At 39.9% G+C, this 144,179-nt stretch overlaps 5 protein-coding genes across 8 annotated transcripts; 2 read left to right on the forward strand and 3 right to left on the reverse strand.

The window, feature by feature from the left end:
• Positions 1–1,828: 1,828 nt before the first annotated feature.
• Positions 1,829–7,339, reverse strand: glo1 (glyoxalase 1). Its single transcript, XM_085351857.1, has 6 exons — positions 7,214–7,339; positions 4,362–4,444; positions 4,047–4,187; positions 3,777–3,844; positions 3,574–3,663; positions 1,829–2,236 (listed from the first exon to the last, which is right to left on the reverse strand). The coding sequence occupies exons 1-6, from the start codon at positions 7,280–7,282 to the stop codon at positions 2,145–2,147; spliced, it is 543 nt and encodes a 180-aa protein (XP_085207983.1). The 5' UTR covers positions 7,283–7,339; the 3' UTR covers positions 1,829–2,144.
• A 3,237-nt stretch (positions 7,340–10,576) lies between these two features.
• Positions 10,577–35,218, reverse strand: eprs1 (glutamyl-prolyl-tRNA synthetase 1). 2 transcript variants are annotated; one of them, XM_085360739.1, is made up of 35 exons: positions 35,069–35,218; positions 32,664–32,748; positions 32,446–32,545; positions 32,209–32,365; positions 31,960–32,096; positions 31,625–31,719; positions 31,416–31,542; positions 31,107–31,299; positions 30,831–31,002; positions 29,406–29,639; positions 29,236–29,320; positions 29,049–29,108; positions 25,279–25,389; positions 22,116–22,252; positions 21,818–22,025; positions 21,633–21,745; positions 21,413–21,530; positions 20,437–20,598; positions 20,092–20,259; positions 19,599–19,826; positions 18,512–18,715; positions 18,169–18,405; positions 17,825–18,090; positions 14,419–14,470; positions 14,125–14,334; positions 13,632–13,704; positions 13,436–13,515; positions 13,242–13,343; positions 12,990–13,145; positions 12,706–12,903; positions 12,399–12,572; positions 12,111–12,271; positions 11,837–11,915; positions 11,675–11,739; positions 10,577–11,551 (listed from the first exon to the last, which is right to left on the reverse strand). In XM_085360739.1, exons 1-35 carry the CDS (start codon positions 35,109–35,111, stop codon positions 11,401–11,403), a joined length of 4,941 nt encoding a protein of 1,646 aa, XP_085216865.1. In that variant the 5' UTR covers positions 35,112–35,218; the 3' UTR covers positions 10,577–11,400. The 2 variants fall into 2 exon arrangements, with proteins under 2 accessions (XP_085216865.1, XP_085216941.1); XM_085360815.1 differs by lacking the exon at positions 19,599–19,826.
• Positions 35,219–36,155: 937 nt separating this feature from the next.
• On the forward strand, positions 36,156–46,612 carry tdp1 (tyrosyl-DNA phosphodiesterase 1). Its single transcript, XM_085351862.1, has 16 exons — positions 36,156–36,199; positions 38,159–38,752; positions 39,499–39,542; positions 40,906–40,961; positions 41,166–41,262; positions 41,389–41,423; positions 42,151–42,243; positions 42,537–42,707; positions 43,183–43,261; positions 43,457–43,633; positions 44,051–44,099; positions 44,262–44,328; positions 45,473–45,580; positions 45,933–46,035; positions 46,142–46,247; positions 46,512–46,612. Exons 2-16 carry the CDS (start codon positions 38,161–38,163, stop codon positions 46,583–46,585), a joined length of 1,851 nt encoding a protein of 616 aa, XP_085207988.1. The 5' UTR covers positions 36,156–36,199; positions 38,159–38,160; the 3' UTR covers positions 46,586–46,612.
• A 2,570-nt stretch (positions 46,613–49,182) lies between these two features.
• Positions 49,183–62,447, forward strand: LOC146639336 (homeobox-containing protein 1-like). 3 transcript variants are annotated; one of them, XM_085351871.1, is made up of 10 exons: positions 49,183–49,355; positions 54,891–55,382; positions 56,503–56,588; positions 56,691–56,801; positions 58,990–59,146; positions 59,233–59,315; positions 59,539–59,634; positions 60,072–60,166; positions 61,121–61,204; positions 61,305–62,447. In XM_085351871.1, the coding sequence occupies exons 2-10, from the start codon at positions 54,892–54,894 to the stop codon at positions 61,635–61,637; spliced, it is 1,536 nt and encodes a 511-aa protein (XP_085207997.1). In that variant the 5' UTR covers positions 49,183–49,355; position 54,891; the 3' UTR covers positions 61,638–62,447. The 3 variants fall into 3 exon arrangements, with proteins under 3 accessions (XP_085207997.1, XP_085208003.1, XP_085208009.1); XM_085351877.1 differs by having other exon boundaries at positions 60,075–60,166; XM_085351883.1 differs by having other exon boundaries at positions 60,078–60,166.
• A 7,308-nt stretch (positions 62,448–69,755) lies between these two features.
• Positions 69,756–120,301, reverse strand: kif13ba (kinesin family member 13Ba). The gene is made up of 39 exons (XM_085360932.1): positions 120,064–120,301; positions 119,602–119,957; positions 113,615–113,708; positions 101,347–101,359; positions 100,847–100,907; positions 100,631–100,723; positions 100,371–100,551; positions 98,961–99,048; positions 98,122–98,256; positions 93,256–93,368; positions 92,953–93,064; positions 92,638–92,850; positions 92,446–92,556; positions 92,160–92,294; positions 91,498–91,628; positions 90,260–90,346; positions 89,936–90,126; positions 89,573–89,852; positions 89,289–89,451; positions 89,048–89,203; positions 88,779–88,928; positions 88,166–88,291; positions 87,872–88,045; positions 87,569–87,726; positions 87,357–87,489; positions 87,069–87,224; positions 86,855–86,954; positions 86,581–86,707; positions 86,128–86,183; positions 85,914–86,038; positions 85,558–85,833; positions 85,322–85,474; positions 85,089–85,166; positions 84,922–84,972; positions 79,702–79,858; positions 78,746–78,876; positions 77,115–77,177; positions 75,732–76,311; positions 69,756–75,647 (listed from the first exon to the last, which is right to left on the reverse strand). The coding sequence occupies exons 2-39, from the start codon at positions 119,669–119,671 to the stop codon at positions 75,442–75,444; spliced, it is 5,427 nt and encodes a 1,808-aa protein (XP_085217058.1). The 5' UTR covers positions 119,672–119,957; positions 120,064–120,301; the 3' UTR covers positions 69,756–75,441.
• Between the last annotated feature and the right edge of the window lie 23,878 nt (positions 120,302–144,179).

The following is a 144,179-nucleotide window of genomic DNA, read 5'->3' on the forward strand; positions in this document are numbered from 1 at the left end:
TTAGTTTCAGGCTTAGAGCATTCTGCCGGGTAACCACAACACTGTGCAGAGGATGTGAGATGTTGTCCGTAAAGATTTTTTATTTTATTTTATTTTTTTTTTACATCTCCAATTAAGATTACTTAGCCGCAGAACTTATCGTTCCTTTTAATTTAAGTTTGACATGCCTGTCAGAGAAGATGATTCTTTTGTAAACGGTATTGTCCTTGTAACTGACATTTTTAAAAACATTCTAAATGTTTTTATACTTACAATCACAGTGTAGATTCTGACCATTTTCAATAACAAATTCTTCATATAATGTTAAAAACACAAGATGTGCAGAGGAAGCTCTGAGGCTCTGACTCTTGAAGAATAGCTATTCACTGTAATGTGCCTGAAATTACATTGACAAAAAAAATGTTTAGTTTTGCATATTTAAGCAAACCAGGGAGGCACATTTATGTAAATGAAGATCTTAAAATGATATGTAAAAATTAGGATATATTCAAGAGTATTAGATTTCTCTAAAGCAGAGTAGGAGGTTGAATGTCCAATTAATTTAGTACTAGAACACCCTCTAGTGGCACACAAGCTCAAACAGGGCCTTCCTTGAACCTAAAGCACACCTACATTATACATGGCTAGTGTTGACTCCCCCTACTGATGGATTCCAAATTCCACACTATGAAAGTCAAAGAGGAAAATAAAAAGAAGTGCGTAGACAGATTCCCCCCCCCCCCCCCCCAATAAACACTACTGGATTATTAAAATTATGGATTATGATATGAGAGATTAAATTGTACAACCACAGGTAGGATCCAAATTTTCCTTCTCCACAGCTTTTCCCTGCTTTGTTGGGAAAAGCAGTTTACAAAAACATAAATATTTACTTCTATAGTTTGCAACAAAACCTTTTTCTTACTCTTCTTCTTGTTGGTCCCTTTGTCATAACAAATCATCACCTTCCATCTCAACATCATGTTTTAGGACGTACTCACCCTAGTTCACATACATATGATTTAAGGGTAAATAATGAAGAAACCCAGAAACCATACAAAATATATATTTTTCTCTTGATATTCACTTTTTATGAGATAAATCTTAGAATATGGTATTGATTGGAAAATTTTCGCAAAGGTTCATGGAGTTTTAAAATAAGTAAAGGAGGCCATATTCAAATAAATAAGGAAAGGTTCATTTTGTGACTTATCTATTAGCCCTCAGTTTTAGGATAACACTACCTTTTCCCAAGAAAAACTCCAAGCGTGAAAAGGTTGTTTGTAGGTGATGACCTCCAGGTTATCACTCTCTTCAGATCTCTTCCAACTGGTTAAATAAAATGAAGAATATAAAGGTGTCACAGGGGGAATCTAACCCATCATAGATCCAACAGCCGTCGATATCTGACAATTTGTGAAGAATACAATCTAATGAAACCATGTGGTTAAAAAAATAACAAATAGAAACAGAACATAAAAAATATGGCTGGACAACGGAGGGTGCAAGAGGCCCACCATTCCTCAACCACACTACGGCATTAATAATAGTAATATAAATTAAAAACAAAATTACAAAAAATGCTTCCACCAATCATTATTTAGTAACAGCAGCCTTAGTCCCCTTAAGACGTCATTTTAATTTTCTCAAGAAAACAATTGCTGCATGAAAAAACATCCTTTTTTTTTAAACTTTGATAAGTATGGATAAAATACCCAGATTATCTTGTTGCTCCTTGGTGAAATCGTGAGTGTGACTGACCTAAATGTAAATTGGTTATGAAAAATTACTCATTACTTCACCTTTAGAAAGAAAAATAATCAGAAATCCGTATCAAATGTGACTTTCATGTTTATTGCAAAGTATTACCGTTTTTCTTGCACATCACTTTTTGAAAAAATAGAATATGATGACATGACAAAGTCAGGAAAATAGTTGCTGGGGTAACAAAGGTAACCAAAATGCTGATCAGCTGTGTGAGAACAGTCCATTTTGTGCCATTGTGCAAGTAATCCCACTCCGTATGCTCTTGAGTGCTCCGGCAGATGTTGATAAATTCTTCATTCCCCCCACTCCCCCCAAAAAATCTTTTCTTCTCCCACTGAACCCCTGAACCCACAGCAAGCCTGAGCTTTCACACTGAAGAAGGTTGCATGGGTTCATTTTTAGGAGGTGATGGACACCATATTGTTGGGACTTAGGATCTCAATCCAATAACCATCGGGGTCCTGAATGAAGGCTAAGCCTTTCATTTTGCCTGCAGGGGGGGAAAACATAACAGAGAACGAGAGGGTGAATATAAACTGTAAGTACTGAGTGGATAAAAGTTCAACTTCAGATTCAGACATGTGCAACTTTTTGTTGTGTATTCTCGAAATGGGCTAAATCTTTTTTTCACAAAGATTTTTCTTCACAGAACTAAGCGATACGTTACCGACTGTAACATATCTGACTGCTGTGCTGTTATGACATGAATAACAGGATTATTCATTTCACATGTTGTGATAATTTTTCTTACCTGACTCTTTTTTTAATACACTTTATATACATATACCTTATAGTATATGTTATGTGTGAAATTAAAGTGGACCTACTATGCTTTACTTTTTGCCTCGGTACATGGTCATGGTTTCAAATACCGAGGTCACCATATGTACATGTAAGCAGAGCTCTCTAAACTGCTCTGCTATTAGATCTGTATGATGTCATAGGAAGGAAATACACTGCTCTGGTAGTGAGCACACCAGCTCCCACCTGCTTTTCAAATCTTCTTCTTGCAAGGATGAGTTAAGCATTAGAAAGTTTTCTTAAAGGGAGGAAGGTGTTAAAAAGGGAGGAGCTGCTTCAAACAGAGGGTGACCAATGTGGCTGCACCAAGGCCTAGTTTGAAATGAATGAGGGTTGTTTTGAACCATGAAACATGTGGAGCTACTCTAGAAGAGTTTGAAATAAAGCTGGTAATGAGCACAATAGGTCGACTTTAACCTTAAGCTTTATATGCTAAACATGTGAAACACATGTAGCGAGTAAAACTGCACAGTTTTGTTATTTACATCATTTAAAAGTATGTTTCTGTTTCTATTTTTTTTAAAATTCCATAGTTAATGTGTTTATCTACCTAGCAACTCTGAATGTGTTAATAGGAAAATATTTGAATTTGCATATTCAAGGTGGATTGGATGTTAGCGAATTTTAATGAAAAATGTGACAGTGCATGGTGCTTGTGTTACAGCCATGTTGCTGTGTTGCTTGGTCTCTGTTGCAGCAATAAGTGGTTTTTGTGCAACAATAAGCATTTTTGCTTAAAGAGAACAAAGAAAAAAGAAAAGAAAAAAAAAAAAAAAAGACATGTGCAACAAAGACAGGCTGAATACAAGATAATTCAATTTCATATTAGTACAAATATTAAATATTAGCTATTAAAGGTTTACAGAAACCGGCTATCAACATGTCATTAAATTAAAAGTAATTAAAGTAACCCTGTGCGGAAGATGTAGCTACTTTAGGAATTATTATGTGGAAAAAATATTGATTTACTACATAAATAACTATGATTAAAGTATCATAACCCTGAACAAATATGTCACATCTTACCATCATCAGGCTTTTTAACAAAAGTGACTCCTTGCTCCTCAAACAATTTGCAGGCTGCGTAGACATCAGGAACTGCAATTCCGATGTGTCCTGTCAAGAGTAACGGAGACGGTGCTCAGACAGACACACAAGTATCCACAAAAAGCAGCAGACCCAACACAAACATACATTATCAACTCAACACAACAAGAAAGCAGTTTTACCAAAGCCACGTGGATCCGAGTTTCCATTGTGATAAGTCTGACTGTCATCGGACTCAGAACCCCAGTTACTGGAAGAACAGATTCAAGTAAATATTCCAACTTGAGCTTGGTTTGCTTTTTGATTGCTTACAACACTAACTTTAGGTTTTTGACTACATTTTAACAACAGAGGATCATTTTTTACTGGATGAGGGAGATAACAGTTGAAGAAGATGCACACAATGCAATAAAATGAATTTGTTCCTGGTAGTATCTAACATCCACCCTTACTGTGTCAGCTCGAGGGTGGCTCTTCTTGAGAAAGTCCAGGCCGTTTTTTCCTTCACATCTGCAGGGATCTCCTTCTTGTCCTCATAGCCCAAGAAGAAGAGAGAGAAACGCATCGAGGGAAAGTCAAACTTTTGCAGGAGCCTGCAAAATATCAATCGCAGAGAAAACATTTTACATAGTCAGGAAACGTCCACACAAACTTTGAAAACACATTTAACGATTTTATGTCTCTCTTTGCAGTGACAAATAAAAAGATGTAAACAAATATAACTCGGTTCAAGAGCCGAGTAAACCGAAGCCCGCACGGATACTCACGTCATTCCGAGGATTCTGGTGTAGAAATCTAAGGATTTATTTGGATCTTTAACCCTCAGCATCGTCTGCTGCATCATGAAATCCTAACACAAAAACATAATAATAGATTAAGGACAAGTCTTCGAGGTAAGTAACAGTATAACTGAATTACAAATATGACAGGGATGAAAATTAATGTTTCCTTAAACTGCAGAGGAATTCAGATTCATTCAACAAAAAAACAAACACAAATTGTCACGTTACATTTAGTTGCTCAAGAGTGGCGGGACTTCAGTGAGCAGAGTACAAGACAATCATTTTATATTTCTTTATGATGTTAAGCACTGTACATTTCATTCTTGTGTGAGACAGTCAGCCTCACCTCTGGCTCCGTTTAGCAACGTGACTGAGAAAAATTTGTATCCTGGCACTAAGCGGCGAAAAACACCTTCAGTCGAACTGTACCTCTGTGTTACTGAGCGCACAAACACAGGCGGTCAGCATCATAGGGCTGAACGTGCCAGATTTGCCTGTGTTCAGTTAGATTTAGACAGTGACAGTAGTCGATCGTGGCTCAAGAGTTGGGTGTTCGTCTTGTAATCGGAAGGTTGCCGGTTCGAGCCCTGGCTCGGACAGTCTCGGTCGTTTTGTCCTTGGGCAAGACACTTCACCTACTGGTGATGGCCAGAGGGGCCGATGGTGCGATATGGCAGCCTCGCCTATCAGTCAAACAAACTGCCACTATGTGTTACACATTTTCAGTTCCAAATGGGACATCAGGCTGCAGGTGTTTAACATATGGATATGCAGTGGTTCAAACAATCGTGTGCCACCTGATTAGTGAAATTATCAGAGTTAATATAAGAAAAGAAAAATGTGGTAAAGTGGGCGTCTGGTTTTTACCCTCCGTATTTCTGTGTTTGAAGTGTATGAAAACCAAACTTTGCTCTTTGACTGCATTTCACAGTTAAGTCCTATCTCTGTGCGTTGTCCTTCCTGTGCCCTTCCTCCTTCTGTGTTAATGTTTCATATCTATAGAAACTCTACAAACACCGCAGCTGCAATATATTTCCCCAGATAGCATCACAGCTGCATTCATATTTCCGACTAGTAGTTCATCACTCATACAGCACACATTAAACCAACAAAGCAAAAGTGGAAAGCCCCTGAAAAATGAAAGTGCCTTTTATTTCTCAGGTCAAACCTCATATTTTACACGTGGGAGCAAACCCTAAACTTCAATTTCAAAGCATGTGAGTGCCAGCCAGAGCAAAAAAGTCAGAAACAGCTAAAGAAAAATAGAGGGAACCACTTAGTTCCGCTACACAATTAGGTTTGTTTCTGTTTGTAGGTGTATTTACTGGCACTTGAAGCCATACAAACAGGAAGGTAAGTGGGCTGCAGCACGTTAACGTTAGTGACTTCAAAAACAGACTGAGTGGAGCAAACAGCATCTATCCAGTGAATAACATGAACAGTAAGTTACTAAGAACTCAATAAATGAAATGCAGGGCAATGTGGGATGCATTGCTACTGCTGAAAGGCACATTTTTATAAATCTTAAAGCATCTTAAAGAATAAACATACGAATGATGACCCTCACAAAGGTCTGGGAATGAAACCTGTGAAGGATGAATAAGCTGTGTTCAACTGAATGCATTTTTTGCTACTTCTTATATGCATAGATTCAACATAAAGTTCATTTGACGGCCTTTGGACTCAATCAAGACTATTGTCATTATGTTAATAATAAGCCCTTAACTATCAAGAGCTTATCATTAACTATTTATATATTATTTCCTATGCTGTTCTGTCTGTTAACCATCTTTACGCTTCTCTAAGTCTGTAACTTTTCTCTGGTTTCCAGGTGCCGATTAAACTTGCATGGCACCATGCTGGCATTATTTCACTCTTGCCAACCAAAGATGCACTGTGGCTGAAGGCTGCTGAAATCTCTAGCCTGGCTGAAACCTTAATACAGGTAACTTAGTTTGCAGTTTCTCCTAACAGTTTTTCTTTAAGAGGTTTTCTCTTCATGAGAAAGCAAACAGGGTTTTTTTTCCCTCACTACAAATCAGAGCCTTTTACGTGTACTTACATTGTAAACTTCATTCACTGCTTTTTGTACAGCTATAGTAATAATATGTGGTTGACATAAAACCCCAAGCCACACCTCAAACCACTCCTCAATTCCACCTCACACCTACTCCTTATAAATGCACGCTGTTTGGGAACCACAGGCTCAACAGTGGAGCTCTTTTTAAGACTCAAATGTGTGTCATTTCTGTGATTTACAACCAAAATCTAAACGTGGAACTACGAAACATGAGTGGGACGCCTGGTGAGCCTACTTGTTGGACAACTTCCATATCTTGCGACACATGCTGACCACGTTAGGTATTTCCATTCCTGCCGACCTTTCGCAACAGGATGCGGAGTATATTCTGGTCTCACCGCACCTAAATAGCAGCTTTTCTAAACAGTACAGGCGGCTCTCCCATTACGCACAGACTTGTTTTACGCACGCCTTGGATGACGAGTTTTATGTTCATACGGCAGCAGCCACTGGAAGGTTCACCTAGAAAGGTGAACTCACATCCGCCTGCCATGAAACCACATGGGGTTTTGGTTTCTTTCTTTCTTTCTTTTTTTTGGTACATCATTAACTAAAGCAACTTAAACCGTGTGGAAGAGAAACGAATCCCCCCTAAACGAGAGCAAAACCACCGCGAATTTTGTGGAGGAATGTGTCCGATAATGGACGTAGCATTAAAAGCGGGTTAACCTGTTTGGGAGCTGCTATCCTGTTGGGTTTGAATTATTGCCAATATGTAAATTTAGATCACCTCCATGAGGGGCTACGATGGTCTTACCTTAGTGATCGGGTCTCCATCTTTACACACTGCTGCCACAGCCTCGTCTGACAAACCTTTATTGCTCATTTTTGCTACAAGAAGCTGGAGTGCAGTTCGGCAGAGACTGACTGGCAGGGAAAGGGACTAAGCAGAGGGAGTTCCAGAAAAATATACTTCCGGCACAAGATTTCAACATAAAAGGCACAGTAACCGAGAGGAAAATGCAGAGGATCGCTCGTTTCCTGCTCCACAGTCTTTTTCTTAAAGCTTTGCAGGATTCACAGCTCAAAATATACTTTACTCATCTTTAAACCGTGACTCGGTGCTTCTTAGTGGTTTTTCCGACTGGCTTCCACTGACAAAAAGAAGATGTGAATAGAAAGTGGGTGGGACCAGAAGTGTGTTTCTAAGATGGCCATATTAAAGATACTTGTAGATATTTGACTGACTGACTGAAACCCAGCACCAGGAGTGCTTCCAGGAATTTTTAAATGTGGTCCCGATTAAAAACAGAATATTTACCCATACCTAAAACCGTGAGTGGGATTTTCAGGCTGTTGTTTTTGTTCATAAAGATGTGTTTATGATTTTAAACTTTAGAGACATTTCACATCATCATCCACCACTTTAATGGTGTATATGCTAGAAACTAAGGAAAAGCCAAGTAATTTCTGCCAAAATTACACAAAGACAAGAGTGGCAACCATTTTCCCTTTCGTTTTGCTTCAGCGATTTATTCTCTGCTTTTTTGCAGGAAAAATATCTCTGCAAACTCAAAGGATTTCTTAATTATTAAATAACACAGAATGTGCAAGAAAAGCAAGCTCACAGTATGAAGTATAATTACTCAAATAACTGTAAGTGAACATATAACACACTTTTATTCTGAAAACAGACAATTAGTGTAATCTTTTAATCTTGACTGAAGTTCCTCGTTACGTAACAGATAAGGTTTATCATGTGAATATTGTAATTACCTTACATACTTCCTTATGCTCAGTAAACAGCTCACGCACAATAATTTAAAACCCAGTGTAAATAAGAGAGTGATATTATACCCCTTTCGTCAAACTGACAGGTCATTAATTATTCATGAGCGGAGCTCCGGAAGTAATTAAATTATTCATGAGCTCCGGAAGTAGGAAGTAATTAAGTAATAAAAATATGATATTCATAAACATATGATATTCATAAAAATATAATTGATTATTTAGAAAGTTTCTTATATATCAAAATAGCATTCTTTTATTTCTTTAAGCAATTAAAAAATTTTTTTTTTTTTTATGCTCAAAAAACGCCATCTGGTTGCTGGTCAAGCAGAGTGAAGCTGACCCCCCACCCACTTGAAACGTAAAGGCAAATAGGCGGAGCGGTTAGTGCTACGTTTGTGCTGATTTGTGCAGGTAAAATTAGCGTTTGTGCTGCTACGGTTTCCGAGATATTAAACTTTGTTTTATAGGTCATTCAAAGGTCACCATCCCCCCAGACTGCTCCAAAACAAACCAAAATGGTCTACTTTTTTAGTGCTACGTTTGTGCTGGTTTGTGCAGGTAAAATTAGCGTTTGTGCTGCTACAGTATCTGAGATATTAAAAGTTATATTTTTTGCTGATGACATCACCATCCCCCCAGACTGCTCCAAAACAAACCAAAATGGTCTACTTTTTTAGTGCTACGTTTGTGCAGATTTGTGCAGGTAAAATTAGCGTTTGTGCTGCTACGGTTTCCGAGATATTAAACTTTATTTTATAGGTCATTCAAAGGTCACCATCCCCCCAGACTGCTCCAAAACGGGCCAAAATGGTCTACTTTTTTAGTGCTACGTTTGTGCTGGTTTGTGCAGGTAAAATTAGCGTTTGTGCTGCTTCTGTTTTAAAGATATTAATGAAAATGTAAAGGTCAACCAGCCCCCCCACATTACCCAAATCCAACAAAAGTGGTATCAAACGTTTGTGCTACGTTTGTGCTGGTTTGTGCTGCAAAGATTTTCGTTTGTGCTGCTATCATTTTAAAGATATTAATAACAATTTCTAGAGGTCATCAGAGGTCAACCAGCCCCCCCACATTAATTAAATCAAACAAAATGGGTGTCAATCAACTGTGCTACGTTTGTGCTGGTTTGTGCTGCTAAAATTTTCGTTTGTGCTGCTTCTGTTTTAAAGATATTAATGAAAATGTAAAGGTCAAAAGGTCAACCAGCCCCCCCACATTACCCAAATCCAACAAAAGTGGTATCAAACGTTTGTGCTACGTTTGTGCTGGTTTGTGCTGCAGAAATTTTTGTTTGTGCCGTTATTTTAAAGATATTAACAAAAATTTCTAGAGGTCAACCAGCCCCCCCATATTAATGGAATCAAACAAAATGGATGTCAAACGTTTGTGCTGGTTTGTGCTGCAAAAATGTTTGTTTGTGCTGCTAACATTTTAAAATGTTTAATAAAATAACGTCTTGATGCGTGCTTAATCATCCAGGTAAGTAAATCCCAAAAGGTTGATTCTGTTCATCTGGACATTTTCAGTTGGAGAAACGTTTCGTCACTCATCCAAGTGACTTCTTCAGTCTCAGCTGACTGTAGGTTTCCCCAACCATATAAACAGTACATTTGCATAGTGAAGGAAACTAGCGCCACTGAATGAACAATGTGCCGGGGGGTTAATTCCATGATTGTTAGTATGCAAATTCTTATGACCATTGATCAATGACAACTAATCAAAGCCTATTGATCAATGGCCATGAGTACCATTCACAGAAAGTGGGGAATGGCTACAATCACAGCATTGTAGGATGGCGAAAGATGTACCCTTGGGCCCCCCTTCTCCCGCAACCAGATGGCGTTTTTTGAGCATAAAAAAATAAAATAAAAATTTAATTGCTTAAAGAAATAAAAGAATGCTATTTTGATATATAAGAAACTTTCTAAATAATCAATTATATTTTTATGAATATCATATGTTTATGAATATCATATTTTTATTACTTAATTACTTCCTACTTCCGGAGCTCATGAATAATTTAATTACTTCCGGAGCTCCGGATCCGGAGCTCATGAATAATTAATGACCTGTCAGTTTGACGAAAGGGGTATAATATCACTCTCTTAAATATTATGCAAGTTTACTCAGTTCTGTTTGATTGTAGTTTATTGATGGCATGTTTGTTGAAGTACTTCTCCAGCACATTTAGATTGCAAGCTTTGATATGCATAAAACTGGCACCGATGTAATATTTCTGGGTTTTTTTTTTAGTTACTATTATTTTCCCATGCAGCTTTCCAAAAATAGAAAAAGATCATCTTGGACTTGATTATCTCCCCCTATTTTACCCAGGCTTAAAAAAACAATAACAAAACATAACCACACACATACACTGGATAGTTTGCCATGGAAATTACTTTATTTTAGACAGGCAGCAGAGATCTTTCATGTGAGAGAAGAGACAGAAGGCGATATTGACAATACACATGGTTCATCACAGCTGCACCATTTGGCTCAGGGGGATAAGAGATTTTTTTTAAGCCGTTAAATATAAAGCCACATACTGTAACCATACAGACAGAGCAGGGCTGACAAAACTGCAAAACCGCAAGAGTGCTTGCAGAGTTCCTGAGATAGTCTGGCTGTGAGGGAGATGGGGCTGTTGCCAGGCAAAGAGACATTGTAGTTCTCAGGATTTCCCCTCCCCATCAGTAACATTCTCCTTTGAGAGTTTTACAAAAAGGCCAAACATCCTTAATTCATCAATTTTCAAGTACAGAAAATCTTGCATTTTAGGTATGGAGTTTAAAACCACTTTCTTGAATATTTTTCAAGAAAGTACAATTGCTGCTTTCACTCATCAGATGTTTGATGCTGACACACCTGCCTAACTCCTGGCCATTTCCATTCTTGTGTCCCCCTCTGGACAGCGAGTCTCTTTCTGACAGGCCCTTTAGAGGATAATCAACAATTTAGATATTAACGGCTATAAGAGTAAACATCTCTTGTCTCCGCTCCATTTCCAAAGTGTTGTAACAATGATGACATGTTTTTTTGTTTGTTTTTTTTTAAAACCCAAAACAAAACAAAGAGAGCATGTTCCCTTCCTGAATCCCAAAGTTTAGTCACCTCACTTAAGTTAAACACCAAGAAGGAAAAACAGTTACAGAGAAGGTGGGAAAGCCCTTTTCTACTAAGATGCTTATTCTCTTGCCCCAGAAGAGCAGGTGCTCAGTAACTACGTCCAAACAGAGTGTAGTACTGGGCCGGCTCCTTGCCGCTGACACACTTTTGTCCAGGTTGGAGGGTCTTCAGAGGAGTGAATGGGATACAGAGACTCTTGGCTCCCATGGACGGAGCACCAGGCTCCAGGTCCTGGTCCCTAAAAAAAGATCAAGCAAATAGTCCTTCAGTGGTGGAAATTAAGCACTCTGAGCACAACAAGCAAACTGTGAGGGAAATCACAGGAAACATTATGTATACAATACCAATATGTCAGACTTACTTAGCAGTGATTTTCTTGATCCAGTCCTCGCATTCAATTCCTCCACAGAATGGGATCTGGACAATCTATCAAGCAAAGGAAAATATATGAGATCAATTATTTATTCTGATGAGGAAAGACGGTGAGATGTCTGAGCTGTTGTGGCTTGTTTGTGTTACTCACCTTGCCCTGGTCCAACTCTTTCTGGAACTGCTCCATTGTGTCTGCAGCCACCATGTGACTCTTCAGATCATCTGAAGCTCTGACAAATAGACATTAACCAAGTGTTTACAGACACCATGTAATCTCACAGAATCTGTGTACACTTATTTATATTTTAACTTTGACACTTGTATCAATTATTAAATCCTCTAACAAAAAGCCCTGTGGTAGAACTGTCCTCGACTGGGGATGTGTCCATTTGTAACAAAACCTCAGTGTAGTAAGTATAACATACTTTTTGAACAGGCTGTTCTGGATGTCCTCCAGCATGTTGAGCAGATTCTTCTCCACTTCAGCCTCTGGTATTGTCACCTTTGCTCCTGAGTCTCTCCTCACTGCGACACACTGCTTCTGCTGCATGTCTTTAGGGCCCACTTCCAGTCGGATAGGCACTCCCTGGATGAGAGACCCCAGCATACAGAACAAGGAGTCAGAAACCAAACTGACATCTGTTTTTTTCCAATTAATATCCTCTGCATCAGGTTAAAACTATAATAAGGATTATGATCATGTTGTTAATGACCTTGAGTTCCCAGTGGTTGAACTTCCAGCCAGGTGAGTAATTGTCTCGGAGGTCAGACTTCACCCTGATACCAGCCTCCTGCAGCCTTTTCAGGTATTTGGTGCACTGAGCCAACAGCACCTCCTTCTCCTGCTCTGGCAAGGTTGCGGTGATCCCACAAGGAATGATGACAACCTGGGAAAGGAAAGAGAAATCTTAGACTGGCTGTTGCAGCATCATTTACATCAATATAATAGAATTAAAAAAAGGACCATCTTCATCTGTTACAAAAATAAAATCCCATGTGTACATGTGACTGAGTGTTCACCTGGAGGCAAGCCACTCTGGGTGGCAGCACGAGTCCCATGTTATCTCCGTGGACCATGGCGAGAACACCGATGGTCCTGGTTGTGATTCCCCACGAGTTCTGGAAAGCCAGCTGCTTCTCGCCCGGCCTCTTGGGGTCCTCAAACACAATCTCAAACATCTTGGAGAAGTTCTGGCCCAGATGGTGGGACGTGGCACCCTGAGGAAAAGGGGACTCTTGCTTCAATGCAATGTTTACTTGCTTACTTGAGTAAGAGGATTGAGAGAATAAAGCCAGTGTGTTACCTGAATGGCTCGGCCGCTGGCAGAGATGAATGCCTCCACGGTTGTTGTGTAATCTCCTCCTGCAAATTTCTCCTTCTCAGTCTTCCTCCCTTTTACCACAGGGATGGCCATTAGCTCCTCATACACCCTGGCATATAGATCCAGGATTTGCAGAACCTGCATACAGATGACGCATAAACAGCCTTCCAGAAAAACTGTACTCGAACATGTCTGCCTAGGTACGACTGTTTTACATTCTGTCATGTATATTACCTCCTCAGCTGCCTCCTCCTTTGTGGCAAATGCTGTGTGTCCCTCTTGCCACAGGAACTCTCTTGTCCTCAGGAAAGGCTGGGGATGTTTGAACTCCCATCTCTATACAATGGAGAAGAGATGCACACTAAACTGGGTGCTCTTCCATGAGCAATCTTGCAACCATTAACTAAAGAAAAGAAGGGAACACTGACCACAACGTTACACCACTGGTTGAGTTTGATTGGCAGGTCTCTGTGAGACTGGACCCACTTTGCATAGGCTGGATACATCACTGAGGTGAATAAAGAGAGATAAATGGGGTTAGGAACAATGTTAAATGTTTTCAAATTTATATGCTGAATGTGAGTCTGCATAGCTTTATGTTAGCCAAAGAGCTGTGGTTCAGACCTGTTTCACTGGTGGGTCTGACAGCGATGGGCTCTGCAAGCTCAGTCTTTCCTGACCGAGTTACCCAAGCAACCTTAAAAAAGGGGAAACCAAAACTGTAATAACAGGATATTGCACATTTACAGTTCTATATTTTTACTACTAGTTTTATTTGTATGATTATCTCATACACGCTCTTTCTGTAAAGAGCACTCGTCTGTTTGGGCAGCTAGGACTGACTGTTTTGACCTGCTGAGAGAATTTTTACGACAGCCACCTTAAATGTTAGGACTTGAACCTTTCAATTAACCTCCTGACATCACTAGGATATAAATGACGGAAGACCATAAAAATAATGGCAGAGTCCCATTTATGGATCAAGACTGTGCTTGATCCATAAATGCATGCGTGAGCATATCATTATGATTTCTTGTAGTTGCCTATTTCTTTAATTTATGTTGCCCAGTTTGCTTTTTGTAAACATCAGAAGATGTCCGTGCAAAGTCTCATTTACCTCTGGAGCAAAGTCTGCAATGTGGGACTTCTCCTTCTCCAAGGCTGCCTGAGAGACAAACATAGGGAAGTAGCAGTTCTCCACACCCAGTTTCTTAATTTCCTTGTCAAAGAAGTCTTTAATAGACTCCCAGATTGAGAAAGCCCAGGGTCGCAGCACATAGCAACCGCTGACGTCATAGTACTCAATCATCTCAGCTTTAGTGATGACCTGAGGAGGACAAGAGAGGAATATTAACAGAAGATTTTGACTGACATAGCAAATTGTGCTGTTGGAGTAAAGGGTGATACTCACCTGAGAGTACCAGTCAGCCAGGTTCTCCTCTTTTTTGGCTTCCAGACCCAACCTGACAGGAGATATACAAATGAGTAAGAGTTATAGAAACATTTCATAGGTCTTTTAAGCACAATTTATTGTTAATCATGTGTTTCTTCGACAGAATTTCATTTATTTTCTTCACAAATTTGAGAAAGCGGTGATGAAGCACTGACAGAGAAACACGAACACAACAATCGGGTAATTCTTGGTTAGTGATCACTGCTCCTGAGTGCACAAACACAAGAGTAATGACTGCAATTTCAAGTCAAGTCCATCATGCTGCTTAAAGCAAACTGTATTTCTAAAGCTAACTGACAAAACAGAGCTGGAGCATGAGGGCAAAATGATAATCCTTTTTTTTTGGCACAATGACACTTTTACTGCCTGAGGAACAAAATCTACTTTCTATATATCCATATAGACGTATATAAACCCTTTTCTCTCCCAGCAGGTCTCCAACTGACAGCTTCAAGTGTGCAAAAACAAAAGTGCCAAAAACAAGACTACGAGTCTAAAACCATGTTAGTATCAAGGCTTTGTACTCACAGTCTAGAACTTTAGCATGCCAACATGGTAAGCATTAATTCAGTGGGTTAGCATTTAGTAATCCTAAACACAAAACACTGCTCAGGCTGAGGGGAGTGTCAGAGCGACTGTCAGGAAACAATTGCTAGAAAATGCAACTTATTTAAAAATGTAGCTTTTATTGAACCATATGGCAATTGAAAAAAAAAAGACAATATTTTACATACAGGAGAATTTTAAACATTTTTATTTGTATCATGTTTGCCATTTATTACATTTTTAAGTAATATGTATTGTAAATATGTATTGTTTGGGTGCATCAAAAATGATGCACCAGGCGTTAAGGAGTTAACTCTCCCCCTAGCCCAGGGGTCGGCAACCTGCGGCTCCGGGTGGTTTGGGAAAATAAATTAGAAGTATTTAGCTGAAGTGTATTTTATTTGTGTTTAGTTCTTTTTTAACTTGTAGTTCTAAATTGGAAGATTATTGTGATTTTGAAATATAAAAATAAAATTATATCTTATTATTTTTTCATCGCTCAAAATAAGCGTCACACTCGCGGAAGCCGATATACCCGCCAAAACGCTGTGCATTTATCGAGACTTTCAACACCAAGTAGGCCAGTTATGGATCTTCGGATCCACATTATGTTGTTCTTCACCGTGAACTACGTTAAAAACAAACACCGCTCACGCCTCACAGATGACAGCAGACGCTGTGCGCAGAGGTTCGGGACCAGAAGTCTTATTGTAAACATATCACGCAGACCCGACGATGTTTGCATGAACACGCTTTTCAGCATCTCTTTATTGACCACTTTTCACACACGGCTGCTGTACGCATACAGCCGGCTGTAGCTTTTCAGCTCACAGCCCGACACACACCAACACAACAGCAGAGAGAGCACAGACTTTAAGGCAGTGAGGCGCGATTGCGGGTGCCGCTCAGGTGCGTCTGCCTCCCCTGCAGCGGCGCTGCAGACCACGCCCCGCCACACACATTAACCAGGTAAAATACATATTTAGGCAGAATTTTGCAAATATCTATTTTTTTTTTTAGCAGCATAGTGCTTTTTTTCCCCAATTACTTTTTAAAAGTCAGGTCAAGGCTCCAAAAGCCCAAAGGCGATATAAGGGTGGCGGCTCACAACAGTTTGTTTCCTACATGGATCATTTTAGTTCAGCTGGGTGTCTTTCCTTTTGTTATCTTTCTTTAAGAGTTCAAAATGTGTTAATTACATAAATAAATGTAATTTTCTCTGTAGCACTTCATGAATTTCATAAGCAACACACCTTAGTTGCTCTGTGGATTCTTTTAAAAAGCAGTTAAAAACTTTTCTGTTCATACAAGCCTTTTGTTGATCTACGTATTTTATATTCTTTACATTATGTACATTTGATCTTTTACATTGTGTATAATGCCTATTGATTGTATTGTTTATTTTAATATTTGTGTACAGCGCTTTGTGACTGCCTGTCTGTGAAAAGCGCTTAATAAATAAACTTTACTTGCTTTAGTTGTTCACACAAAGCATAAAGGACAAAAAAAAAAAAAAAAACAATATATACAGCGTTATCTTCACTTTAGATTTCAAAAAGTATTTGCGGCTCCCAGTGTTTTCTTTTGCGTGGAAACCGGGTCCAAGTGGCTCTTTGGGTGTAAAAGGTTGCAGACCCCTGCCCTAGCCCCTTATTTACCACTCCCTATATTTAGACATGTACCATTTGTTTTATTGGATAACTTTTAGGCACATTAAATGTAGTGTATTATACAGTAAACAAGGCGCAAATTCAGACAGAACCTATAATTATTATATTATTACAACAAATTCCATCACTATACATCCGGTAGTTGTCAAGATGATTCACTAAAAGCCAAAAATATCAACCTCTTGATGCTGTGGTGATCATAGAAAACAGATATTTCAATCTGGACCAACCATGGCAACAGTGCCCTCTCTTGACAAACGGCTAAATCATGAATATTAAAAAAATTAGTAATGTAGCACCATCTTAAAGCCAGTAATTTTAGCACACAACAGGCACTGAATATGCAGGAAAAAGCAACCACGTCAGACTCACCGAATCTGATTTCAAAAACCCTCCTCAGTCGGTAAGAAACAGCAGCATAGGCTTGTGCTTCAACCATCTTCGGTTTCCAAATCAACACACCCAAATACCTGTGCGTGAGTGTGAGTGTGTGTGAGTGTGTGTGTGTGTGTTTATTGTTCTAAGACAAGACACCTGACAGGAAGCTGGTGGTGTTCATACCAACAACAGTCCTGCTTAAAATGTACTACTCATTGGAGTACAACCTCCATCACCTGCTGGGGGTTTCATGTTAAACATTCAAATATATGTTTACCAAACCGTGCATATTCTAATGAGCTCAAATCAGATGTATGAGAATGTGACCAGGTGTAAATGCTTTAATTTAACTCTCCATTTATTGTCAATTTTCAGCAAATTCAAGGACAACCAACTACAGACAGCTGTGCTATTTCTTTTACAATAATCTGCTTTCTTCCCCAATAAATGTTTCCCCCATTCATCACAGTCAGATGTACCCAAAGAACACATTTTAATGTGTTGAAAACCCAAAGACAAACAATAACTTGTATGCAATGCAAACAGTAAAATACTACTATGTTCCTCAATATTCAATGTTCATGGTATTGCATGTAAAAAGGATTATCATTTTAGCTGAAATCATATCAGAGTTGTTGTTATGGAGACCCATTTTAAACCAAAAACTGTGTTAGCTGAAAATTGAAATCTAAATTTAAGCCCGAGCTAGTTCATCTGCATTTGGAAATATGTGAAGAGAGATGGGTGAAGGAGTACTTCCAGTCTCTCACCGTGTCTGTTTCTTGGGTCCTTGACCCTCTCCTGCACCTCCTGCTCCTCCGGAGGACTCCTTGCTCTGGCCTCCTTTGTCTCCTTTACCCTTCTTCCCTCCTCCTCCTCCACCCTGTTTCTCAGACTTGTTCTCCTTCTCCTTGCGGTTTTTGTCCTCTCCTCCTGTACCACCAGCAGCAGCCACTGGTTTGTAGTCTTGTCCAGTGAGAGTCTTGTACTTGCTCTTCAGGTCCAGTAGAGTCTTCACAGCTTCGTCCACCTGGTCCTAAAAAGGAGATGTGATTGTTTATGTTTATGTCTGTGCAATTTTAGTTGTATTTAATACCACTCTGTAAGTTCTTACCTTGGGGGCCTTCTCAGACTTTAGCTTCCTCACCAGGTCTCCCTGCTGGGACACCTGTGAGAACAGCTCCTGGGCCTGAAGAGAGGAGTTAGACTGAGTGGAGGCTGAGCTGGCCTGGGTTTGGGTCTGGGCAGGGGTAGCTGGGGCTTGTAATCCCGGTTTGTAATCTTTTCCAGTATTCTGTTTGTACTCTGCCTTCAGAGCCAGCAACTGCTTCACTGCAGCATCTACTTGATCCTGAAAAAGAACCAATGGAAGGAGAAACATCAAGTCAAAGTCAACACCTCAAGGACTACTGAAAGCTACAGAGCCTCAAAAATTTAGGCAAATGGTAAAATCTCACCTTAGGAGCTTTTTCAGCCTTCAGTTTTCTGACCAGTTCTCCTTGTTCAGCGACCTTCTCATAGAGGTCATTGGTGGAGCCATTCTGGACTGGAGCGGGTGCTTTCTGAGGTGGGGCCGCTCCAGGCTTATACTCCTGGCCTGTGATACGTTTGTACTCTTCCTTCAAAGCAAGCAGCTGTTTCACTGCTGCATCAAGCTGGTCCTGAAGAAGATGAAACAAGGAAACTGTAACCCAATTTATTACGATGTTTAGGATTTTTGTGGGTAAAAATATTCCCATTCCAGTGCATGGTGAATATTGTTTTCCCACAATTTACATGCTGGCGACAGCAATCAGTTTTTTTTTTTTTCTATCAGGTGTCAGATCATTGTATTACCTAAGATTGGTCATGCATTTTTGATGTTAATTCAGACATTTAGCAGTTTTTGCCTATAGCCTTGTGTTCAGCTATCACTCTGATCAGTACAATCCCTCTGGATTACCCTCTCGCAGACAGCAGTTAGAGAAAATAGATAATTTGGTAATAGTAATAAAGCAAATACACACACATTTTTAATATAAGCACTGTTATAATTGTGTGAAACAAGTATGTTAAGCACATGCCGATACGGAACATTTACTGCAAAATTAATTTAAAACCCTAAAACAAAGTTAAAGTAGTGCAGAAAATGTGTGCAAATAAAGACAAAGCACTTTCAACTAGGGTGTTTGTAAGAAGAGTCAGAGAAGTAATTTTTTTCTTTCTTTCTTTCTTTCTTTCTTTCTTTCTTTTTTTAAGTGGTGACACATAATTCATGCCAAAATAAGAAATAATCAAACGTACAATTATCTGTACCAGCCCTGTTACCAGGAACCACGTAATGTTTCCAAGAATAAATCTAACTGGTTCGGCACTGAAGCCATGATAGGATGGATTGTTTATTTTAACACTTGTGTGTGTGTCTGAGTAACATTAATAAGTATTAGTGGTTTCAGACTAAGTAACTCCAAATTTCTGACATCCGATTTCCGAGGTGACCGGAATGTGGCATATGAATAAGGCAGGAATTTTTCTACTGTCTGTATTCATCATGCATTTGAATACCTTGGGGGCTTTTTCCGACTTCAGTTTCCTCACTACTTCTCCTTGCTGTGCAACATGTTCATACAGGCCCGAAGAAGAAGAAGGTGGCGAGGAAGAAGAGGTGGCAGTCACGGGAGATGAAGCAGAGGGGGCGGGTGTGGCCATCCCTGGTTTATAATCCTGACCGGTGAGCTTTTTAAACTCTGCCTTGAGAGCGAGGAGCTGCTTTACTGCAGCGTCAATCTGGTCCTGGTACCATTAAAAGTGATCTTATAGTAATGGGTATTTCAGAATAAGCTTGACTGTCATGCAAATGGCACGAGGAGGTGGAACGGTCACTGGACAAATGTTGTGGGACATCACAAGGGAAGGACCAGACAAGTGATTTTTGACGCACGAATTCAGCAGATATGAGATGGGACACAAAAAACGAGCGGACAAACAACGTGGGGCATAAAACGAAGATCTGACAAACAGATGAGGATGTGACTATGGATTGGAAAATGCCCTTTACCTTTGGTGCTTGCTCTGCTTTCAATTTCCTGACCAGCTCACCCTGCTGGACAACACGACTGTATGGACAGGACGTTGAGTCTGAGGAAGAGGTAGATGGGGCTGGCGTTGAGGCTGGAGGAGCCATGCCTGGCTTGTATTCCACACCGGTTTGCTGCTTAAACTGCTCCTGCAGATAAAGAACAGATGAGACTGTCAGTATTTTTTTTTCAAGCAAAGCCCTTTTTGAACATCAACTCCTGACAATTTCAAGAGAATTTGGATTTAATATTTGCCAGAAGGATCAGAAGGATCACTTCAGCACATGTCTTTATCTTTATAATACTTTTATTTAAAGCCAGCATACCTTTAGAGAAAGCAGCTGCTTAACAGCCTTGTCCACTTCATCCTTGGGAGCTTTGGCAGCTTTGAGCAGGCGGACAGCTTCGCCCTGTGCTACAATGCTTGAGAACAGGTCAGCTGCTGGGGCTGGCACAGAGGTTTTAGGAGCCTTGGCAGGGCTGGCAGGCTTATACAACAGAGATGAAGATGAAGAAACTGTCAGTTACCAGTTTATCCAAGATGTCTCACATTTTTATCCCATTTTATTCCAAGCTTGCATGCTAAGCTGATGCCCTGAAGGCCCTAGATGCCAGGGAATTTTATTTATTTACTTTTATTTTTAGAAAGACGCTACAAACATAAATATTGTTAGCCTACTGTTGCTAACAATAAAAAAAGAACACGTGATAAAACTCTGAAGAAGTAAAGAACCAGAAAAGTGTTATGACTTAATAGTTTTAGCAGATAACCATCCATTTATCTTTTATCCATAATAATTAAGACAGGTAGGTTTGACTTTCCTTTGGTGTATATACACACTAGGACATAAACACACACACACAATACATTCTCTTCAAAAGTAGGAATGAATAAAATCCACATAAAATTCCCAGAATAAAATCCTTCACACGCTGTGTGACCAACAAGTATAATAGAAGGAGGCTAGCTTTTCACTAATATTCAACTTTTAAGCTAGAAGCTGTCGGTTTTCAGGCAATAACAAATAATAATATAAAAGGCCGACTGGTAGCTTTCAAACTGGGCCTGAACCTTGTTTAGTTTTCACCTATTATTAGTCTAGCATTTGCTTTACTGGTTAAACCAGTTAGGATTCACAGGGTAGGTTCCTGCTACTGCCACTAATTGTACTGTGCTTTTTGTTTCCGTCTTAGTACATCCAACGCAAACATCAGAGCAAACTTTAAGTAATTCAGATGACTTTATGTCTTTCATACAGGACCATTAGGCGTATAATTGCAAACCCCTTACTGAATACTCACTGTGTTGTCAGAAGCCTGAGTCTTGCTCTTTTCCTTGGATCCAGCTGTTGGCATCTCCTTAGTGTGGCCATCTGGAATGTAGATGAGCACACAAGGACTCTCCTTACAGCTGTTGGGACTGCAGACACAACCCCAGTTAATAAAACAGTAATACAAAAAAATGGATACATGCCCAAAAGGTGTTTTGGTACTGAGCAGATTCGGGTTTCCACTTCTTTACCTGAGTGGCTCATAAGGCTGGTCACAGATGTAGAAGCCCCGCCTCTGGAGCTGGATGATGTCACCTTTCTTCAGGTTCTTCAAACAGGGGTCACCAAGCATCTTTTCTTCCAACTGAGATCAAAAACAGATAATAAAATAACCACATCCATGCAGTATAATGCACACACAGAGCAAATAACTGACCTTGCTATGTTTATTAATGTAGTCCTTGAAGTTGTCGTCTTTGGTGATGACAGCTTTGGAGATGAGTGGTTGATAGTTGACGCAGATGGCTGGCACCGGGAGGGAATTGTTTGTTTCAGCCAGCCAAGTGATCTTTGTTGTCTTCTTGTAGTCTTTGTTGTCCAGATTCAAGCTTGCCTTCATGGACAAAACCTTTCCATCAGCCCCTCTAAGTGATAAGAAAGGGCGACAGCATGAACAGATCAGAGGGAATTCTGATTCTTAAAAGAAATACAGATCATCTAAACGATGGTCATACTTGTTGATCTTGGTGATGATGAGGTTGCCCCAGTTGATAAAAGTAACCGTCTCTCCCTCTGTGAAAGTCTCAGCATCGGCTCCTTCAATCAGAACTCTAGGACCATACCAAACCTCCTTCATCCCAACCTCGGCATTCTAGATAGGCACAGAAATGGCATCAGCTCAGTAGCACTGCAGCAAAGCTACATTGGTAAGTATGCATCAGTGAACTGACTCATGCTATAGTCAAGTGACATAAACTGCAGTTCCTGGAGTGGCTGGTTTTCAAGTAAGGGAGAGTCAGTCCTTATAGCAAAAGATGCTGAATGCTATTAACGGAGATGTTTCAGCTAAAAACCAAGGTGCTCTTCCCAAAAGAGAGTAACACAAGACATGTTAGAGCTAAAAAGATTTTTAGGAATAAAATCAGTAGGGGTGCAACAATACACAAAATTCACGGTTCGGTTCGGTTCGATACTTTGGTGTCACGGTTCGATATTTTTTCGATACAAAAAAAATGTTCATGCCTTTTTAATTTGTCATTTATTAAAATTATAAATATATATTTTAACTCAAAAGTACAGTTTTTAAATTTAACCCTAACCCTTGTGCGTGTTTTTTATTTTGACAGCGAATGCGCACCTGCGGACCACTTATGTGCAGCCCTGGTTATTTAGCTCGTCATATTGCAGCCACAGAAATTCTTTTGTCCATGAAACCATAAAGCTGCACTTTCTTTTTGCCTTATAGTCTGATTTGTCATAACTTCTCCGTTTTGTGGTAAGCTTTTCTTTGGCGGTCACTTCTTCACCCTGACCTGTCTTATTTGGCTCAGCAGAACTGAAATGCTTTTACACACGGACTCACATAAGCTCAGCGATTCTCTGCGCGATCAACCTCTCACATGTTTAAGCTGCAGGAGATTTCACTTGTCATGTTTGCATAGTAAGCTAACGATTAATAAGACGATGTCAGAGGAATTGGTGCACAAATTATCATCACTCACCAATCAGTGCTGTCGCTCTCTATACACAGTTCGCGCGATTGCAAAGTGAAAGCAAAAAACAAGCGCAAATTCAAACGCGATTTCAATATGTCACATATTGACAGTGGCTCACCGATGCCAATGACATAATTACCCAGCTACATTTCTGAAAGAATGCAAAAGCATTGACATATATTTTTCCTTCCTACAATAGCCCGACGGGCAGGGCAGAGATAGATTTTGGTAGCCCGACTGAAAAAAATCGCTAGCTCCAGGACGTCGGGCTAGCGATATTGCAAGCCCTGTATCTGATTGAGGAATCACTCATCTTTGGAAAAGAGAGTTTATTACAGAGAAATGTCTCTTTCCAAAATAAAAGCTATACTATCCGCTTCTTCTGGGCTATATTCTCAGCAGCATAAGGAGAATCATGTGCTAACAGCTGTCTAAATGACTCGGCTAAAGTTAGTAGCATGCTTGTTGTTTTGGTCTTTGCACTAGGATGATGTCTGCGTAAATGTGCAGTCATATTCGTTGTGTTCCCACTAGTGCTTTCAGGTTAATCTCGTTGAAATGACCTTAACGCCACAACACGGCAAATCTCCGTTAACGAGCTACCGCCGATCGCCCCGTGTGTGGGGCTAGACGGCCAACACGTTAACGAGCTAACTGCGCTAGCACCAGTGGCGGCTCCTGAAAAAAATCTCAGGGGGGGCAATTTTTATGATATCGACTAAAATGACCCATTTAATGAGTACATCAAACAACACAATTTTAATTTAAATTTAAAATGAACAACCATATTCTGGCCATTTGTATAGATTTGTAAAAATGAACATGAACAGATTTTTTTTTTTTTTTTTTGAATGAATGAAAAATAACTATTGAAAACAACAACTGTAAACTGATTGGGGGGGTGGGCTAAAGAGAGAAAGAGAGAGGGATGGAGAAAGAGAGTAAATATGGTTAAGGGTTCTTATTTGTACAAGAACTTTGCTCGTCTGTCTTTCTGAGTGGCCTGTCAGCCACGACTTGCGCTGGAACCAACTCCGACAAAAAGTCCTGTTGTATGCTTTTGACTTCTCCTTCGTTGCCTGGGTTAGTTGAATTTCGGGCTTGTCAGGTCCCAACTCTTTAACTTGCAGTTTTTCTGCCATTGTCCTTCTGGCAAAAGGGTAGGTTAGAAGCGATCTAACCGAATTTGGGGGAGGCTGTGCCTCAACCGTTAACAATACCGCTGCCATCGTCTCTCTCTGACCTTATAGCTCACTTAGGCTACTGACTGAGGTAAAATTCTAGAACAGCAAATCTTCGCGCGTTTTCTGCAGGGGCGCAATTTTAAGCGCCCCCAAACCATTTAATTCAGCGACGCTGATAGGTCAAATATTTATTATTTTCCCCTGGCAACCATTTAATGATAGGCTATTTCGCTGCATATCAAGGGCGCTTTGACGAGCGCCCCAGAAGAAGAAAAACACCGTTTGTTGGTTGAACTTTAATGAGTCAGCTGGTGAAAATGTTAAAATACGCCTGGCTGTATATGGGCACACACATAGTAAAACTATCATTGATGAATTTTTAAAAAATATATATTTTTACTCCTCCACATTTGGGGGGGCGGAGCCCGAGCGCCCCCTATGGACCAGCCGCCACTGGCTAGCACACTAGTTCCCACCCATGTAATTGAGCATTGCATGGCACATCCAACATACTGTTTTACTTTAGTCCATGACTCGCTTACCTTCAGGGTCATACGTCACATGAAAACCAAAATAATTCCAAACGCCAGATCTGAATGAGGGTGGGGGAGGTCCATGTGTCTTGCTAGCTTGCCCTGCGCTCTTCCTTCTGACTATGCTGTCTGTGTTGAGCGCTCAGTGGATCTGCGCTCGACAGTGCAGCCTAGGCGGAGTAGTCGAACGCAGATTCACTGAGCGCTCAACACAGACAGCATCGTCGGAAGGAAAGTTGATAAAATAAATTACAAATGTTGTATTGTTCGATACATAGCCGTACCGAACCGAAAGCACTGTATCGAACGGTTCAATATCGATACGAATATCGTTGCACCCCTAAAAATCAGTTACAATGAGATTTAAATGACAGCTGTTTTGATGGGACAAACTGGACAAAAATATGTAAGTAATCAAAATTGGCGGCAAGCTGTTAAAAACAAAACAAAAAAATCCCCTCAAACCTTGGGATGTTTGGCAATTTCCTTCATCTCCTCTGTAGCCTCTGGGACAGACACTGGCACCACATAGGAGCTGGATAGAGCTGTGTACCTGGGAGCTACCGGGTCTATAACCTAAAACACCAACAGAGAGAGACACATATACACACGCAGAGGTCAGTAAAAGAAAAATCTGCACTTCACATACAAAAAGCTGAGTAATGCAAGAAAAAAGCAAAATATGATGCAACTTTGAAGGCTTCTCCAAAAAGAAACAAAAATCTGGACAGAGACGCTTCAGCTCAGTAAGCGATAAATAAAACTAAGCCAGAGGAGGAAAAAAAAAGATGATTTCAAGAGTGAATAATGACTGTATGCAAGTTGGGAAACAAGCTTTTATTCAGCTGCTTACTTAGTCGCTATCCGCTTCCACTATTTTACCAGCCAGCCTGGATGTAAATGACAACTGAAGGATTTGAAAAAACGTTTTCATAACTGATTATAACGTATCGTACACACACTTTTCATGTTGTTCCACAAAGTTATTTATTGAAGATCTAGTCATAAAAGTCACCATTTCTCACAGATACTACTGCTAAAAAGTTTCAAGTCATTTTGTCTATTTAAAAAAATCTTTTTTAATATAACAAAAACATTCAGAAAAGTTGCAACCATCACTGATGTGCTTCAGTGGCACACGGGTTTCTCTGATGCAAGTTTACTACGTTAAAGATCAACAACTTTGGTTGATTAGAATATCAGCCCTTGTGGGCTTGAATGTAATCTTAAAATGGGGAGAAAAAAGCAAAAAAACCCAAAACAAAACATGGTTTTGAAAGTTGTCAGGGTAACAATTCACATATTATTTTCATAAAAATTAAGATCTCATACACATTCTGTATGAAGCCCTTTACAAATTGTCTTACCAATATGTACCATTTTATGAATCTGCCACTGGAAGACCTGTGACCTGTTCACAAATTAAAGACTTGGGTGTTCTCACTCAGTAATGCATGATTAACTATATGAAAGGGCAACTTCTTCATCACAAAAAATACATAAATAAAACTGAAGTGGCGTAAAGGATGAAAAAGAGACAACAGATTCATAGGAAGATAAAGACAAACTGCCTTTCAGGGCAGTTAATATGGAATATATTGAAGCATTTCCTGTATCTTCAGTGAATATGCTTTAGATTTGACATTTGTTCAATCTGTGTAAACATGTATAGAATAAAAACAACCATATTTACTTTACTCAGAATGTTTGGGAAGGGAAGCCAACAGTCACGTGACCCTAAATAACCACTATTTTAAAAACCTTATTTTGTATTGACTTAAAATTGTCTGTTGCATTGTGCCAACCTATTGTTTGGAATCCTATTGTTTGGGCTGGTAAAATAGCGCAAGCCATTGGCGGGCTTTCAGATTAACCAGCACATGATGGAAGCAGGGAGAGTGACAATGAGGAAGAGCAGGAGGAGCAGGAGGTGGAGGAGTACCTTCAGACAGCTAACGGGCAGCTTGGAAACAGAAGAGTGAGATGCTGTTTAATGTCAGATACGATAGAGGAAGAGAGAGAGGAAGAGACAGACACATTTACACAGAATGATCCATTCACAGAACTTATCCTTGCTGCTTTGTTACACTCTCCTGATTTGGTTTGTGTCTTATGTCAACGTCCAACGCCCTGACCACAAATGCATGTATGAATAAAATAGTGAATTATAATTTTTTCAAATGGACGACAGGGAAATCAAAACAGGGGAAGCAGAAGAGGAAGTGAAAGCTGAGTGATGAGAGTAATTAAGCAACTAAAGAATAAACTAATATGGAGCCTACTTTATTTCACTAAGCTTGGTGTAATTATCCATTACATTCAATAAAAGAAGACTTATTCTGCCTTGTTTTATCTACCAGTGGTGCATGAGCCATTAAGCATGTGTCTCTATGATGTCAGTAATTGTGGATATTGCTAATATGGTCATCAGTTTGCTGTCAGCATAAAAGCTCCTCCCACATGCTGTTAAACTCTGGCTGCCCTTATTAACAGAAATCAGAATAAAGCTTATTTAATGGAGGGTCAAGAGCTACCGTGGGTGAATTGATTAGCTACATAATGGTCGAGTTTAAGATGAATAAGGATTATATTGGATTATTAACCCTTTAAAACCACTGCAGTACAGTCCAAAGATACAATACACACCTAGAAATCAGCTTTGAAGTCATGTTTTGATTTTACACAATGTGGAAAAATGGCTACTATTCAAAAACGCCTAAAAATGGCAGGTATATTACTTCAACAACAGGAAAATATTTTAGCCTTGTCAAACAGACCAACAGTGTAAAGTTCCTAAAAACTGACCTAACCTGTTCTGGCACATAAGACTAAAGCACACAGTGGAATCACATTCACTGAGATTCATGTGGTCCAAAACAAAAATGAAAGTGATCATTAACAAATATGTAACAGGTAACAATTATTATTATTACTATTATCATTATCATTACAACTCATTATTGTGTTGGCCATTAATGCCCTATTTCTAACTTGATTTTGGTTGAGCTTAAAACATAAGTAAATAAGTAAAGCTAAATCAAATGCTTTCAAACCCAAATGCCTGCAAAGACACTAGGATGGAATGGTAGGAACAGTACGAGGCACTGGTGAGTAAACTGTCTGTTAAAAAGCTCCATATTTGAAGATTTATATAATAAAAGGAAAATAAAAGGTGAATTAAAAGCAGACAGCTGCTCACAGTTACAAAGTCTTGATTAGCAGAATAGAATTAGACAAAACTCATCTCTTAAATACCTGTTAAAAAAAAACAAAAAAAAAAAAAACAGCCACCTTAAAACATCCCCTTGCTAGCATGAAGAAAGTTTATGAGAATAATGTAACTATCTGACAACTGCAAGGAGCAGCTGGTTAGTTGAACATGCACATGAGACCTTTGCAAAAACAGAGACAGCTGTCTTTAAATCGACCTCACTGCGACATGATCACTGCCAATTGGTAGCTGTTGAATTTAACCACCCTTGAATATAAATCCTTGTATAGGTCATACGTTTAAAACCGACTTTGTTTTTTGTTTATTTTTTGAGAAAAAAAAACAAAAACTGCTTTCACTTTCTTTACATTTAAACTGATGGTTCACACCTTCTTCCTGACTCTGGGATGAAGCAGCAAGTGCCAGCAAGGAAGACCACACAGAGGAAGCAACACTGACGTCCAGACAGTTTAAAATGAGGACATCAAATCATGAATACCAACATATGTGGGACGTGAAATGAAGCAACTAGTTTGGTTTTTCAGGTTTTCTGTGTTATTGGGGTTAATAAGCAGGCTGAGATTGGGGGTAATGAGGCAGAAGAGGAGGTGGCAAATGAAAGCATTTAAGAGAATGAAAAGAGCAAAGCCATGCCAGCAGTGAATTTGCAGAGCCTGTTTTTTTACTACAGATTCATTACATATACTTGAACGCTGGTAGATTTACACTTATACCTCTATGCTCACACGTGACATCTCTAACATATAAGTCAGGTTTTGACTGAAGAAAAATCCAAAACTAATTCACAAAGCAGGAAATAAAGTTATTTTGTGTGCAATTTAATATATCAAACTTATGTTCACTGTGCTCATATAAGCCCAATAAATACATTTATTTGTGTTGCTGCAGCAAAGCTAAACAGGCTTTAACAACAACTGATTAAAATTCATGATCAGAAACATTTTAAATGTTCTACTGACAAAAATTTCGACACAGATGAAATATAACAAAATTTTAAATGTACCTTCTTATTGAAGGCCCAGATCTTGTCCCACTCCATGTTAACCACAGACCTTGATCCACCCTAGGGAAAAAAACAGGGATTAATAAATAGAAAAAAAAAAGCACATTTTTATTTAAGAATGTACTCATTTGCATCAACATTGTGGTTTTCACTTAGCACAGATTATTGCATCTTCTTTAAAATGCACCTGGGCTGCTATGAACTGCTTCAGACCCTCCACAGTCATTCCTCTTCTCAGCACTCCTCTGACAGTGGGGAACCGAGGATCATCCCTGAAGGACAAGACCCCCCAAAAAGTCAAAAGAGCACTTAAAGGGAGAGAGAGATAAAAAGCAAAACAAACTAAGCCAAACTCACCATCCATCAACATATCCCTGATCAACAAACCAGGTGAGCTTCCTCTTGGAGAGCACCGTGTTGTTGAGGTTGAGTCTGGCGTACTCCCAGACGTAGGGCTTCCTGAGGCCCAGAGCATTGATTATCCAGTAGAACTGCTCATCACGATCATGATACTCAGTGGTCCTGAGAGCATGGGTAACGCCCTCTAAGCTGTCCACAATGGGGCAGGCAAAGTCATATGTTGGGTAGATGCTGAAAGCAAAGAAGATGAGATGTATTATCAAACTTAATTATCTGAATGTGCTCAATTTTTACCACACACACACGCCGTGATTTGTTCCAAGGTACACAAAAACACAGCAAATTCAGAGTGACTTCTGTTATGCTCAACAATAAAGCCTTCACTGACCGACTGCTGCTGTAATGACCAACCCGTTAACTCAACTTGAGTGGTCCAGTCAACTTTAGAAAACATTTTAACCTTTTCACGCATAGCAGTCACTACAGTGGACAGCTATTCAAAGGCTTTTTCCTTGTATTTGTGTCAGTGTTGATGGTATACTTGCACATAAACCATTGCATTGGACACTGATGTGTCACTCCATACACATCAGTTATCCACCTAAATGGATATGTAAAAAAAACTCTTTGAAAAGTACATGTTTAAAAAATGAAGTTCAAAAATCTTTGTTTCATGCCTAAAGATGAATAAAAATACTTAAGAAAAAAAATCCTGATTGAGGTTGTCAGAATTCATGCATGAAAAGGGTTAAACCCCTGCATGGATTACGTTTATTGCCAAGTTCTATATGATTGCTTGTTTTTTGTCAGTGCGCATTGCTGGTTACTTTAGCATGCATCTAAAAAACAAACAAAAAAAAACAAAAACATGCGTCTCCATTTTTACCAGGTGGACAGTTAACATCTAGACAGACCTCATGAGATAAGTGATAAATGTGAAGAGCCACTACAAAGGCTGTAAATAAAGCTCAGAAATTTCCACGTATTTAAATTTAAAAAAAACAAACAAACAAAAAAAACAAAAAACAACAACCTTGGTTTCATGCTGTTCTCTTTTGTTAATGCAAAATGAAAAAAAAAAAGAACAAAAGTGATCAATTTGACCAACTAAAATAAACCTACAACACAATATGCAAAATCACAGGACAAGTATGCAACACACATTTTCTTTAATACAAATTGAAAAAGTGCAAATTATAGTCAACATTTTGGATGCCACAGAAACTAGAGATTAATTCCTCATCAATTTTAGGATTTTGATTACTGGAATAAATAAAAATTGTTATTAATACCAGAGCAGTTTTTGAATAACATGACTTCCTCTGTTCGTGTTAATGCTAATTTCTGCTTTCTACGCTTTTCTTTTTATTCTGTGTATATAAATGCTACAATTCAGACTAATAATAGAATAAAGCCACATACTTGTAGGTGTTTCCTGTGCGAGGGTGGGCTGCGTTCTTGCAGCGGTAGAGGGTGGGGTCTCTCATGCAGCCATTGTTGGAGTTCATGTCAATCTTTGCCCTCATGCAGCATGTCTGACCGTACTCTGTTCCCGCTTTCATCTCCGACCACATCTTCATGTTCTGCTCCACGGCTGCAAGAGAGAGACACAGAGAGGAGTTGTATAGAAAAATCACATGTTGCTAGGCTTCAGCATTCACTGACAGGTCATCATCATCGTCCCGTCCTAAGCCGTACAATTGTTTCTGCAGGTGGACTCAACACGCTGCTCCCTCTCCTGCTTCATCTGCTCAGGTGGGGTGTTGTCGATGTAAGCTTTGCCCTCAGCAAGCAGCTTCTCTGCAAACTTCATTATAGTGGGAAAGTGGTCACTGGTGTAAGTGAACTGGTCTGGACGGATCTGGAGCATGGCAACATCTTCCAGGATCACCTAAAGAGCAGCACAGCAAAGAAATGTGAACACAAAACTTACACTTCATGGTTTTTTTTGTTATTATATTTATTTATCCAAGTAACAACAAAATAAATAAATAAATAATATCTTACCTTCTCAAAGTCCTCCTTCTCCTTCTCAGGGTTGGTGTCATCGAAGCGCATGATGAGCTTGCCTTTAAATGTGACCTGGTAGTGCTGGTTGAGCAGGGCAGCCTTGGCATGTCCGATGTGCAGGTATCTGTCCAAGGGAGGCAGAGAAAAAGTTAGGGAAGCTAGTAAATTAACAAACGTTTCTTCTAAACTCCAGATTCAAGTTGTACCCGCTGGCCTCAGGAGGGAACCGAACCACCACCTTGCCCATCTCAGCTCCTGGCAATTCCACAAACTTCCCGACATCTGCCTTTTTCCCTTCCAACTGTGAAAATGACACAATCAGTCAAGAATGGAATTAAAAAGTGCATTTATATCTTAATCTTACATGGGTCACAAACATAATAATCAAGCATTAAACATTCAAACATCAAAGTTTAATGTACCAGTTTAGTTTAAAGAGATAAAAACAACATGTTTGGTGGCTTTATAAACATTAACATCTATTCTTTTTTCTTTGCATCTTCAGGTTTGCCACAATGAACACTGACAAAATAACACTTACTTTGTTTTTGTTCATTGAAGCCTTCTTACTGGTGTACTTGTTGCCTACAGCAGTGAAAGGAACTTGTGAGCTCAGGAAGAAGAACCAGCGGCTGACATGGGAAAAGGATTTGCCCTGCTTTGGCCATTCCCCATGATCTGTGGATAAAGAGTCACAATCTGTAGTGCTGATTTTAAAATGTTTAGTTACATATATTTCACACTAAAATCAGTCAGAGAAAAAAGCTGTTATATCCTGGATGTTACTGACCTTTGAGAGCAGCCCAGACAGACAGATCAGCCAGGGTGAGGGCATGCCCAACCAGGAAGGTCCGCAGTGAGAGAGCCTTGTCCAGTTCAGCCAGTGCCACAGTCAAATCTGGCTGATTACACAGACTGCGAGCACTAAACTCCAGCCAGTGGTCAACCTGAAGACATCATGAAGAAAAAATTAAATGAGCATTCAGAACAATTGCAAAACATCACAGATATGCACAAACATACACACCTCAGTCTGCTCCATCATGTTGGATCCATACAGGCCAAGAGCAGGAGCAACCCGAGCCAAGTAGCGACAGATAGAGTTGTCATCGCTGAACTGGACTGAACTGAGAGAAGGAAAATGAGAAGAGACAGTTGAGATAAACTAATGTAAACTCCACATCTCTTATTTTGTACAGCATGTAAATTAAACTCGACCTGCAGCTCGATAATTGTGGCACCTACTCTGAGATGTGAAGCCGCGTGTCTTTGCCTTCCTCCACTGATACCTGCACACTGCTCTTCACATGTTCAGCTGTCAGAAGTGCCCCTGCAAGACAGACAAGACAACACAGTGTTTTTAGTGTTTTTACTCTCACACTCCAAAGCACAGCTCCAAAAAACAGTCAAATTTGATCACTGCATACCTGCACACTCAAACAGATATGAAATCTGACAACCAGGTGAACTGGTCCAGTGACACAAAGCACGCAAGCTGCAATCTTTCCCGTAACTCTGCACAACACCTACCTTAAGTTCAGTCTGCTTCAAACGCTTTTTGTACTGAATCCACATTCAACTCCAGACCTTTTATCTGCTTATTTCTTTTCATTTGTTTTCAAACTAAACAAACCGAACAATGGCATAAGCTCACATACAGACAAAATTACATTATTAGTTGTGTTACAGGTCTCACAATTTCACATTAATATTGTAACAGTATGCCACAGTTAATCTAGGAGGCCAATAAAAATTCATTTTTATTTCTGAGCTCATAACAAGCCTTGGTAAAGAACTCAAATAGATAACCCCCAAAATTCTGTAATCTGCTACACTGAACAAGCCCATGAGACAGAGTTGCTGAACATTTCATACACAGAGGTGACGTTCCTTTGAATAACTGATGTAATCTTTTGATGAGCATGCCAAACATTCATAGAGCTACCGTGAATATTTTCTAAGGATTTTTACCACACTTCACTAGTGACTGCAACATACAATTCCTACTGCCAGTTTGACCGGAGTGATTCAGAAAGCGGACCCTCGCCGTTTCGTAGAATATTGTAAAGTCATGGTTCCCTTGGAAAATGGCTTAACATTCATAGAAAATCTAAAGCTGTGTGGTGGGTGTCTGCTCATACTGTGGAACACAAGTCCTTAAAAATGATGTAAGTTGTAAAGACCAAAAGAAGAGCAGGGTTTAGAGCTTAATTGTCCGCTGTATATACAGTAAAATATAAATAGTACTCCCTTTCCTCCAGATTTTAGATAAGGCAACAGAGTCCAACTTCTTGAAGTACAAATAAGTGATACTTACTGTGTACTTATCTTTGTCATAGAATAATGAAAGAGCAGACCTCACCTGGCCATGAAAAGTGCCTGTCCAACTAATTTGGAGAAATGGAGGACTATGTATAAAAACAGCAATAAACCCAAACCAGTACTTTTGTTAAACCTCCTGAACTAAAGCTGAAAGTCTGAACTTCAATCACAATCTTGATTTTTTCATGTACAGAGGCAAAGCTGTAAAGAAAGTATCTAAATACCTACAGATTTTATTGTAAGGTTTATATAGTCATATATTGGCCTGTCTACAGCTGGTGTATACATGCTCTGTATAAATATGCATGTATGTACAGCTGTAACTGTATGTTTACAGGTGCATTCCGGCATATCACCATTATAAAGGAAAGCTTCTCTCTGAATTTGTTGTGCCCTCGCATACATTCCAAGCACCTGCATTTCTAAAAAACCGAAAGAACACAGTGCAGGAGTAATCATCCCCATCCAGTTCTACTACGTTTCAGGAGGCTTGCATCAGCCTGCTGTGCTCAGTAAAAAAAATAGCTACACAGGGGCGCTGTTCAGCAACTATGAACGCTATTCATTTCATTAGCTTGCTTTTGGAAATAACTTCACAAAAATAATCCCTATAAATTATTTTCCACAGTTGATTGAACGTGTCAGAGTGGTCTGCCACAATGCATTCAGTTTCAGCAGCTTATAAAAACCGAAAGCTGCCCAGCTGAGCTAACCGGCCGGTCTTTAGCTAATGTCAACGTGTCAACCAACGTGTTTCATTTCCAAGTTCAAAAAGACTTTTTATGTGTAGTGTACTCATGATATGTAGATGTTACAGTGGAAGCAGGTGGATAAGAGTTAGAACCGCTGTTTTGAACAAAAAGAACATTTCGTGAACTGTTCACGTGTTGTGGTTTTGGTTTCAGAAGTGCCTACTGGCTAGCTAGCCTTAGCTAGTATTTGTATGCATCTACAGATCACCAATCTCCATTGATTTATGGATGAAGTCACACTCTTAACTTCATATTTTATTTGAAACAAGAGCTACTACTCATTTCACGATATTTTAACACTTTATATCATCTGCTATTAAATTCGGGTCGTGTACAATGATCAAATATAAGTCGTTTTAATTACAAAATAAAACTCCAACTTATTTTTTTCACATCTTCATGTCTGTCTTAACAAGATTCATCACAACGACTGATTTTTGATATTATAATTATATATTTTCCAGTTTAGTATGACACACAGGTGTAAGAAAGCTGATGTCACTCGCAACCTTTCATGCACACACACGGCTAATAGCAGAAAGTCACGTTATTTGGGGATCTCAGGGTGTAACTCACCGAGAGGAGGATTGCTTGTGTTGATGGTGAGATTTAACGCCATACTGCAAAATCCGGCTTCCACACAGGTGGTTACGAGACCCAGCTGAAGTTAACTGGCATGTACAAGAGGTCCACAGCACAGAAAACACTACTCCAGACACAGGAGAGAGAACGAGCCGAGTCGTTCTTCTTCGCCTTTCTTTGCGATTTACGGCAGCTGACATCCCTTTGAGTTACACTACTGCCCTCTTCTGGTTGTAATGGTCAATCGTCTGCTATGCAGTTGTTCAAATCAAATTATTTCACATAATTCCATTTTTACCAACTTAGATTAGTTAAAATCTATGAAGATTTACCAAGAGTCAAAAGTCGCACCTTTACAGTTTGTATCTTATCAACCCTTTTGCGATTCTCTTGGCTTTCATTAATAACTATAAGGTCAAGAAGATAAAGAAAATTGGTATTTTTGCAGGAAATATGACCCATAAAATTATTTTAATGTTATATTGATGTTAATATGTATAATAGTTTCTGTTCAATACAATGTTTTTCTTTTTCATCTTTCAGCTCTAGGCCTGTGTAGGGTCTGTCTTTTCTAACATGCCGACTAACGATGTTGTCAAAGAATAATTACAATACTTAAACAGTGCTTCAAGATTGCATTAACTGGCTAATCCTTGATCATTTAGCTTTAACTTTATATCTCACTGAAATATTACTGTATTTCTGTCGTGTTTTATCTGCACTTAATAGGCATATAATAGGCATAAGTGACTTTTGGATTTCTGGATAGCAGTAACAGTAATTTTGCCACTTCAAACAAAACAGAACCATCTATACACAGTCACAGGTGAGAAACGTATTCAGACAGGTTTTTATTGTTAACTAAGAAAGATTAATGAACCTCATACAATCTTTGGTGCCTACAACATGCATTACCTGTAACTCTTTTGCATCTGGATCCGGTGTCGTTATAGCGGAACTAAATGACAGAGCGCAAGTTCCCACACGGACTCGCACTGCTTGTGATTCTCCTGCACCGTGGTTTCTCTTTATGAATGTTTTGTGTAAAGTTTGGTAGCGGTGGATTGATAAGAGTCTGTTCTTCCAGCAGAAACAACCCGCGCCACTGCGCATTGATCTGATCCGGTAAAACAAAGAGTGCATTCGTTCAGTACAGCAGTGCCGCTTTCAGCCACAGTCTGCACACCTCTGCACTGTTGATTCATAAATGCCGTCTTGCTTTCTCTGCTGTGTGAATTTATGCACTTATTCATTCTTATGCCAGCCAAATATGTAGTCTGATCGTGGTGTTTTGCACGACTGCATGAGGCCTGCTTTTACCTGTTTTTAATACAACAGTGTGATCACAGGAAATGCGCTCTCTGTACTGTTATTTATTTTTGTTTTGTTTTTTAATTTGTCTTTATTTACAGTACTGTATATCAATTTTGGACCCACCCCTTGTTTTTTTTTATCTTCATTATTATTAATATTATTTATATATGTTGCTAGTGAAATGGGAAATAGGTAGAGCGATTAATTGAAACAGCTGGATGTAAATGCAGCGTATAAGGCAACGGTGGAGTTTGTAAAATCTAATGAGCGTGAAAGTCAATATTTTTTATTCTTCTATCTTAATTCTTCAGCACACCCTGAACTCTTTCGGGAAGCGTTCTTGTCTTTTCTTTAAGCAGTCTTCAGAAACAAACACTCAAAGCTCTTCTTTTGATGTTGGCTGCATTTTGTCCTATTTTCTCTCAAATTGATCCCACACTGCTTCAATAATGTTGAGGTCCAGGCTCTAGGAAGGCCAATTAATGTCCTTTATTGTGTGTTTTCATATCCAGGTATACCTTTACTCTAGTATACTGACAGTGTTTAGGATCATTGTCACGCAGAACAAAAAGAAGCTGATGTCAATCAGATGATTTCCAGATGGTATTGCATGCTGGATCGAAATCTGATGGTATTTTTCTCCATTCATAATTCCATCCGTGTTGACAAGATACCCGACACTACTGAAATGCTGCCTCAAACCACTGCAGAGCCTCCACTGTGTTTTACAGATGGCTGTAGATACTCACTGACTTCTCTACACAGACCTGTTGCCACTGATTTTCACTACAGTTCCTGTGTATTTTTATTTTATTCCCATTTCCCTTCCTCAAGAATGGCTTCCTGACAGCCACCCTTAGGCTGAGACCATTTATGATGAGGCTTGAGTGAACACAGTGAATAGATGGATCACCCGAGGGTCCAGATACATTTCTCGGGGCCTGTGTCTGGCCTTTTTCTGTTTTTTTTAAGGGATTTATTTTTAGATAATGTTCGTCTACTGCAAATAGAATTATAGACCTGCTACTTCTTCTTTTATCCTCCCCTTGTCCAGTTTCCTCATTTTTCTTTAAGAACACTGCACACTATGCTGAGATTTCCCAGGTTTTTGGGTAATAGTTCTTTGGAATAGTTCTTGTTCATGAAATAATACTATTTCATCCCTGTCAAGCTGCTATCTTTGGCATTTTTTATAGATTAAACTAAAGAAATGGGAGTAAATTCTGTGTTTTTGTGAATAGGTGTCAGTAACAAAGTGCTGAAAGATACAGTTTAATATTTGTTCTACTGCTAAGTTGTTTGTAATTCCTTAAATTATGTGCTCTTATGTGATTAAGTGACTCATGGATCAGTGGCTTAACCATTCCTCTAAACATGGTCAGGTACAAAGACTGGATGAAGAAGAGTGAAAAAGAAAAACTTTAAAACACCTTTAGAGAGTCTGGAGAAGTATTGCTCAATTTGTAAAAGAATTACAAGGGAGTTTGGCTCCACTGGAAGCAAAATATAAAGAAATGAGGGCTGGCTCAAGAATTTTGCCCAGTAGTGTAGATAAGGCAAAATAAAGACTTTTGCTCAGTTGCAAACCATTCTCATTGTCAGTAATGATTCCCACTAGATTTCTAAAATTCTTTAAGCTTCACTTGAAATTGTATATTTACTGCCAATTTCATAGATTATATGTTTATAATGGAAGCTCAAAGTGGATGTTTCAGCTATTTGTGTCTCTGTGTGTGACATAGACTTGGCTTCTCTGTTTTTATGATTCAGGCATGTCTCAGGACAGTCAGCACGGCAAGTGGACCATCTCCAGCAGTGATGATGATGACGATGAGGCTCTTCCTCCTTCAGGGACTGCAACATCTGGTTCCCGTCAACCCACTGAGTCCAGTCACAGTTCCTACCGATCTGCTACTCCATCACCACCCGTGGAGGTGAAACCAGAGCCAGCCAAACCACCGGTGTCCTCTCTCGCTGTTGGCTCAGAAGCCAGGCAGTCAGCCGCTAAGAACCAGTTAAACCCAGTGAAGTATGAAACCAGCCCTTCACTGGCTGGAAAACGCAAGAAAGTGGCGTCAGATAGCACGGGCTGGGCTCTCTCTGATAGTGATGAAGATGATGGAGAGGTGAAGGGAAAGAGTTTGAGTGACTTGCCAAAGAAGGCGCCTCCAAACCCCAAAACAAAGAAGCCAAAGGTGGAGAGCGAGCATCCTCCAAGTCCTCACGGCCGACTTTACTACATCGATGAGCCCGATGACTTCTTTGAATCCCGTCTTCCTCCACTAAATGACACCTACAGGTTTTACCTCAACAAAGTCACAGGACTGGAAAAGAAGTACAACAATGGCGCTCTGCATATCCGGGGTGAGTTTAGAGAGAACAAAGCTTCAGACACTGGTGAAGAGACAGGTTACCGGTTAGAGCTTTCAAACTAGCAGGGAAAGTTTTTTTTTATTTCATTTTATTACCTTCACCAAAGAGCTTATGTGATTGGTTTGTTTTTCCTCTCTGTTTGTTAGCAGGTTTACTCACAGTTATGGATTTATTTGAAAAAGTTTAGGAGTGGATGCGATAACTTTTTGAACCTTTCTTTACCATGGTGAGATGGCATTTTTTTCATATACATATCAAATGGAAATAGGAAAAGTTAAAAACCATTGTCTCCATTTTTGTGAACTGGTACAATGGTACAACCATTGTACCAGTTCACAAAAATGACCATTTTAAAGCCCTTTATCCTTTGTGGTGAAGACCTTAGAGTAATGTAGCGAGAAGTTTAGTTATCCCATTTCAGCAGTCATTTGCAGACATCAGGGAGATAAAACATCAAAGGAAGCAACATCTGGCAGACCCAAGAGAGCAGCCATCTGCTAAGTGACAAATTCTTTGTCAAAGGCACAGCGAACAATGCGACGAGCAAAGAAAAACAACAAAAAAGGGAAACTGGCAGTTATATTTGCCATTTGCGGCTCAGCTCTTGAAATCTTGGTTTTAGTTTCACTTCCGCTGTTTTTGTGATTTCCCCTTGGACATGTCTCTGCTGCAAACTCCTCAGGCTTAATGGTTTGGCTTTAACTTATAATCCAAACTTTTTTTTCCCTTTTATTTAGACATTCTTTCCCCATTATTTGGCACCTTGAAAGAATCGGTTCAGGTGAGTAAAAATAATTATGCCTTCTTTTTCTTTCCACAGATGTTTTCATTTTAAACAACAGTGATAAAACAAACAATCAAAAAGCAACAACCATCTATCCCTGATAGTTCACACATGGCAATCCACTTTCTCAAAAGAAAAAGTCCACTCAGAAAAAAGGGCAGCAAATCAAAAAAATGCATGTCTGCTTGACTTCCTGTTAAAGTCACATCTCCTACAAAACTCCAAAAAAGCCCCAAAACATTAAAAAAAAATGTTTACCTTTCTGTACATATGTTATTCTTTCTAGTGAAAGGTTGGAAATCGTTTCTCTCATCCACTGTGTTCAGACCGAAACAGCGATTACTGGGCTTCTGAAAAATTTTACCCCTGTGTATTTTCCAAATCACTTTTCCTTGACCTCAGTGGAAAATGAAGTCCAGGGAAGATGTGTGGAGGAGAATTCATAAGGAGTTGGGGGGAAAAACAACTGTGGTGATCAGAGAATCCAACTGTGCTTACAAAAACCTGCTTAATAATATGACAGTAGGTGTTGTGGAAGAAACAGGCTATAAAGTGAAATGAAATGTTTGCCACGTTGAGATTATTTGCTCATCCTGTCCACTCATGTTTTCACATCCCAGTGGAATGGTTCCAGTGTAGCTCCTGTTTTTATTAAAGCTTCCTGTGACTGAAGTCTGAAGTCAAAATACTGCACTGCCTTAGCTGAGGGCAGAACTAATGCACTTTAAATATAATAGAAAATATCTTATTATTATATATAAAAATCTACGCTCTTGACGCAAGATCATAACTTCTTGAGAAGCAGATTTTATTACAGCAGCTTAATGTTCATAGCTCACCTGTGGGTTTAACAGGCTGCCGTTAAAGGCTTAAAATATATCAGCAGTTTATGAACAAAACTGAAAACACACTATTAATTTCTATCTAGGTCACCAACATAACTTATCAGTCACGCTGGTGACTGATGGTAAATTTTGAAATGACCTTATTATCCTCTATCCTCAATCCTTTCATAAGCGATGGTCCAGTGTGTTCTTTGCCTAAGGAGCTGATAAAGGTGGTGTTGACACACATTTCTTAAGCTCTTAGAAAATGCAACTGGCTCTTAATGCCTTCAGATGTATAACTCAGTTAGGATCCTTCCTAAACAAACCCGATTAGCCAACCACAGCCCTGGTCTCCATACTGTGTATGCGGAAATATGTGGTAAACAGCAGCTGTTGGATGGGTTACAATGAAACATGCGACAGATCCCTAAGGATGAATTTGATGACTTTACTTTTCATGTGTCAGGTGAAAAACTTGGGACATTGCAAAGAAGTAAAAGTATGGCTATAAACTCCACTCTCTTTCTTTATAGTTTAACTATTGCTTTGATATTGCCTGGATGGTGAAGCAGTACCCATCAGAGTTTAGGTAAGTTCTGCTTCTTCTTTCCTGTCACTGTACTATAACTCCCAGATCTCAGGTCTGATGATATTCATATAAAAAAAACGTTATTAAATTAAAAATTACAGTAAAATGAGAGAAATGAGTCAGACCATTGAGCGGTGAAAAGTACACTGGGGTGGAGGAAGGTAATGGTGCAGGGAAAGCTAAACTCTGTGTTTATGTTTTCAGGGATCGCCCAGTTCTGATCGTACATGGTGATAAGAGGGAGGCCAAAGCTCGACTCATCCAGCAGGCTCAGCCCTTTCCACATGTGCGCTTCTGCCAGGTACAGGCTGGCCCACACAGGAAACAGCTGTTTATCAAAGGGAAATGGTTGATATTATTTCCACTTTGGATTGCCGTTTAGGTTGAGCTAATGTTTTTATTTGTAATCATTTTTTAATTTTTGCAGGCCAAGCTGGACATTGCTTTTGGAACTCACCATACGTAAGCATTGTTGATGTCTAAAAGGGGTGCTGAGAGCAATCTAAAGCCTTAGGCTTTGGTTCACATATCAACTCCATTTTAGACTGTTTTTTCCAATGTCTATGACATTGTACAGATCCAGGTTGTAAGCACAGAAGCCCAACACACCTGCTGTGCTTTTGTTTGTGAGGAAAAATCAATAAGAAGAAAGTTGTTTTAAAGAGGAAAGAGCTAAAACTGTTTGTTTCATACACAAAGTGAATGTGAGTCATGCAAAGCTACCCTGGTCATGCAAAGCTACCCTAGAAGAATAAAAAAAAAAAAAAAAGCATAAAAATACAGATGTAAATGAGCATAAAAAGTCAATCTAAATTTATTGACTACAAACTAGCACGACTGTTATGTAACCATATCAGGCTTTGCATCATTGTTGTCATTTTGGCTGTTTTCTTGTCAGAAATTGTATTAAATTCTATTCTATGTGGCATTAAAAGCTCTTCGATAAACACTATAGTAAAGATGGTGTGAGATATGATGATGTGAAAGACCGATAAAGTCATACAGAAAAAAAATGCTTTAAGTCATTGCTACTGGAAGTGGTTTTACAAGCTACTTAATCAGGGCGTGACTTTTCACAAGACTGCAAACAGTCCATTGAAAATATGTTTACGTTTATATGATCCACATTGCAGATATTATAGGCCTTTTAGCTTGCTCTTTGTTGTATTGTATTGCTGTGTGTCATCAGGAAAATGATGTTGCTGTGGTATGAGGAAGGCTTCAGAGTCATCATTTTGACCTCTAATCTCATCAGAGCTGACTGGTACCAGAAAACACAAGGGTACGTCTATTCTTTATTTATTGTTGTTGTTGTTGTGGTTTATTTGTCTGTTATCAAGGACATGGGAAGACTACCAAGCCAAATTTGATGCCGCTTGGTAGCAATGTGGTTTATCACCAGAGAAAAAGAGCCCTTCTAGTTCAAGAAGGGTTTGGAGTCTGCAAGTTGGACTACTAGCCCTACTTCTTATGAGCCACTTTAAAAGTATAGAGACTTATAAATAATAATCATATTGTGATTAAATGTGTCGCTTGGTTGTGAAAATGTCCTCAAATCAGTTTTTCCCAACCTAGGATGTGGATGAGCCCTCTGTTCCCTCGGTTACCAAAGGAAAGCAGTGCAAGCGCTGGTGAGTCGCCCACCTTCTTTAAGAGGGACCTGCTGGAGTATCTGGCATCGTACCGCGCTCCAGAACTTGAAGAGTGGATCCAGAGAATCAAAGAGCATGACCTGTCAGAGACCAGGTATACACAAGATGCTCTTCTGTATTTCGTGGTTGTAACAAGTGGCTATTTGAGTTACTGATGCCTTTTTACCAACTCAAAGCAGTCTGGGGTCTTTCTGCTCTGACCTCTAGCACCAACAAGGCTTTTTTTTTTCTTTTTCTTTTTTTTCAAACTGCCAGTCACTGGATTTTTTTTTTCATTTTTGGATCATTCTCTATAAAGCTGAAAGATATGGCTGTGAGGGAAAATCCCAGTAGAGCAGCAGTTTGTGAAATAAATGAAATGAAGTGGCTTAGAGTATAAGTCTAACTTTTATTATAAGTAGTTTAAGTTTTGGTTTCTGTAACGAAGAAGCTTCCCAGCTCTGACAATGTATCCAATCTTATCTTATATCCTATTATCTTATTTTTTGAGATGCAAAGAGACAGAACAATATAATCAGTGCAATAATGCCCAGATTACAGTTTGTTCTACCTTTGTCTTCTGTTATCAGGGTATATTTAGTTGGCTCAACCCCAGGAAGATATGTAGGTTCAGATATGGAGCGCTGGGGCCACCTGAGGCTGAGGAAGGTAACGATTTCCCTTCAACTTTACTGTGTAACTATATCACCACTGAGGTGTTGCTCTTAAAAAGTTGGGTTATAATGTTTATAGAATAGATAATTTTCTGCAAAATGCAAGTGATTAGAAGGAAAATGGCTATAATATGCAAAACATATGACTGGATTTTCCCTTGTTCTGTTTTTTTGTTTGTTTGTTTTTAAGCTGTTGTACGAGCATACAAATCCTATTCCTGGCGAGGAAAGGTGGCCAGTGATTGGCCAGTTTTCCAGCATCGGCTCTATGGGATTGGATAAATCTAAGTGGTTGGCGGGGGAATTTCAGCGCACCCTGACCACACTAGGAAAATCCTCTCTTCGCCCAGACCCTCCTATGCACTTGGTCTGTCCAACTACAGCAAAGATAATGCTGTTTGCTGCATGATCAGATTTAAAAGAACTGTCTGCTGTAGTCACTGAGTTTATTAAGACAGGAAACTTTTTCACTCAGGTTTTCAGACTTTTTTTTTCTTATATATTTGAAAACTTTAGCACTAAATAATCAATCAAGCAGTTGCCCACTTCGTATATAGTCAGGGTTTTGTTGTTCCACTCTTACTTCCGGTTGTTCCTTTTGTTAGAAAACTTTGAGAAGATATTTCTCCAGCTTGCATTATTGAGCCACTTAGCTCATTTTATGACTTTTGTGTTCTTTAGCATTAATAATTACTAGGCAATTGCTATGTTTGACCACAGTTTATTAAAAGTTACAAAGCTCTATATTTCTAAAACAAGTTTTTAATGGGACCTTCTTTTGCAGCTTTATCCATCAGTAGAAAATGTGAGGACAAGTTTAGAGGGATATCCAGGTAAATATTCTTTTTACTCACATTTCAAATACAGTATAACTCATATAAAAACTAAACTTCTTCAGAATACTTTTAATTTTAGTATTTTCAATTTGCGCTTTTAAATATTTCTGTTTTTATTATTGTGAATTTACTTGTAATCTAAACATTTTTGTCCTCCAGCTGGAGGCTCTCTTCCCTACAGTATCCAGACAGCTCAGAAACAACTTTGGCTCCATTCTTACTTTCAGTAAGTTCTACCAAAGCAAAATTCAGTCCTGCTGTTAGGGCGCAGCAGTAATCAGTCACTTCTAGTGTGCAAGTATGATTGCAGTCTCCAGCCCTTTTTTTTTTTTGTTTATTGTCACATCTGTTTTTAACACAGAATCTTTCAGGTTGATCACAAATCAGAACAAATCAGCAAATAAAAGCAAAAAAACAAACTCAGCTCAGAAGAATCAGAGAAGTTCAGGAGCACCAGAAGGAAAGCAAATAGTGCGGCTGATTCCAAATAACTCACTGCACATACCAGTTTAAATAAACAGTTGAGTTGGACTATTGAATTATCTAAGATTATTAGCTTGTATCTAATTTCAGTGTGCATATGGGACCACAATTTATTACTGTAGCACAAACACAACAGATGGCAACTAAAGTGTTGAAGAACATCGGGGAGAAATTAAAACAGATGAACTGACTGAGGTGCTTAAAAACAGTTTTAATAATGTAACATTACTAAACGCTTTAAACAAATGAGAAACATTTAAACCCAATATTTGATCTGAAGAGGTGGTCAATACTACACACAAATCCTAATCTTGAAGTTGGGGCTAGTCTGATATTTGGTAGTGGAAAAGTTTTTTAGTTGAGATGTTAATGAGGTGGAAAGCCTGAAGTCTGGAAGTTTCAGAGCTGCTGCTGAGCAGCTGTACTTTAAGAGCAGTGATCAGCTAACACAGCTAAATGACCAGAGTTATAATGGTTTTTCAGGTCTAGCAGAAACACTGGGATTTGCCTATTGAGGCAATTATTGAGATATGAGAAAATGTATTTAGATTAGCCATAACGTAACATTCCCAAAAACAGGAAAAACATTGAACTGATGGCCACATATGGTTTGCTCTGTTATCTTCTGGGTTATATTTGACATCCAGGTGTCCGAGTTATTCCATGCATGAGGTGGGCCGTAACTAGGCCTTGACTTTTGCTTTTTGCGTTCTCTGTATGTTTTGGAACAGCGGTCCCCAACCTTTTTTGTGCCACAAACCAGTTTATGTCCAACAATATGGATATATACAACAAAATAAAACCAGTTCCTGCACCCAAAAAAGTTTGGTACAGTTTGCACACATCTTTTAAGTGATCCGCGGATTCTTGTGTGTGGTTGTTTTTAGCCGCTGGAAGGCAGAAGCAACGGGGAGGAGTCACGCCATGCCACATATCAAGACATACATGAGGGCATCTCAAGATTACTCTCAGCTTGCCTGGTTCATTGTCACAAGGTTTGTGTTAGTGTGTGTCTTTGCATCTGTTCTTTTATTTCTCATATAGCATTTACTGCTAAAACAGGCAGAATTACATTTTCATGCTAGACTAGAAATACGCTTTTCTTGTGGGTTGCAGAATTAAGAGTTGTATGCGTTTATAGTTATCTTTTCCTGTGTTTATATAAATAGTAATACAACGATGTGGTTGATAAAATTAGTTGTTCTGTTTTCTATAATCAGTGATAGCATATTCTTGTGTAATGGTTGCATCTTGTGTTGTATCATTGTATTTGCCATTAGTCTGATCATTTCCTGGTCGCCTGAGCTGTAATAAAAAGTTTCACTTTGTCTCTTTGGTGGGTTTCAGTGCGAATCTCTCCAAGGCAGCATGGGGTGCGCTAGAGAAGAACAACACTCAGATGATGGTGCGTTCATATGAGCTGGGAGTCCTCTATCTGCCGTCCGCCTTTGTAAGAGCAACATACAATTTAATTGTGAAGAAAAAAATTTCTATTACCTTTTATCATTATTATAAAAGACCCGATGTGTAGTTACATGATGGATGTCTCCCTACAGGGCATGAAGACATTCTCTGTTGACAAAAATCCATTTCCGGTCTCTGCGTCCTTCTCGGGTTTCCCAGTGCCGTTCGATCTCCCCCCTACATCCTACACTACTAAAGGTATTGGGTGTTTTCTTGCTTTGGAACTAGACTCCAGGAACTGTAGTTTTCAATACTTCAACGTTGACTTATTTTTATTTTTTTTTAGTCCTAGAGGTTTTTGCGTGTTTTCATCCACATTAATAGTTTCTGAAAACCCTATCAGTGTGGATCTAGCACCCACCAGTCCTGACTCTATGTCCTGCATAATGTTCCTTTTTATCTGGTAAATCAAAGTATCAACACTTTGAATTTTCCTTCACTCTTTTCCTTCTTTGCTCTCAGATCAGCCTTGGATCTGGAACATTCCTTACAGCCAGGCTCCCGACACACACGGCAACATCTGGGTTCCCTCCTGATCACACGCACACACGTCTCATTTGAAAGTCTGCTGTCTGTACCTGTTAGTTACTGTCTTTAGTTGTTAGTGGTATTAACATTTTTCTGAATACTTTTATACTGTACCATATACTCATATGATTTCTACCAATAAATAAAATATTGTTAGATTTGTGTATTTGCAATGTCAGTTGTTGTTTTTCAGCATTAGAATAAGATTTAAACATAAGAGGTTGCACTCAAATAGCTTGAGTTATAAATCTTCATATGTAATTCCAATTTAGAATCCCAGGAGAGGTCTGATGTGGTCTTATTTTGGCATAATGGGGGAGGTTCTGTGTAAATTTACTTAATTTAAAGTGACAGCTCTGTATGAAACATCCCTTTTAAGTGAAACCTGTTGCACAGATTCATAAATGTTCACGATATAAGCTTGTTTGCTTCTTAATATCATAAAGGATAAAGCTTGTATAGGATTTGGGGAGAACATTAATGGCTCATTTTTTTGTTTTTAATCGCCGATCTGCACGCATTCCTATTTTTGGTGGTTGGGATTTACAGCACTTTGTTTTTTTTTTACTATCAGGTTAATGATTATATCCGTATATGTACCCCTTGGGGTAAATTCATTACTGATTAAGCAGTTTGAAAGAGCCACAACCACGTTTTCTCTCTTTAACTTGGGTAAGTTCATCTCAGCAAGATGGCTTTTTTTTTTACGTGTTTTAATGTTAGCTCACTACATATTTACACTGGTTAGAATTAAACATATTTACCAGAAACCTCAAATTAGCACCTATACAAATACAGTATGTTTTTTCCCTAGATCTTTAAAAACCCAGGGTGCATTAAAAAGCAACTGTCCATTGCTGTCTGAATACCCTTTTTTTTTTTTCTTAATCTAGCTTCAACAGCTCTTTCCAACATCGTCTCATCATCTTCATCCCACAGTAAATACTACAGCTTTGCACATCTTCTCCAGCATCGGACGCTTCCTCTCCATTCCTGGGGAAGAAGTGTCTTGGGGAGTAAGGCATCTCCTCACTCTCCAAGATTGCGTTAAGTGATCTAGTCAAAGATGTCTGCTCTCTCTTCAAGACATCTCAAGACCTCCACAGGTATGTCACCTGGACCAAGTGCCTTTCTACTCTTCATCCTCTTAATATCTGCCCTTCTTTCTAATTCTCTATAATTCCCGATCCTTTGTCCAGGCTTCTCTTTCTCGATTTCTTCATTCATAAGCTCCTCAGAGTACTCCTTCCATCTTCTCAAGACGCGCTCTCCATTTGTTAGTACATTTCCATCTCTATTAGGCTGCACATCCTTTCCAATTCAATCTTTCTGCTTAGTCTGTAGATCCATGTTCTTTATATATGTTATATTTGTAGTTTCCTAAACGAGTTAATGCGTACGCTACACCTGTAAATTCACACAATGAGCATCTGGTCTGAATTAGGAGTTAAATTAGGATTCGGTGTATAAAAAGTTATTTTACAGCTTAGAAATAATTGCAATTGGGAATGTAAACATTGGGATGTACTCCCTAGTGTGTAAACAGAACAAGAAGCAAGATTATACTTTCAGCTTCTACTGGGTTTCAAATTTCTTCTTCATTTTTTGTCTGCTTCCTTTAGGGGTCGCCACAGTGGATCAGCTACCTCCACCCTATCCGTAGCATTCTCCTCTGTCACATCAGACTACATCCTTTACTACATCCATGAACCTGCCCTCTAGTCATCCTCTTTTCTTTCTCCTGCTGCCTGGCAGCTCCACCTTCAACATCTCTTATAACCAGTTTATTCACTCTTCCTGCTCTGCACATGTTCAAGGCATCTCAGCCTTGCCTCTTTAACTTTGTCTCCAAGCAGCTCAACCTGTCAGTCTGACATACTCATTTCTAATTTTGTCCCTCCCGATCACGCCAAGGGAAAACCTTAGCATCTTCAACTCCTGCCACCTCCTGTCTTTTGTTAGTGGTACTGTCTCCAAACCATACATCATAGCAGCTCTCATTACCAACTTGTAAACCTTCCCTTTCACTCTTGCTGTTATTCTTCTGTCACACCCACTCCACCCTGCCTGCACTCTCTTCTTCACCTATCTTGTGGATTATCTGTTGCTTTGTGTTGCTTGGTTTTATGTTTAGAAAGATTAATAAAGGTACTGGTTAAACTACATAACATAGGGGGAAATATAGCATAACTTCTCACCCGTGTGAAGGTGAACAAGAACAAATGTGAGTGCAGTTCTTAAATAAGGTGTGAGACATACTGCAATGGGAAGGGAAAGGGGAGGGAGGGAAAGCAAAGAAATGCAGTGTGAGAAAAAAGGAATCTAAAACTACACAAACAGCAATGAAAATTAATACATTTAGTGAGCATAAAAAAAGTAGAACAAATGGGTAAACTGGCTCTGAACCTGTTTAGAAGTATAACCAAAAATATATGTCAGACCAAATTATTAGAAACATCCCACAGCACTGCTTCCAAGCAACAGCCCTCTGCCACTGTACTGAATCATAACTGCAGCCAGGTGTCTCTAATAAACTGGCAACTCTATTTACTGTACGTTCAGTAAACTGCGACTCCCGTCGTTCTTTGCGTCGGTGTGTCAACATGGCGCCTGTCTGCCGGACAAAAGGCGAATCTGTCTGACGGCGGATTGAAGCCCAATTAGAAGCAGAGGAGACATTTTGGGAAAACTGTCAGTGTCTGTGTGTCCCTGCGCCCCGAGGCGATAGATATATGGTAAAACAAACATCCGCGGAGGCTCTTGGACTGGAATAATAAGGTAAGTTAAGTCCTCCAGCTCCAACTACTGCTGTCTTCAAACGGTCCTGCCAGGAGCCCGATGCATTTCCTTTTTTCTGTCTGATAACTGCAAACTCCTTAAAAAATCCCCAGTGCCACCGCAGCGGTGTTTTCCCGCGGCGGTTAAGTTTCACACTATCAAAACTGATATTAGCGGTTTTGTCTGAAAAATAACGACTCGGGCTCTCATTCGGCGGGTGTGTAGTTCTCCAAGAGTCACTTAATAAAAAATAATGTCAACTTTTCCAGTTGCTGTACAATGCTCGCTAATGCGGTGCACTATGTATTCCAGCAGAGCGTCGTAATTACGCTGAATAATGAAAGTCATAATAATTGCCCTATTCTACTGTGTTTACTAGGAGTTAGTTTATAAGATGTATGCCGAATTCATGTATTGTTATCCATTATATGTAAAACGTATTAGGACATTTTCTATCGAGAAGTCAGTGTTTTCCTCGAAGCAGGAGGAAAATAAAATCCAGTTTTCTTTAACGCGATTCGGCGTTGAAGTTGACGATCTAAAGACGGACCTCTGCATCGGATTTACCTTAAGATTGGCTGTTACAGTATAACATCTGGTGACAACAGTCGACTAGTTTGTCTTGCGTTTCAGGTTTAGAGTCCAGTTAAAAAGTTTCCTACTGTAATTTAAGGACTTTGTGCATGTGCACAGCTGGCACATGTCTGCTACCAGTTCATGCCACGTCTGGATAGGACTTTAAGTAGGTCACTGGGTTCAGGAATGGTAATAGCTTTCCTAATGTCTTTGACTTTATTTGCTCTACTTGAAGAAAGAAAAGTCATAACCCACAGTGTGAAGTTTTGTTTTTGGTTTTTTTCAGGGAGACAGCTGGATTTATTTATTTATTTTTGACTGATTATTAGTTAAAAAGATCTGTAGAGTAAAACTTTAATACCCCAAAGAGACAGGTATCCTACAGTCTCAAGAGGGAAACATTCAAATTTTTTTTTAAGAAATAGCAGATGGAATCAGTAAGAATATGAATTCATTCTCTGAAGCTAAGTTTGGAGAGAGAGAGCAAACCTTCACCTTGGAGGTAGCATTTGCAACTCAAAGGATGCTAAGGGTTCAAAATGGTCCGTAACATTTGTTCCAGATGCTGAAGGTCACTAAGGGTGACACCAGCAATCTTGGAGCACACCTTGACAGATTTGCCACGCTTGCTTCTGTTTTTAACACAAGGAGAGTGGCAAATTATAGATGATGAAAACGAGGAACTTCCTTAAAAAGAGCAACCGTTGATTTCCTTTTTTTTTTGTTTTTTTACATACAGCATGAATCAATCATATTAGGCACTGTTCTTGTCTGCACCTCAAAAAGGAAGTGTGTGCATATGTGTGTTTTCATGTACTCCATACAGTGCTTAGCAGGCATGAGCCAGTGCCAAATACTATTCAATTATCGGTAAATCTGTCTGTGCTTGCACACATATCCTGTTATTTATCTGCTGGTTTTGTGACAAAGACTATCAAAGCTACACACATCCATTTAAAAGCTAGACAGAGGGATATTATTTTACTGACATTGTGGCATCTTAAGAAGGGCGTTTCTCTGATTTTGTTTAAATGGGGTGGCACAAAAGAAGAACAAGGCAGGAGGGGCCCACAGAAAATCAGAATATTTGATAAAAAGTAAATACAGTGCGGGAACTTGGTGCAGAAAACACTGGGAAAGATTTTTCAGTGTTTCAATGGGCGTTGTTTTGTATTAAACCGACCCTTTATTTAAGTAGGGTTATGAGTATTATTTAAGTAACACAAAGGTATTAAAGGTTTACCATCAAAATACCTGCAGAATCGTAGACGCTATATTATCACATTACAATTATTGATTCTTTGATGTGTATATAATTTTAATGTTTTAGCTGGAGATGCTTTTAAATACTTTATATGACACTGAGTAGCTTTATCGATAATAATACAGCATAATATCACGTAATTTATATTTTTAAAAGCTCCAGAATATTAAGTAATGCAGCTTTAAAATAAATTGTATGGAGTACAAAATGTGGCAAAGAGCATCATATTGAGTAGAAGCACAAAAAATACTTAAAGTACAAGTACATTAAAATCCACTTCAGTAAAGTGCTAGTGTACATTTACTGGATACATCTGCTATTTCCTTATTTTAACAATGATTACAACTGTTGAAGATTACATTTGGACTGCTTTAACAAGGTACCTTGTCTGTCTGTGCTTTATCTGTGTTATCCTTTTACCAAAGTTAGTGTGGTTGCCAGACGGTGTTAACATTTTAATGGCAAACCTCAGCTGGCTGGATGAAAACCTGATATGGAAGCTACAGTTTCAAATACAGCGAATAAATGTTGGTTTCCTGCCTTAATATGGTTTACTGTTAGTGTTCTCTGCTGAAAGGAAAGGTGGATTTTTGGTGGCATTCACTCATGTCTGCATTTGCCTCCTCATCACATGTTGTCACATGTTTAAAATTCTGTCTGTCTGTTCCTGACTTTGCAGAGAAGTAATACAACAAGTAGAAAAAAATCTGTGTTAGCTAAAACTTTTTGTGAGGTTTCTTTTTTTTTTTTTAAACCTCTTAAAGTCCCGCTGGCAACCAGTGATCAGGTTAGGGTTAGATTCAGAGCTGCTCTTTGCATTTTGTAACTTTAATTAGAAAAGAAAAGCTATAGTCAATGCAAGAGTCTTCTATTCTTCCTGAAATTATGCTTCTTTGTTATGTAACTAAAATGCAATGCCAACCCTGGTGCTGCACCTGAGCAGTTCACTGTTGACCCGCTGGATGTTAAGAGAGGTTCAGTTTGAGACTTTAAAGCCAGACTTTGATGAGTTCTTCTAGTTTGCACTTACGGTACATGAAATCTTTGAAAATGCCTTGACTGGATCTTTCTTTGTTTAAAAGTGGAATAAATATAAAAATCTAAAGTCAGTCCTTGGCTTCATTTTTTTGGTAATCTTCCATTGTTAATGTTAATCTTAGGTTACAAACTGAGGTTGAATCTCCAGAATGTGAAGGTTCAGATGTTTTTAGTTAGAAGCTTCTTCAACCTTTTTCTTTTAAAGCTGTTTTAGTCAGCATGTCTTCCTCGGTTGGACCCCACGTCTCCTCCAGTTTCATGTGGATTAGTGATATTACACCTAAAAATTTTTCACTCTTAAATGCTGGACTTTATCTGTCCTTAATTGTCCTCTCTCACATGGGGCACGTGGCACTATATAGTTGCTCCAGAAGCGTTGTCACTACTGGCAGTCCTGGTTCAGGTGAGGGTGATGCCTGGGTGGAGCGTGTAGGAGGGCGCCCACTCGCTCTCTCCAAATTCTCCAGACAATTACTCTTTTTAACTTCTCATACAGGCGCAATGGGATGTCGCAAGGACTTTGCACTAGGGAGCTGGCAAGTTAAAGAGTTTTTAATGCTCAATTTGATTGAGTCGGACATTTACGTTCTCACTTACAGCTCCGCTGAGTAATGAGGAGAACAAGTGCAGCGCTGCAGTGAATGTGTGAAAGACAGTTCCCCTCAAAATAAACATCTATTTTTAGTATGCACAAAGATCAACTGATTTACCAGTGGTACTTGATGTTAAGGCATATTGTAAAGAATACAGATGTTTCCTTTTGTGTTGAATTTGTGTTAGAAGTAAAAAAAAAAACAAAAAAAAAAACAGCCAAGTAAAGCAAACAGACTGTGAAACAACTGAAGATATGTTTGATTTTTGAATACGCATAACAAAATGTTGCACAGGTGATCGCGATCAGTGATTATCAAATTAAATGAAGTATATAAATAGTTTAGATAATCATTTTTGTGGTAACGTTTTCTTTATTGATCTTGTGTATCAGTCTAACTTCAGTATGAGTCATCCTCTGCAGCAGGGAGGGAAAGTATGAAGCTTTGCTGCCTGAAATGTAAATTTTTCTTGGCATTCTTCCCAAGATGCAAACACACACTCACCCGCAACCTCCCTCTCTTATATCTGTACGTGTTAATATGCCTGCTGACTTTGATTTTCTGCTGTGGCCTGTTTTTCTTCTCTGCGCCAGAAAGAAAAGCACTGAGACAGATGTTTTATCTCTTATTTCTCTGTTTATCTTCCTCGCTTGCTCTCCCGCTTTCCTCCCTCGGTTCAGCCTTGTGACTGTTATGACAGTTTTTTTCAGAAGTGACAAATTCACTGTGCAGTTATAGATAAGAATTAAAATTTAATGCGCCAGGGCTGCATTGAGGGGGGAATGCATTTGATTTAAAAATCATACAATAGCACACAGTGAATTGGGTGAATAACATATTTGTGTAACTTTAAAATGATTAGAGGAACCAAAAGCTCATCAGCTGTAATAAAATGCTTATTAAATGTGTAGGAATGCGCTTCATATCTGGACAGCAGCTGCTGAGTGGTGACGTCTTAGTGTGTGTGTGTGTGTGTGTGTGTGTGTGTGTGTATGTGTGTTGTAAATCTGCAGGCAGGAAGTTACCAGATGTGACTATACTAGCATTTTTTTTCTGTGATTCTTTCAGATGTGAAGCTCATTGTGCAGAAAAAAGTCTGCAATGAGCTAAAAACTAGTGATTTTCATTTTGTTTCATAAAACTTGCACTATTTATGGAAAGCATTTATTTTTCTGACTAGTCATTTCAAGGTATGCATTTTTTAAACACCTCTAAAGTGTTTAGTTCTGTTGTCAGTACATAGAAGCACTACGCATGCCTGCATTGCAAACACTTCACAGCAGTCATGAGGATAGTGTTACTGTGCAGTGGGCACTGATTACTGTCAGCTAGAGGTGGGCGATATAGCCTCAAAATTATGTCACAATATTTCGTGAAAATGTGCAATAATGGTGTTTTTCATCATGTTAAAAAATACTGAACAGTGTTTTGTTGATGCTTGTAGCTTGCTGGCAACAGCATATAGAAGTGTACCCAAATAAAGGGCGTTTTCAATCTCTCTTATCCAGTGAGCTGCTATCACTGATGACACACTACCTAATCCAAAGTGTGAATCTATTGAAGCAAGCTACCAGCAGCAGCAGGGCATTATAGTGCAATAGTGATGACACAGCATTATATGCAGTGACATGGCATAAGTCAAATGTAAGCCAGTGTTTTTTCTTTTCTTTTTTAGTGTTTTCTCTGGAGATTTTAAATATAAACTAAATGCTTAACACTTTAGTTTAACCAGAACTGCATCAGTTATTTCCATCTGCCATTTGCTCTTCCCGTCATATGGAGTTCAACTGGCAATGCTTGGTTAATTCATTTGTTTACATTTGGATTGCACATCACGGACTACCAGCATCTCTCCTTCCTAGACTGGTTGTTTGTTTGTTGTTTTCACCTTCAGCTGAAACAGTTTTCTTGCTTTTGTTGGAGGTTGTTGAAATAAGGGACTGTAAATGCATGGCGTTGCTATAGCAAAGGTATTGCAATATGACACTTTTATATTATGTTAAAATTTATACCAGTGTTAGCTCAGACAACTCTACTAAACAGTTTTAAAATAATCTCGTACAGGATGTTCCAGCAGTGTGAGGAGCCTCGCTTCACCATCGAGCAAATTGACCTCCTCCAGAGGCTACGGAGGACGGGCATCACCCAGGCAGAGGTTCTCCATGCTCTGGACACCCTGGATCACCTGGATCGGCAGCATGGGCACAAGTTGACCCATAAACCTTCCTATATGCCACCTTCGTCTTCAAGCACTGTCGCCGCCTCTTCTTCCATGACTTCTACCGCCACTCAGACAAGTTTTCCCAACAACCGCCTCTCATTGTCCCCTAATAACAACTTTGACACCACCTCCCCACCTCTGCCTGTTCCGGTAGCCTCACCTAATACCATAACAGCAGTAGTGCCAAACGGTTTGGTTGCCGTTACCAATGGGAAGCTTTCACCACCCCGGTTTCCTCTTGGGGTGGTTAGCGCTACTGTAACCACACCAGGGTATGCGTTTGAAGCTAGTGAAGAGGACATAGACGTTGATGAAAAGGTGGAGGACTTGATGAGGTAAGAACAGCCCTTTAAATGGCAGGTAAAACGAGGGCACACCAGCTAAGAGCAGATTAGATGTTCTAGAAAGTTATTTTGGAGGTTGTTTTTCAGGGTGTGCATTCAGACAACAAGATTAGGAAACAGCTTTTTTTTATTGTTTTAATTTGTATTAAATGTTGACTACAAGAGACAGCAATGATTTTATTTCCCTTTACAGGACTCACAAAGGTGATATTTCTGGTTTATTGGAAGGGTTAGTTTGAATGAAAGACTTCAAGGCTGAGGAGAAACTGGCTAGTTTGCCAGATCTACATCTAGCAATCATAAAGCACAGCAGACAAGTGCTTTGTCAAGTGTTTTAGTCTGGTACTCCATGCCGTAAATGCCAGTAGACCAGCCTTCCCTTGATTCAATAATATAACGCCTAGAAATTTTTTTTTTTTTATAAAATAGTTTTACCGGTATTTTTGAAATACATACATGTAATACTTGCATGTACACTCAATTGGAAAAGTCAGCATAGGAGGAACCTGCATGTATGATATTTTGATAGTCAGCCCTGGTAATGAGTGACGGAAAAGGGACTCTTGCCAACCAACTGCATTTAGTGCTACAAAGATTATAACACTATTTTCTTTAGTTTACTGCAAAAACAATAATAATTTGGAATTCAGATAGGTGCATGTTGCTTTTAAAGACACATGTACAGTAATTTGCAGCAGCAGAGGGTATGTGTTAATACAGAGGGTCCTGATTCCTGACAAGGCTGCTTGTAGCTCACTCTGAATATGAATATGATGCGATGATTGCTGCCAAACAAATACTCACACATACAAAATGAACACAAGTACACACATCCAGTCTAGTGCCTCTCATCTGTAGTCTGCAGCCAGACGGCAGCAATCAGCAGTATTGATTTGAAGATGTGTGAAAATGAAATCAAAGGAGAAGGAGAGCAAGGAATATTACAGCAGCACACATTCAGGTACAACAGCCTGTAATGTATATTTGAACTGCAGACAGTTATATCTGGTATAAGAATAGTGATTGTTGTGTTGCCGTGTGTTAATTAATATCAGGCTTGTAATGTTGAAAATTTAAATGTGTTGTACCTTTTTCTTCTCCCTTCTTGTAGGAGGGACAGTGCTGTGATCAAGGAAGAGATTAAATCCTTCCTGGCGAACCGACGTATATCCCAGGCTGTGGTTGCTCAGGTAACAGGTGAGTATAAATTGAATCTGTTTGGTAAAACACAAGCAGAAATGTTGGTGTGTGAACAAGCACCAGACCCCCACAAGTGTGACTCTGGTCCCGCTCCTCCAGGGATCAGTCAGAGCCGGATCTCCCACTGGCTCCTACAGCAGGGATCAGACCTCAGCGAGCAGAAGAAGCGAGCGTTCTTCCGCTGGTACCAGCTGGAGAAGACCAATCCTGGTAACAACTAATTTCTCCAACAGCTCCACATTTCCCATAAAACTTTTCTGTAACTTTTCCACCTGTGGAAAAAATACTGTAAAATAAAACAGTAGGAGGGAGTTTTTTAATAACTAGTGTGCTGCTTTGAGTGTGTGACTCACTGTGTTGTCTTTTTTTTTTTTTTTTTTTTTATAGCAAGAGCGAAAGATTTTTTTTATTTTTTAGGCTTAATCAGAATCAGAGATGTTTAGACACGAGTCAACAACTAATATTGAATATTTAAAATTACAAAAGAAGCTTACAGCCAGTAATAGATCAATAATAAATAATAAGACTTTGGATTAAAAGGTTCACAGCAAAAACAAAAAAATTGACAAATACAATTAATTGAGAGACAAAACTGGTAAAGACAGAAGACGACAAATTTAAATTGAACAATTACTAAAGCATTCACTCTAAAGGGAGCATTGTAATGAATTCCAGGTGGTCTAAGCATAGAAGAGTTCTGCCAAGCTCAGACAGCTTGTGGGACTTGCATTGATAGATAGTATCCGTGTAAATTCTTTTGTAAGAAAAGAAAACTTGGTTTTTTTTTTGTTGTTTTTTTACATTTTAGGAATCTTGAGAAGGCTACAGTTATGGAAACAAAGTGTGGAATAAACAATGGCTACATTGTGTTAAACATGGGATCAGCATATTGGAATGTACAGAATGGAAAAACAGTGGAGTCTACTTCTAGTTAGCACGTGACCTCCCTATAGGGAAAACAAACTGTCGTGGTGCTTCTTCCAGATATTATGACTCTTATCTGCCTTATTAGCTTGTTACTCTATAAAGTACTGATTCCCAGTCGGTCTGAAAAAAAATACAACTTAAGAATTAAGAATGTAGTTGACCTGTCCCTGAAAGCAGGTTCAACAAACTCTGTCATCAACTCAGTTTCCCATTCCAGAAAGGCTGATCACAGTAAGTTCAAACAACTCTGAGCATGTCCACCGTCAGTTAAGCGTGTGCGTGAGTAGAGACAGTAAGCCATCATCAATGTGCCAATACCAGGATTCACCATGGCAACGGGTAAATACAGAGCGGAGCTTTCATTTTAATCCGGTGGAGGAATATGATTATGTTTCAGTGTGGGCCATGATGTTTATCTTTATAAATACAAGACAGGAGAAAGGAAACATTTTAATTAGTTTTGTTTAAACGGTTTCTGGTCATCATCACCCAACTTGAATTTTCATTGGATGAAACTGGAATTTTACATTTGACTTTTATATCAAGTTTTTCTTACCTAATCTAATCAGGTGTAACCTGACAGGGATAAAATGTCTGTGACAGAAACTGGAGATAAAATTCTGGGAAAATGGACACAGGTTACTTATTTGCCTGTGCTATTAGTTACACAGTAAAACAACAGACTCTGGCACATTTCCGCTGTCAAAAGGAAGTTTTTATTGAATGAAAAAATGTTTTTTGAATAGTTTCTGACCAGCAGTGGGCTGAAACAAAGTTATGTTTTATGGTGGAGTTCATTATTTCTGCCATTACTGGGTAAGAAATGCCTAATAAGATTTACAAAAAGTCTTCTTTAATGTTTTTCAGTATAAGCATTTATAATTTGGGCACTCTTACAACCATAGCAGAGATCTTTGTAAGGAGTTACAATTACTAAGTGTTAAGCGATAGTAGCTGTTTCAAGTTATAACATATGTTAACATTAATGTAAACATATTAAAAGAAATGTGTAAGTTTTATAGAGCTATCTACATGCTAATCAGCTAGATTTTAGATATTTCAAACAGATCAGATGACTGGATCTAAATTGGATACAGATCCTGGAGCGGCTTGAATCCATGTTCCTCTCTGCAGCTGCATATTGAAAAATAAATGCTTTAAAATATATTTAGTTCAGAATGTTAAAGTCCTTTCAGCCTCGTCTAAGTTAGAAATTAGTTATTCACATCATCACCACCTCTGACTGACATTTTTCTATCAATGTGACCAACTATGACATATAAGTTAGTGATCATTAATCAGTGTATTATGTGTCTAAAGATTTATACAGAGACAAAAGTTTGATTTAGACAAGGATTGCTGTGGTAATGTACAGTAAATGCTTCCAATGGCACGAAACTGACTTCCAGAACCTACTAATTTACAGAACCTAGTAAATCTCATTGATCTTTTGTCATGTTTGATGCTCCAGGTGCTACTCTGGCAATGCGAGCCACCCCCATACCACTGGAGGAGGTGATGGACTGGAATCAAGCTCCTCCTACATTTGGTTCGGCCCCCGGGGGCTTCCGTCTGCGACGAGGGAGCAGATTTACCTGGAGGAAGGAGTGTCTGGCTGTCATGGAGGGGTGAGGATGAGGAGGGGTACTGATGTAGAATTGTAGAACTGATGTAAGAAGAATTGAAAGTAACAAAGTGCAATGTGTATCTGCAGCTATTTCAATGATAACCAGTATCCCGATGAAGCCAAGAGAGAGGAGATTGCCACTGCCTGCAATGCTGTCATACAGAAACCAGGTACAGTCTTACTGGCGAAAGGTTGTGAATTACATCCCAAATTAAGTATTAGTGATTGGGGAAACAAATTATTAGATTTGCTATTTAGTATAAATATGTTAACTACTTCTTTGGCTTAATATGTATTTATTAATTAGAAGAACTGCAGGATCCCAAACTTAATTTTTCTAACTGCATTGTAAAGCTAGTTATGTCCTAGACTGTGTGTGTGTGTGTTTTACAGGAAAGAAGCTGTCTGATTTGGAGAGGGTAACATCCCTGAAGGTCTACAACTGGTTTGCGAACCGCCGCAAAGATATCAAGAGGCGTGCTAATATTGGTAATGTCTACGTCTGTATTTGTGTGTGTGTGTGTGTGTGTGTGTGTGGGAGTGAAAGAGAGATACACGTTAGATGTTGTATACTACACTATGGTTTGGTGTAAATAAATAAAGAACCCACAGGAAATCACTTGTGCTGTATCTATGTGCTTAAGAGCATTATGTGCAAGTAGCACGCACAAGAGCTTGTGTTTCACTTTAACAGAAATCCTAATTGTGTGAGGTTCTTTTTCTGTGTCACCCAGTTCACACTAGTATTGCTGGTCATCACAATAGACAGTGTTAAATTTCTCGCACACCTGAAGAGGAAACAGGATGTTGTTTTCTTTCCGAGAAGAGCAGCTTCTGAATAGTTGAATCACTGTTGTCCTTATTTTGAGTGTGTTGCTGTTTTGTAGCTGAGTCGATATGCTATGATGACGTTTGTGTTTTTGAAGAAGCAGCCATCTTGGAGAGTCATGGCATCGAGGTTCAGAGTCCAGGAGGTCAGTCCAACAGCGACGACGTGGATGGCAACGACTTCCCTGACCAGGTAAACTATATACGTGAATTCCTACATCTTAATGTCTGAACATAGAAACACAAACCCCCTAAAAAGAACAAAGCAGGAACTCTGTATTTTTAAAGTTAATTGCCTCTCTGATTTTCCCCATGAGAACTGTCCTGGTCTCCATAATTGTTTTTCAAGGGGCTCGGCATAACCTCAATAAGCCATTGTTATTAATGACACCCACAGCTGTTGCTGTTGTGATTATGTTGCTCACTTGTGCACAGCTTGTGTTTGTGCTAGATTTTTGCTTCTCAACACTTGTGTTGGACTGTTGTATGTACCATATATCTTGTGCCTTCAACAACTCTGTATCACTACAATGACAACTGTCACAATGTTGACTATTTATGTAGAAAGCATGTAGCAGTTCTGCGTCTTTGCTCTGTAAATCTGTGGATGATTAGTTTGTAACGTTAGCAAATTACTTGATCAGCCCAAAGCCTTTGGATCAAATGGTCTACCTGATCCTTTCAAGGCAGTGTTCTCCCACATGAAACCAATTGCATGTAATCAGTGCTACAGGGACACTACATTTAGCAAGTATTTGCAGAAGAAAGAAAGTTCAGGGTCGGATTTGGTCTTGAAAACTGAAATGTTTGTCACAGTCCTTCGAACAGAAATCACTCCACAGATTGTTAGAGACAACAGAGTGTTGACGATCTTCTTTATTTACAGTCGGTCAATACTTGGGGAATAAAAAGTGTTTGACACATGAAAAAATAGCAAAACACAAATGTAACTCGCTCGTATTGCTCCAATATGAGGAGAAATCTCTCCGATAAGTCGACTTAGCGTGGGAATTTGTTCATAGTGCTTGTATGTTTAATAAAAATTAATGTTTGGCCCCAGTGTGTGAATGATCAAAATCACAGAAATATATGGTGACACCGATAACTTGCCTCTGCCTTGTATAACTTGTTTGCTGGTTTTTCACAGGGCTGTGAGGTGTCCTTATTTGATAAGAGACCTTCAGCAAGGCAGTTCAGTTTCAGTCGAGCTGACCTGTCCTCTCCAACCCAGGTACAGCTGGAGCACATCTACACCCGCCTTACATTTATCAGCGATTCCACACGGAGCTACAGATCCACTCAACCTTCTTTTTTCTTATCCCCTCACTCAGGTTCCCACACTGCTTCCGAGCTGGTTTTCTGCCCTGGGTAGAGGGGGCGTGTCTGGACAGAGGGCCGCATCTCTTATTGGTCGCTCCCTAATATCAGGCGCGGTTCCTCAGATGGAAGGTTCCAGACTAACAGGTGTTTCCTGGTCCCCTCCTTCCCCCTCTCTCCAGGACGAGCCCACAGTTCACAGTGCCCTGTCCGAGGCCCAGGATCCAGTCAGTTTGGAGAAGGCGGCGGCAGTGAGTGACAGCAGCCCGGTGGTAACCAATCAGGGGGATGGTGCAGGGTGCAGCGTGGGGAATGACATCAAGACGGAGACTCTGGAGGACGACTGAAAGGAGGGGCAGATATCACAGCTGTCAGAGCGATAAACAGGTGTCATTATATGCAAGCAGATTTTATAGGAATGTAATAATAAGTGGAAAAAAAATGACCAAAAGTCGTGTAAAGTCCAACCCTGAGATACCTCCCAACCCTACCTCCAACCACCAACCTGCTCTGCTACGCTCGTATAGGCATTATTATTGTATTATAATTATAATATTAACAATAAGCTTTTATTTGTTAGTGTTCCCCAGCAACCTGTGGAAAATTTAAAATGTACCTAAAAACAAATTCAGCAAAGAAAGTGAAATAGGACGCACCTATAAGGGAACACATGCTGTAGCTGTCCGTTTTCTTTGTTGATTGTTTATGTTGAGGCATTTTAAATCTTCCATAGAAGGCTGATAAACAGGACTTTCATGCATTGTGCAGATTTTCTTGGAAAACTGCTTTTTTTTTCACAGCAGGACAACACTGTATTTGACATGGAATTCCAAACATTTCAGGGTCTTGCACTGTGATCACAACACAACTTAACAGCCTCAAAAGATAAATGCGTTCATTTTAGTTTATATTAACTGATAGTTATAAAGTGTTGCAGCACATTTCATCACAGTTCTTTATATTTAAAATTTTATATTTAATCTTAGGGTAACAGCATATAAGTAATCTGTCTCTGGGCCCAAAATGTCTGAAAAATGTTTAAGAAAAAAAAAGAGAGAAAAACAGTATGAGCCTCCCCTGCCTGATAAGATAAACTCAATGTGTAGAAGCAGCAAAGGCCATAATGATTGAAACACCGATAATGCAATTTTATCATTACTAAATCTTTCAGAATTTATTGTTTTTACTTGTATTCAGATTTTACTTGTATTCGTGTGGTTACTTATATGCTGCAAGTTTATATTGAAAATTCAGCCGCCTAAGGTTTTCAGGCACTAATTTGGACTTAAATGTGATTTATTTCTATTTACAATAGTGAAATTACCCTTTATAAATATTTAAATACTGTGAATTTAGTAGCGTTTAAACTAATTAGGGCCTCAGTTTCCAGTGAGAATTTAAATCCTGTATGGCTTTACTTTGCTTCCAAATCAATAACAAGTTTGTTTTTTTGTTTTTATTTCATTTTTTTGTTTTGTTTTTTTTGAGAGAGTTGTATGAAAACTAGAAACCTGGGCGTCCTTGTGACCGGGTGACGTTTATTCATTCGTACCCAGTTACCTGCTGGATTATATAATTAATAATCAACACATATCATTCAGCTGAGAGGAAGTCAGTAGTGTCAAAAAGCTGTTTAAATACTAAAGATTAAAATGTAAAGTGAATAAATACAGATGGGTGATAAATTAAAGGAAACTGAACCACTTAACTGAAACTGAACCTACAGTGTTAGGATCCAGTTTGGGCCTGTTTGTCCCTGTAGAGGGAAAGGTCACAATAACTCTACTTTCCTAATAAGGGCGTTCTCTTCCAGGCTGGCAGTGCATTGTATCTTTAGGCATGCAGTCTGCATATAGCTTTCAGACGTGCTTTAAGTTTTTCTAAACATGGTCTATCTTTTGATTTTCATTTTTTTTTTAAATGGTTATCTTTTGAGGTGAAAAAGCAAGTATGTTTGGTGTTAATGTCACTGGCTGGAGGCCATTGATTGGTAAACATTTGGTGCTTGGAAAGCAGCTGTGGCTGAGAGAGCCATTCATAAACTGATTGGAAGATTAGTGGTTCAGTTTGCACGTTGAATTGTCCTTGGGCAAGATGCTGAACCCCATATTAACACATTTGAGATGTTCAATACGGGTGCTGATATGATAGTTAGTAATGTAAAAAACCTGATATTCCAACTATATTGGCCCATATGTTTTTTCTTTCTCTAACATTTGTTGTGTAGCTATTTATTTACTTGTTTACACTCTGGTTTTTGTGTTTGCATTGTACCAAACGTAGACATTTGAAACGTGTTTGCTGTTGTAAGTGCTGATGCAATAGATCGGTAAGTGGCTAATATCATTGCCCCCGATGTATCTATCAGAGCGCGAGTGTTTGCACCATATTCTTAAAGGCCCATAGTATGCAAGCACTATATGAATACAGGTCTATTTAACGTTCACCAGTTTGGCAGTGTTGGGTTGTGCTTATTTTGTGTGAGCCGATGAACAGAAAAAAATGAGCCAAGAAAACAACTTTTGAAAACAGAAAGCAGACTCTTGTAAGCTGTGAAGTCACCAGACTGTCACCAGAATTACACTCACTTGGGCACCTATGGGAGAATGTGGGCTAGTTAGAGAGGACTCTGAAAACACCAAATGAGGGAATATGTTTTGGAGGAATGCTGTTCATCCCTGTAGTAGAGTTTTAGAAATTTGGAGAATCACTGAATTTCCAGTGCATGAAGGGCCAACACCTTGACACGACATTGGGTTTTTCCTTTAATTTGTTACCCATCTTTCTAATATGTGTGTGTGTGCGTAGACACACAGACTATACTTAAATACAGTATATCTATCCAAATCCATTTCTTTGTACACTATATAGACATATTAGCTTCAAATGAGAGAAACTATCAGTATGAGTCTTATCATGTTGGTGAAAGACGAGTGAAACATTAGCCAAAGTATTAAGTTTTAAAATTTTGTGTATTTTCTGAGTGTATGATAATCATGGATGAAACTGTGTGTTTGAGATATGCTAATCAAAGACGCATCAGATGTGTTAAAAACTATTTCAAGCAAATGCATCATTTTTATATTCTTTTTCAGGTATATCTGTGTTTGTGCTCGATATGCCATGTGTTCAAAACACACACTGTCACTTTTAAGCTGTATTTTCATTTTGAATGACACTTAATTTGTTTATGGTGCTTTGAGTCCTTGTTGATATATTTCACTAGTCACTAAGACTGACTGACAGGCCAGAGGAGGTTATTTCTTTTGAAATCACCATAAGAAGAAATCTCCTTTAATAATTAAAAAACCAAGTAAATATTTGAGGTAAAATTGAGGATATTTAAGGTTAGTACAGCCATTGTAGAAGTATTTTTAAAAGCTGAAGGCATGGAAGCATCTAATAAGCCATAATTTAACTGTCTAAGTCAGATACACTCCTTGGTCTTCACATGTGGGTTCAAAACACCCAAGACAATAATGGCGAAGAAGTCCAGATGTGGGTGACGTCACAGCGATGCCGTCTTTACTAAACTGCTCGTGGTTCATATTGTTAAAGCTCCAGAACCCTAAAATAATTTCCAGATCAGTTTTGTAGTGAATACAAAATCATCCACCGGTCAAAAGTGAGTAAGGGCTCTGGGGCTTTTGGTTTAAACGCCGTCCTAGTCATGCACTCCCAAAATGTTCTGCACACTAAGCACCGTGCTCGGAGCGTTTCAACTACACTAACAGAAATGTCATAGTGATCCAAGCTTTGTACGTACGTCCTGTTCCACCAGAGTCAAGGAGGAGACATGGCTCCTCAGCTGCTTAATGTTCCGCTGATGAACATTAAGATAATTGAAAGATATACGGTCACAAGTATGTCTGAAGGATCCAGGATTTTAACTGAAGATTTTGACAAAATTTTGACTCTGGCTTTGGCTGAAAATGAGCTCAAGTTTGTAGGCGAGAAAAGCAAAACAATGGGTTAAAACACGCTAAAAAAAAGTAAGGATGACTGCAGTCTCCAGTATGAGCAACACGCACACAGACAGACACTTACTAACCTTTAAAACAAAATAAAAAAAAGTGAGTGCAGCTCAGTGGGGGATCACTGCTGACACTATCATTCAACACTATCAGTCCAGCTCTTACATTTGCTTACCTTTTACAGCTGACACTAAAACCTTCTCAAAGGCTAAAACATTAATAATACTACAGTGCAGTGTAACACTTGATAGAAACCTAAATGCTTATGAAGGTGCAGCACACCTCAGCTTCATGCTTAAGTGCCTCATTTTTCTCAGCGCACTAACAGAGGATCAGTGCATGAAGAAGACTTCTACAATGGCTGTACATTTTTAACCGTACTAATGCAGGCGAGTTAATAACATGATGTTCTGTTACACTAAAGCGGCTTCATTCAAACCGGTTCATCGTCACCAGGTGCTTTACAGGCTAAGCTACTAGTTCAGAGTTTAAAAACTCAACATATATACCTCGCTCCCTCCCATTCAGCTATAAGCTACTCCCCGCAGGTTTGTTCACAGCTGCTTCAATGTGAATCAAAGCTTCAAACTAACTGTCGAGCTGATTTGTGTCAGTCCCGTCTGGATCAAACTGTGACAAGGCCGTAAAGATGATTCACGCTGGCTGACAACAGAAGCGTCAGCGGCTTTTCAAAAGGGAAATTTCTCCTCAAACTAGAGCCAGTAAATATCACGTTTAAAGGGAATTTACTCATTTATGAGCTCCAACGTCCACCAGGGTCCATAAAATACGAAATAGTCTCTCTGTCATTCTGGTGGATTTCAGTGTTTCGGGCTAAATGTCTGAGAAACTTTGTTGCATGGTGGAGGATTTCTTTAATTGTGCGGCAGCAGAGCTGTCCTGGGTGTCTTTGCTTTAAGCATTTGAGACATTATTAGTCAGTTATGTAGCTTTCTGTCATTTAATGATTTACACCAAAATTTACAAACCCATCAAAGGGTTACAGATCGTTTTTTATTTAGTTTTCTTTTTAATCTGCTAAGCAGAAGCCTTTCTGAAATGAATCTATGGATTCATTTAGGCCATTGTGCTATTTTGAGATTATTCTTTTTTGCCTTCATGGTCTTCTCATGACATTGCATTTTGGAGGTCTGAAGCAGCCAGTTAGTGTGAGTTTGTGTCATTTTAGCTATTTTGTACATAAGAAAAAGGGAAAGAAAACTGCAAATGAAAAATAAAGGCAAGGTCACAGTCTTAGTTTGATTACCCATCGCGGTCTATTAAAACGATTGGATAGATAAATCTGAGGTGGATCTGTGTCAATAATTTGTTAAGCACCACCAGGAGACCTTACAAAAGTGAGAGTAAACACTGATTTAAACGTTAAGAAATAAGCTAAACCTTCTTACATAAAGAACCCATATTTGCTTCTAATAACAGAAACCTCAGTCTTTTCTGGTGTTTACTGTGCTTTTGTTTGTCTGTTTTGATCTAAATGGACTCTTTTTGTGCCAGAAACTGCCTAATACAGTTAAAGTTCTCATAAAATAAAAAGCAGTAGGACAGAAACAGAAAAGCCTTTGCTCGTGCTGCGTGTTTCCATCTGCCTTCAGTCCTCTGTTGCCTTGTTGAACTGTTTTTCTTTGTTTGTTTGTTTTTTGGAACATCTACCTGTGCATATGTTTGGCACTGACTACACCTTGACTCGTCTTTACCTGTGCCATATCCCGCCGTCACTTTGGCCGGTGGTCCACATAGTACAGCAAATACTTTATTCAACAGGAAAGTTTGGATGTGCGATGCTTCCTTTAACAAAATCAGGGTGCATGTTAAGGTTGAGACTGATGCCTCTCATGTGAGGTGCTTTCATTCCTCCTTCATTGCTCAGTGTTGTGATATGCAGTTTCACGTTTAAAGAGTTAAAAAAAAAAAATCTGTTTTTTGGGTTGTTTTTTTTTAAATTAAGGTGAAAAACACATCTATCATCCATGTGGTCAACGTGAAATGGAGACGCTCCGGTGTTGATGTTCTCATGTAATCAGCCAGGAGGAAAACAAGCAGTGGTTGCCATTTCACTGTGGCAATAAGCTCTTCAATAAATCTCTGTAAAATGAAAAATATCAAACCTCAGCAGGATCTTTGTTGTATCAGTTTAAATTGATTTTTCTTTGTTTATTTGCTTCTTTTCTATTTCAGGATTTAGTGCCTTTTTTGGACAGTAGACTGTTCTGTAATCGCTATGTAGAAACTCTACATAGGCCTTTTGTTACTTTTTCATCTGTTGGATAAACCTTATGTTATATTTAAGGTGTGTTTTTATTGATATTCTATTTACAAGGGAATAAAAACTGATCAGACTCCATCAGTGTGCTGCTGTGCTTTCTTTACCTGCACATCTCACTACAGAATATTTAAGGCATTTGAGACTTTGGATGAAATCTCCGGTAACTAGTGAGCAAACTAAGATATAAATGCGTTCAAGTCATCAGGTTTGACCTGAGTGCCTGCTCTTGTCACTATACAGTCTGAAAATAAAACCAGCACAAGTAAAAGAATTTGACATCCAAATAAGGTCATCTGCTTCCTGAGGGCCAAGAGGTTGTGATTAGATTTCTGCCTAATTTCCAAAGTAGTCATTTGTGGTACTGGAACTGGGGGAAAAAGAAATAACCCCACCGATATAAAAGATCTGTAAAACAGCTTTGCGCAATTGCATTATGCGTACAGTGTGATCTGTGCCTGGAACCATGGGAGAAAACTAATGAGTATGTGCAGTGGGCTGGACAACAAGAAAAGAAACCAGAAAATAGGAAAACTTGTTTGTCCATAAGCTTTTTCCCTTTTCCCAGTTCAATGAAACTAGCGTGAAACACTCATACCATTATGATTTAAGCATTTTACTCTTGAAGTATGTGTTTTCCCACTTGAGCCCTGCCCAGTGACACGAAATATGCAAACTACTCAGTTCTGTAGTCTTACTGCTTTAATAATAAATAAATAATTCGGAGTTCAGTTGAATTTCTTTATAGCTCCAAATCACAACAGCAATGGTCTCAAAGCATGTTGTACTTTAACCTCCTAAGACCCAAACTCTTCCACGGCATGCATTTTTAATTTCTCTTTGATATTTGGGCTGATTGGGGCCCGATGAATGTAAAAACAAAGAATTACCAGATTTTTTTTTTTACCTTATTTTTGTTTTTATGAAAAATCAGGGCCACATATGAGGATATTAGTTTAAAATTTTGGTAGAACAGTAGCAGTATAATGTCCTCGTAAGTGGATATCAGGCCCTTGTAGAGCAAACTTGAGTAAATAACCCAAAATGTGATGTCCACATATGTGGACACCAGGTCCTAGGAGGTTAAGGTAAAACCCTAAAATACTGAGAAACCCTAACAATCACACCCCATATGAGCAAGAGATTTGGTGACAGTGGGAAAGACAAACACTCTTTTAACAGGAAGAAACCTCTAGGCTCAGGATGGAGCAGCCATCTGCAGCTACTGGTTGGATTGATGAAGGAGACGAGACAAAAGCCATGAAGAGGAAGAAAGCCAGATATTAAATGCAGAGACGTGTATTGGGTTAAAGGAATATATGTTCCACAGTATTAACAAAATAATTCCAGTTTAAGCTTCTGTATTTCCTGTTAATGTGGCTCAGTTACCAATTTGGAAAAAGCAGAAGCTCTGAAGTCTTAAGAAAATAGATATTTTCTACATGAAGAAATAAATCTGTTTTAAACTCGACTTAGTTGTAGTTAAAGCAGTTTGAGCCACATAAATTAATACACCAAGTTGAAGGCTGAGGTATCCTTTAAATGAGTTTTGTAATGAATCTGACTGGAATTAAAGTGATTTTAAAGTACCTAATAACTTTTTGTCTTGGCCTTGAGTGGTGTAAACAATCCCGCCTTAACTTGTATATTTGAGTTTTCAGCTGTGACATTTTTAAATCAGAGTGTTCGTCGGAGGACGCACGATTAATTCTGTGCTATAATCTGAGCAAATTACACAGTCTAATGAAAACTTGGCAGCAAGACTGACTCACTTCAATTCATTTGACCTTATTTGAACTTAAATGGGCTGACCAGTAAAACAAGTCCATAATAAACCCCCCAAAAAAGTTGTGGTGTCTTCCAGTATTAAGAATTTATGTATACTATATAAGTGCTGTTTCAACATTACACCCGTTTCTCCACATGAAAGAAACACAACAGGAAATCTGTAAAATTACAGGTAAAGTTCCAGAAAATGGAAAAAAGTTCCAGTGGTGCCAGCTGTGTTTTGAGATAACAAATGAAACAAACAAAATGCAGTTATTTCTAAAAACTTCAAGCATCAGATCTTCTAGGCACAAACAAATACTCTGTTAATATTCCTCTTTTTTTAAATTTTATTTAATCTTATCAGATTACCCTTCAGATGGTTTTAAAAAAAGAAAAAGAAAAAACTTATTATAATACATGTTTATTCTTTGGATTGCAGCATATAATTACATAAAACAATTAAATTAATCAAAACCCAAACTTGTGCTCAGATTTTTTCTTTTATAATTCTTAATATGAGCATATATATACACACACACATACATACATCGAACAAGCACTTGGATGGTGCACTCACACATACAAATGACACATCAGGACAAACCTGCCCTAAGGGATCAATAGTAGCAGTGACTGATAATGATTAGTTAAGATGATAGATGGGCTTTATTAATACTGCTGACCAGGCTGAAGCCCAATAAACAAACACTTGAATATTTAAATATTTTCAGCTGAATGGGTTAAAAGATACACGACTGAAAATATTTTTTTGTTGTCGTTTTTTGCAGGAGTAACAAGAGGAGTAAACTCTCTGACTCGGCAAGCACCAATCGCTCAGCTCGGTAAAAATATGGCAGCTGGTACCTCAGAGGAATATTGATAACAGCCTTTAAAATACACCAGCAGACATTGTATCTTAAATGATGCACATGCAACAAGGCGGCAATGCATCACCCGATGCCCTCATATTGCTCATTTGTGCAGTTTATACTAGCACAGAAAACAGGAACTTGCTGCCAGCAGTGAAAGGCTGTAAAAAAAAAAAAAAAAAAAAAAAAACTATAAAAGGGCCTCGGAGCAGGAGGTGGCATAAGCAAGGCCAGAGGTAGTTTCAAGGTGAAAACTAACTACCCAGGCAGGAAAATATGCTTTTGTCCAACACAAATCCAAGAAAATACAATTTCGGAGATAAGATTTCATCCCAAGTAGCTGTTAGGTTGCTGCTGCAGGGCAGTGGTAGGTTAGATTTCACTGTCTAGCTATATAGAAAATTCCCTGTGAGGAAGTCAGGCATGGTACCCACTAGGGGGCGAAACATTAGCCTTCCGTTAACTGGAAGAGAGTAATAAACCTGACAGCTCCTGTGGACCAAACCATTAAAAATTTAACCAGACTGGCTTTCTGTGGTTTTGGAATGACCCTTTTGAATACTGCTGAGTTTAGTACAGAGCAGAGCTGAAATTGTTGCTGCTGAAACTAGTCTGGCTCCAGGTTGAAGGCCACATTAAGGCAGGCGGGGGTTTGCTCAAAACCAGTGATCCTATACTCAGCATGCAGCTGCAGGCAGTACGACAGACGATGCAAAGACATGGGATTGAAAATGAGCAAAATAAAAGCAAAAAACCTTAAAAAAAAGAAACTGCGAGGGACAAAAGATTCGTCCAGACCGACATACGCTTGGATCCATATCACAGGAATACAAGTAGAATTAAATGTGGTCCTGATGGTAGTGTCATGGAAACAATCTCTACCTCTAATCTTTATAACTACTGCAGCAGAGATGGAGCCTATTGAATTGAAGCTAGAATATTAAACTCATCCAAACAGCAATTACTAACGCTACACTTCCTTTTGTTCAGTTCTTCTTTAAAAAAAAAAAAATAAATCGACCCTTGTTGACGTGTGGATCTTGAGCATCCTGCAGTCTACAGAGCTATATTCTTATCTGCTTTATGCCCTCATCACACTTGATCCACTGCTATGGGGAGCTAAACAGGAGATTGTGCTGGAAGAGAAGTCCATCTACATTGGAGCTTAGCTCTACATTTTACAGTTTAACTTCTGGGAGGAAAACAGTGAGTAATCTTAAATAATCATACTAGGAGAAGGAGAAGAAAAACAGGTAATCTGAAACAAGAAAAAACCCACTTCATCTTTAAAAAACAAACAAACAAAAAAACAGTTTGTATTTTTCTTCTTACATGTACAATAATTCCAGAAATTAAGTCTTCAATTCCATCTGGAGGCGTTTGTGCAAATGAATTGAAGCGTTGATATGAAAAAAGTGTGTGAAAGATACATGGTCACATGGTTTCTGAGGCACAACAACATAAAAGAACATCCAGAAGCCTGAAGTGATCTCAAACACACAAAGCAGAGCAGACACCAGGACGGGAATTAGTATTTTTTGCCAGTAGAGCAGCGAGGGCGAAGGCTTGCCGCTCTATGCTGAAGTCCCAGGAAATGTACGTGAAACGGCCGCTGACGGTTATTTTCCCATCTTGGCAACGACTCAAAGACACAACTGAATCAGAGACAGGTGCACTCGACACTCACCCACACACACACAAACGCACACAGGAACACTTCCTTTATTACCACCGAACCGTTACAGACCACATTATTGAAAACTAACCGACAGAGCACTTCACAACCTGCTAACTAATGACACAACAGGCAGAAACTAGCCAATAAGAGGACTCCAGAGGTCTGGACTTTATGGCCAGACAATAAATACACAGATAATAAAATAGACTGTGGAGCCTCATCTTATATTTCAATCAGTTTCCTGTACAGAAGTGATTCTTCACCCAGAAAATATCCTGCCCATCGCTTCTTCAAGGCTCATACGACAAAGTGCCTCATTCAGAAGAATTTTACTAAGTCATAAAAATATATGGGCCACTGAACCAGGAGCACGGACTTTAGTTTTGTTTGTCAATTCGGGAATTAAACACTACTACTGAGATCCAATCTATCATACAGTATGAGACACGAGTAATCAACTGATTCATTTACAGGTAAATTTACAACGCTAATAGCAGCGATTTTAATTAAATCATTTGTGCAACATTTATTTATTCAAATAAAAAGGCTTTACCAGCTTGTGTGCGATCACTGCGTGCACACAAGCATTTAAGCATAAATAGTAACTTCACTGATGGATCCATAAAGACGATAGTGTTCAGACATAGTGTGTTTACAGTATAAGCACACAGTAATCCAGATAACCGTTCCATCATCAACATCAGGAACCTGAAAACCATTACAGACACCAAAAACCTGCCTCATCCTTCAATAAAACTTATTCAGTTCATTGGGAGGCTCTTTTAAACGAACCATAGAGCTAAAATACCCCAAGAACGTTCAAAATTAATTATTTTCCACCTTTAAAGCCATCTGGCCGTGCTTCATCCTCCCTCTCTGAGACAAACCGAACACTTCCTCACCTCAGTCTCGACATTACTCCAGAGATTTAGTGTTGCCTTTTCAAAAAGGACCGCCGAATTTAAAAAGGAAAATCCAACAAAACTCCAGAACCCTCCAAAAAACATCTCCCATTATGCAACTCAGTAGCAGCTTTTATTAGAGTCTCACCACGAGATTAATGCATCTGTGGCTTCATGGTATAAATTTATAGAAAAGTGTCATTTGCTCAGGTGTACAGAGCTCCTCCTCAGAGCTACAGGACGTTTTCACAGGCAGTAAAATTTTCAATGTGAACTGAACTGGATTGGCCCTTTAAAGAAGACCTATTATGCTCATTTCCAGGATTTTCATTCTTTCCCATGTGACTGAATACAGTTTGCTTTGTATCACTTATGTTGGAATATCATCCTTTTGTCAGGCCTCTTGTGAAAGCTGCATAAACTCGGGGGAGAGTCACAATTAAAAAGAAAGGCTGACACTTTAACTCTTTAAACAGATTTAACATGTTTCAAATTTTTGCCTTTCTCCTTGGACTTCCATCATGTAACAGATTAAATGACAACTTACTCAAAATAACCCATATTTATATTATAGTTGGACTCAGTGGAGCCCCTCAATTCATAGAATGAAATAAGCTATTTTAGCTCCATTCCCCTCGCTTCAGGATGCCTTTCCTGATTGGCTCCTGAGATTAACCTGAGATGATTAGGTCATATAGAGCCAAGAATATAAAAACTGTCTGAAACAGAGCATTTTGAGAAGCTTAAAGCCTTAGATTTTGGCTTATAGGGATTACTTGTGCAAACATTTATTTTAGATATGATCGTTCACCACTGTAAAAGTACATACAGTACAGGAAATGAGTAAAAGCATAATAGATGTCCTTTAACTTGTAAAAGCACTGCAAACACATATACCATCTTCACTCCTAATAGTGCTTTGGTGCACTGAAACAATTTAAATCACATTAAATCACAAGAATAAAATTCAGTGTAAAAATGTCATCATCCCTCTGGAATGTTTCATAAAACCTAATTTAAAAAAAGTAATAATCCACATGTCTACGATATCTTTTAAATTTTCTTCCACAGATCAGTCAGGACTGCCTCTGGGTTTAACACTTTCCCAAAATGTACTCATAGCTCGTTCTCCCATTTGTGTCAGTATAAAGAAACAAGGACTAAAAACTTACTTTTAAAAAGATCAAATGCATAGAAGCAAATTCACCCTTCTCTCAAGCTTAAGTCACTTTCTTTTCCTCAGCACATACTCTGCCCATTTCCACCTCCACAGCACTAAGGTGCTGCCCAAACAGCGCCTCCTGGTGTCCGGATATCATCAGTCACTTTCAGGGACATGGGAATATCCTGACTGGGATTAAAAATCCAAACAAACAAAAGAATAAAACAAACAAAACAAAGACGACACCAAAGAAAGCCAACCTGTTCTCGTTACCTTATCTGGTCGCTGCATCATAACCACAGACATGTTCTGTTCACGTACAGAAGCTCCTTATCCAACGTCTCCAGTGCAAAAATCAACTTTTAAAGCCTCCCAGTTTCATAGTGGCTTTGTCACGACTATTCCTGCTGTACGAAGCTAATCTTTAACACCATCACGACTACAACATTAACGTACACACAGAGCAACACTGTACAACATTTACACACACACGCACACTGTGCTTTCCCCTCTGCAGTCCCTGAGATCACCTCACACTTAGCACAAGGCATTCTCTTCAACACAAACACGGCTACAAGGAGTTAAATATACAGACAAATGCAAACCAAGCCATGGTGAAGGCACATTCTGGGAGGATCAATCTTCAAAAGAAAATGGGAAAAAAAGGAGTCCGAGAGGGAGAGTCAAAGTGTCAGTCTGCAAATTGGACCTGGAGAGTTCAGGAAGGTGGCAACCGTAGCGTTAAATTCTGGACTATCAAGTAGAGGCATCATATGCAGGGATACAAACATGTCAAGTGTGAAAACGCAGCAAATATCTACTGCCACAATATGATTTGAGGTTTGTGGTACTCAGGAACTGAGATAAATAAATAAAATGTCAAAGAAAAGTGACGCCAATCTTCACTGCCTAATAGTCAGCTTTATAAAATCTTTATGGTCAAATAGGATCATTTGACTTCTTTTAACAACTATTATAGGCTGACAATTAATCGTGAAAGATGAACGACAACAAAAAAAAATAAAATAAGATGGGGCCAGTAAATCCATTAGCCTCGTCCTTTGAAAGTCTTCCATCCCACTGTAAAAATACCTTGCTCCCAACCAAATTACCCTAGTGTGACCACAAAAAAGCCACATGTTTGCATCCCTGTATATCAGCTAAGAAAGCATCATCCAGCCTGCGGGGTTCAGTCCTCACTCCTGGTCCAAATAGTTCTGCTTTTCATTCAGTCTCAGCAGTCTTCCCACTGACTGCTAATCATCTTCCCGCATGACAACTGGTCCTCCCACGTACTTCCAAATATCCTGCATAGTCTTTCATTATCTTACTTGAATTGTTCTTGAAAGTTCTCTTTACCGTGTTTATTCTATATCCATCCAGACTCTATGAATGGATGCAGTGAGTGTAGAATCTAACTGTAGGAGGTTAGGCAGTAGGTCAGTTGTAGAGTATGAGCCTGTTGCATAGCTGAGAGGAGGAGGACGACGATTGTGGGCTCCTAGTTTTCATGTCTCAGCTGCTCCAGGATTTGCGATTCTCCCCTCGGCGTGCAACAATGGCCTCTCCTCGCAGGATGGGGACGTGGGCAGAAGGGGTAAACTCCCCTGTCTGCCGATTGGTCCGCTCGCGGGAGGACAGCCGGTTTGGGCGGACCAGCACCCCGTAACCCGGCTTACAGTGGAAATACCGCTGACCTCCGACGGAGCCGTCGTTCTTACCTGCAAACATAAGGTCATCTCCATCAATCGACAGACATTTAGGACTATGGTGGACTGCGCTGATCCTTTTAACTGGATACATACCTACAGGAGTGTCCAGCTCCACCCCCACCCAAACTCCTTCAGCAAACTGTGTCACCCCAATGTAGCGCACCGTCCCCGCCTTATTGTTCCCTACTGTAACATATGCTCCTTCTGTCAGCCAATCAGGCAGCACGTCTTCACCACCTCGCTCATCATCATCCACAAAGATCTCTAGTCTCTCAAAGCCTTCACTTCCTCCGGAGTTTATCAGCTTCTGTTCGGAGGAGACGTCGGACGTGATGCTATTGTGATTGGCTGAGTTGTGAGAAGCAGGCGAAGCGACGACTGACACCTTGGCACCAAACTGAGAAGGAGAGGTCACAATATCGTTCCTGTCAGTGCCCTGCTGCTGGGGGTTTGTGGGTAACGTGGTCTCGACAGCCAGGAGGGAGGAGGATGAGGAGGAGGGTTGGAGAACGTCACACAGGGTAGCTGTAGAAACACTAGCAGAGAAGTAGCCGCTTGACGACTGGCTGAGGGGGCTGAGAGGGGTGGTGTCATGTGGGTCATGCACAGGAAGAGGAGAGACTTCTGGGAGCTCTGCCCGTCTGTCTTTGGCTGGGGGCCGTAGAATAGCAGTCTACAGGAAACCGGGGGGACAGATAAGAGCATGCAGACAAGGCAAAACAAAAGAGTAATCAACAACAGTAATCAATCTTCAAAATAAAACTTGACAGGAAGAAGTCTAGGGTCTGCGAATCTCATCTTTTGACTGCGTTGACTCCCTATAGAGCCCCAAGGTGCATATCAGGCTAAAGCATACGTTACTGTGTACAGGGTGAGCTACGGCACAGATTTAGTGCAGTTCTATAAATCAAGCACAATGCAATTACGCTAATGAGTGAATCGCTGAAAAGGTCTTAAACTGCACATAAAGAGCAATTCATTAAAACTTACAATGGGACCACATTAAGAACCGATGTGGAATTGGAATCTAGTAAGGATGCATCTTACAGAGAAAGAAGAGAATAAACAGAACTACAGAACTGTATTATGGGACTGCGTGATTTGGGTACTAGATCTTCAGTTGCTTTTAGTATCCCTGAATTTATAAAAGTGCATTATCAGACTGTTGCAATGACCCTTGTTAGTTGATAAATTGGACAGCAGGGATTAATGGAGGCAACTTTTGTTTTTTGCAATACACTTGGGAAAAAAAGTGAAATCATCCTCTAATGCTGCAAACTGAAAACAAACAGAGACTGTGGTTACCTAATGCCGTTTTTCCTCAAAGAACCAAGTGGATTAAACTACAAATAAAAATTACTAATCAAAAGTATTCATGTTATTTTGATCTCAAACAAAATCTTAAAAAACCTGATTAAAATTAAGTTACCGATAAACCAAACAGCATGTAAAGGATAAGACGAGATTTAATCTCACCGTCTCGGTCTTGCCTTTGTTGTCGTCCCCTCCTGATGAGGTCACTATACGAGGCACGTGCTGCTGAGTGACAAGGACACAACAGAGAAAAAAGAAATGCAAATAAACAGGCTGTGGCAGGCTAATGGCACTGAATCAATGCTATGTATTTAACATCATGTCATGCTGCATATGCAACATTATGATTATTAGGATCGTTTACTACAGTCATGGCCAAAAGTTTTCAGACTGCTAAAATGTGTATTTCATACACTTTGTTCCTTCATTTTCCTGCCCCGGAAGTGTGCCAGAGGGCGAGCACCTGGTGGCCTGGCCTTAGTCCATGGGCCCACCCTTTCGTAAGTCCACCACCCACAGGAAGGGCTGGATGCAGTGTGTGCTGGGCCGATTCCTGGCTACCAAGGCTAGCAGTGGGGAAGGAGCCTGAGCTAATGTGTAAGGTTGAGAAGTACTGGATAGAGATAGTGAGGCTCAACTCAACACACAGCTCTGGAGTTATCTTTGGCAGTGCTCCACCTGGGGATTCTGTCAGTGAGACCTGGAGGGGTGTGACTGGCCTGCCACACCTGAGTGGTGTTCTACTACTGGACTTCTGTACAAACCACAGTTTGTCCACAGAAAACCATGTTTGAACATAAGGGTGTCCATAAGGGCACCAGGACATCCCAGGCAGCTCGATGATCAATTTTGTAATTGTGTCATAATGGGGTTAGCTCCTCCAGCCATACATTCTGGACACTCGGGTGAAGAGAGGTGCTGAGCTGTCAACTGATCACCAGCTGGTGGCGAGTTGGACCTGTGAGGTTGCACTGGGAATGTCTGACAGAGGCTACCGTCCACGAAATCTTCAACTCCCAGCCTGAAGGAGCAGTCCTATCAGGCTTGGTTAGACTGTGGGACTTGGAAAGCAGCCAATAAGTGGAAGAAAATGGATGGATGTTTCTATGATATAGTGAAAAACAACGACTTCTACTGGCACATGAAGAGTCAGTATTTACATTTTCGAGCCTTCCTTTTCATAACTTGAAGTTCTAAAAAGTGGGGGGTAAGTAGAAATCCTCAAACTGATCAGCTAGGACCACTGATATGGCAGGAATCGATCACCAGTAGTCTAAATCTGACCAATAAGTTGATAGCCAGCATGCCACACAGAACAGCACAATGCACACTTTCTTTTAGTCATTAATTTGTCAATTATAATTCATCAATATTTTACTGAAACCATGAAACCCTGAAGAAAGAATAAAAAAAACAACAACAACAAAAAACAAACAAACTTGTGCCTGCGAAAACCTCTGGTCATGAGTGCAGCTACAGCTACAGCTACTCATAACATGGAGTGAAAAATGTCACCTGCAATCAATAAACTATTTCAATGGGCAGAAAGAGTAGAAATCAATTCTGATTAACCCGTCTACAATTTAGTTCAGGTCATTTCAGTTTTATTGAAATTGCCAAATAACAACAGTCACCTCAAGGCGCTTTATATTGTAAGGTAAGGATCCTAGAATAATGGTTCAAATATTTAAAAATAAAAGTTGAAAAATAAAAAAGTGATATTATATCTATTGCAGGTATGTAACAAACTCAATACAAGGCTTCCAGGGAATTGCACTGGACCATCTGCTGACCTGCTGGTTTTGCGGCGAAGGTCTCAGCTCCTTCTTCTCATCTCGCACTGGAAACAGAGACTTGAGCAGTTTGGGCATCTGGGGAACCAGCGCCTTAACTGAAAGATAAGAGGCAGCAAGTCCTGAACGACCTGGAGGGGGGGAAGAAGGGAAGAAGGCGAGAAGGAGGAAGACGAGGCGAGAAGGGAGGAGGCAGAAGAGATGGAAGGAAGCAAGGAAACAAGAGGAGGTCCGGGAGGTAGAGGAGGCATGAAAGATTAAGATTGGAAGTTGAAAGTGAGTCCAGAAAATGGCAAAAACCCCAATACTGGGATAGACTAACAGAGGAAGCTGGCAAAAAAAAAAAAAAAAAAAAAAACTAAACAAAAAAACTAACACAAAGATGATTTCAGCCATTAGGATATGATTTCATAAACACTCTAAATTACTGGACTGTGAAAGAGAAATTATTTAAACATCATTAATTCTGTTTATTTTCAAAACAGAATTATGCTGAAGGACATCACAGTGACAATGATTCAAACTGACATTAACATGAAATCACTATGAATCAACTAACTGACAGACAATATTCAGATTAATCACAGCAGACATTAAAAAAAAAAAAGCTCTGTTCAAGGAGATGAGGAGAGAATGGAGACCTTTACACTAGAAATGAATACAAAGAGAGCAGGTAGATAGTGTGATAACACACTGGACATGGAGGATCTAGCATTTAATAATGTGAACAATGAAACATCAGATGGTGTGGTTAAATATCTTTGGAACATCAGACAAAAGAGGACAAGGTGGAAGAGAAAGTAAGGTGAAATCTGTGAGCAGCTCAAGTGGATGAATCCAGGCAGAAGAAAAAGGAGGAGAAAAGAATGGCTGGGGGAGTAAGATGGAGCAATGAGCAGAGCCCAAAGTGTTTTATTGAAGAGAGAAAGGAGATGGGAAAAGAAGGAGGGGTTTACCTTGCTCTGGTTCCTGGTTCTGTGGAGGAGGAGTGCCGAAGGGAGTAGTTGATGAAGACGGGGAGGTAGAGTAGGTGGAAGGGGAGGAGGCTGGGCGGGGCAGGGTGCGAGGAAACTGAGAGGGCATGTAGATATCCTGCTGACTCTCCCATCGACCCTGAGGGAGCAGACAGAGATAATGTTGGATTTAAAAGGATGAAATATCTGAGTCGTACAGCATCCACAAGTAAAAGCACACAAATTACTGCTCCAAGCACAAAGTATAATTTATGTATAGCTGTTCTTGTCAACTAAAAGATGCAAGTTGGTTAGTTTCTACTTTCAATGTACTACCTGTGCTAATGCACATTATTTTTAAATAATAAATAAGCATATTAACTAAAAAACAAACAACAACAGCAAAAACAAGAAAAAAAAAAACAAAAAAACAACAGGAAAATACCCCTTTTTCAGATATACATGGTAACCCATATGTAAACAAATCATAAATTTTTTATGCAAATATAGGGTAAAAGCAAACAGGTCTTTCTGTTGATTTAAACTGAAAAACTTCAAACAGGGTTCCTAAACCTTTCGAAATATTGTTTTTTGGTCTTTCAACATGGTTTGTGTTCCAGTGTGCTAATGCACCTTACAATATGACATTAAAGTTGGGCCTTTTGAAGCATGTTGGCTGAAGCATAAAGCATAAGCAGACTAAGAAAAAGAAAAATTGTGTCACTTTCTCAAAAATCACTGTCAATAAATTATAAACTTATTTCAATTATAAACTTATTTAAATGATTAAGGTTGGTTACTTTGGTTCAGTGCTGAACTCTATAGTGTTTGGTGCTGAGATTAATCTGACTAGTATTACGTAGATAACTAGGGGTGCAACGATACACAAAATTCTCGGTTCGGTTCGATACTTTGGTGTCACGGTTCGATATTTTTTCGATACAAAAAAATGTTCATGCCTTTTTAATTTGTCATTTATTAAACTTATAAATATATATTTTAACTCAAAAGTACAGTTTTTAAATTTAATGTTGCTGAAACAAAAGTAATTAAAAAAATAAATATATCTCTGGGCTCTCAAAATTTCAAAATCCCTGGTAGCCCTTCGGGCAGGGACTCTTCAGTTTTTGGTAGCCCAAAATAAATTTAAGTAGCCCAAATAAAAAAAGAGAGCAATTTTTTGATTGATGTTTTGTTTCCTTTACAATATTATACATTAAAGTATAATATTGTAAAGGAAACAAAAAAACATAAATCAAAAAACTGTTGAAAAACAAATTACAACATTGTATAAAAATTACAATCATCAACTCAAATACTTGGTTCTAATTGAACAGAAATTTCTATGAACTTGTAAGAACTGTGTAGGACATGAATCAGTCTGTGTCAGATCCTGAATTTGAAATTTCCACTGAAGTCACGGGTAAGAGACAAGTGGAACCAAGATCTAGGCCATTTACTTTTTGAAGTTTGCAAAGACTGCTAAATTTTGCCAGTGGTAGTTCACTCCTTACAACATAGTACGCTGTTCTAAACAGATTTTTTCAGGTTTATTTTTAGTATGTTATTTGCAATTGGTGTTTGTTCTGGGAAAGATATTGCAGACTGAGCAATAATGCATTTCTTGCATTTCTCATGGGTTCTAATGGGGGCCTTTCTTAAAATGACTGGTCCCAGTAACAAAGGCGCTTGTCGACTCAGAAATCGAGAGAAAACCAACAACACACCCGGCAGAACATTATGTTATTTACACGGGTGCACATAAGTGGTCCGCATTCGCTGTCAAAATAAAAGACGCGCACCAGATAAGAAGTTGCAACGCGCGTTTGCGTCCATATAAAAGGCACTGTTTTTGTCCGCTAGAGTGGGATTTTCACGGCACATTCCGCACCACATCTCTGTGCGTTCATCATTTGTTTGAAGCCAGCTCACCTCCTGCAAACACTTTTCCGAGAATACGCGCTTCTTTTGTGGTTCGGACTTGGAGGTGGAGGAAGACCAAAGTAATTGCTTAAAGGAGCTTCTTCGACATCTTTAAGAGTTCTAAACAAATGTCTGTCCTCCTCCAGAAAATCTTATGTATGCAAACACGTGTTGCAACTTCATATCTTGTGCGCGTTTTTTTTCTTTATTTTGACAGCGAATGCGCACCTGCGGACCACTTATGTGCAGCCCCGGTTATATAGCTCATATTGCAGCCACAGAAATTCTTTTGTCCATGAAACCATAAAGCTGCACTTTCTTTTTGCCTTATAGTCTGATTTGTCATAACTTTTCCGTTTTGTGGTAAACTTTTCTTTGGCTGTCACTTCTTCACCCTGACCCGTCTTATTTGGCTCAGCAGAACTAAAATATATATCCTGCTGCTTTTACACACGCGCACACGCACACGCACACACACACACACACACAACGGTCAGCGATTCTCTGCACGATCAACCTCTTACATGTTTAAGATTTCACTTGTCATGTTTGCATAGTAAGCTAACGATTGATAAGACAATGTCAGAGGAATTGGTGCGCAAATTATCATCACTCACCAATCAGTACTGTCGCTCTCTATACACAGTTCGCGCGATTGCAAAGTGAAAGCAAAAAACAAGCGCAAATTCAAACGCGATTTCAATATGTCACATATTGACAGTGGCTCACCGATGCCAATGACATAATTACCCAGCTACATTTCCGAAAGAATGAGAAAAGCATTGACATATGTAAATGACCTTTAAATTTGGTAAATATTTTTACGTTTGTTTGAAAGGCACTTCGGTTTTATTTTGAAATCAATGCTTTTATTTTGAAACAGGAAACTGGCACAAAACCGTTAAAGGGCTGTTAGTAACGTTTCTTTTAGGATATGGTAAAATAGTGTGCCTTAAAGTGAAAAATATGTACGTTTACTTTGCCAATTAGTACCTGGCTGACAGTGGCACAAGGTTTGTTAATGTTTCCTTTAACGGAATAAGTTACATGCAATCAAAATGTCATTTAATAGAGTTTATGTTGTTAACCTTGACCTTTATGTGTAGTTGTAAGTTAGTGAGGTGATATAATGAATTGAGTGATGTAAATTTGATGTATATGCTATATGTGAGCAGGAGAAATTTGTTTCCTTTGATCTTATGGTATTAATATTGCTGGTTTTGTTTTGCTCCTAGCTCTTACGGTGTCTTCACTGAATGTTTCAATAAAAACATTTCCAATAAAACCTCTGTGAAGCATCAGTATAAGAGACCATCATTCAGCCAGGGATGCTACAATATATTTTTCTTCCTACAATAGCCCGACGGGCAGGGCAGAGATAGATTTTGGTAGCCCGACTGGAAAAATCGCTAGCCTCGGGACATCGGGCTACCGATTTTGTAAGCCCTGTATCTGATTGAGGAATCACTCATCATTGGAAAAGAGAGTTTATTACAGAGAAATGGCTCTTTCCAAAATAAAAGCTATACTATACACTTCTTCTGGGCTATATTCTCAGCAGCATATTGTAGCGGGTCAGGGCTGTTCGGGGTTCTGTTTGTACAGTTATGTTTTGTTTATGTTGCCATAGTGACGGGTGACGCCCTCTCGCTGCGACGGTGTGTCCTTCCGGGGTCAGAGGGCGCCCTGTGTGTTGTAGTTGTTGCTGTGCGGTTGCCGCGCTGAGCAGTTAGCTAGCGGCAGTGTTCTTCTGCAGATGTCAATAAACGGCTGTGCTCCCTGGCTAGCTCACGGGAAGCAAGACCAAACGACACCTCCGTCTCCTCCTTGTCTGAGCTCGCCACATTGGTGTCAGAAGTGGGATGATGGTGGCACCCCATGTTCTGACCCAAGTGACTTTTCCCCCGCCGGTCGTGACCGGCTGGTGCGCCAAAAGAAGGCACTTGGACATTTGCAGGACTTTGTGTGGGGTAATGGGGTCGTCGGGGACGACTGACCCCTTAGGTGGGGGCTATGTAGGGGTCAGGGCTTGGTCGGGGTTCTGTTTGTACAGTTATGTTTTGTTTATGTTGCCATAGTGACGGGTGACGCCCTCTCGCTGCGACGGTGTGTCCTTCCGGGGTCAGAGGGCGCCCTGTGTGTTGTTGTTGTTGTTGCTGTGCGGTTGCCGCGCTGAGCAGTTAGCTAGCGGCAGTGTTCTTCTGCAGATGTCAATAAACGGCTGTGCTCCCTGGCTAGCTCACGGGAAGCAAGACCAAACGACACCTCCGTCTCCTCCTTGTCTGAGCTCGCCACAATATTAAACATATCAGGTCCCCATAAGGAGAATCATGTGCTAACGGCTGTCTAAATGACTCGGGTAAAGTTTGTAGCATGCATGCTTGTTGTTTTTGTCTGCTTCCACTTGTCTTTGCACTAGGATGATGTCGGCGTAAATGCGCAGTCATATTCGTTGTGTTCCCACTAGTGCTGTTAGCGTTAATCTCGTTGAAATGATGTTAAGGCCACAACACGGCAAATCTCCGTTAACGAGCTACCCCTGATCACCCGTGCGTGGGGCTAGATGGCCAACACGTTAACGAGCTAACTGCGCTAACACACTAGTTCCCACCCATGTAATTGAGCATTGCGTGGCACATCCAACATACTGTTTCACTTTAGTCCATGACGCGCTTACCTTCAGGGTCATACGTCACATGAAAACCAAAATAATTCCAAACGCAAGATCTGAATGAGGGTGGGGGAGGTTCAATTTGCCATGTTGCAAGGAGAGCTTAACTTCTGTCTCCCCTGCGCTCTTCCTTCTGGCAATGCTGTCTGTGTTGAACGCTCAGTGGATCTGCGCTCGACAGTGCAGCCTAGGCGGAGTAGTCAAACGCAGATTCACTGAGCGCTCAACACAGACAGCATTGTCAGAAGGAAAGTTGATAAAATAAATTACAAATTTTGTATTGTTTGATACATATGCATACTGAACCGAAAGCACTGTATCGAACGGTTCAATATCGATACGAATATCGTTGCACCCCTAGTAGATACATTTAACTAGAAAAAAGTTCTTCTTTTATTAATTAAACTAAGTAAATTAAATGACCACATAATTATCGGGTCTATTTAATAACTGAATGCAGTGTTAAATACAAAGAGGTAAAGTTTTTGATTTCATGCAATAATAACACAGCTCTCCTAGCTCTCTTTATGCACGCTAATGAAGAGAGCTTCCAACGTTGCACAGGCAACACTCCAGCAGTTACACAAACAGAAACACATGATTTTGTGCTGTTGAACAGTGGGTATTACCTTATCGTCCAGCAGGCAGGTTGTGGACAGGTCTTGTCTACTTCCAGACAGCTGACAGAAGGGACAGCCAAGAAAATATATATATATTGAGAAACATCACATCTTATTGCAATAAAATGTAATGCCATCTGTGCTATGATGGCCTGCCACTATATTTCATGCTTTACCCTGTTAACAGAAGGAGAGCTTATGCTCCGTCTGTTACTCTTCCCTCTGCTAGTCAACTGCTCCTTCACGGCCACTTCCTAAAACACAGTATTTTAATGTATATATTAGAAGAAAATATTAGAAGATCATCAATTAAAAAAAAAAAAAAAAGCTGTGTGACTGGATGAATGCTTGCCTATTCATAATGTGGGTTTAAATTCAATCTACAGCTCTATTATTTATCTCCACCTACCTGTCTGAGTCTATCCAGTGTCAGAATGTTCTCCAGACTCAGGACACTCCGGAGGTATTTCTCAATGGCAGCTTCATCATCGCCTGACTGGCTGTTGTGTGCGCTTGCAGCGAGTCGGGCCAGCATCTCCCTGTCCTCTGAACCAGGAGCATCCTAAGGAGACAAAGCATCATAAAGATTAACAACATGTTTAATAATATGCTTGGCAAAACAATGCTTCTTCCCATTGGCCTTACCCCAGGTATGTTGGAAACCACCTCAAAGGTGACCCCACAGCCAGGTACGGTGCTGCGGGTTGACATCCTTCTGAGAAAGTTGTGGGCAAATCCCTGGCGGCCCGGGTTAACATTGACGCAGATCCTTTTTCTCAGCACCAGCTGCATGTCAGCAGGGTGACTGAGCTGGACCACCACCCGTATGGTCAGATAGACACGCTGCTCAGGATATGATCCCCCTCGACTGAGCTGAGGACACTCATGGACAGTGGAGTCCCAGGATGCCTCTGCTTTAACCTGTGGAGTGAACAGCTCAGTTACTACAAGGGTTTCTAATGAAAAGGCCTCCTTTATGAGAATTACAGGTTTATCCTCACCTCTCCATCGTAGTGTCTGACAATCTGTAGATCAAAAAAGTCATCCTCATCCTCTCCATTCAAGATAGCATCCCAGCCTCCAGCCTCTGGAACTTCAAACTGGTCTTGAGAGCTGAGGTCATCAGCTGGGGAATCAAAGATATTTCAAATTAACTTATATAAAAAGATAAACACTTTGTGAGATTCTGCACAATTTTGCAAATGACTGACTTACGTTTGAGATTGAGGAAGAGGACGGGGATGTGAGTCTCCATGCCAGGCAGAGGAACCCTTTTAAAAAAAAAAAAAAAAAATGTTGCTTAAACCTCTGTGTCTTAAAATGTTATAATGAATGCTAATTTCCAGCTCGATATTTCTGTTCTCAGACAGTAATCCTTTGCAATTGGCCTACATGCACCTCCTCAGTTCAAACAAGATACTTTAGCTCCATTCAAGCCAAGTTATTACAAACTGCAAACAGAAGGTTTGATGAGACTTCTGTGTTTAAACCAGAGTGTGTGCCTTATATGACCATATTAGGGATATCTGCGCTCACTGACATCACAAAGAGCCGTTTAAAATTTTAAAGCGGTTTGATACAGAGCGTTTAAAGCAGTCTGAAGCTGCAGCTTTAGGCTCACAGGGGCTTCAGCTGTTTTCAATAAGAACATCATTTAATGGGCTGTACCATTCAGCAGGTGCTCCAGGAATGCCGCTGCCAGCAGAGGGCACCATTACAGCATTTCTCTCCTCAGTTAGAGTCAAACGCCATTCAAGGAGCTGCGCCTCTCTCTCCATGTCATCTTCTGTTTTTTCTGTACAAAACATGCATGCATTAAACATTTCATTCACCTTACTCCACTTGCAAAGTGTAAATTGCTGTAACTGTGAATTAGGATCAGAAACAGTTGTTAAATACCTGTGCACATCAATATTTTGCATACTAATCTACGTATTTTTACCTGCTTTGCTAACCAGGCTCTGTAGGTGCTGATCAAGGTATTCCTGTCTCTTGGTGAGAGCACCTAACCACTGCCGCCGTAACCGTTCCAGGTCTCTTTCCTGTCCACCAAACAACTCAGTTAATCACTCCATCTTCTTCTTCAAGTCAGCTACTTCAAAGGTAATTTATGACTCAATGAAAGTGTAAATCACACTGTAGACAGAGTGGTCTACCTGATAACTGTCCATCTCATCTGCTTCCTGGTTTGCTGTGGTGTTTCTGATCTCCACACAGCCCACTGATACAGCGAGCACAATCTCTGCGATCAGGGGCATAGTGCCAGAATCCTGAACTGAGCGCACGTCCACCTGGATTCTTCTCGACTGACCCTAAAGGAGCATGAGGAGAAGGTTGAGGAGGATTAAGAAGACAAGACACTAGTTAGAATATTTAGAAGCCCGCTTTTCCAGTTTTCTGATTCAAACAGGTTGACTGTTTTTGTTGTGATGTGTCATCCTCACCTGCCGAAGCTGGAAGATTCCTCCGGTCCGCACATCTCTGGCAGGTACCACTTCCACTGGAACAAAGTCTCCATTCTCGTTTATCTCCAGGATTTGAATCCACAGCTCGAGCTTACGTGTTACCTCACTCCATCTACAAAATCAGACACTGTTTGCACACCTGTGCTCCTTGCAGAACAAGAATCTATATGTACTCTTTCTGTTATATCTACCTGTCTCGTAATGTGCGTGTCTTAGCTTGGATGATGCTGAGGTCCCACAGTGCGGGGTTTCTTCCAGCATCAGCCTGTCTGTGTCCGTACACCTCAATGGCGACTGCCCCTTCTGTAAGGTGCTCGATAAATTCCTCAGTTACGGACACAGCCAGCTCCTACATAAGCCCCCAAAAAACAAGTGCCATTCAGACCAATCCACAACACATTTTCACACAACTAGAAATCAAAATAGACACCGCTCAGGAAAGCTTCTTGATTTGTTGCAAGACTTGAAATTCTCGTCTTCCCTCCCATGTTTACCTTGCAGCTGTCAAACACCACCATGCAGTGTGGGTCCTTGTTGCTGGGTGATGAGGATGACGTGTCAACTTCGGGAGCCACGATGATAGGCTCAGGCTGGTCCCAGAAAGAATACTGACAGAAGACGAAGTTGGACAGGTACTGAGGAAGACCAGTAGCCTGCAGGATTTTAATCTGTGGATGACAAACGGGAAAAATGAGATGCCAACTAAACATACCTAATAGTCCAGGAAGTATTGGGAAGATTCAGATGGTCTGAATGCACTAAATTTTCTGATGAGCTATGAGTCTTACCATGCAGACCAGTTTGCGATCCTGAACTTCAATGTCCTGGTTGTTGTCAGGCTCATCTCCTCCAGCCATGTTATCCTCTAAGCCCCCTCCAACTCTTACCACCTCCACATGCAGGCGACCTGCAACCTAAACACAGCAAGAAAACATCCTTTAGCCTTTAGTATAAGAAAAATACTTTTTTTTTAACGGGGAAAGATGCAAAGCTGTTTTAATAGACTTCATGAATAAAAGTACAGACTTGAAAATGAGAAAAGCATGTCAATTTTTCCCAGAATTTGTTCCTTGTCCCCAAAGACTTCCTGTATCTCTGGCTGTTCTATTCTATAGCTGCTCATTCACCACTCAGATTTCAAATGCAATCATGAAAATCAGCTGAAAGTTTACATCAGCTTCCTGGAGTCAATTTTTGCTATCAATCTTTTAACATTTTACCAACACAATTCCCTGAATATCATGCAAACTTTTACTTTTAAATTCTGATCTCAGTGAAACTCTTCCTGAGTCACAGTGAAAAGCGTAATACCATACCAAGTCTAGAGACTGTTTCTGTAAGTCAGGGCTACTTCTATAAGAAGAAATTAAGGAATTAAACTGGTGACAAATTGTGTTCTACCTCTCCTTTCTGGTTGATGATGGGAACAGCGTACTGCAGTTTGACGTCATAGAAAAGACAGGAAAGGAAGACGTTGGCGACGCCGATCAGACTGTGGTTTTCTTGCTCATCAAAAAACGGGTCCGCTCGGCGTAAATATGGACACATTGCCTGGACAAGGAAAATTTTAATAGGTAGATGTTAGAGATGTGCTTATTATGTGTGACTTCATAAGATTCCCAATAAGTTTACAATGAAGCTATCATGGTGGCAAATGGCTGTTAACTCACCTGGTCGTCTGGATTATTTAAGTGGTAGTCCTGCCATTCCTGGTACAGCTCTCTCATGTCAACCAGACGGTTCTCCATCTTCTCCAAACTCCAGATCTGTTTGCCCCGACCCCGTCTTCGAACCTGGATCGCTGGTTCACTGAGCACTGCATCCCTCTACACACAGACATACTTATAAGCTTTTGGGAACACCAGAGGACAGGTCACCCACATGTAAGGTCTTCATGTTTGTGTTTACGACCTTGCGGTTTGCATTAAGGTTGTCTGATGGGATCTGCAGAGTGACTCGGTACTCTGTGTGACGTTCCAGCTCATCTGCAATGAAACAGGCTTCTTGTACCAGGAGGTTCGCCCTGACTATCTGCTCCCTCAACCTCCGAAGACTCCTCACCAACACAGCCTCCCTGCAGAAGGACAACAGGTGGAAAACAACATGAAGGGAGACAGGCGAACAGATGGATTAGGAAAACCAAGTTGGTATTAATCAGCACATTATGCATATTCCTAAAATTCAAAGAAACTCACCTGTCCTCACTCCACTGCCTCAGTCTGCTCTGAGCACTGCTTGAATGGCTCATCCCTCCTATACTGAGCCTCTCCATGCTGCGATAGTGAGATTGCTGTCCTGGACCTTGCTGCCCAATTGTTGGCCCTCCAGACTGACCTGTGGACAGGCGTTCTGGGTTGAGCTTCTTACGCAACTGCTGGAGCTCCTGCTCGTACATCTGCCTCTGTCGCTCCAAAGCAGACCGCTTCTCCTCTTCGTGCTGCCTCTCCAGAGACTGGAGGACTGCCTGCATGGGGTCTGAATTGACACAACGTTGAGAAGTCAGACAGGAAGTGAAAAAGACATGCTGTTTTCCATAATAGTGTCCTAACACATCTTACCATTGCTGCCCAGGGCTTTCATCATGACCTCTGTCTGGGCAAACTCATACGAGAAGCTGACTTCACTGGACACTTCACTGGCTGTATCACCATCTGCATCCAGCTGTTCACTGCTACCACTGTTCTTCATCACGCCACCTTCACCCTCTTCATCATCAGCAGCCCGAGAGCGCCGCTTAGGCAGGTTGATCCTGAAAGTGAGTTAAATGCATTCATCCATGACTCAAAAATATTTTATGTAACTTTAACAAATAGCCCAAACCGATTGATGGGAGGTTTTTTAAAGACTTAAAATATAAATTAAATAGAAAGAACAGCGGTTACCTAAAGAAGTGGTTGTTTCCCCAGAGGATTCGGTCCCCATGGTGGAGTTGCAGAGCACTGGTTACTGGAGAGCCATTAACACACGTCCTGTTTAAAAAAAATGGTGACAATAGTTGGGAGTTGCATTTATATTTTTAAAGAACCTCAAACAGAAGCTGAAGCAACCGACTGAAGAAAACATCTCTTTTGGTAAGAGGACTTTAACCCTGGTGGGGTTAACTACACTATGTTTAGCCTCATCAGCATAGGGCCTGTATAATGTAGCAAGTTCCAAATAACCAGGACATCTTTTTCTTATCTGGCTTTACTTTGTAATCTTACATGTTGGACGTGTATTTGTATTTTATAGCTTATTTAACACCGATGTACCAGCCAGGAACTGCACATACAATTAGGTAGTAGCTAAATCTAGCACAAGGGATTGTTTCTCTCATGAGAATGTTTTTGTGAACGGTCCCTGACAAATACAGAGTAAAACTAAACTTAACTACTCTAACATAAGCAACGCTCACACGAAGGCGTTTATTAACTAAATAAGTCAACCTAATGTTTCCCAGTGTAGTTACAAGTGTGTTCACATAAACTAGGCATTTTTGCACAAGGGTGACAAATTGTATATTTTAGAAAAGACAGCTATAACTTTAGTAAAATAAAAAGAAGCCAAATGCATATTACAAGCAGTTTAGCAACATATTTGCTGCAGTCTTACTAGATATAAAGCAGTCAGTGTGAGACAGGAGAAATAAAGTATGTATATAGGTTTGTGTAGCATAAAGATATCCTTATGCAATTTAGAACTCTTTTAGCACCTTTTCCCAAGTGATGGTGCCGAACTATTTGAGAGCAACAGATAAGTAGGCTGACCTCTAAATTCCACATAAAGGTCAACCAGAAAAAGGACTATGTGTTTCTGTAGCCAGCAGGAAGGGGGGGGGGGGAAAGAATCAGGATATAAATTTCACTCCACTGGTCACAAGTTAATAAGGGAAAAATACAAGGTTTAGAATGATTGCTGAAAACTACTGACTCTCTCTCTGTGCACTGAGGCTGGTGAGAGAAGCCAGCTGGCCAGTGGGCAGTGGTTTTGTATGTGCTGATCTCTTATTTTGAATATAACCTGCTGAGAAATAAACCACCTTTAGAACTTTAAAAACCCTAATTTTAATCCAAAGTTACCCAATTAAAACCTTGCAGTGTAATTCTCTGAACTTTGTTTGTGTTACGTTTGCGTTCCTTACCTAGCGTTGCGGTAGGGGGCGAGAATCACAGCTGCCTCTGCTGTGATGTCAATGACACAGTGCTCTGCCTGGATACCCATCCCGCACAGCTGAATGTCCTGGGAGTCTGCTGAGCCCACTTTTGTGTGTTCCTGAGATGTTCAACATGTTACAATCAGCTGACCCAAACAAAAGGGGAATAAAGAGCCTGTCTAGAGGAACACATCACAAATCTATGGGATGTTCCAGTTATAATTACAATCACAACTGATCTAAATTTTACTCCTTAAACTTTATCTGTTCTAATCGAGCCCATCAAACAGCAACATTATTATGTTTCCATAACAGCTGGTTGCCTTTCAGGTTTCGTATAAATGAATGAAATTTCCTCTTAAGCGTTTTCAAAACCCAGTGCAAGTCACATGACAACTGGTTCTTCTTCAGCTTGCTATTAAGAAAAATGAAACTTCAGTTTCTATGATTCAAACTGTGTAAAAAAAAAAAAAAAAATCTCTTACACATCTGATCAAATTTAGTTTTTAGAGGACAAAGACTGATCGCTCATTAAGCTGCAGTTACACAACTCTGGTTTAAAAAAAAAAAAAAAGTCAGGAATAATACTTTAGAAGGCATTAGGTAAAGCATGATGGGGACTCTGTATGTGTCTGTGTGTTCATGCAAACCTTCAGGTAGTACACAAGCAGTTCATTGAGTGCAGGATCAGCATTAAGGTTGACAAGAAAACTCTTATCGTCTCCAACTTTAATCCCTGAAGACTGAAGAGAAATACCCAGACTCTCCAGCTGCTTCTGACGCTCCTGCGCACGCACACACACAAAAAACATCAGACTTTCAGCTTTTAAAGTATCTGAATGATGCAGTTTGAGAAAATAAAGACACTGTGCACTGTAATTATTACACTGAATAAAAACAAAATCAATTACATTTGATGTTTCTTGTGCGTCTCACCTGTGCAATCTCCTCAGTTTTGCGAAGCTTCTCCTCCCACGTGACCGTCATCTCTTGAATCAACTTTTCGGACTCCTCCAGACGGTCTTTGAGCTCTGGAGCTTTCAAAGACTGGCGATAATAAAGCACAGGACAAGCAGGTGAGGCAAATACTTCAACACGGTGATTGCTTAGATTGTGAAGATCTCTCACCTCTGCCTGTGTCAGTTGCACTCGTAGTTTTTCGACTTCCTCTCGGAGCTCCCTGATGATGCGAGCGTTGGGATCTTCATTAACAACAGCATGGTTAACTATGTTCTTTGCTCGGTCGGCATAACGTAGTGTCGACAGCGTCTCCTCGTAGTTGTCTGCCGCTGGACTCACAGTAGCAACCATTGCTGTCCGACTGTTACCTCCCAGGCAGTCCTGGAGAATTCATAAGGGGGGAAAAAAAGAAAAAAGTAAAATATAGAGGAAAAAATGCTATAAAATGTTTTTTGCTCAGGTGGTCGTTTATGTTTATCATACCTTCAGTAACCATGTCAAAACAGAGTCTCTGTAAGGAACAAACTTGGTCTTGTTCTTGGCAGTTCCTTGTTCAGCCAGAGCTGAGATCACTAGACCCAGAGTAGTGAGGGACCTTGCAAACACAAAGAGAAGAGACCAGCTGATGGACTGATAGCAATCATGTAGCTCTGTCTGCTTGTGTGTTGAGATACTTTAACGTCAGGCTTGAATGACCTTGGAAGAAATATAACCTTTATTGGGAAAACATTTAAAAAACTGTTTATGTACTGTTTCTCTGTATCCATGTTTTAATTGCTTCATTACTTGTTGATGTTGCTTCCTTCCTTCAGGCGCTCTCCTGCTGCTCCAGTCTTTGCTGCTCGCTCACTTCCAGCCAAGTCTACTAGGCTCAGCCGACTCACCTTTTCCCCACTCGTCTACAGAGATACAGAAAGAGCAAAAAGGAAAATAAAGTCTGATTACTGTCCCATTTGTTGCTGCATCCATGATGCCTTATGCACTAGAGATGCTCTAGCAGGGTCCTGCAACCTGCGTTGGTGTTTCTGTCCACTGTAAAATGTATTTGTAAATGTATTTTTTTCCCTCCTTTCTCTGACTTTCCACTGATGTTTTTTTCCCCAGTGTAACAAGCAATGGAACAAAAAGCCATGGTGTTCCTAGGCTGGTTTAAAACATATCCAGGGGTTGCAGTAAAGATGATTAGGCACATCTGAATTAACTTCACTTACTTCAGAAAGCCGTAACACTGACCCACAAGGGGTCTGACAAATCTCTAATAACCCTTAAGGAGGCTGATTTTTAAGCAGCTACTACCTGAACACATTTCTGTATGCTTTGAAGTTTAACTGAGCAATATCCATTCTTGTCTTCTATACTTCTGATTCTTGTAATTCTACCAACCAGAGCACACCGTTATCTTTCAGTGTCTTGATGACAGTTTCCCTCTGTGTCTTCCCAAGGGCTGTTGAAGAGGTGGATATCACATCTCTATCTGTATGCCACATCCACTCCTGATTGTGACAGGTCAGCAGCTGACAAGGCTGAATCTAACACCTGATCAACACCTGCTGACAAGCCAAAGCAGCCCATCAGCTAAATATCAGCAGATGCAGTCCTCCGTGTGTGTCAACTGTGCACTTGTCAAGCCACCTTGCTTTTCTGCACACATCAATGTTTTAACAAAGTCGCATACAATGTCATGCAATTACTGATCAGCTAAGCGGCTGATGATCTGTGGTGTGACATGTCTGAACTTTACCAGGTGTTCTTATGTCGAGCCTCCAAAAGGTTTTGGCTGAATGTGCACACAGATACAATGATAATGGTGTTCTTGTAAAAGAACTGGTTCACTCCCACTCCCACATAACTCCATAAATCTCTATCAAGTCCACACTGCTCCACTTCAGTTGCAGCCTTGCAGACTCAACAAGCCAACTTCACAAGATGAGACTACCTGCTCCCTTACCAGAAGAGTAACCCCAGTACACAAAACGCCAAATTCATTACATGATTCACACTGTGCTACGGGTGAAGCCGAATATACTTAACCTTCTACTGCTTTAGTTTCAGTGTTGTGACCTTTAGGCTCTTCTGGACTGCAAAGAAACATTTCAGCAAACACCATCCTAACTATTCTTTGACATCACTGGTTTTAATTAAAACAAAAACAAGCTCTTTCTTTTTAGTGTATATTCATCATTTTTCTGATTCTAAACTTTCATCAAAATCTTTACAAGTTGTTCAACATTTCAACAAGCTTGACTATTGAGACTTAAAGCTGACCTACTATGAGGATTTTTAGCTTTTATTCTTGGAGATTTATTGAATCTGGTTCGCCTACTGTCTGAAACAAGCGACTTTAGCATCCTTTAAGCCAGCGGTCCCCAACCTTCTTTACACCACGGACCGCTTTATATCCGACAATATTTTCACAGACCAGTCTTTAAGGTGTCGCGGATAAATACAACAAACTAAAACCAGTACTGGTGCCAAAAAAAACCAGAAGATTTATTCATAACATAGAGGAAAAGACCCAGGGTTAACAGAATTAATGATTAAAAAAAGATTTAAAAAAAAAATAATGCTAAAAAACAATAGCAACCTTGAAAACCATAAATTTCACACCCAAGCCTCAACTCTCGCGGCCCGGTACCAAACGACTCACGGACCAGTACCGGTCCGTGGCCTGGGGGTTGGGGACCGTTGCTTTAAGCCATTAGAAGCAACTTAGAAGCTGAAAAACAAAAAAACTGATGCTCTATATATCTGACAGTATTACCAATATTGTTATTTGTGTTTCTGTCTTTTCTGAATGGCTGACTCTCAAAAAAAAAAAAGCAAAAAAAAAAAAAAAAACAAAAAACAAAAAACAAAAAAAACACCCCCCCCCCTTCCCCCCCAAAAAAACAAAAGAAAAACCAAGAACAAAAAACAACCAAAGTCTGAACAACAGGCCATAGTTAAGGGGTGGGCAACTCCAGACCTCAAGGGCCAGTGTCCTGCAGGTTTTAGATCTCACCCTGGGTCAACACACCTGAATCAAATGATTAGTTCATTACCAGGCGTCTGGAGAACTTCAAGCCATTTAAATCAGCTGTGTTGGATCAATGACATCCAAAACCTGCAGGACACCAGCCCTTGAGGCCTGGAGTTGCCCACCCCTGCCGTAGGGGCTGCTATGCTCACTGGCCAAGCTGCACCTGAGCAGGAAAAAACCCTCTGAAACAGAGTTTAGGGCAATCTGAAATCTCGGCTAAGAAGGATTTCGAGCATATAAGGTGATGTCATGGTTAGAAATACAACCATGACTAATATGAGAATACACTATTGTAACCTATTTTATCAGGATATATAAATGAAAGAAAATAAGGAAAATCATAATAAGCTAACTTTAGCCATGTGTTCTGTTACATGTTTTTCTTTTATTACATACAGAAAAGCTTTTCTACATTTTTTCTACACTACATTTCGCAGCAGTTTGTTTGTAGTTGTGAGAATGTGTATGTGTTACTATAAAATAAACATTTGTTAAAGGGGTTTTCATTGTGCTTGGAAAGCAAAGCAACCTTATCTTGAGAAGCGGATAAGTTCAATCTTAAATCTTAAACAGCTGCATTGCATTGTCACCTTGAAATCTCAGGTAAAGTAAACTCAAACTTGAATTCTGAAAAGACTCGCTTATGAGATAAAGCTCACCCTCAGGGACAAGTGATACAGATCAGCCTCACACCAGCACAAGTGTAGATCCCCCAGGACTGAGCAAATTGTTAAACAAACAAGAGATGTTTATCCGTAACAGAAAACTAGACCTTTTTTAAATAATGCCCTGAACTGAGAAGTCATGTTAGACAGCTACAGAGAGCGGGGAGGCAAAGCTGATGACTGAATAGCACTACCACATGAGAAGCCACAACCTTTTGTAATTCAGTAATTTTAGCTCCTTACTACATCATCAACGATAGGATCTGTAGCCCGGAAATATAAGACTTGGAGATAAACACAAAAGTCTACAGTACCCTGACACTTTTGTCTTGTTCGAGTCTTAACATCTAACTAGCTATTCGAATAGTAAAAAGAGGAAAATACTTTATTATTAAAGCAGGGGAGTTGATACTCGAGTCAGTAACAAATGTAATGCTGTAATGTGTCTGCTCATAAAACGAGTGTCGGGGCATCAACACACAGATACACATGGTAAGAAATAGGGTCAACTCTGCAGTGCAGAAAACAACTGCTGGAATACATTTTAAAAACTCTGCATTATACTACACAGCCTGCAAAGTGTTTTATGACACAGAGAAACATCAGGAAACCATTGAGATATAGATAGGTACACATGGCCAAAGCGCAAACAAATTTGACCTTTGAGTTGAAAGCGTGGCTGAAAAGTCCAAACAGGACAGGATACTGAAAGGAAAACCAGTGACAAGATTCTGAGTGTCAGAATGACTCATCCAGCAACAGGTGATTCTGCTACTTGTCAAAGGTTGCCTCTTATTAACCTGCCCCCAACACAGGCTGCGTCATTTGAGGGCGGAGATGAGCTCCAATTCAAAGATCAACGGTCACTATTTCTTTAAAACTGGGGACAGATTATATATTTAGATTGAAGAAACTTGGAAGCTTAAATACGTGTTGAATATTGAAGTTGACTACCTTAAATGGTGTTCTCAGGGTCTCAGAAATACTGCTTACCACTGCCTAACAGGGTTTCAGTGCCATGAAACGAGTCCAACTCCCTAATGACTAATGCTCTGCTAGTCAGAGGATCACAAAGCAACCTAAATATTGCAGTCAGCACGGCAAAAACAGAAATAAAATTACTCAAATTGCACTGAATGGTCAAAATTGTGTTCTTTGGAATAACACAAACCAGTAGAGATTTTTAATCTGATGTTCACTTATGACGGGATAATAAAATAAAATATAGTGTTAAAAGTAGCAGAAGGATGTGTCAGCTAAGTGATTCACTCACTGACTACACAGTTTATGCGTTTGCTGTCTGTTAGACTTTGTTCAGCTTGATGAACCTACCGGCGAATTGTCTGGCCAACTCAGTGACTGACTCTGGGCGTGACTTGAAAGGAGAGCAGGCTGTATCAACTGACAAACTCACAGTCATGTCTGTGAATTATTAACAGGACTTGCTGGTAGCAACTCTAGCTGGAAATAAGAGCAAGGATCAGGAGAGACTAAGTGGGTCAGTCAGGACGGAGAATTAGTCATTTAAGTCTTTTCTTAAGAGTGCCTGGTCACATGGCGGAGCTGACATCATCCCTTTTGGTAGCTTTCTTTTTTCTTGTGGTTTAGATATTATTAAAAATAGCAGAAACATTATCGCACCCCAAAAAAGTTCAGCAATCATAATGATTAAAAAGTAAAGTCTCAATCATTTCTAAAGCTTTAGATTTCTCGTGCCCAGCAAATCCTTGCAGGCCTTTTGAAGAAAATCTATGTGTGATTGATGTGGCTAGACAGTGTAGAGCATATCTGAGAGCTTAGAAGTGGGTGGATGATGCAGCAGCTTGATGGTGCAGGGATGAGATTATGGCATGGGGACTGAGGGAACATGGTTTGAATCCAAGTTGGAACAGATGTTAACTAGTCATCTTTATAAATAACAGACCAGTCTTGTGTGAGCATGTGTGTGTTTGTGTTGTTATATCTTACCCCAGACTTTAAATCTTTGAGTGTGTGTGTGAGAATAATGTTGAAGACTGCATGCGATCGACTGCTCTCCTCATTCATGTTGGTAGCAGCGACAGTGCGTGACTTATTGCCCTCTGACATTAGAGACTCGATGTCCTGAAGGAAGAAGACACAATAAACAAACAATACAATCATTTTCATAGTTTCCCATTTTGCTTTAATTTCAAAAACAGATTACATGACAGTATTTTACTAAAAAAAGAAAATGCTAAAATATTTTGCCATGCCTTCATAAAAACCACTATTTTGTCACATAAAAGAGAAAATGTGACAAGCATCATTACAAAGCTCAAACTCCAACCTTTAATACTTATGCAGCGACAAGTTCATGAGTGAGGATGGATGGATGCAGAGATACTGTAACCATGACATTTAGCTGTAAATTATAAAATTGTTTGTTTCACTTTTATTTGAACGTGCTTTACCTCACTCCAAAGAATAGTTGTCAACATGGCCATAAATTACACGGCACATTCTTCGCCTATTTTTATATTTTATAATGATTATAATTTATAACTAGTGCGGTTGAATCGCCTGAAAATCACAATATAAAAAAACAAAATGTTATCACCATTTTTGATTTGGTTGGTGAGACTACTAACATTTGGTACTTCAAGTGATATAAATACTCAAAGAGGACGGTGAGAGGAAATGGCAGCAAGAAACTCTGTTCAGGTGTCACAGAAAATCTGAAGAACTGATCAGACAGGATGTGTGGTGCAGTGCTGCATGGTGGATGTTTGGGGTAGTAGGTGACATAAATGCATGAAAGGTTTTTTTGTTCAGTGAATTGTTTTTACCTTGTAGCTGGCCACTGCTAGTCGAGACAGGCCATCCACGTATGGACCCAAAACTTTATGTTCTCTCACCCGCAGTGTTTGCCTACCCCTGGGCATAGAAGAAAATGAGGTTTAAAACAAAGACACGCAACATGGTCACTCGTGACCAATTGCATCCAATGCTTGAACAATCAAATCACAAATCAAATCACTTTTTATTGTCACAATGATGTCCAAGCAGGGGAGGCAGTAGAGGCTAGGCTTGCTCTGGTAACCAATAGAAGTCCACAGTGCACAGTTCACACTTTGTGAGCACTTGGCTCTCTGACCCCAATTCTAACTTGCCGCAGATCTAAGAACTTCATCATTATCTGACCCACAGCAGAGCGCATATGGCAGTCAGATGGTCTGCTAGTCTTTGGTCCGTTTTATTGAGGTTAAAAGTCATGCAGTGAGTGAAGGTCAAAGGTTATAGTGTCTGGGACAGCAGGCACAGGCCTGGGGTCCTGATTTACAGCTGACCTGCTGGACACGAACCGGACAAAAACAGTGACTGCAGGGCAGAATGCTAATCTTTTTATGCACTGACCACAGCAGCTGGTGGATCCAGAACAAATGACAGACTTTCACTGATTTATCAGCTAATCTGAGTTTATGTTAGAGCAGAGCTGCAAGCTGGTCATTAACCAGAAAAGTAGACTTACAGCAGATGTATTTTAGTTTATTGGAATTGTCATTATCATTATTAATGTGCTTTTTTTTTTTTCAAATTATTTGGAAATAAAACATTTAGCGTCTAAAATATTAGAAATATAAAACATTTTCTATCAATGTTTCTCCAAGAACAATTTCAGGGGTTGTGCCTGACATGCAGGTCAAACTCTCCAGATATTCAATATACAATAAAGTCAAATGCAGAATATCTTCAATCATTTTTGCTTGAAGAATGCCTTGAACAATTCTACACTTTCAAAACAGTTTCACATGCATTTTCTAAGAATCAACTTATTAATAAACTGAACAATAAATTTAAATGTGTTCTTATTCTTCAGTGCCTGTGTTTACAGTCTTTTAAATATGTAAAAATGAGTTTGCATTTGAAAATACACCGAAGACTGATGTAATTCTACACCTGCTGGTGCTGTTACAACCTTTGTGGGTTTTACAGTGAGTCAGCTCTAAGATGCTGAATCTAGTTTAATAGGATACTAATATTAGAAAGGCAGAATCTGCATTATAAGGATATGAGACGAAAGACAAACGTTCTGTAAATCTAATACTCTATTGATTTAAATTTGGCTCGTGGAAGGGAACTCAACCAAAGGCAACTACTGAATTGTTTAGGATTTATCAGAGCTGCCACACCTTTCAAATGAAAAACGAAACCACCCACACATTTGTAAAAGGGCTGATTGAGGAATGAAATCATACCCTTTGGGATCGAGCAGATCTCGGACCTTCTCATTGTAGATCTCCATGTAGGAGACCTCAACAGTGAAACTCTCCTCCTCCCGCTGTTCCTTCTGTGTCCGTTCAAACAAAGCACTGCACAGTCGAGGTATCAGCCCTGGCTGATCCACTGAGCCCATCATAGTGTACGACTTTCCCGAGCCTGCAAACACGGAGACAAATACTCCAGTTCATAAAATAAGATTCACCATAAATATGTGAGTTGTCCAAGTGTAAATTACCAGTTTGTCCATAGGCAAATATACAGGCATTGTAGCCCTGGAAGGCATTGTGGAGAAGACTTTCCCCAAGGCACTGGAACACCACCTCCTGACCTGCAGTTAAGTGGCACAAACAGACATAGTCTGTATAACTGAAGTATATATTTAGTTAACACATCTGGTAGTGATATTTTAATGCAATTTCTTTTTGAATGATTAAAATAAAAATTTACATACCTGCAAATTTTTCCTTATCTGTCTCATCCATGGACCAGAAACAATAATCATAGGCAAAAACCTGTAAACACACAGACAAAACAGCACCACCATGACATGTTATACTGGAATATGTAGTCGCACAAGCCACCACAGTAAAAAAAAAGGTGTATATTGTGTTTTTAAATGCTCAAATGCTCAAATTGTGTAATCATAGCGACCATCAAGTCTCAAACGACGATAAAAATAATCACACACAGCAAAGAGAACCAGTGGGAAAAAACATTCAGTTTCTAGGGAACAAGTATTGCCTCAGGATTAAAATAAAGGTTCATAAATTAAACAAACCATTTTGGCAATAATGGTTTTACAAATCATTACTTTATATCGCTGCCTGTATGGTTGCACACAGCTCAGAAACTGAGCTGAAGTAGTACAGCGGTGCCTTTGTTTAAAACAGATGATTCACAACCATGGAATTAGTGTTGAAAATGTCTGTGTGTGTATTTGTGTGCCGTTACCTTGGACTGACTCCTGATGATGTTGGGAGGATCGAGGTCAACGGGAACATGTGGAAAGACAGAAAGACGGCATTTAGTGCAAATTAAAAGGATGCAGTAGGATGGGCTTTCAAGGCTAATTTTGACCCTAATGTGTAGCATGCAGAGATAAAAAGAGAAAGAAATTTATATGTGGGTGGACAGACAGGCAGACTGGATTAATGTCATTTGCTTTAGGCTTTCCTTGTTTTAACATTTACTTTAAAACATAGCCATTGTTGTAGTTGTTTACAGCTTCTGTGTCACATGTCAAAAACAGCCTCTCGGGGGATTTGGGTGTGTATCTGGGTGTTAGGGTGGGCGCTGCATTCATCTCTGAGGGCGTAGTAAATCGTTTCAGGAATGCGTGTGTGAGAATAGCACTAGATGTGTGAGATAGAGGGGTACTGAAGCTGGCAGTGTGTTAACCTTTAAAAAGAAGTGGAACAGCTCTGTATATCTGTGCAAGCTTTTACAGAAAAACTAAGGAAATATATACACAAGCAGCCTCAGTCATACACACGACAGACATCATGAGCTTTTAGCCAACAGCTATGTCCTTCAAAATGGTTTCCTCCAGTAAACAGACGGGAACTCCATCTGGTTTTCTCTGCATATGAGGAAATGTCAGTACAGGCTAACCTAATTTTAAATAGTATGTGCTGAAAATGAATTATAAGCTCTTAAGCTGGCAAATCAATAACTAAGTTACAGAAGCATAAACATTTGACATCAACCTGCTCCACAGATTATAAGAAATACATAAATTAGAGCATGGTTTTACATTATTATATGCATGAAGTAAATGAGTATGTGTCTGTAAATATGTGCAGACACATATGTGATTCCAGTTTCCACATCTTGGAGTAAAAGTGGACTGTTCAATCAATTCAATAATTCTTACTTCCCACAAAAAACACAACAAAATGTGTGAATCTGAGTGTGCAGAGAAAACCAACCATTTTAGAATTGTCATTACAATATGAAGTATGACTGAATACTGGTAAATCAAGCCTGGTGTAAGGTTACTAGCAGCCAGCTTAACTGTCAAATCTCCTAAGGTGCTTAAGCACAATAATTATGCAAGTTCACTTCAGGCCACATTTTACAAGATGGATCATTTAAACTTAGGCAAGCGATCGCATTTGACGCATTTGCTGAATTGGTGCCAAGACGCCGTTATTACTTAGTGAGAAAGAAAAAGAGCTGGAGGCCATACACAAAACATTCTACTGCAGCAACTCAACTGGATTTTCTACTCTGGAGGAATCGCAATCATTTTGTTTTATATGGTTTACTCACACCCATTCTAAGTGCCAATCTCTTTTGATCAGCATTGCACTTCACGCTGCATTCCTATTGGTTTGTTAGTCGACACGGGTCAAACCAGGGCTCACAGCATGAGACAGTCATCCTAAATTTGACACTGTCTGAATTTTGTCCCAGGATTTATCTATTAAAATGTCCTACCCTGAACCTCTCACAGTGCTACACAGGACTACCAATCTGTGGTTAGGGTCAGGCCGAACTCTCAAAGCATACTAGTGTGACCCAGGCCTGCAGATTCTTTTCAAGATCAAGATTGTTCAGTGTGAAGCCACAAGCACTGATTAGATTGGTGTTCCCTGAGAGAGGGAGTCTCTGGCAGTGCCTGTGACTCCTTCTACCATAGTTCATATTCACTTCAAATGCAATAAGGTTTTGTCTGTTGTCCTTTATTCTATTCATCCTAACTCTCCTCTCCTGTCACCTTCTTCCTCCATTAGTGCAGTGGTGGTGCTGCCCAAAGGGTGAGGGCAGCTGTCAGCCAAAGAGCTGCATCAAGTCAGATCATCATCTGACTCGATGGCTTGAGGAAAGAGATTTCTAGCGGTTTAAAAACCCACACTCAGAAATACTTCTGCCACCAAGGCCTACAACCTTTCACCGGCTTCCTTCTAAAACACATTACTGTACAGCTTAACATTCGGCAATGAAAACCTTGCTTAACCCAACTGTTCCCATTAGCATTAATCCTTTGTCTAAATATCTGAAACACATTTAGGCCCTCATAAAGATGGCATCACGAGAAAACACACTTGCACAAAGACATCCTCACACCTGTTTCCTTTTACCCATGCACATTCTTTATAAACCACTATAGCTGCAGTTCTTGCACAAACCAGCCAGCAATCTGTAACACTTCATATTTCACAGACGTTCCACTGCTGATGTGTTGCATTCAGAGAGCAGATGCACGCAGACCGATTCCTATCTGCTGTGTAATTGATACCAGTAGCTATTCTTCAATAAGTATCCAATCAGGACTTCCTACAAATGTTTTAGAGGGTTTTGTCAATGCTAAAAAGTGAAGTTTAAGTTCCCAAGTTAAAATTCATTAATAACATTTACTCTCTTAAAGCACAAAAAAGGGGATGAGGTAGGAGTAATTTTATACACTATAGTTGTCATCCACACCCTTATTTTCAGATTTTTATTTTTTTTAAATCCTATTCTTGGGGGCTTTTCAGAAGTCTCCCTGCAGATGCATCTCCAATTCAAGGATGAAGCTAACTTGACAGGTTTTGACATACACAGTGATGACAGCTGTCACAATTGCTTCAAAGGCTGCTGGCAAGAAGGGTCACCCATGTTTTGCGTGATATGAAGCTAGGGACCCCCCCTGACCAATGAGCGAGGAGAATGAGACGGTCAGGAGAGCTGTGAACCCGCCTCGTGCACTTCTATTAGTCCCTCCCTGCTTCGGCCTACTCCTCTGCTCTGATCGCCGTCATTTAAAAAAATAACTTAATGCATGGCTGCTTTCCCCCCCTCCTCTCTCTCTCTCTCTCTTCTGTTCTTGCATTCCTGCTTTCTCTCTCTCTCTCTCTCTCTCTCTCACTATCTCTCTCTCTCTCGGACTGTACCATCCATGGCGATGTAGGGAGGAACAGGAGTGGATGATGGAAAGAAGGCTGAAGGTAGCCAAGGGGTTTAAGGAGGAAAGAGCCTGAGTCTGAGACTGGAATGTTAAGCTGAAGCACAAAGAGCATAAGAGCAACACGGCACATACTGATGGCACATGACAACAGTTTTAGTACAGTTTACACAGGTTGGTATGTTATAGAACAATTGGCCCTCACATGGTGTGTAAATGATTAAATGACCTGAATTTATCCACCTATATTAACAAACTGTACTCTCCAGACAGCATACAATGTTTTATACATAGCACATTTTAAACCTCTGCACATTCACTGTATATGTGCAACAGCAACCTGCTATTCTTCCGATGAGCAAAAGTCAAATAATATAGAGAGTCTGCTTTTTCTGTCCTAGTTCTTACTGCTCGATGTTCTGAATGAGTAATTAATTAACCAGTTAGATGTATCAAGTCCCCCCCCAAAAAAAAAATAAAGCCAGAAAAAATCCTTCTGAAAATGTATACATTCAAGACTCACTGTAGTTTAAGTGTGTCTGCAGTGATCATGTAAGTACTGCTGACATTAAGCCCCAAACCAAATTGAAGCCCAAGTAAATCTAGTTCAGTTTCTCAATCCCTGTGATGCACTTTCAGCGGAGTTCTGGATGGTTACTTTCCCTGCCTGCATTCAACCCTTTGCAGCAATATGACAGAAAACTTGACCTACAAAATATAAATAGATTGCATCATTTGTATTATCAGGCAACTGAACAGTAGAGCAATTTGTACACAAATAAGACAGACCAAGCTGTTTATGCGGCTTGGCTTTGATATGAACACTGAAATTAAGGCTGCAGATTTATTTTTTTTTAAGTTCCACCATCTCATACACTCAGGGTTAGTTTACCACTACTACTAAAATCCACAGCTGGGAGAGGATATAGTAAAGGTGGCAGTGACTATCGCAGCCTATTTATATATTTGTGCGATCAGCCAGTGCTCTCCTGCTTCCCTCTGGTGCTAAGCAGGTAAAGTATGCTCAATTTATTGATGTGCTTACATTTAAGCTCTCTTCTTATCGCTGCACTACAGGCCAAACAAAGTCCATTTATCTCCAAGATGTTCATGGAAAAGTCAAATATTCAATCGACTGCTCACAGTACACCAAAACAATTCAATTTCTCACACATTTTAATTTTAGTTTTTATGGCTGTCACTTTCAGACAACAAAACTTATGGATTAAAGATTGCTGTGGACCCAACTCTGTATTCTCTTCTCAAATATTAAAGCTAAAAGCAAATGAACGTGTTAGCTTGGACTTCGCTGTTATTGGTTAAATCCTATCTGACATTCGGATAAAAGATCAGCTCGACCCAAATTCAAAAGCTGATGGAATACTGGTCACAATGTACTTATTTTTGCACTGATGTATTCTGTTTTTATATTACATGTGACAACAGGAGCTAGCAGGAGAGCTAATGTAGGAAGCTAACAGTGAAGAAGAAACAGTTTGGAGGTATTTAACACCACCTTTACCAACACCTTTTGTTTGTGTGTTTGGTAAAGGTTTTCATTTAACTGCAAAAGATGACTAAAATGATCTGATAGGAATGTAAATCTCCAATGAGATGAAGCTTTGACCTCAATTTTTTTTTTTTTTTTTTTAAATCTCTTAATAGTCTTGCCCCTTGTTATTTCTCTGAGTTGCTTCACCCTTGCACACCATCCCATGCTCTTAGTTCAGCTAACTAGATGCTTTTGACTGTCCCAAAGATATTTTATACATCCAGAGGAGACAGTCTTTGCAGTTTTGGCTCCTAAGATATGGAATGCCCTGCCATTGGAGGTCAGACAGGTTCCATCTCTTGCTGCTTTTAAAACTTATTGAAAAACACATCTTTTCTCCTTGGCTTTCAACCAAGAGTAAGTTGTTATCCATCTTAAATTTTTACCCTTAGTATGTACCGTTACCATTTCAAATGTTTGGCCATCTTCTATGAATTAAGTTATAGCTGATTAATTGTTACATTGACACTTTGGTCAGTTGTTATGTTGTTTTTAAAGCGCTTTGGAAATAAAGTGATGATGATGAACATTTCAACATTTTCTCTTGTTACATCCACAAACGGATGTATTTTATGTGATAGACACAAAGTAGCCCATAACTGTGAAGTGGAAAGAAAATAAAATTTTTGTATTTAGCCCTCAGCCAATTCTTTTTTGAACCTTTAATTTTTGGCAATTACAAGTCTTTTGGGGGTAGTTCTCAACTGCTAAGTATCTACTTTTAAGATTTGGGCAGTGACTATAGATAAAAATTAGCATATGGCTAAATCTGATACATTTACAGCAATGTTTATTAATGTACATTGTCCCTCCTATAAAAACAAAAAAACAAAAACAAAATAACAACAACGACAACACAAGCCCCACCCCAAATTCTCTTTGTGAAAATAGCTCTAGTGCAGTCAGATTGGAGGGACAGCGTCTGTGAAAAGCCATTTTCAAGTCTTGCCACAGATTCTCAATAGGATTTATTGGACTTTGGGCCATTCTAACACAAATATGCTTGTAATATGCAACATTGTAGTTCTGACTGTAGGCTTGGTGTGGTTGTACTACTGGAAATTCTACTTTGTGCTCCTTGCCTGGACTGTCAGTTTAGGTGGATGACCATATCTTGGTAGGTTTGCTTTAATGGACTGCACAATGCTCTGCGAGATTTTCAAAGCTTGGAATACGTTTTTAAAACCTCCACAACTTCATCCCTGAACTGTGTGGTGTGTTACTTGGTCTTCATGATGCCATTTGCTATTAATCATTAGTTATTATTAATCTTTTTTTGGGGGGGTTCCCCCACAGCATGCCTTTTGTCCAGCCTTCCACACATCACCCTCATCCAGTTGCAGCAGATGGCTGCCCCTTCCTGAGTCTGGTTCTGTCAGAGGCTTCCTTCTGTTAAAAGGGAGTTTTTCCTTCCCACTGTTGCCAGGTGCTCGCTCATAGGGGATCATCAGATTGTTGGCTTCTTTATAAAATAAAGAGCCTTGAGGCAACTGTTGTTGTGATTTGGTGCTATATAAATGAAAAACTGAATCAATTCTGAATTCTCAAACAAGCCTTTGAGGCTGTCACAGAACAGCTGTATTTATACTGAGATTCAAGTATGACAGGTGGACTATTTACTAATCAGGTGACTTCTGAAGGCAACCGGTTGCACTGGATTTTATTTAGGGTTGTCTGAGTAAAGGGGGTTGAATACACCAGACTTTTTAGATTGTTATTTGGAAAAAGAAAATGAACACTATATAACATTTTCCTTCCAATTCACAAAGCCAATGCATCAGTATCACCTCTACTTGCAAGAGCAGGAATAATGTGGAGTCATAAGCCAGTGTGTCAGTCTTTTCCATCTTGATTCTAATGCAGACATTTTATTAGTGGACCCCCAACACATGGTTGGTTCACATTGAACAAGTTAAGCACCCGCCCTTACTTTACATTCAAGTGCCATCTTTTCGACATTAACACAAACACTGTAGAGCATTCACTCCCAACACAAATCTTAGTGAGCACAATAAAACCACTCTTACAAGCACAATGTATACTGCCCTCAGACATATGGTGTTACACACACCTCATCCAGCATCAATTCAAGATAAGGGGCCACATAGCCACTTTTGTGTATCGCCTTGGAAACCAAGCCGCCTGTATTTGCCTCGTTGACATCTGATGGGAGACAGATCTTTGTCAGAGTGTGTCAACATTCAGCTTCACGAGTCCAAAGCAAACAGCCTCAGGTCATCATGCAAACTGCAGCGACTGATGACGTGGCTGTAGGGAAGTTAGCTGCCTGCTTATCAGACACACAAGTGCAAAGTACCCTGGCAAAGCAATGCAGATCCTGGAGGTAAGGACATCTCTGGTGAGAAAGGACACATGGAAAAACACCAAGGATACTAAGTTTAATGAGAGATTTAATATAAGACGAAAAAAAGACCAAAAAAATCCCCCACAAAAAACTCATTAACCTTGGTTGACAGAGTGAATAGGGAGGTAGATAATTACATCATTAATGTATCTTTGATGGTCAAGAAATTTCCAACTTCAATCAAAAATGTATCACCATTATAGTGAGTCATAGAGTCAAAGGAGCTTGCAAAGAAAAGCGTCTGGACTTCTTTAAGTTGGCTTGAAGACGTTTCACCTCTCATCCGAGAAACGTCTTCAAGCAACTTAAAGAAGTCCAGACGCTTTTCTTTGCAAGCTCCTTTGACTACGATGACCTGGATGACTGAGAACCTTCACAGACATATGAGTCATAGAGTGGTCCCCTGAACAACTAAAGTGGTCTGCCCAGGAAGAACTGAATCAGACCCACACACAGGACACACAACTGAAAGGGAAAAAATAAGGAAATGCCTGCCGAGTCCTTTCAAATACTTGTAGTTGGTATCCGCACTGCAAAGTTGTTTTTTGGTTATTTTTGTTAGTTGTTTTTGTTTCCTCCCTCAAAGGTTTTACCCAGGGGAGAAAGAAAATCACCAGTAGTGTAATAAAATATTTTTAACTTAAAATATAATTACAATAATAATACAATACACAGTCATTAACGGGCAAGTGAACACCCTGTAAATGAACCGTCTTAGTGCTGAGGTGCATCTTTTCAGTCCAATGTTGAAAAACGGCTAGCAGAGAAAACTTGTGCTTTAATAATTTTATTATTTAATAATTTTATTGTAGTACAGGCTGTCGTAAAGAGGCTGCAAGTAAGCCTAAATAGAAAGGACAAGCTCTGTTGTGTTAATTTTGTTTCAGGTTTAGGGCGATCGTGGCTCAAGAGTTGGCAGTTCGTCTTGTAATCGGAAGGTTGCCGGTTCGAACCCCGGCTTGGACAGTCTCGGTTGTTGTGTTCTTGGGCAAGACACTTCACCTACCGCCTACTGGTGATGGCCAGAGGGGCCGATGGCGCGATATGGCAGCCTCGCTTCTGTCAGTCTGCCCCAGGGCAGCTGTGGCTACAACTGTAGCTTGCCTCCATCAGTGTGTGAATGAATAGTGGAATTGTAAAGCGCTTTGAGGGTCTCGAAAAGCGCTATATAAATGCAATCCATTATTATTATTATTATTATTATTATTATTATTATTATTATTATTATTATTATTATTCACCCATCCTGTACACAACCTTGTCTGCTGGCTGCCTTTCTTTCCTTCCACATTGAACAAGACAGTCAGGAATGAGAACATAAGTTACATTTGGAAAAGTCCTAATCCTTATATTTCTATATGCTGATGTCTGTATCGGTTTACACAATAAGCTACAAGTCTTCAAAAAGTAATCGTCATTTAGCCTTGGAAAAAAAAAAAAAAAAAAAGTGTCCTCTGCTTTGACCCACATTAAACTGGAGGTATATGTCTAAACTGAAACAACCGACAGGTGCTTGTGCATCAGCTGTAAGGCATTCAGCACCAAGTCCATCTGGATGCATGGATTTACTAATCAGGAGTAAGCTTGAGAGCAGATACCTTTTAAATGAAAGTTGTGCTCCCAAGCTACCATTAGATATCAGATCAAGTAATCAGATCAGTGGCCATGACTTTCCCCTATCTGCCTGGTTAGAAACACAGGTCCTGACAACCTAAGAGAAGAAAATCCTTCATTTGTATTTAAACAGAACTAATCCTGAGTTTCGGCAACAACCCCCAACAAAAACACTTCTGGAGACGTTACTGAAAACTGTCTCACGGCAGAGATTAGGGGTCTACTACATTAGAAGGTGAACATTTCCACAGGTGAAGTTTTCAGCTTCTTTTTTAATTAATAACAAGGCAGTGTGTTTTCTTGCACAGCTAACGGTATGTCAGAAAGCAACCTTAGGTTAAGGAAACTGAGAATAACTCTGGACACACACACACACACACACACACACATCCCCCCTCCCCCTCCAAACGCCTTCGACGCTTATTCCCTTCCATGCCGATGGTGGATCAAGGAGTCCAGCGCTGCTGCAGGCCCGGATGTACTGTCTACATTGGCTGTCTCTCACCCTTTACCCATCCCTGTTGCTTGTCATGTGTTTCTTTGGTGTATTAAGAGTTTTTTCATGTGCTATGTGCAGAGGTGTTTCTGTTCTCAAACTGATCTCCCTATTGAAGCTCAGTCTGGGGGGAGTTATTTTTTTTCTCCTTATCTTTCCTCATGTGGTGCATTTTCCATTGTTATACCTCTCTGACCTGTCTTCCCCATGTGATGTTTTTGTGTAATGTATGTATGGTCGGAGGGTAAGATGGCGCCGCCATAGCGTGCAATAGGTCAGCAGCCTTAACATGAAATTTCCCACTCATGGGACTAATAAAGGTATCTTATCTTATCTTATACACCAGCCTTCATCCTTCAGCCCACCAACACTATGCTGATTATATATTGTACTAGTGGGCTGTATATAAATGCATATTGAGCTACCCTAAAGTTAAATAAACCTGTCACTGCTCTGTAGATGCCCAGCAAAATGATCCCAATCCTTTTGTGAAGGCCACATGTCACATGACCTCTGACTTAAAACTTCCTTCCTTGAGCTCATTTGTATAGCAAATGTCCTGTCCAATTTTCAAGCTGCCTATTGTTCCACACTAAGTGCTTTTACACAGTGTAAGCCACAGTTCTGACAGTCTGTAGTGATTTGTTTAACATTGTTATTATTGTTTGAATTATATTAACAAGTGCAGTAATAAGACTCTACTTAATGCCAATTAAAGTAAATAAATTTAAATGAGAGTCTAATAATAATAATAATAAAGCTAGTTTGTGCAGATAAAGCTATCAGTAAAGATGACGTTATCTTCTGCCCAGCTTTAAACAGAGGACCTTTATAACTCAGTAACTTAAACAAATAGTGTGCACCTACAACACCCTAACCTTTATTGCACCCACTCCAGTCTTTCGAAACCTTAACAACCAGGAAACTTGGTGAGTAAAAGATAATCCTCAAATGTAAACACCATGTCAATGAAACCTGGACCCAAGCAAACAAAATAAAAACAGCATCTGCAAACAACACTCAGCCCATCCTTCTGTCACTTTGTTAGTCCTTTGTCACTGACAGACAGTGGGAGAAGCGGCAGCGCTGCTCTTGTTCAGGCCACCATAAAAGTCACCTCTAGGAAGTTTATGGGCGACAGATGCTCGTGTAAATGAGGCTTTCCCCCCCTCTTCCATCTTCTCCTCAATCAAGGAAGGGGCTTTACGGTCACTGGCAGTGACCCAGAGTTAACCTCCTCGTGCGTTGCTAAGGAAACAGAAGAGTTGAGAAAAAGGGAGGAAGCCCAGGCACAAGGAGTTGAGCAGGAGTTAAGTCTGTCTTTTTATATATACAACTCTCTCTGTCTCCGTGCATCTCGATGGTGAAGTCTTTCTTCTAGGCATATCACACACAGACACACACACACACACACACACACAGTGCTGCTGTCTGCTCATGAACGTCAGCCTGAAGCCATTATTCACCGCGTCTGATCTGGCAGTCTGCAGTCGGCTTCAGCAGTCACAAGGAGGTCTTTCTTCTGACACAGCTGGTTTCCACCAATATGGTCAGTAGTCAGAATCCGTAGTCAAGAATGATTAATAGATGATCTCAAACCATCAGACTAGACGAAAAAAGGTTAATTAAAATCGCTTACTTCCCATCAATTTGAGACGCAGTTTGAGCGATCTCACCATTAGTCTGGAACAACTTGGACACAAATTAACAGCACACACACAATCCTGTTCTGTGTTTTACAACCAAATCTAACACATCTTAATTCCTTCAGTACAGGAACTCAGACACCCCGAGCACAGTTATGCCATTACCACCAACAGCAGCTGGTTAACAAGATGGGAGGGAAAGCCAAGAGTGGAAAACAAGAGACAAGTGGTGTGAGTTAAAATCCACCTGCCTTGAAGAGGCCCAACAGGTGGCTGGTCTGCTTCCTGCCAAAAACTACATCATGAGGACATTCCAGACAAATCTGAGACAAGACCTCTTGAGAAACAGCAATTAGAGGGAGGATATAAGAAAATTCCCAAAACACTGCAAACCTCTCAGAAGACAAAAGGGCAAAAAAAAGAATAAGAAAAAAAGCCAACTATAAATCTGTATGAGGGCAATAAAAGAGGGCTACTGGCAGCTCATGAGATGTGTGACTATTAAGGCCGTTAAAAGTAAGACACTGAAAGCACATCAATATTATTTTATCCTTTATTTTCTTACAATTTGGCTTAACCATTAAAAGTATGTCTATTCAGCCCGTATCAGCATGGTGTCTCAGTGGTTATCAATGTTGCCTCATAGCTAAAGGTTCAAATACAGGCAGGACCCTTCTGTGTAGAGTTAACTCACTTATAAAGAAGAGAGAAAATAAATATCACAAAACAACAATCTGTTCAAGTGAATAAACACAAAATTACATTACAGTTCGTGCAACTTTGTAACGGAGGTATTTAATTTTCATGTCCGCAACATGTATTTTGTTTAGAATGGACAAAGTGTGGACAGGTAGCTGTTGCAGTCAAGACAGCAGAGCTTGAAACCTTCTAAAATGACAAATAAAGTGTATGACTTGAACTTGGGTCCCTGGTGTGAGTGCTGAAACCTATACCCTAAACACCAATAGTTTTTAAGTGTTAATGATTTAAACTTTTCTAGATCTAAACATATTTAGTAAGGCTGACATCACCACAAAAGGCATGATACTGCACTTTAACTGATGAATTTACAGTAGGTAATGACTAGGTCACATGTGTGACACCACTGGAGTGGAGTTAACATTATGCCTGTACGGGATTTCTTTGGGAGTTCCACTCTCTGCCACAATACCAAAAAAAAAACAAAAAAAAAAACATGCTGCCTATTTTGGCCTAGGACACTCAAAAAACTTTCACTTCCTGGTAAAAACCCAGGCTAAAAATTGCTCCTTTCTTTTAAATACCCCTGGATAGTTTTGTCAGAATAAAAGTCAAATAGGGGTATTCTCAAGCAGGTTCTAGAGTTGTAAGAGCCAACTTTTTTCCATTGATTACTAAAATCATTTATGGATGTACATCTGTAATGGTCATAGTAGGTAATGTCCTCAGAACATTTTCTGAGAATTTCTCAAGTCTGTTCCACCCACATCCTCTTGAATTGTGTCAACACATAACAATGCAAAATGACTGTTTTCATTCACTGCTGCACAAGACATGCATTGCAGCCCTCATTGAGAAAGAAAAAAAAAAAGGGGGGGGGGGGGGGGGGGGGGGAGGAATTAGGTGCCAGTGAAGAAAATACATCAGCTGTTGACATGAGTCACACTCTAAACAGACTTACCTAGAGTCTCCTTTTCCAAGGTTACCTCCTGCAGGATGGAGGATCGTCTGGTTTTTCACCATTTCCACAACACATTTAGTGTTTAATTCCTTTTCTGTGGATCAGAAAACACAAAGTGTTATTACTAAACGACTGAAGCTCAAAACCTCACACATCCCAGTCAATGCAACCATTCACAAGCAAACATAATATTTGGACCCAGAATCCTTAGTGTTATATACATGGCTGACACCAAGTAACTTTTATTAACACTGCTCTGATAGCCACGTCCTCCCTGCATAACAAGCAGGAGTTAAACTGCATTAGATATTAGCCGTAATTTCCTGTGGAACAAACGTTATGTTTAAACAATTGTGTGTGCAGAAAAGCAATCACAGACTCAGAAAAAAATGACCTTTTACTTTAGAGTAAGCATTTGGCTAATCAATACCCTGGTTATTTTGGGCACACAAACACATACAGAACTAAGGACGTTCCATTCTGACCGTGGCCTGTTCGTGCAGTGACGTAACACTTGGCCTTCAGACCACCCACTGCCCACTTCCAACTCAGCATGTCTGTCGGGAGACAGACACTCTCTCTATTTTTAAGATTAGACATGTTTGATAAAGGCTATACTTAAATCTAGATCAGATGACACACTATAGTAAAAGTGGGTCGATTCTTGGCGTTTGATTGTCTCGCTATTACTGTAAGATCCATAACTTTATAATATAAAACAACTTGAGGGGACTTGTTATGATTTGACACTATATAGATTAAATTAAAAGCATGCATAAGGACTGATCTTGATGCCTTTTTCATTTATAAAAAAGAAAAAAGCTAGCTGTAAAAGTAACCAAACTGGAAAATAACAATAAATAATTGAGACTGGTATGTCTCTCCATTCATCTGCCGTCCTTAGGAGACCTAATAATAGTTGTCTGCATACTCGCATGGTAGGTGCTGCCAGCATATCCTGGGCTTCCAACATCTGACAGAACTGCTTGTTTATTTGAATTAAAAAAAAAAAACATGTACTCATAGGAGAATATAACATTAGAGTCACTGGAATTTAAAAAAAAAAAAAAAAAAAAATCACAAGTGTGTACAATTATACATTATTACTATAGTTAAGACTGTGGTTACATGCCACAAAATACTGAATAAACATAATTAGTCAGTTTGTTATAAATTAATGTTTAATCATAATAATAACACAGCTACATACCACATCAATAGGATGTCTTTCTGTGTCAGCGGGAAGCATATTTGTTAAGACCATAAATATATGGCTGGGAATTGTGTTCTCCCTGGTAACGATAGCCTCTTTAAAGTATCATAAAATTACCCTGTGATCAGAGGTCACAATGGGGTTCCTTAAAATGCAAATCAGTATTTGCTCAAGGTCATTTTTATTGATAATAAATACCATCCTTCCACCACCACCATATGACCTTGTTCAGGCCATGTGTACATATGCATGATAGAGTAGCAGTTTTATTACATTGTTGCTGTGCAAATTACCACCATATTCAGTAAATACTTCAGCCAAATCTTTAGATATGGGCTGTTAGACTTTTTATTAAACAAACAGTATATGAAATAGACGACTGTCAATAACCTCTCAACTGTGCAGTAGGCTTGCAAGAACATGTAGGGATGTTTCGATCATCAGCAAATGTGTTAGGACAGGAAAAACAGTTTGTGGTTTCAATTCCTTTCTGCAACAAGAACTGTCTAAAGTAGCGTTACAGAAGTGCTGTTTCTTCAGTCGTTTCTTTTTTTTTGTAACCAAGTCATGACTGCTGGTATAATCAACAAGTCAGGGTGACGCATACACTCGCTCACCATGTGCCAAATCATAGCTTCACAACCAACAATTCAATATCACTATGAGAGGAGTGCAACAATATCTCCCAAATTCCATAAAATAATTTTTGAACCACAGTTGCACAATTAATCCACTTGATTGGATCACAAAGCAATAAACTTGCTTATTCTAATCCATTTCTAGGTAAATTGGTACCTGAATGGCCTTTAAACATTAATTAATTTCACAGAATTAAAAGCTGGGAGGGTAAGACAGTTTGAGAATATTTATAACCCTAGTGCACAGAAGACATTAGTAGCCTTTCTCATGGTTTGGTGACAAAGTATGAAAAGTTAGCTTTATTGTTAAATAAAGCAATAAAACACGCTTTAGCAAAGGGCATTTCCAATTGCTGTGTAGCTGGTGAATAGGTTGTATGTGGTTTTACATGCTGAATTATTAGCATAGCTGCCTTTGCCTAACAAACAAGATGCAAATAGTCACTTTATCTAGCTGGTACAATTTCTTACATACAATACAAATGGGAATCCCAATGTGTGTAGTTGTACATCTCCAGGCTTTTCTGGCTTAAGCGGACAGGGTTATGGATGCGAGCATGATTGGACCACATACAGTTGTGGTCCAAGGCACATAGGCACAAGAAGGCTGTATTGCTCGACTTAAAAGAAGTCAGCGCATTTTACAGAATTTTTTGTTAATTTGACAAATAACGTGTACTTTATGCTTGAGCAAAATCAGTCTAACTTACAAAGATGTTCAAAATCAAAGGTCTTGTGATTTTCCGTGGGTGGAAGGGCAAAACTTGTCTGGTCGGCACCAAAGTTTACTGTATGCTGGAAAAACTGACGTCCGATGGGGAGGCCAAGTGTGGTCATTCAAATTAGAAATATTATGTATTTTAAGCTGAACTGTCTGCTTTGTGGAGCTTGCACTACTGTTTCAGGCATGAGGGTAGAGCCATGGAAACTTAATGTCAAAGGTCAGAGAACCTGAATCACGCTCCAATTCTTCTGCTGTCAAGGGCAGTACAAAGCAAAAAAAAGGAAAGCAAGAAAAAACGGCAGGTTGATTCAACAGAGAGCCCATAACAGACAGAAAGAGCAAACGTTAAACAAGGGGGCTGACACAGACATACAGCTTTTAGAATGCAAACTTTCTGTTCTACTTTTTCCTTCTGTTACTGCAGCCTACATTACCCATGTGCCCCATGTGCAGCAGCTGTACTTTCTGCTCAGCAGAGAGGAAAGTGTGAAGTAGCATGGTTGAGAGGATAAATGTACCCATTGTTATCTGCCTCTCGTTGCTCCATAACCAGCTCCCACTTTCCACTGGCCTTCCCTGGGCTACCAGTGCTGAGGTTTGGCACCACAGCACTGACATCAGCCAGGAAGCTGATTGGCCGCGGTGTTGCCGTTGCTACGCCTGAGGTTGCTCTGTTCTTCGAAGTCCACAGCCATGGGAACATGGAGGATTATGCAACGTTAGCAAATACTCATTCAGACTCACTCCCTTCCTGCCTTTGTCCAGCTAGGCAGCTACAGCACCTCTCCTCCTCAACCTGGGATACATGGGGACAGTGGCCTTGGGTTAAAGGGGCCTGCTTATTATTTCAGACTCTGAATCACCACACCAGCTAGGGAAAGCTGAGAGGAAAGTGCTCTCCCTTAACTACCATGACTGTTTCCAGAAACAGCTGTGTGATGGTGGAGAACAGAGTAAGAGCTGTGGCTGAACAGATCAAAGGTGCGAATGTGTGAACTGGAAAACCACACAGAGCAATTTTTCTGAGATCTGAGAGGATTTGTGAGTGCACTTCTCCTGGAGTGACTCTTGCCCACTGCTTTTTATGAAATCAAAAAAATACTACTTGAATGCTGGTAGATGTGGACAGAAACTCCATTCAGACAGAGAAACCATCAAAAAGGCCCTTATGGAAACGTGGCACTGCCAGTTCCAAACCTATTCCCACTGCATTTAGCAAACTCTCAATTTTCCTGCCTGTTCCTTTTTTTGCCAAAATAATAATTGGTTCAACTTGCTGGAAGATAGAGGATGCATACAGGAACTGGTTTATGTACAACATTAACTAACTACTAGACCTGGATGCTGGCTTTGATCTAGTTTTAAATCTGCTTCTGAAAGTTGCTTTTAGTGGTTTGAAAATATAAGCCCATTTGAGTATAGTCAAGAAACTAATTTGAGATCATTTAAGCTTTATGACCTGGCATATTACATTATCCAGCTGGAAGCAGCCACAACCACCAGTCTGAACCATTAACATGACTCGGGATGGAGCCATGCTTCCATGTTTATGTTGTGTATGCCAAATTATGAGCCTACCATGCAAATGTCACCACAAACATCAAGTCTCATCAGACCAGGGAATCTTTTTCCAATCTTCTGCTGTCTTGGCTGGCTAATTAGTTATTTATGTTAACCACCAACTGAACAGGTGTATCTAAAGTGGCTGTGGCTGATGGGCATGTTGTCAAAGTTCAGGAAATCCACTGAATTAAAATTCACTTTGTTAAGTGTAACAAATTCACAAGTCTACAAGCAATCATGTAAAGTAACTGTGACTTTAGAAACTATGTTTGTTTTTTCCACACCTGACTCACATGTAAGCCTTTCTCCATTCTCAGCAAAATGCTGCACAAGCGTTTATTATTTATGGAATCAATAATAAGAGCATTAAAGAATGTGCTCCAAGTATCAATAAAATCCCCTCATAGATATCAGCTGTACCCGTTAGGTCAGATATCACACTGAAAAAGGATAACTGAATGAGGACAAACTGAAGAAATCTAAGACAAAACAGGACAAATGAACTTCAAGTAAATTCCCCTCACTCCCTGTCAACTACCTTGCAGCTGTTGGTGAAAAACTGGACTTTTTAAAGTGGAAAACTTACTTCTAATTTTACAGAGAGCCATCAGTGAAGAAAAAAAAAATCATCTTTCTCCCTGCAGAGTTTACTCTACATCAGAGTTCACAGTGAGATCAGTGTGGTGATCCACTGCCTTGATCTTGTGACCGACATCTCCAGTTCAAATGAGGGGGAGGACACACGTGATTCATTTTGCCGGTTGTTGGTCAACCACTCTACCTCAGCAGCTTTCCTCTTTCTCCTCCTTTTATGGGACACATGGTATCCCACGGCACAAACACAAATTGGAAATTGACCAGGAAATGTCATCTGTGTCTTCCTTCCTGCAGTGCAGGGAAAAAAAAAATCTGGAATGCATTTGACCGGCGCATTCGAGCATGCACAAAAGATTTGTGCAATACTGTGCTTTTGTTATCTGGGCTTTTCTAAAATTAGAGATGTAACAAGATGTAGATGTTAAGATGTTAGCAGCCCAGGAGAGACAGTGAGAGATGCAAAGACAAAAGCCTAAATTTCTGCTCCAACATCATTAGGTCAGCCTTCTTGGGTTATTTACATTAAATGAACCAAAAACATGCCTCCTCAGCATATGACAGTTGAAGCCAAAAAGCTACGGACATCTGTATCAGCCAGTAAAGGAGACAAAGCGTCTAGACTTCCAAACAGTAGATCTTCACACAGCAGCTCAGCTTTAAATCTGGCTGGATGGCAGGCAGCCATCAGGGAAGCCCTATGGCAGCACTGTACAAACATGTGCCATCCAGCTCATTTCACTAATGGGTGCTAATCTCTGACTGCCATCCTACTCCTAAGGGATAAAAAAAAAAAAAAAAAAAACAGAAAAAGGGGAACAGTTAAGTCAGCCCAGGTTCCTGTGAATAATCCATACAGCATAAAAGTGTGAGACTGCCAACATGACATTACTGTATGTCAAGAAGAACTAGGAATCATGTGCAGTGTCAGTGTTTTAATTTCTCTGCACAAGCAATCATGCTGTATGTGTACAGAGATGTCAAAAGCCCTCCTTTTAGAGAACATGTGTTGCAGCTGAAAAAGACTCAGGTGGCACACAGAGATGCATTCAAGATTCTGATGAAGCCTCAAAGACACAAGTGCACACCAAATGTTTGAAATTGATGTGTCAGCCAACTGATTCTACCCACTCTTTCTAGAAACACTGGAGCAACTGATTATATCTCTGGGATGGACAACAATGTGAGAAATGAAATAAAAGTTTTTTGTATGGATATCAACCCCAGTCATAGCAGACTGAAGCCACCCTCTCACCTCTCCTGTTCATGGGCCGTACACGAACAGCCACCTTGACATTGGAGTCGTCCAGGCTCGGCTCCCCCATGCTGTCTCTTTACCCGGGGAGGGAAAGCAGCGCTTGTCCAAAATAAATCCGCCTTTCAGCTGAACAATCATCCAAAACTCGGGAAATGCTCCGCTAGCCGGACTCTGGGCCGGCTAGCCTCTCTCAGCTTTGCTCCACAGACCAGGCATGTCCACGGGAAAAAACAAAAAGCCTGGGTGAAATCCTGCAGGAAGACAGCCACCTCCACTACCACCACCGCCGCTGCTGCTTATTTTCTTCTTCTGTTCATATTCCAGGCTAATTTAAATCCGCCAGGGCGTGGAGGCTGGAAGAGGAAGGAGAAATGTAAATCAAGCAAGATATTACAGTAGCTGGGGTTTGTGACTGAGCAAACATATGCTATCTCCAAAGCCAGAAAAAGGGGGGCTAACCAGCTAATTTGCCAGGCAAACTGAAGGGGAGCAGCGGCAGGAAAAGAGCAAGTTTTGAATCTTTCCTACCATTTTACTCCATAACATGCCAAAACAACACCCAGTCTACGAGCTACACACCTAATGGAATTCATCCCAGATGTGACACCGTTAACCTGTCAGTTAAAGCGAAATGATCCGATGAGAACTGCCTGCCGATGATATGCAGCTTCCCAACGGAATCCGCTGTCCTCCCTTTGCGTCGAGTTGCAAACACCGAGCAGCATCCGCCCTTCCGCTTAATTATTTTCCCTTCATAATAAAAGCCCCGAAGTGTTGTTCTATCCCGCCGCTATCAAACATCGACTAAGTACACTGAATTATCTTAAAATAACGAACTGACAGTAAAGGTCAAATAAGGAAAAATACCAAACACATTGACAACTAAATTTCAGCTGCTTCAGTTTACGCCTGCTTTCATGATTTTATGCCAATTACCTTTACGTATAAACTTTACAAACTCATTTTAGTTGCGCCGGATTTTAACAAATTCATCAGTGGGCTTCAATTTAATTTTATTCATCATTTAAAGTTCATTCCTCGCTCAGCCATGAGTACGTCATCAAAACGCCCAGCCGGGTCCGTTAACAGCACGCTAGCCACACAACAAGCTCCCTTCTTAAGATACTAACTTGTGACTTTAAACTATAACCAGCGTGAATACAGCAGATACCAGCAAATGCCACAATCTTTTGGATAAATTGTTGACAAAAAAAGTACTTTTTACCAAAACGGTTCAATACCCCGGCCACTCAGTCAGTCACGCGACACTTCCGGTGATCACCGTCAAGTTAAACGCAGCATACGGAATACTTCCGATTTTTTTTCTTCCAAAATATAACACGACAACTCCTTTTGACACTCATTGCAATTTCGGGTCATGTTCCTAAGTCACATCATAACATAACGTTACAAAATCAAATTCTAAATTCAGGCGCGACAAATGAACAAAGCAAAATCAATAAATACAGTTAACATTTAAGAGCTAACACAGAAAGCAATGTCTTCAAATATTAGCTATGCAGTACAGTTAATAATTTTACAGTTGTACCCAAATATCAGTGTAGCGATCAGCTTTTCTGTAAGAACCTGCTCAATAGATGGCCTGTCCAAACACTGAGCAAACAGCACTTCATAATTAATAACCTTAATGAGAAATAATTCGGAGGTAATTATCTGAGTACGTCCGTGGAAAATACTGAACAGGCAGAACCAGTAACAAGTAACAAATTTCATCAACGTGAATAGTTTATATTAGATATACAGAAAGGCCTATGCATATTATTAGTGTGTAATGCCTCAAGAAAAAAATCTGCAAAAAATAAAAAAATAAAAAACGAGGTTGATTGACTATTAATTTTAAAAACTTATAACGGAAGTCAGTTCACATCCATAAATGAACAAAGGACTGTCAGTTTTGATTTTGAACGTGCTGGAAGATTCCTGACACCTAGTGGCCACAGGTGGAGCTGCAAGCAAAAAAAGGACGCCTGAACTGTTGGTAATAATAATTTGTGTCAAATTATTATTATCAATTTTTAAAAAGTCAAACTTATATTAACAACAGCTATTTGTTTATTCATGACACCATAGTTTAATTACTGTACAATGATATGCATAATATGACACTATATTACATCATCCTGTAAGTGAATAATTTCATTTTTACATTCGGTCTGTGAAACTGAAAGGATAAAGTTGAAACCTTTGATCCAGAGACATCATAAGGCACTTAAATTAATACTGAATCTGAGGGAGAAATGTGGAACAGCAAAGATAGTGGTAGAAATAGTGGGGGTGATTGTGTGTCCCCATTCTGTTTGGGATCACACTATTACAGAATGGTCATTTGAACATGGCTGCCAAAGGGTGAGATGTGTTTATACAAAGAAATTTGGTTGATCTGCTTCCACTGTGGCTGCTAGGAAGTTTCTGGAGTTGAATCTAGGTGGAGCTAAAGTTTGCAAAATGAGATAAAGGACACCGGCTATAGTGAGGACTGTAAAAGACTTTTAAATACAATTCTGGATTTGAGCCTTCCTAAGAACAATCATTTTACTTTTTGGAAAGAAAGCTGTATCTTCATATGTTCTTCCAACCAAATTTCTCACAATGTGTCTGCCTTATAATATATTTTAAAAGTAGCTTAAGATGGCTCAGTCTTCATGCCTTTTAATGACAAAATCAAACAAGAAAACAACAAAAAAAAAACAACAATAAAAAGTGAAGTCTGGGGTTTCATTTCTTGTTTATGGTCGTTCAACATAAATCAGTGGTGTATGGTTCAGACCACTAGAGGATGCCCTGCCTCAAGATGTGGCAGCACTAAAGGTGAGGCACTGGAGAACAGACAAGACCTTGCTGAGCTGATTTTATGGTTTCTTTTGTCTCTACTAACTCTAACTTTGTATGAGAAAATTTTTAAATTATATGACCTTCACAATCAGAATAAGCTAACAAGATCTGTTGGTCTGCAGCTATCAGAAGGTCAGAGTAAATGCAAAATTGTAAGTAGCAATACTGACAATTTTTACTAGGACAACCATCATCTGTTGTCGTTACTAGCATCTCAAAGACTTTTCTTTTTTCCTTGTTGTTAATGCCTCATAGAATACATGTACCACGGTGCTGAAGGAAACACACACCTAAAGCATCGCTAAAAATGACATTTAGAAATGAAATCTGTGAAAAAGATGCTGTACTAAATGGAGATTATGTAACTCCAATGCTGAGTTCTCAAAGATTGTGAATTACCAGGTGACTCTTTCAGCCAACTACCTGTCAAATGTAAGTAAGTGCATGGAAGTGACAGGACCTCCAACTTGTCTTATGCTCTGATGAAGGCCATGAGGCTGAAATGTTATATTGATTGACAACCACTATGATCATTTTGACACTTGTAACACTTTAATCATAATGAAATAAATCAGATGTACAGGAAACATTTTATTACACCAACTATTTTACCATAAAACTCAGCAAAGCCAAAGTTGCGTGATCAGACTGGTAAAATGGGAAACTTGCTGAAGGGCATTTATATGACCTTCTGATGATGATCTCCTCTCTCCCCTCTTTCTCATTAGCTGCCTGAGGTTTCATTATGTTTTATAAATCATATGAATGCTAACACAACAATGAACACAAAATGATACGAAAAGGTTGTTTTGCTTTTTTTTTTTTTTTTAAGTTTTTTTTTATCCTATTTTTTGTCTGTTATTGATTTTTGTATGGCTTTGGTATTTTTGTGTCTCTTCTCTGTTTTTCTCAAGTCATATTTTGTCTGCATAACCATCTTAATTGCTAGTTGTTTGATTATTCGGCTTTATTTGTTGTGTTTTTATCACTGTGGTAATTTTGTGTCTCTTTTTAATTTTTTTTTTATTGTCTTTGGCAATTTTGTGTTTCTTTTTTCCTTTTCTTGTGTCTCATCATTGTCTAATCTTTTGTAGTTGTTTTGCGCTTCTTTGTAATTGTTAATGTTATGGTGGTCTCTTTATGTCCATTTGTAATTGTTTTGCTTCACTGTCTCATCATTTTGTATCTCTCTGCAGTTTTTCTGAATCCCTCTGTCATCATTTAATTGACTCTCCAATAACATGCTAGCCCAGGAAGCATGCGTTACACAGAATTCATTGTGACCTTTTATAATTGTGATGTATAATAGAAAATCAATTGATAAATAAGTATAAGAAAACACAGGACTTATTGTTTATTATTCTCAGTTAAAAGGCGTGCGTATGTTTCATTTTTAGCACTCTGCTCCACTATTCCATCCGTTCACTTTGCCACTCATATGACGTATGTGTCTACGTAAATGCTAAGCAGGAGTGACTGAGTAGATGTCAAATGATTACCGAAACAAACCCCTCCTCTTATACGTAGGAGAACTGGAAATAGCAGACACAAGAAACAGAAGAGGTGGGAGTCAGAGGAGAAGAGGAGACAAGGATGGACAAGGACAAGGACCCTACTTAATGTCCTACCCGTCTGTTTACTTATTTACTTACTTATTTTACAGAAAGAAACTAGGAGGGCCAAGAATGATTAAGACCACTAAGGGGTTTTCTTAGGCAAAGGGCAGGAGTTTTAAAGAATATTAAAACACTCCTACTGTGTACATTTTTCAGTTCAAATCAACACCTTCCATTTAGGGCAATGAGGAATGAAAGGTCAGGGGTCAGCTGACTTCCTGTCAGCTGGGAAGAGACCACAGAGAAAAAGAATTCACATTTTATAACTGAGTTTTCAGAGGTTTGTTTGGTTATTTCTACTGCTGGTTCTTCAATAAAGAAAAGGCTCTTAAGGCAAGCTAGTCAAAGTTCACAGCAGAAATTATGGCAGCATACTGTATGTAGTTTTTGAGCTTTCCTGTCTCCCTTGAAATTTACTTATAAGCTTCCTTTGTGTTTTGTGTTGTCTCACTTCTTTTAGCATTTACTGTAGTTATAACCTTTTTCTGTAAACCCGGTACAAATTGACAGAGTTATTAAGGGCAAAATGTTAACTATAACATCCAAGATGCCATGTTATCAACTCTGAAACTGTAGGCTACACAGTCACACTCCTGTTTTAACCTAAACGCAAGCTTTTTCACAGTAATCTTGTTTCTTTTATTGCTGAGAACGATATGAATGTCTCAACTTACTTTCACACCAGTCTGTCATATATCACCAAAAACAAATGCTACAGAAGAAGTCAGCCGCCTATCATCAACAGGAAGTACAGTATCATCTTGGGACTACAGATATTAGATTGATACATTTGTGTCCTGCATTAATTCACTGTGTGAGGTAGATTTTGTCAAACTGTTTCATTGTTTCTTCTCCCAGCTTTAGGTGAAATCGCTTGAAATGTCCAAAGCAACCTGAAAAGGATGATGGACATCTGTAGGAAATGATGCTTTCACCAGTGTTTCTTTGGCTTTGTGTGTGTGTGTGCCTGGGTAAACATGAGCGTGGTGATTTGAGTGATAAGAGAGGAGGGTGGAGGGGGAAGGACTGACTCCTTATCTGTTCCTTTGTTAAGATGACATGATTGCAGTAATTGTTCCGGCCACTAATCAGGCCAGTGCAGGAGATGGTTTGTGTGTGTGTTTGTTTGTATGTTCCTGCTTTGTGTGTGTTTTCATTGTGCGTGATGATTAGTTGAGAGATGGGTGTTGGAGATTCTCACAAGCATACCTGTTGTATTTTGGCGTACACAATAGGTATTCGAGGAACCTGATTGGGTCATGAGTTCCAATTGTGCAATAATAATAAATAAAGTAGTTTTTGTACATTTAAGGGTACACCAATATCAGGTATTTTTATTCTTATGCTTTGTACCTTATTGGCAGTAGCGCTGAATTGTGGTGAAAACTGTTCTTTTATTTATGTTTTAAAAAAGCTCCTTTTTTTGTTTTTTAACGTTAAAATTTTTTTCAAATGGTTCATGAATTAGTCCAAGTGTGCTTGGCCTACACTCCAAAAAATGGGTGGTTGTTACATTTACAAGACTCTTAACAAGTAATTTGAACAAAAATAATTTCATGTTTCTATGGTGAACGTAATTAAATCATGTAGGATCTGCATGAAATTAAACAACTTATCTTTATTTATTCTTGTTGAGATTACATGATACAATGTAGCAAGAGTGGTTAGAGTGGTTGCCTGGACTCGTGAGAGTCCAAGATCACGTGAGATTTCAAACCACAGCAGAATCACTGGGGATATAAGAGGCAGAAAAGCATACACATGTGTATACTATTGCTATTTATTATGGTTTAACCTGCCAAAGATGAGGTTAAACCACAAACAACCTTGATAAACCTTGATAAAGACAAGAGGATGGTTGGAGTGACAACTATGTGAAAGTTGTTATAAATCTATTAAAGTTTTATGTTAACCAGACTTTATTGAAAACTCAAAAAAAAAAGAACTCTTTAAATGAACTTAAAATAATAATGGAAAGGATTTCCACATTAACAAATGGCTTTCTATTAGCATTAAGTATTTTTATTGGACTAACGTAATTTGCATGAGTTGGATCAGCTCCAACTCAAATACATTAAGTTGAAATAACAGAGCTGCATAATGCTAAAATTAAGCAATTTAATTGTATGGAAATCCGTTCCATGATTTTTTTTAATGTTCATTCAAAAGTTATTTTTTGAGTGTAGTGTTCTGATATAGCACCTCAGAATCAAGAAGAAACAGTTCACCTGATGTGCCTTTTACTGCTTGGGAACATACAGTTACCAGCCACTTTGTTAGGTACACCTGTTCTGTTGTTTGTTAACACAAATATTTAAGCAGCCAATCACATGTCAGGAACCCAGTGCATTTACGGAGATATTTTCTTGGCACAAACTGGGCTTCTTAGTACCAACTGATCATTTAAATATCACAGCCTACCTGAGTAGCCCGAGTATTGTTGGTGATCAAGCCCATCCTCTGATGACCTCAGTGCACCCATCTTCTGATGGCTGCAGGATAACCTGCCATGTCAAAAAGTACAAATCATCTCAAACTCGTTTGTTAAACATGACAGTGAACCCAGTGTCCTCAAATGGCCTCTCACAGTCACAAATTCTCATAGAGGAACTTTTGGATGAGGTGGAACGGGAGATTTGCATCATAAATGTGGAGTCAACAAGTCAGCAGCAATCATGTTAATATGGATCAAAATATCTGAAGAATGTTTCAAGCATCTTATTGCATCTATGCCACAAATAAATAAGGCAGGTCTGAAAGCAATTGAAGGTTCAACCCTGCACATCGGTGTATATAGGATTGTACCTAATATAACACTGGTGGGGTTGTTGTCTTCATTTAGATGCACTGCTCTGGCCTACAGCTCCCATAGAGAGACACCCTGTTTTAAATGTTTTTAGATTTTAGTCGGTTGCTTAGGTTGCTCATGGGCATGGTGATAGTTGTTACTAAAAATCAGGAGGGCATTACACATTCTTTCTCCCTGTGCAGGATGTGATAATGTGATGTATTAAATGGTTCACATACTCTGGACATTAACCAGTAATCCTTGTTTCCTGGGCTGTCTGCAGCAGACATCTAGCACTCGCAGCAGGTTACAGGAGCCAGCTGGTGATTGGAGTGCTGCTGGGTTGAATTCCCAAAAGAATCCGGGAAGTCCAGGCGGGATAGAGACATCATTGAGTGGTGCTACCCTCCAGCAGTGAACCACACACATGAGCACGCACTCTCTTCAGAGCTTTTGTTAAATGATGTTTCACATTGAAAACTGTTTGTACTTTTTAGCCCCGAGGCGATCTCTAGACCCACTCAATTAAGGCCGAAATAAAGGCTGTGTGAGACTCTTGCTGCGTCAAAAACCACTCCCTCGTTAAAGTGCACTGCGTTTATCGATTTTATTTCAGTGTCTGGATCATTTATGTGTCAGTCATCCGCTATATAATGCCTTAAAAATTAAACTATTAAAAATCACGTCATGTCCTACTTTCTGTGAATGTTATACGGTCCTCAAAAATGACAGCACCAACTTTCAGTGATAATGAATGATAAATTTGCTAGAAGACTGTTTAGTGTTGTTATAAAGAAAGTAAGAATAGATGAAAAGGAATAATTTTGGATATAGCTATGTACACTATATGGTCAGTGTTGATAAATGTCTGAATCATCTGACATTTTGGTTAACTCCATTCAGTGAACTAGTGAGAGTGGATTATATAGAGAATATAGCATATAGAGAGTGAACGAGTGGATGGTCTCAGACGTCCTTACATAAAGGGCTTTAAGTCCACATTATTCTGACACAAACCAGTTTTGGCTGTCACTCCCAAGCTCAGGAAGCTCAGGAAGAGCATTCAGTGACGTTTAACATCCGGACACGACCTGACCTGGAGTATGTCCATCTGCAGACAGTCACGACCTGAGAGATGTGATGTCAGTTACACGTGGCAGTGCATCAGAGCCTCCCACACTTTGCAAACCCACACCAAAAGACTCTAACCAACCAAAACTTAATAGGATCTCAATGGTCGCTTAATATAATTGTCTTTATTGCCTCTGTGGAAGCCACGGTGGATGGTAGGGATGCAGTTATTGCTGGATGTGACCTAATGGGTGGGGTGGGTAGAGGTATGAAGCTAAAAGCCGAGTTCTGGCAGGAGACATCAGAGATTGCACTTTATGGCCTTGGTGGCGGGGATCCATGGCAGAAGATGGCCGTCCATTACAGTGAGCTCTATTAGGTTAATGACTTTAGCGGTTTTATGGGCATGAGCTCATTACTTAGACAGGCCAATCTAATCATCAGCCGCACCAATGACCATGGACATAGCAAACTGGTTTGTGGGTAAAAATGGACCCGAGGGTGTTCCCTGTACAGCCTGGGAGATATTGTGGTTTCTGTGTTGTAGCTCTAGCCATAATTAAGTTGATTCACCTGTACATTCATACATACAGTGGGGCAAAAAAGTATTTAGTCAGCCACCGATTGTGCAAGTTCCCCCACCTAAAATGATGACAGAGGTCAGTAATTTGCACCAGAGGTACACTTCAACTGTGAGAGACAGAATGTGAAAAAAATATCCATGAATCCACATGGTAGGATTTGTAAAGAATTTATTCGTAAATTAGGGTGGAAAATAAGTATTTGGTCACCTCAAACAAGGAAAATCTCTGGCTCTCACAGACCTGTAACGTCTTCTGTAAGAAGCTTTTCTGTCCCCCACTCGTTACCTGTATGAATGGCACCTGTTTGAACTCATCATCTGTATAAAAGACACCTGTCCACAGCCTCAAACAGTCAGACTCCAAACTCCGCCATGGCCAAGACCAAAGAGCTTTCGAAGGACACCAGGAAAAGTATTGTAGACCTGCACCAGACTGGGAAGAGTGAATCTACAATAGGCAAGCAGCTTGGTGTGAAAAAATCAACTGTGGGAGCAATCATCAGAAAATGGAAGACATACAAGACTGATAATCTCCCTCGATCTGGGGCTCCACGCAAGATCTCATCCCGTGGGGTCAAAATGATCATGAGAACGGTGAGCAAAGATCCCAGAACCACACGGGGGGACCTGGTGAATGACCTGCAGAGAGCTGGGACCAAAGTAACAAAGGTCACCATCAGTAACACACTACAACGGCAGGGAATCAAATCCCGCAGTGCCAGACGTGTTCCGCTGCTGAAGCCAGTGCATGTCCAGGCCCGTCTGAAGTTTGCCAGAGAGCACATGGATGATACAGCAGAGGATTGGGAGAATGTCATGTGGTCAGATGAAACCAAAGTAGAACTTTTTGGTATAAACTCAACTCGTCGTGTTTGGAGGAAGAAGAATACTGAGTTGCATCCCAAGAACACCATACCTACTGTGAAGCATGGGGGTGGAAACATCATGCTATGGGGCTGTTTTTCTGCCAAGGGGACAGGACGACTGATCCGTGTTAAGGACAGAATGAATGGGGCCATGTATCGTGAGATTTTGAGCCAAAACCTCCTTCCATCAGTGAGAACTTTGAAGATGAAACGAGGCTGGGTCTTCCAACATGACAATGATCCAAAACACACCGCCCGGGCAACAAAGGAGTGGCTCCGTAAGAAGCATTTGAAAGTCCTGGAGTGGCCTAGCCAGTCTCCAGACCTCAACCCCATAGAAAATCTGTGGCGGGAGTTGAAAGTCCGTGTTGCTCGGCGACAGCCCCAAAACATCACTGCTCTCGAGAAGATCTGCATGGAGGAATGGACCAAAATACCAGCTACTGTGTGTGCAAACCTGGTAAAGACCTATAGTAAACGTTTGACCTCTGTTATTGCCAACAAAGGTTATGTTACAAAGTATTGAGTTGTATTTTTGTTATTGACCAAATACTTATTTTCCACCCTGATTTACGAATAAATTCTTTACAAATCCTACCATGTGGATTCATGGATTTTTTTTTCACATTCTGTCTCTCACAGTTGAAGTGTACCTCTGGTGCAAATTACTGACCTCTGTCATCATTTTAGCTGGAGGAACTTGCACAATCGGTGGCTGACTAAATACTTTTTTGCCCCACTGTACATCCTGTACTGCATTGTACTTGTATGAGGCTTTATAATATCTTTGATACCTGCATTCTAATTTTGATCAACTCAGAACCAGATTAAGCTACCCAATAGTTTTATTCCAATACACTGAGGTCAGTAAGTATTTGGACAATAAAACCATTTTTCCTCTGTTGTCCATTACAGCGGATGTGATGGGAGACCAGAATATAGATTAAATTAAAGGGATTTAATAAATGTATTGCATTAACTGTTTGGGGACATTGTTTAGGACATTTTCTGAGGCTCAAAAGTTATTAGATATGCAGTTTCATGTTCAGGGGAGGGCTGTTTGCTCATTATTCCACCACAAATTAATTAAGCAGATAAAAGATCTCCAATTGATTTCAAATGTTGAATTTTGTAACGTGCGGTGGAGATGAAGCCAGCCGCGGAGGTGTGCAGGTGGATAGCGAATGAGCAACAGCTTCTGACTTTCCAAAAAGTACTCATTTATTTACAATATCAAAAATAAGTGCTACCTCTACCACACATTACTGAAGAGCACACTAGTCCGCGTACACACGGGAGCATCCATTACAGGAGGAGTGCGAAGAAGAACAAAAAGGGGGTGACACCAGTCGTGAGACAGGAGGCGCCGCCATGTGGTGATACACTGCATTACGATAGCAACTGTTACAATTTGTGTTTTGTTGTTGTTCGCTGGGAATCTTAAAGTTCCAAGGGAATGTCAATGCAAGTGAAGGAGGCCGTCATTTAGCTGGAAAACATAAATAAATGAATAAATAAATATGAGAAATAGTAAATCCTCTAGGAGTTCCCAAATCAGCAGTCTGGTACCGCCTTAAAACTGAATGCACTGGCCAGCTCTGCAACACAGAAAGACCTGAAAGGAATTTCTTTCTTTGGTTCATCTTGCAAAATGAAAAAAGCTGTTAATGAGGTAAGTACGGCATTGCCAAAGTCTACAATCAAGGCAAAGAAATACGACATTGGTCAACAGCCAAGTCAGTCACCTGATCTCTAACCAACAAAAGATGCTCATGAGTTACTGGAGACCCACAAAGAAGCAGCAACTGAAGGTGGCCACAGTAAAAAGCATCAGTACAGCATTTGGTGGTGTTGCTGAGCCCTGGGCTTCAGGTACCTTTAACTGTAAATGATTTTCACCCAAGTATTACATTTTTTTATATATTTTACAATTATTTCAGTTAAGAGTGTCTCTGGAGTACCGTCTAAATATAAATTTGATTCAATTTGCATTTTAGACAATTCAAAAACAAAAAAAAAATTGGTTTATATGCACTGGCTTTGCGGACCTTTTGGATGTATACATGTCTATAATTGTGAGTGGATGTGTTTTGCGTAGATGCCCATGAACAGGCAGGCAGACAGTGATGAAAAACAGCAGCAGTATCATGATCAGCTCTTCCTGCATTGACTCATCAGGCCGATGCTTCCTGGGTCTGCAGTGTTCAATAGGGAGCTGCAGGAGTTTGTTTGGTTCATCTCACACATCAACCACTGACAGGGTTATTTTAAACCCACGGTTTGATGGTACACAGTGGTCTAGAAGTTACAGAACAGGCATGTGGTGGTCAGGGTAGGAGCAGAGCGTCACAGCAACTGATTTAATCTAGAACCACATAAAGTGGGTCATTTAGCGCTTTGGCAACTTGCATTAAAAAGTAATTAATAAATGTAATTGGCAGAATGTTCTGTTGTTTCTTAGGCTGCAGCCTGTTGTTCTTTCCAGCTGATGCCATAGAAATACAAAGTGGCGGCTTGACAAATTGTGCTAATGCATCAGTATCAAAAACTACAGTTGATTGAATGGTGGCAAGAGGTGTCACGGTTGACGCTGGCCAACCGTGGGGATGTGAGGAAGGAGGACCCAAATGCTGGACTCTGTGTGCTTAGCAATGCGTTTATTTACAGTGAAATGGAAAATAACAATAAATCCTCACTGCGTTTCCGACTCCCGTGACGTGTCCTCTTCCCAGTGTCAGTGTTTCTTGTCCCCGCTCCTCAGTGTCTGAGCACCCCGTGCTCGCTGACCTCTCGTCTCCACGCTTCTCCTGTGGGAGATAACAAACAGGCAGCCGTAAGACACACACAATGCGGCAGACTAACCGTACTGAATGGCCAAGAGACTAAAGTGAAGTCACGCAATGATCCAGCGTTGGAGAGAGCTCCACCGCACTCTTAAGTTGTAGACCAGGTGCTCTCAGAAACACCGGCATCCACACACACACACACACACACACACACACACATACTTGCAAGCAGGGAGAACGAGGGACAGCACTCCAAAAACACACATGTCCATAACTGCTCAGGGACCCTGGGTCTGAGCGACTGACAAGAGGCTAGTTCTGGAATCGAGTCCATCACCACTTCCATGTTAAAATTATTAACTTTAGAGCCAAAAAACAAGCAAGAAAACAAACAAAACCTTTTTGCAACCATATACAAAAAAAGCTCAATAAGGATGACGTTTGTTTGGGTTTTTTTTGAGTCAGTTACCTTTTTTCAGAGCTTAAAGTTATAAATCATTAGGGGGATGTCAGCTGTGAATGATGGCTGTGGTGATTGTCTATCAAACTTCACCTCAGCACAATCACGACTGAGCCGGACCTCTCACTTGTGTTTGTTGTGTTTATAGCTTTTACCTGGAGTTATGTGACAAACTATTAAGACTGCTGTGAGGTTAATTTCACTAGCAGTCCATCCAAAAAAGTCTGCTTTATACAGTTCAGGGTCATAGGGAGCTGAAACCCATACCAGTGGTCATAGGTCAAGAGGTAGGGTACACCATCGGCAGGTCACCAGTATAAAGCTTCGATCCTACTCTGTTGTGGACATGGACACAAACAGCGAGACGTGGAGATTAAGTAGTCTTTCCCCTTATACTTATTTGAAGTTTCTTTTAAGCCCATTGCCTAGATGATGTGTCTGTATCTTCACAAAAACAGCCAGACATGCAAACATCTGCACAGATATTTGCCCTCATGTAATGATGAAATTTATGCCACTCACATCCAAGAGGAATCACAAATGACAATAAAAGATTAACACACAAAAAGAAAGACAGCGTTCACAGTCACATTTAGACATTTGTTTAATTTGTAGTTAAAAAACACACGTCTTTGGACTGTAGAAGTAAACCAAACATGCACGGAACAAAGCCCCCAGCTGGTTGATGAATTTAAATCAGTGACCTTAAAGCTGTGAGTGAAAAGTGCTAACCTCTACATCACTGTGCATCCTATTTCTAGCATTTACAGTTTCACTTTTTTTGCATTCTATTTCCCACAAATTATGTGCATGTGCATGCAGCTCATGGATTCTACTTTGCAATTCAAATAGTCAAATAGTCACTTTTGAAAGAAAAAAAATGAACATGCTGATGGCTAAAACGCTAACACTGAGGCTTTAAAATGAGTCCATGAACCAGTGGGTGATACCATGTTGTCTACATTAATCTTTCATATACTTGACTTGCTGTCACATGTAAATTTATAAATATTTTAGCAGTAACTTCATATTGTGGAACATATGCGCAATATTTGAAGGCTGCGTGAGTTTGAACAGCATAAGCAAAGGTGTTTACAGTACTGTTGTAACGTTTATAGTAATTTGACTGATTTGTCACTGTTAGTTTAAGGGCAGTAGTCATTAATAATTTATCGATAATGTTGTCTTCATGTATTACTTGCTAAATTTCACTTTTATACTCTAGTGAGAAGTTGGAAAGCCACAACATCTCATACAACATTTTCTATAATGAGGCAGTTACAGCTGGCTAAAAACACAAAGAGATTTTTTGTCAGTTTTCTTGATTGTGTATCTAACTTTGGGTTGCGGGGGATGGCGCCTTGATGAGCTGTCACAGGGAAAGAGAATGGGCACACCTTGGAAATAGACACAGAGACACAAATGGACTAGCTTTATCCTCAGTCATCCACACCCACCACCAATTTCGAACCTCCAATTATCCCAAGATGAATGTTTTTGCAGGTTTGTTTTGGTACAAAACTGGAGTAAACCCTCATGATCACCAATGTAATGTGCAAAAAACAAATTCTGACGCAGACTTTTAAACCCAGAATATTTCTGCTGTGAAGAAAAGGTGCTAACCGTTGCACTATTGTCCAAATTAATGATTTTTACTACAATTACTTGAAGACATTGTTTGAGCTTTAAAATCCAAGTCAGTTTTTCATTTTTAGACTGTTTTCATGCTTTAAAGAGGCTTTAACTGTAGATTAGGTGCTCAGTGCCGCTTACCAAACTCAGGCTGTGGCCGCTATGTGTGCGTGCATGTGGGAGTGTGCGTACTTGAATCTGTGCATGATTGCAAGTCAGTGAGTGTTTTGCGTGCGTGAGTGTGTTAGACAGCAGAGACATGACAGAAGTGAAGCTTCCAGGGAACACTGGTAGATAACAGAGGGTTTCTGTTCTCCGCTCTACTGAATACCAATCACTTTCCCTTTCAGATAAAACCCAGAGGAATGAAAACAGACTGGAGAATGTGTGAATGTGTGTGTGTGCTTATAACTCCATGAAGGGCTGTGTGACAAAGAAGCATTTACTATTTTAAAAGTATTAAATATTTCTAAAGTATTGCTGAACCAGCTGTCCTTGAGTCACTTTTCTCATTTTTATTTGGATTGACCCTCAGGTAGAAGTAAAACCCTGCAAACCACTAGGTTGTGTATCTCTAAGTCCCTGATGCTTTGGCCTTCTGTCCACATCCAGATTTCTTAGCTAATGGTTATGACCTCTATTAGTGCCCCTTTTCCTCACAGACTCACCTCTTCCGTCCTTCTTCACGTTTCGCTCTCCTCCTGTTCTGTTCCCGGCTCTTCCTGCTTCTTGAACGAACACTTTCTTTTCAGCTATCTGCTCCTCCTGAACCTCATTTTGCCAACATCAACACAGCATCGAGAGCTTATGACACAACAGTGAGGTGACAAATGGCACATAAGATTTTGTAGATATAACTTAAAAGATTGCAGCATATCATGATGTTGCTACAAGAAATACGCTTTTACTTTCTTTAGCTGTATCTGTAAAGCTGTAAAGTCCACAAGATGTCATCTAGTAGGAAAAATAATTTACAATACTTATATAATATTATGATAATGGCTGGGAATAATAGAAAGAATAATGTGTAAGACTCTAGAATTGTTCCTCCTGGCAAATAATTCATGTAAGAGCATGTTTTTAACAGAAAGACAGAGGTCAATTAGAAGCCTTACTGTTATGATTAAAATTGATTTGATTAATTTACTGAACCCAAATCTTCCCCAGTTCTATCAGTTAACATATCTAAACTTGAACATTATACTGTTTGGTGTGAAAGAGAAAAAGAAAACTAGAAGAGAGGAAAAAAGTAATTTGTAGATATGGTCAAGGAAATGACTACAAGATCACTCTGAAACAGCCTCAAGTCCCTATTGCCAATTCTGCAGGGTTCTCTGCCTGGGAGGGATGTGAGATGGGCAAATGAACTGAATCATTTCTTCAACAGATTTGATTCAACCATGAGACAGTCTACAACATCGGCTGCAGACTCACCCACCCCCACTGCTGCTGTTCCACCTCTGACACCTCAGACACTTCACACCTCCTCTATTCACCCTGCTCACTCCTCCCCACCCCCAACAACAGCATCCAATACACACTCAACACAAGGCTCCAGCCTGTCTCTCTCAACCACTCAGGTTAGGAGGGAACTGAGGAGGATTAATGGCAAGAAGGCAGCGGGCCCAGATGGCATCAGCTCGAGGGTCGTCAGGTCCTGCGCGGACCAACTGTGTGGGGTGATGGAGCACCTCTTCAACCTGAGCCTGAGGTTGGGAAGAGTCCCACAGCTCTGGAAAACCTCCTGTGTTGTACCAGTGCCAAAGACTTCACGCCCCAAGGACCTCAACAGCTACAGGCCGGTGGCTCTGACATCCCACCTGATGAAGACCCTGGAGCGGTTGGTCCTGGCTCAGCTTCGGCGCCTAACAAGCTCATCACTGGACCCACTTCAGTTTGCCTACCAGCCTGGCATTGGAGCGGATGATGCCGTCATTCACCTCCTACATCGTTCCCTCGCTCACCTGGAGACCGCTGGAAGCACTGTGAGAATCATGTTCTTTGCCTTCAACACTATTCTTCCCTCGGTTCTGAAGGACAAGCTGGAGAACTCTGGAGTGGACCATCACCTCACTACCTGGATTTTGGACTACCTCACCGACCGACCACAGTATGTGAGGACTCAGGGCTGTGTGTCGGACAGGGTCGTCTGCAGTACGGGGGCCCCACAGGGAACGGTTCTGGCTCCGTTCCTCTTCACCATCTACACTGCAGACTTCTCCCACAATTCCACCCAGTGCTTCCTGCAGAAGTTCTCTGATGACTCTGCAATAGTCGGCCTCATCACTGATGGGGACGACAAGGAGTACAGAGGACTGACTCAAGACTTTGTGGACTGGTGCCAGCTGAACTACCTCCAGATCAACGCCAGTAAAACCAAGGAGCTGGTGGTAGACTTCCGCAGGCACAAGCATTCTCCACTGCAACCACTGAACATCCAAGGTATGGACATTGAGGCTGTGGACAGCTACAGGTACCTTGGTGTTCATCTGAACAACAGACTGGACTGGACTCATAACTCAGACGCCCTCTACAGGAAAGGGCAGAGCAGGCTGTACCTGCTGCGGAGACTCAGGTCGTTTGGAGTGGAGGGCCCACTCCTGAAGACCTTCTATGACTCTGTGGTGGCTTCTGCTATCTTTTATGGCGTGGTCTGCTGGGGCGGCAGCATCTCTGCTGGGGACAGGAAGAGACTGAACAGGGTGATCCGAAGGGCCAGCTCTGTTCTAGGATGCCCTCTGGACCTAGTGGAGGTGGTGAGTGACAGGAGAATGGCGGCTAAGCTGTCATCCCTGTTGGACAACGTCTCCCACCCCATGCAGCAGACTGTGACAGCACTGAGCAGCTCCTTCAGTGGGAGACTGCGGCACCCACGGTGTGGGACGGAGAGATTTCGCAGGTCTTTCCTCCCCACTGCTGTCAGACTCCACAACAAAGACTTTAACTGAACAAACACACACATCCACACATGTGCAATAACACTAAGTGCAATAATCTTTTCTGGCATCGTTGTATTTTTACTCAGTTGTATATAGCATTCGTATTCTATTTTTATCTTATTGTATATTTTTATTCTATTTTATTCTACTGTATATAGTATATTATTTTATTCTATTCTGTACAGCTGTGTACTGTATTTATTCTTATTGTATTCTAATTTTTGCGTCATAACTTTTGCACTGTCCACTTCCTGCTGTGACAAAACAAATTTCCCACGTGTGGGACTAATAAAGGTTATCTTATCTTATCTTATCTTCATGGTACCCTTCCTAACGTCTCTATGTATGGCCAAAAGCCAGAAACTGATCCAAAGTGGCAAAAAATGGAGGAATAACAGTGGATCATGGTAGGATTTTTGCTTTCTGAACAAAATTGGGCACTGTGGAGAAACTGGACTCGAGAAGACCCCATTTTTGAGAGACACACATGACAAAGCCTGACTGGAGTTTGCTGAAATGCATCTTGACAAGTCACAATGCTTCTGGGAGACAGCTTTCAAAGAAAGGAACATTGCCCTCAACATGAAATACTATGGAGGCAGCTCGAAAGACTGTTTTGAATGTGTGAAGGGCTCAGTGAAATCAGACCAGAGAGAGAGAAACATGCTCCCCAAAGCTCTGACCCAATCAATGACTGTGGGAACATGAACCAAAACATAAGTGTGAAAGGATCCAAGAACTGATGGGTAATGAATTGCCTCAGTAAATGACTTGCTATACATCCTGATCTGAAAATGCATAAAATGAAAAGATCAAACCTGAGAATTTTTGTAGTTCATTGAAAAACAACTACTGCTTCTGTCAATGGATACTTCATTTCACTTTTTGTATCATATATTAAGAATGCAAAGTGCTGTACTGTAACTTTTACCATTAAAAAAAAAAAAGTCAATTTTTAAAAAAACGTATCTTTTATTCCTTCCAAATTGTGCATTCATGTACAGAAATCATGTTTTCTTCTTTCTTCTCCTTTTTACATTTATATTTATGGTGAAATTAGTAAATATGACCAAATAAACTAAAATGAATCATTTCCAGTTGTTTAAGAGGACATATTATTTAGTTATTTCCTCACTCTCTTGCTTAGACTTGCCTCCTGGGTTGAGAACTGTTGCTGGTAAGCATGCCACCTCAAACTTCCACCTCAGCCTATTAATAGAGACCTTCAGCTCTATCACTGATCTGTCTCCATCCAGATAAGGAGCTCTTTGGCCGGGGAGGGAGCAAATCAAACCATTTGACGTAAATTTCCCGGTTGGGTCCCTCAAGCCGATTTATCTTGGAACTGAGGTGTGTGTTAAATTCCTTCTCTTTCTCTGACTAAGCGTCCTCCTTTTATTCACCTTATTTTCTGCATTACTCCTTAAATGAACAACCTCTGGCTAGATAATTGACACTCTGACCATTGACCAGCAGATGACTTTTTGCAATGAATTATGGGTCTTGCATTTTGTTTACAGCGCTATCACAGCTCTCAGTCATCTTTAATTTCTTAGATGCAATGGGCCATCACAAGACAATGATGGAGAAATATATTTATTCAACCATCTGCTCGTGAGTTCAACCCGATGTGGCCATTACGGTGTGGCTTTTAAAGGCTGATAAATCAGCCATTGCAGAGAAGTGAAATTGAACTCTAATTGGCCCCAACCCTAATATCTTCTGCTAAATAAAAGCCAGTCACCAAAGCTGTAGGTGGAGTTTTCATTATCATTTGTCCGCTTGTCTGTTTGTTTTTTTTATCTGTCTGTCAGGCAAAATTACCACGACACGGTTGGTGAAAGTTAGTAGAGAGGCGGAGCTCACTAGCAGAGGCACTGTCAGAGCATCCTTTTAGTTCAGAATTACTCAGAAATTTGCAAAATTTCACTGAAAGCAGCTGAAATAAGTCTAGATGCCACGATTTGGCTATGTGGCAGGTTAGGCAGAACTCACACTAGAAAACACACAGCGTGAGTGGACGACAAGACAATGAGCAGAGGGAGACTGACAACATAAATACACAGAGGATATGAGGGAACAGACCACAGGTCTGAAACTAGTCTGACTGATGAGAAAACTGAACACAACGTGCACAGGACGAGAGACTATGAAAGTAAGACAGGGCGTACACAGGGATATAGAGACATGGAGACAAACGACAGACTGGAGAGACAAAGAAATGAAGCGGAGAGAACACTCAGAGAAACCAGCCATAAAGAACATTAACAGATGAGTGAGGCTCAATCACAAAACTCATGATAACCTAAAAAATAACATTCAGACACGATGATCTCCTCCTTTCAAAAAAATACAAATCCAGACAAAAAACGATCATGACACTGGAATTATTTTAGCTAAGCAATGGTTGTTTTCTACTAAGAGTTATTTAATAAATTATGTACACCAGAGGTTTTTGCAGTGAACACTTGATCAGGTGTAATGCTGGTAGTGGCAAGAGGACCATTAGGCCTAATAGAAAGTGTCTAAATTAGACATGAAAGAATAACTGTGGTCTGCAGTGGACAGGAAAGGGGCAGTCTCGGTAACCTTTCTGACACATTGGAGGGTAGGAAAATGACATGGTCTGACGTCTTGCAGAATGAATCACCTCTGTGACATTTGGTCCACAGAGAGGTTTTTACATGTGCTGTGAAACGCCCCCAGAGCGGCAACCAAACAAAATCATGGCTCGGAAAAGAAAAGAAGAAAAATTTTAAGATTGTTTTTAACCTCCTAAAACACAACAGCTACATATTTTACTTTTTGCTACTTTACCTGGTTTGGGAGCATAAAATCCATGTGCAGCCTGGTGTTATGAAATGGTATTCAAGTAGCTACTTAGCTACTGTCTTAGCTAAACATTTTCCTATTGATGAACAACATGCTAACCAATTCCCTAGCGCAGCACAAACTGAAACTGAGCTGCGTTGCCAGGAAAAATCAGTAAAGTGTCATTTTATGGCTAATATGTGGGGCCTAAAAGAACATGCGCACACGTGTTGTTTTCATTTGGTTGGTTTTAATCTCTTTTAAATAGATTTAAAACTTTGCTCATTCTATACGCTGATGCCCTGTTCACCCTTCACCTAATCGATGCATTGTTCCTTCAAGACACAAATTTTTAACAAAAGAATGTCTCCCCTCCCTCATGAACCTATTTCCCACTGAGGCTTTTTGCGTAAAAGTCGATGAATTGTTTTAACCAGGTCTCGATTGGATTGGGTCTCTGAGCGTCTGGCGGGGAGAAGATAAGACCCGTTATCTCTTTCTGCAACCTCTCTCTGTCCTCCCCATGAGTGGACAGGTAGATGGGGGAAAGTGAATAAAAGAGATGGAAGACAAAATCAACAGAGATGTAGTTAATAATGGTCTTAATATTAAAAAGCTCCCGGTCTTATGAGAGCTCCACTGGCTGAAGTTAAGATTGTGCTTTTTAGTGGCCTACTCAGTATAAGTGAACAAGAATGCAGACAACGTTGTTACCAAGACTTCCTGTTGCCACTTCCTGCAAGAGGTCAGAAAATTCATTCCAAAAATGGACATTTAATAATTTATCCCAAGCATTTTTCTCTGTCATACCAACACTGCAGGTTCTCCTTGATGTGTCAATGCCATTCTTTTTTGCTGATGATGTAACTAGCCTTGCAGTGCATTCTAGTACTGTTGTATTTTATTTTGAGAACTGGATAGTCTAGTTGCCTACTTAAGTGGTTTGCTTGCATAAAGTGGAGTTTTAGGCAAATCAGAGTTATCAGGTGTGACTTGAAGCCTGTGAAAACAGAATGAAAACAGATTTAGCAGTTGCACAGTTCATCTAGCCTCACCTTTTGTTTTCAGAAGGAGGTTGGAGTTTGAATAGCGGGACTTAATGTAAGACAAAGTTTAGAAAGAAGCTTCTATCTTGGAGTTGATCTGAAATCCAGGAGCAGAAAGCCTATGAGAGGCATTTGTCCAAGTGCAACAATGCGACGGAGAAGCCGTCTGTCAATCACCTATCATAAGCCTCTCCAATGGAGGGAAGCAGTACAGTCCATAGAGTGCAAAACACACCTGTGGACACGTATCATTACTTACATGGCAGAAAACATCACATGCATTGATTTTCTTTGGAAGGGCAATGGTGGGGGAAGCAATTGGTCTATTATCTAACATAGAAGTAATAAAAAGATAAAATACCAAACTTGATACTACTAACACACTGTATTGATCTAGATTTAAATCTGTTTATTTGCGGCATTAAAATAAAAAATCACTATCTCCAGTAGATAAATACATTATTTAAATTTTCATAAAATCCTATAACATAGACAGGTGAGGCACACAAGGTTTTGTTTTTTTTTTACAAATAATTATGTGTTACTGCGGGCATGCTTACAGGTGATTAGCCTATTAGGTATGCTCTATATGACCTCACACGTCCTGTCGAAGAAATGCAAGTGAGCTTAGCACAGGAACTGGTCAATAAATAATCATTTCATTTCAGTCACAGCAAGACATGCTAATGTAAGTGACTGTTGTACTTTAAATGATTCCTTCCCTCTTGTTTTGTAGCAGGCTAAAATAAGCATCTGTTGTGGTTCTGTCTAATTTACTGTTTAGCTATCAGCCATTTCCCTCAGGAAAAGTCTTAACGAGTATTTAATTAATGACATTGATTCATTTGGTGGAGGAAAATGTGCTTCATGAATTGGACACTGAGATCAGACACAATAGTGACTTTAATTGTTTCTCAGTCGTTGTCTTCATTTGCCACCTTGTGTTTGACAATACTACCTTTCTTTAAATCTCTCAGATTTCTTCCGCACAGATTCATTTGTTACCTTTCATCCGGTTTGGTTTAATTAGCGGTCAACTAGAGGAACTTGGCTCTGCAAACCAATCCAATTGCTCATTTAGCGTTTTGTGTCACCTTTCAGATTGTCAGAATGCCAGAGTGTGTAATCAAGGGTGGGCAAATAAGTCGGCAATGTAGACCATCACTGTGTCGCAGAGGTTTATTTCCTCCATTTAGGTTAAACGAAGATGGACAAGAGTGTGACTTTGAAGTGAAGGAGATATGTATCTGTTGACTCTGTCTGCTCTCATTATTACATGCTCTCTGCCCTCTGTTAATGTGATTTGTGTGTGAGCTGATTCAGTATTGATTTGATTTGAGCTAAGCTTGGCTGAGTTGAATCAAGTGAAATTATGTCATTCTTTCTGGCATTTTTCTGACAACATAGCTAGCACCGCAGCCTGCGTCAGCACTAATTACCACTCTGTCAGTTTTTTAAGACCATCTGGGGAAAATTTCATTCCCTTCTCTGTGATTACTTCAAAAAGTAATTATGCAGGTAATGACAAGGCATTAAAAAGTGCAGTATTTTGCAGTGAAGTCATGTCAGTAATCTACAGTGAACTTTAGATGATCACGATTTATATGAATGAAAGAAGAAAAATAATATTACAGAAATAAAAATGGTTATTTGGCACTTTCAAGTGTGTCATGATACAATGCAGTACAGTGGATGGAAACATTAGGGGAGTTGGCACTGTAATTTGTGTTTTGATAAGAGAAAAGTCTTTGACCAAGCTGCTCTCTCTCCTCTGATGGCTATCTACTAATGAACCTTTGAGTAGAAGAGACAAACACAATAATGGCCTATTGACCTCCAGAAGACTGCATTTACTCCCACAACAACCTCTGTCTGTCTGTTGGTTTGTTGGTACTCAGAGTTTTGACTTCATGCCACAGAGCTGGGATTCTTGCATCAGCCTAGCAGTAGCGAAACAGCGTCATTCCCAAGTGATCCCACTGTCAAATGAATTAAGCCTTTTAAAATGTGGCGTTAATGTTGGCATTTCAACCCAAATTACAATCCTTTCCTAGCCACAACCAGCTCCTTGAAGGAACATAATTAAGCAGTGCGTGAAAGTTAAAGTGATCCCTGAGTGAAAACAAAATGCAAAATAGAAGCCTCCTAAACTTGTGATTCACCCTTTACGCGTACTTTGTAGCTGCTGTTGCTGTCCAACATTGTGTCAGCTGGTGCATCAGTGCATGCCTGCGTGACGCCTGTAGCTTCTGATGAAATGTCACAATTGGGGATGAAAACTAGTTAATTAGAGACGGAAGCTGGATCCAAGACTCAGTTATCTCTCTGGCAACTTTGACCAATACATTAGACCACATCTACTTAATCCGTATAAACCTTTTTTTCACCTCAGACTGTTTCTTTTTGAGCCTCCAGAAAATCTGCATTTTATGGTATAATGCCTTGCCATTCATATTAATAAATAAATTAGATGCTATAGTATGTTTATTGTTGAGTTTTAGCTGTACTTAAAGACTTTTTTGCATTTGGGCAGATTTGGCTTGGCTGTTTCATCATTCTTTATGCTAAGCTAAACTCAAAAATGAATGAATTGAAGGGTATTTTCTGCCTTTTAAGCTGTCCCTTTAATAACAAACAGAAATGTCTATCCATCAGAAAAGCGGAGATTGTGTGCTGCAAAGTCTGGATGCATACAAGGATTGACGAAACACACCCTGCTGCAGCTTTTAGATTCCATCTCACAGGGCATTTGTTGACTCAAGGAAACCAAACACGATGGACCGGAGGCAGGAAACGTTCCAGAAACAGTAAACCAACTCACTAGGTTGACATGGATCCTCATAAGAAATGATCACTTGACAAAACCTATTTAAGTTGCTTCCACCCAAATTGACCTGAGCTCCTATTCAGTTCCATGATTGACCCCAGCTTTTGTCCAGTGTTAGATGGAGTACACTGTATCCTTTCATGACCCCTTAAAAGGACCGGTAGGCATATGCTTTATGGTACTTGAAAGTACACATATTGTTGAAACTCAACTAAAAATTTGGAAAGGACCTTAATTGTCTGCTCTTTAAGATTTGTGGCAACTTAGAAAAAATACCTTATTTGAAATCCTTATTTT

Source organism: Diplotaxodon limnothrissa, linkage group LG1, assembly GCF_057381915.1.
Source record: "Diplotaxodon limnothrissa isolate DT_005_m linkage group LG1, D_limnothrissa_male_GT1.1, whole genome shotgun sequence".
NCBI classification, from domain to species: domain Eukaryota; kingdom Metazoa; phylum Chordata; class Actinopteri; order Cichliformes; family Cichlidae; genus Diplotaxodon; species Diplotaxodon limnothrissa.

Excerpts from the sequence above, each read along its gene's own strand:
- glo1 (XM_085351857.1), bottom strand. The coding sequence starts at position 7,282 with ATGAGCAATAAAGGTTTGTCAGACGAGGCTGTGGCAGCAGTGTGTAAA. Across the intron at positions 4,445-7,213 it reads ATGGAGACCCGATCACTAAG|GATTTCATGATGCAGCAGAC; the intron begins GTAAGACCATCG and ends TTTTTGTGTTAG. Across the intron at positions 4,188-4,361 it reads ACCAGAATCCTCGGAATGAC|GCTCCTGCAAAAGTTTGACT; the intron begins GTGAGTATCCGT and ends GATATTTTGCAG.
- eprs1 (XM_085360739.1), bottom strand. The coding sequence starts at position 35,111 with ATGGCGTTAAATCTCACCATCAACACAAGCAATCCTCCTCTCG. Across the intron at positions 32,366-32,445 it reads ACATGATGGAGCAGACTGAG|GTTGACCACTGGCTGGAGTT; the intron begins GTGTGTATGTTT and ends TGATGTCTTCAG. Across the intron at positions 11,740-11,836 it reads AAGAGTTGGACCAGGGCAAG|ATTGTCCAGATCCCATTCTG; the intron begins GTGAGTAACACA and ends TTTGCTTGATAG.
- tdp1 (XM_085351862.1), top strand. The coding sequence starts at position 38,161 with ATGTCTCAGGACAGTCAGCACGGCAAGTGGACCATCTCCAGCAGTGAT. Across the intron at positions 43,634-44,050 it reads CAGACCCTCCTATGCACTTG|CTTTATCCATCAGTAGAAAA; the intron begins GTCTGTCCAACT and ends CTTCTTTTGCAG. Across the intron at positions 46,248-46,511 it reads TACATCCTACACTACTAAAG|ATCAGCCTTGGATCTGGAAC; the intron begins GTATTGGGTGTT and ends CTTTGCTCTCAG.
- LOC146639336 (XM_085351871.1), top strand. The coding sequence starts at position 54,892 with ATGTTCCAGCAGTGTGAGGAGCCTCGCTTCACCATCGAGCAAATTGAC. Across the intron at positions 56,589-56,690 it reads TGTGGTTGCTCAGGTAACAG|GGATCAGTCAGAGCCGGATC; the intron begins GTGAGTATAAAT and ends CCGCTCCTCCAG. Across the intron at positions 56,802-58,989 it reads GCTGGAGAAGACCAATCCTG|GTGCTACTCTGGCAATGCGA; the intron begins GTAACAACTAAT and ends TTGATGCTCCAG.
- kif13ba (XM_085360932.1), bottom strand. The coding sequence starts at position 119,671 with ATGGGGGAGCCGAGCCTGGACGACTCCAATGTCAAGGTGGCTGTTCGT. Across the intron at positions 113,709-119,601 it reads ACGGCCCATGAACAGGAGAG|AAAAGGAATTAAACACTAAA; the intron begins GTGAGAGGGTGG and ends TCTGATCCACAG. Across the intron at positions 79,859-84,921 it reads CCTGCCTGCTGGACGATAAG|GGTCGATGGGAGAGTCAGCA; the intron begins GTAATACCCACT and ends CTGCTCCCTCAG.